This window comes from Helicoverpa armigera, chromosome 2, assembly GCF_030705265.1.
Source record: "Helicoverpa armigera isolate CAAS_96S chromosome 2, ASM3070526v1, whole genome shotgun sequence".
NCBI classification, from domain to species: domain Eukaryota; kingdom Metazoa; phylum Arthropoda; class Insecta; order Lepidoptera; family Noctuidae; genus Helicoverpa; species Helicoverpa armigera.
This window is the reverse complement of record NC_087121.1, coordinates 12,189,866-12,334,044: the sequence shown is the minus strand read 5'-3', so window position 1 is coordinate 12,334,044 and position 144,179 is coordinate 12,189,866. Positions and strand designations below refer to the sequence as shown.

The window sequence follows — 144,179 nt, the reverse complement described above, 5'->3', positions numbered from 1 at the left end:
CACAGTCAACTGAGTGAGGTAGGAATGTGCGCTGTACTGATCACTGTAGCTCTGACTGCTAGTCACTGTGGCACTCACACGCACGTGACGCAGCACTGACAGGAAGCCTGATAAAGCGAGGCAGCGGTGTTGGGAGTCCCTGGGTAAAAAAGCAGCATAATGCGAATTACGCATGGTTAAAAAGGATTCCATACCGTTAAGCAATCTCCGTGATAATTATAGACTTCTTAATAAAGCGGCAGCAGATACTTATTACCAGTGAAAATTACAACTGTCTAACTATTCATGATTTTAGGAATAAAGCTACTGACGGACAGACGGACGGACAGTGCAGTTTTAGCAATAGGGAACCATGGATGGACAGTGGAGTATTAGTAATAGGGTCCTGTATTAACCGTAGAAAAAAAACTCCCCATTCAATTCATGTATTTTTTGTCCTATAATATGACTGTTTTGCATTAAGACAAAACAGGTATTATATGTAGAAGAAAACACAGCAATGATGTGAAGAAGCAGTCCTATGATTCTGTGAAAATATCGAGAATATCAGTCATATCTGTATACAAATCGAGAATATCCTCCCAATTTCTGTCACCACAGGGCTATCTGTCATACTTTACCGCCAAATTTTCAACCGGCGCCATTGCAGTCTTCATCATCAGCAAGAACCTTGGCTCATTGCTGTGTTTTCTTCTACATATAATACCTGTTTTGTCTTAATGCAAAACAGTCATATTATATGTCTTCGAAAACACAGCAATGATGTGAAGACCTGTTTGATATCTGCTGGTGATCAGAAATTATAAAACACAAGAATGCAATGTGAGAGTAATATAATTTACTAGGTATTTCCTTATAACAAACCTTCTTATCACTCTCTTTGAACCATCTTTAACTTTCAATATTTGCTGGGAAAATGTTAAGAACAAAATCCAACCACACTATTAGTTTAAAATATTTATATTTTTCTTACCAAGAAACTCAAATTAAACAATTCAATATGAAAACAAAAAACATAACTTCCTTCTTAGGATTGATAAATAAAATGCAGTTTAACTGCCACAAATTAACAAATAATTTTCAAACATAAACACTTTAGCTGTTCAGCCTTAATAATTGAGATCAAAATCACATTATCATAAATAATCAAATATAATCACTATTAATCACATTGTTTTAAAATTATTATAAAGTAGACCAGGGACATCCTCACTGACAGGCTTATTTATATTTCTACAATAATATTTAGAAAAGGTTTCCACACACTTCCAGTTTCCTCTTTCTAATATCTCCTGTATAGGTCTATTGTCTAGCCATCCCTGGAGGCCACTGCTGACCTTATGCTGCCTGGAGAGTAGCCATCTATCTGTGCCAATTTGAAGGCTGACCTCACCCATCCTGAGATCATGGTCTTAGAGGCAGGCTTTGTATCACCGGTGATTGATATAAAAAGGGAATTAACATTTGTAGCTTGATTGCGTCTAGTCTCTGAAATCTTGACTAACTTCTTAACGTTAGTGACTGGGCAAAGCTTAGAATCTTGGTGCTTCATGAGAAGCCAGCCTGATTGTCTATGAGAACTTGTGTCTGTTTTTGAGCCAAATTTTGGCCAGAATGTAACTGTGTCCTCAGTTTCAGCATATCCTTGATCACCAAGCTCCAAAGTGTAAGATCATGCAACCTTCGGCCAGATGCAAGTAAAAGAATCAATGCATTGTGTCTGCTTTGATAAAAAAGAGTGTCTGGAAATTCTGAAGACTTTAACCACTCATACAATATTTTAACATCCCATACTGGTAGCTTTGCTGGGCGTGGTTTAGCTAGACTCACTGCCTTTAAAACCTGCTGAACGAAACAATTTTTGGCCAAGTTCTCAACCCTAGGTGCACAGTAAGTTGAGACAGCAGACTTGTGCAACATTACCGTGCTGTATGCAAACCTTTCTCTAAGTATAAATTAGCTAAAAATCTGGCTAGGTCCTTGCCCTCTGGGCACTTATTATCCACTCCATGGGATTCACACCAAAGTATCCATCTTTTTAAAGGTGCACTATATGTATTAATAGTGGAGGGGCGCCAGCTACTTCTCAACAATCTTTGTTCGTCTCTGCTCCAGTCCTTTACTTGATCTCCCCACCCCAATTTTCCAAGCCTGAAGTACTAGCTTGTCCACTGACGGTGGAGGTAGTCCCGTCGTCCTGTCCAGCAGCACCTCCCTCAGGTTCTCTATGGGAAGTGGGGTACTTGCGCGTGTCTTCAGGTCGGGAAACCAAAAGCACTGGGTCCACTGTGGCGCTATCACAATGTATGTCCCTCTGGCCTTGTTCAGATGTGCCAGAACCCTGGGCATCATGCTTGGAGGTGGAAATACCCAAGCTGTCTGAAAGTCCCAAGTTTGGCTGAAGGCGTCGCAGAACTCTGCGGAGCCATCCCTTGAGTCTAGACTGACATACCTTGAAACTACTGCCGTGTCTCTTGTAGCGAAGAGATCTATTTCTGGAACCCCCATTGTCTGAACACTGCCTCCGTGGCAGGTGGCAGCAGGTGCCACTCGGGTACTGACTTTCCCTTGACAGGCAATCTGCAATGCCGTTTAGGTTTCCTGGCAGGTGGTACGCTGTCAGCGTTATGTTCAGCCGACAAGTCAACTCTAACAACTGGGTTGTTAGGCCTAACAGCTTCAAGGACCGAGTCCCGCCCTGATTCCTTATGTACGCCACTAGAGTCCGATTGTCGGTCTGAACCAAAATGTGGGCATTCTGTAACAATGACCCTGTGACCTTATTACCGCATAAACGGCATACATCTCTTTTAGGTTCGAGTGCCAGGCTTTTTGGTTCGTGGCCCATTTGCCTGAGATACTTGCTGTTTAGACTTGCTCCCCAGCCCGCATCCGCTGCGTCTGTGGTCAAGAAATGCGTTACCTCTTTCTTGAGTAACGGGTTTGGACAGCCCTCTACTGCTTCCAACCACCACCGGAAGTCCTCTCGCACTCCGGAACTCAAGTTTCTCTTCTGGTTTCTCCGGGAGAACTTTCTCAGGAAGAGTTGGGCCTTTCGACAGTGAAGACGGCCCTGGGGAATCGCATAGTTGGCGAAGTTTAGTTTTCCCAACACGCTCTGCAACTCTCTTAACGAGCAGTTGTCCCGCTTTAATAGCTTTGTCAGGGAGGCTTTTATTCCTTCTACTTTTCTGATGGGCAAGGCGATTGTTAGGTACTGAGTATCCCAGACCAGGCCCAAGTATTCCAACCTGTGTGTTGGTTCCGTCACCGACTTCTGGTAATTCACGTGCCATCCCAAAGACTCCAAGACGGCCAACGTTTCCGCAACTTGTGCCATTAACTTGGATCTGTCCTGACAAGCTAGGAGGAAGTCGTCCAAATAGACCAAAAGACGAATGCCTCGATTCCTGAGGATCTCTGCCACCCAGTTTGAGACTGCCGCAAATACACGGGGCGCCGATGATAGGCCAAATGGCAGAGCAGTTAACTGGAGAATTTCTCCATTGTAAACAACCCTCAAAAACCGTCTGTGAGTCTCCGCGACACACAAATGGAAATAGGCTTGATGAAGATCTATCTTCACTAACCAGTCGTTTGCTTGAAGAAAGGTAACTATGTCTAATTGTGAAATTAGGTAAAAATGCTTTGTGGCTATGTACCTGTTCAAAGCCTTGAGGTCGAAGATGGGTCTCAATCCCCCATCCGCCTTCTTTATTAAAAACATTTTGGAGAAGAAACCGGGATCCACCACTGCTGGCTTCTCCAGGATGCCCTGCATCTTTAAATCCTGAATCACTCTTGTCATTTCCAGGGAAACTTTGGTGGCTATACACTTTAAAAAGTTCTGACCGGGGTATGTCAGGGGAGGTTTGCTTCTGAATGGCAAGCGGTAATTGGCTATAGTGTTTAAAATGAACTGGTTTGCTCCCAACTGAGCCCATCTCTCCGTGGAGAATTTTAGGCAACCTCCTCTGAACACCCGGTGAGAGTCATTCTTCCTTAGATCTGGTGGACTTATCGTTATTGGCTGTGTTAGTGGAACGTCGACGAAAGGGCCGGTTTTTATTAGAAGTATGCTTAAATTTCTTATCAAACTTTCTAGACTTATTTTTAAAATTATTTTTTCTATTTTGAAAGGGCTCACCCCGCTCTGTAACTTTCCTTTCCTTGAGGTAGGTTGGAGTATTCAGCCAGACCTGAGACCCTCCGAGGGACTGTATAATAGGCTGTAGTGCCTCTCTGCTAAATAAATGTTCAGCACTAGGTGGAACATTCCTCAATGTGTTCCTAAGGTTCGTATTTGAAATTTCTTTCAAAATCCTGTCCCGCCTAACCTCAATAGATTCAGATCGTTTTCCACAAATAATTTGCATTGTGGTCTCTGAATTTTTGTAACTCGAAGACCCAGGTCCAAAAACCTCTGACATTTTGTCCACCAATGACTTAGGGTTCAAATTAGTTGGATCCGCGCTAGCCCAATCTACAATATTCTGTAAACCCGATTTCAACAATTGTCTTTGCTCTAAGACTTTGTTAGATATACCAGCTAAAAACATTTCAGTAGCAGCTAAATAATCCTTATTCTTATTAAAGTGACACAACTCATCATTGACCATAAGGCCTGTAAATCCTGGGGTTGCAAGGCAACCTTGCAAAGCTTGCTTGTATCTAATGCCCTTCCAAGCCTGCGAGTCAAATTGTTGCAGCTTATTTAACTCATTAAACCTATCCTTATCACTAGGTGGAATATTTTTCTTACTGTCTATCTCGGTGCTTAAGGCACCCAAATTTAGAGAGAGCGACTCGGGCTGTGCAGGCAAAGTAATAAATTGTTCCGCACAACTGTCCTTAGCAGCAGAAGGCTGCGAGCTCGTTATTGTACTATTTGGCGCTGCCCTACCATTATAGCAGTAACCTGACTGATATAAACTTAAGTAATTAGACAAATACGCCATTTGCGACATCAAAGTATCAACACGAGGATCGGTACGGACATGTTTAGACTTGTACTTACGGTTCCTCGCCGACGCACGAGAACGCTTATTAGGCAAGGGCGAAGCCGTTCCCCCCTCAAACTCCGAGGATGAGGAGGAACTACTTTCCAACGCCCTCGAGCTTGTCGACGACGATTGCCCTCCATCCGGAGCGGCCGCGTCTCGCTCGCGGTTCTCGCACGTATTACTCACCGAGTCCATTTTATTATATAAACTGCCGTGTTTTCTAAAGTAAAAGCACTGAAAAACTCACTTTTACACTCACTTTTTAAACTTTTTGCAGTTGACAAAAAATTTTTCATGCGTTTTGAACGAATCACAAGAATGCAATGGCGCCGGTTGAAAATTTGGCGGTAAAGTATGACAGATAGCCCTGTGGTGACAGAAATTGGGAGGATATTCTCGATTTGTATACAGATATGACTGATATTCTCGATATTTTCACAGAATCATAGGACTGCTTCTTCACATCATTGCTGTGTTTTCGAAGACATATAATTTGTAATTAACATTCACTTTTGAAACTTAGTACAGCCATTATAAATATAGTACAGCACAACAAACCTAGAATAAAGTCCTTTCCGGCACACCATAACCAGAGTATCCCTGGTCCTCGTACTGAAGTTGAGGAGTGGATGTACGGCATCCAGGACTGATGCTGCAGCCTTGTAGTCTGTTGGGGACGGCTGGCAGTTCTCTAGTATCGTGCCCAATTGAGTACAGCGTTCCACTGACACTGGGGTCAACTTGCAGAGGACGTAGAGGCAGTCTGGAAGAAAAAAATGAATGTAGCAGAAAGGCTAATGTCCCCATTTTGGGGGAGACCTTTGTCAAGGGTAAGGCCTTTGTTCAGTTGTAGACGTCATTAGGCTGAGACGATGACTAGTCGATTAATGGGGGAGATAAGTTATTTGATGTGGAGAAGGATTCCTGTTGAGGTTTCAACATTCACTTGATAGATACCTAGATAGAAACACTGAACTTAAATTGCATCGACGATATTTATAGAGTTGCTAGCTCTTCCCCGCAGTTCCATATGCGTGCTGAGGGAATTACTTGAAGCACTTGGATAAAAAGTATCCTATGACCTTTTTCAGACTCTTGTTTATCTGACTGGCTGTGCCTTGCTGAGCCGCACAGTATCAGCATACCTGCATACTGGCGCTGCGTAGTATCGCTGCACAGCTTGTCGGCCAGCTGGCTCAGTATGTGGCCCGCTGTCTCCGGCTGTGCCTTGCTGAGCCGCACCAGGATCAGCTTGCCGTGTGACCAGCACGTTTGGGCGACTGGTTTCAGACGGGAGACGGAGAGAAGGAGGAACGCCAGGTTGATGAGACCAACTACGGTTAGCTGTCTGTGGTTGGCACTGTAACAACAATAATCATCCTCATCATCATCATCACAGCCATAGGACGTCCACTGCTGAACATAGGTCTCCCCCTTAGATCTCCACAGATACCTGTTGGAGGCGACCTGCATCCAGCGTCTTCCGGCGACCTTTATGAGATCGTCTGTCCACCTTGTTGGTGGACGTCCTACGAGAAATTTAAAAATAAGTATATATGTTACGACTATTGCCTGGCTACACCGGCCATATGCGGTTAAATTCAGTTGTATCCTCCTATCTTCTTGAAATCTGTCATCTCATAGCAGTTCCATGACAGTCCATGTAAAACACTGGTACTCCGCTGCATCCAAACCCAACATAAAATAGTGAAAAGGCTAGGCAGTTGATGATGATATCTCTCTCGAGAGAAATCTCTGGAAGAGATTTCTTATGAAATAAGCTGTGCTTTTGTACTACATATTTATCTACTTTTCTTCCTGTCTGTATTCTATATGTAACTGTGTACATAAACTTTTAAATAAATGGTGTACCTCTCAGTAGTGATAAGCTTGAGCACGCTGACGACGTCGACGTCGGGCGGCGTGACGGCGCGGACCCACGCGCTCTCCTTCGCTCTGAGGTCATCCATAGCACGGTGTTCTAGCGTTGTTCTTATTACCTGGGGTATTTTTATGTGTTAAAAGTGTCAAGTAAGAGAACGCATAAATTAAAAGATAACGAATTAATGAATGATATATAAGTATGAAAATCAAATTACAAAAGCAAACAGCAAATTATGCAGCATAGTTCCCGCAACACTTTCGGCACATTGCGTGAGTCGCGGCAAAGAAATCAATTTAGGTATCGATAGATTGTGAAGACGCGAGAAGAGTATGAACACATACGCGTATTTGTGTGTTGAATTGAGTGGCGGACCGCCATTATGTTTCGTGAGAACTGCACTCTTTGATACATACTTGATACATGTACTCACTTTTTGATACAAATCAAAAAAATTATAAGAAATATTTAATTCTTAAAAATAAAAGTGATAAATAACTTACATCCAAACAAACAGATCTAAAATCAGCTCCTTTATCAGACATAGCTAAAGCCAGATCTATGATGAAGGGAGCCCTCAGCAGCTGTGTCTTCGGCCACAGCTTGATGTGCTTGCGGACCAGCTCTGGGTCTGCAGCACCTTGCGATATGTGGTAGATGCAGGTTGATAGACAGCGGCTCAGTTCTGCTGAACTGTGTGGCACTGGGGAACAAGGTATGTGGTTAACTCAGGAGGTCTATGATGAAAGGAACAGCCTGATGAGCTTGCGGACCAGCTCGGGGTCGGCAGCACCTTGCGATATGTGGTAGATGCAGGTGGATAGACAGCGGCTAAATTCTGCTGAACTGTGTGGCACTGGGGGGACAAGTTGTATGATGAGAACAATTTTTTTCGAGGAATCTGATATGGCTGAGAATTCACATACATTCACAATTCAGGTACATAAGGTGATACATAGAGGTCTTGCATAAAGGAGTATTTAGATGTACACAGGAGGAAGGAAGGAGTACATAGGAATTATACATATAAGAGGGCACATAGGGATACATAGTAGTGGCCCAGGTGTGACAGCACCAGCTCCAAGTAGTACGTCTGTCTGTCACATACATACTGACACCACTCACCGATGTCATCAATATCGATGGTGGTGGACTCGGAGTCCTGCGGCGGCGGCTCCAGCTTGCTGTACAGCCGCACGCTGAAGTAGTGGCTCAGGTGTGATAGCACCAGCTCCAGGTGGTACGTCTTGCATAGCCTGGAAACCATATTTATCATTTGGCAAAACTGTCTTGCAATGTACCCACAGCGAGAGGAGTCATTTGATGATTTATTCCCAAAAAGGGGATAAAATAGTGGTATATATAGGAGGATTATAAGTAAACTTACTTGAGTAACTGATGCACTAAAGGAGGTAGTGTGTCTGGTGGTATGTCTATGATATAAGAACATATCTTGTTGACGACCTGCTTGTGGTCATTGCGCGATAGCTGCATATCCCTGGAAAAAGGACAATTATACATTGTACCACAATTTCATTCATATTTCAGGGTAAACTCTACATCGCCATCTAACACCAATCCCACCAAAAACATTAAATGTAAAAAAATGCCAAGTCTCTCGATGCAGTCTTTCCATCGTAAAAAGTTTTGAGATCTCATAGAAGCCAAGTCCTATTCAAAATATTTTGTAGTTATAAATCAACATTTAGTAATTGTATCAATAGTTTTCTTTATATTATAATTATAGTGACTTGGCAATGAACACAAGAAGAAACAAATAAAACGGCATATTTGGATTTAATTTTCTTTTGGTTTATCCGTGTCGTCCCAACCGAATTTCGGCAACGGCAGTCAGTCTTAGTGTACTCTCGATTCATTTACTTTCTTAAGCAATGGCGCGTAAGGTATTCTTAATTATAGTATTGGGGCATGTAGTCGGTAGTGACCATCATGATTCACACATAACAAATAATCTGATCACTGGTCTCGTCAGTAACATTTGCACATAATTCCAGGCAGCAAGCAGCTTTTAATTTGTGCTCATTGCCAAGTCACTATAATTATAATATAAAGAAAACTATTGATACAATTACTAAATGTTGATTTATAACTACAAAATATTTTGAATAGGACTTGGCTTCTATGAGATCTCAAAACTTTTTACGATGGAAAGACTGCATCGAGAGACTTGGCATTTTTTTACATTTAATGTTTTTGGTGGGATCTCATTTTTTTTTTGTAAGTGTATTTCTTTCTTTTTTTTCACGTTCCATTACACTATATTTACAATTACTACTATAACAATATATTAATAGGGCTTAAACTTATATATGTATATATGCATATATATATATGTATAATAAATAACTAACAAACTAAATAGAACTAAACTAACTAACAAATAACTAACTAAATAAATATATATCTACTAATTTACACACTATAACTAGCTAAACTAAACTAAATAACACGTAAAGTTCTCCGAATATCAATTATTATCACTACAATATTTTTTAGTTTCGAAATGGTTTTTCATAGACAGATGGCGCTATCAAATGAAATTCATCGAATTATTTTGAAGTACTACTTAGACTGCGCTTTGTAACGAAACCATAGCGCGATTCAGACAGGTACAACGCCATCTATCGAGCGCGCATACCATATTTATCGCAATACAATGGAGTTTTAACTTTATTAATTTAATGAATTATGAACTTTATGTATTAATTTGTATTAATGATAGTCTATGTATTACATTTATATTATTCTTTTCTATTCTATGTATGTATTCATCCAATTGAATAGGTACTTAAACAACGAACAAAGTTAACAATGCAGTCAAAATCCATACATAATGTTCTTGCCAAACCGCAAATATAAAATTGTTTTCGATGGCATATTATTTTTAATGTTTTTATAATTTTTCCTTTATATGTTTCTAATGACCTATCTTGGTGCAAAATTTGAAGTTTCTAAGTCTGCTAGAAGTACCTTAGATTTTTGATGATCTGTCAGTGAATCAGTGAGTCAGTGAGTCAGTGAGTGACAAAATGATGTAACTTTGATCGACCGTAACTCCTAAACTATTAATTCAATTGGCATGTAATTTCGAACTTAAGCTTGTTCTAATGCCTACTATTATTCACCGAAAACCCAAACTCCTAGCTTTGTCCACGTCGAAGATATAGGAGGGGCGAAACAGCCGCGAATCGCTTCGAGAAAAGATGGTACGGCCGTGCCCGTTTTGCTCGAGACTTGGCTGGGGCACTGCCGTGCCCCCAGATAGAATAGATACATGCGATTTTAGTGTTCTAAATACCAATACCAGAAACAAATAAAATAAAGAAGTAAAACTTCATCACTACTGGCTGGCATAATATGACTTTTGAAATTAGAAGACTCTTACTAACTTGAACATAGCAGCCAGTTGTACAAGCTGACGCTCCGTCCAGCGACACTGGCATAGAGTGTGAATGCACTGCTCTTTGTACTCTGTGGTAGTTAGCTCTGACCCGCAGTGCTTTATCATGTCGTAAGAGCATATGGCGTTGATGCTTTCTGGTAGGACATCCCGCCAACTGGAAACAGAATGTATTATGATGAATTCCATTGCAGTGACAATATTTTATTTATGCTGTACTGGTATTTACTGTCTATGCACACAGAGAATCTATACAATGCAAATTACGAATCAAGATTATTGATTGATCCTATTTGGGTGAAAATTGGATTGGGGAGGTTGCCTAGTAGAACCAGGGGCTGACTGATATAGGATACTTTTTATCACCATCCAGGAACACTCAGTAGTTCTCTTTGCACATTGGTGCAACCACAGACATAGGTAGCCATGATCTAAAGTTGCAGTAATATTCAAAAGAATAAGTAACCAAACTCACATCATATTAACATCACTATCATTGACTATAGACTGAACACAGTCACTGGACCATCTCACTAGATCATCTATGGGCAGCCTCGGTAGCTCCAAGCAAAGTCGGCTAGTAACATCTCCGCAGTGAGTAAGAGATGTGGACTCCTTTCTCATAGTCTGGAGTACTATGTCCACAACCTGGAAATAATTTGAAGATCTTTCTATCAAAGATATCTTAATAAAAAACCTAAAACTTGTTTAGATAATTAAAACTAGGCAATTTTTCATGTTTCTAATTGGAATCAATGAGACAAATTTTGAAAAGTGTACTAAGTGATTATTTGAATTTTGTTAATTTATATGGGTAGGTTATAACTATTCACTATCATACTACAACCAACCCAAAGAGTATAATAATATATAGCGTACTTATTATTTATAACCATTTGAGTAACAAGTCGAGACTTGTTATCTCATCAACAACAACAAACTTTACCTTAACTTTGTTTTTACAAGCAGTATCTGGAAATCCATTGAATATACAATTGAGGAGATCCCCGCCATCACTACTTACAATACGCCGAGGCAGAAACTTTAATATCTGCAATATAAATCAATCAGAAATATGAATATGTACTGGAAACTTTTAGTAAACAAACAAAACCTGTGTGTGTTTTAATTTAACCGTTTACCTGTTCGATTTTAAGTTGGCAGTATTCACGTAGCTCTTCGCGTTTGGCATTTACATGTCCAAGCTCTTTAATTTTCGCAAATACTTTGCTCGGATCCATGATAAATCTTTACTTTTGTGAACGCCCGCCAAAACAAATCAAAATTACAAAACACGATTGACAATCTATGACACTTCCAAGTCTTCCTACTAAGTTAACTATAGATTTGAACTTACTACCATATGGTTTTATGCTCATTTTAATGGCAACACCTGAAACATTCCAGCCCAATCTTTCCAGAGGGTTATACATCTTAAGCATTTTGTTATGGATTCACACTATATTTAAGAAGTTTGTTTAATTGAATTAGGTAAATCAAAATAATTCTTAATCAGCAATAGGATCAAATCTTCTTTTTATGTGTAAATAATTTGAAGAATAAACGTATGTACTTTTCTTTTAATTGCAACTCACGACTGCAATATTTCATATGGCAATGTCGCTTAACGTCTTTTTGATGACGTCATCAGTTTATGTTTAGCGATTGAGAAGTTACGAAATTCACGAATTTCATTTATCGCGCACGTTTGTGTACAATTTATCGTACGCGCATTTTTTATGTGTACATTGTTACACAGCAAGCCTACAAAGTATCATACCGACGTTTAAAATCGAGCATCCACACGTAGTGTAACAGAAAGTCACCGAGACGTTTGTTACGTTACTTTTGGCGGCATCGCATGAAGCCACAGAAATAGATTTCCTTGTGCAATATCGGTGTATTAAAAATTCGGTGAAGTAATTTGAATATACGGTGGAATTTGGTGAGATCATCAACCTTGGTTCGTCGGGAGCGAGGTGTGAAGATGGTGTAAAGATAGTGATAACAGCAATTCAGAATCAGTGACTAAAACATGGAGAACCCGACAGTTAGCGGATTGAGGTCAAGGTCTCGCTCGAAGACACCCTTCCTGCGGTCGAGCTGCGACCGCGAGAACTGCGTGGAGGGTGAGGAACACACCCATCAGAAATCTGGACGCAAAACCCCTGTGAAGAGAAGCACCCCAGTCAAGTTAGTATGCTTCCTCTTCCGTCTAATTTACAGCCTATGCATGCTTCTTAAAATCCTCTCTCATCCAAGATTCATGCCTGAAAAAAGCATACTAAATTCTATTTTCACACATTTCATTTCATTTTTATCATATACATAAGTGAAGTATTTCAAGTAAAAGATTATGATAGATAAATATTTATCACACCTGTCAACGATTATGATACTAAATTGATTGCCAAACTAGTTCTTAAATGTATTTATTTATTTAGATTAGAAGAGCATAGTTCAATGTTGTGTTTAAAGAATTTGGAATAATTTAGCATGCATCTAACATGTGCTTAACTTTTTTTGTATAATTACTATCAAGTGTACTAACAATTAAGATTCTTATCTAAATAATTCATGTACATAAAATTAAAGACATGAAAATGTAACTCATATTGCTGGCTTATCAGTTCTGCGTAAGTAAGGTTATTAAAATTTTTCATACAAAACTTCTATAATCATGGTGTTGGTTTATCTGCATGCTTTAAGAAAGACCATCCTTTTGGAGGACAAGCATAAAAATCAATTGAGGATACTAATGAATACATTCTATGCATACTCAAGTTCCAATTTCAAATTTATATTACACCATAAACAAACTCATAAACCTCATCATTCCATAATCCAAAACAGCAATGAGGTCAATCAATCTATGGTTTCCCACCGTGAACATACTACCTACTTGTATCTCAGATTTATTTGACTATTAGATTCCAAGGTTATGAGGGCCAGAGTACCACTAAAGGACAAGTTTTGTTTACCATGATGTCACAAACATAGTGAGGTCATGAAACCATAGTGTCAAATGACCTTGATGCAACAACATTGATTCTTGGAAGTTCTCGATCATGGTTTTATTTTAGTAAAGCATGTAAACCATATTTGCTTTTATTATTAAAGCTTGCTGTGAGTTGAAGCGCTTGAGTCATAATTCTATAGTAAACACTTGATTTAATATAATTAGAAATTCAAGGCTCACTCAAGGCTTTTTAACAAACTAATCTTCTTTCTGCCCGGTTCCCAAATTAATTTGGGGTCTGAACATAAGCCCTATCAGCCATCATATTAATATTTATTCCCTAAGCTACAAACCAATACATATAGTTATTAATCTTATTTTAATTCTAATTAATAAAGTAGGTCTTCTCTATCAAAATGATTAACATTATCTTATTAGGTACATATCTTAATTTAAACAGACACTAATTTAAAATATAATGGGTCCTCTTATTTCAATTACAAAGCGCACATTATATGATAAAATTAAATGTAAATGCAGCCATTTATTAACTAAGTAATGAGCGAACTTTCCTCTGATAAGGTGCAAGGAATTACTTTAACCTTGGCAAGAGGAAGTGACTCATTTGATAACAGAGACCTTGTCCTGCAACAAATAAGCATAGGTATTACATTATTTACATTTTATACAAAATGTTTCTTGATAATTTTGTGTCTTGTCCCAAAAACAGGACATTTCATTTAAAAAACATTTTATTTTTTAATTTGCCTAGCCTTTTCCCAAGTATATTGGGGTCAGCTTTCAGTCTAACCAGATATGGCTGAGTAGCAGTGTTTTACAAGGAGCAACTGCCTGTCTGACCTCCTCAATCCAATATCCCTAGACAAAACATAAATATCTCATACTTAGTTCCTTTTTTGAGACTGAAATTGAAGATTTGTACAAAGAATTATTTATCCAATCATTTAGCACCATAAACAGCATTGTTTTCAGTCATATTAGCACCAAAACTTATTATTGTTTAATAATGACATTAGTTACTGTCTAACATGATAGGCAAAGTGCCAAAGATTTGTTGTACAATAGCATTTGCTAGCCAAAACACCAAATCAAGGTTGATTAAACATTTGTTTATATCAAAACCTCTTGGTTTTATCTTGAAACATCTGCTTGTTCTAATGATGAGAAACAAGAGCTGATTTACTCATGAAATTATTGAAATATTTTCTATTTCAAGAATTTCATTATTGTATCAAAAAGTGCATCCCTTGACAATGAGCACACTATTTATTCTAAATCTTTCTTTGATTGTTTTCCATTAATTCTTCACTGATTCCTCATTTTCCCCACCAGACAACTAAACCAGCCTACAATCAAAGTGACTTCAGAAACAATAACAGAAGAGGAAGAACATACTTCAGAACCAGTGCATCAAACGAGGCGCGTCACCAGGAACGCAGCCCACCTCATCAGGACATCAGACTACTCCTCAGAAGAAAGCCTTGACCGACTCAAGGGGCGTTCTAAAGAAGTAGAGCAGGTAAATGTCTTAGAACGTAAAGCATACATATAAGATAATGAATGAATGACCCATTCATAGTGATGCGTGGAGAAGGTAAACAATTGCTTTCAATGTCGATTCTAATGAGGTTGCATTCATCGATGTTGTAGTGCATCTGGCCTGAATAGGAGTCGTGTAAAGTGACGCGAAAAGGGACCGCGCTATTCGTCATCGATCACTTTGTGTCATAATCGCCCCTGCACTACTATGTCACCAGTTACCTCTTTTAGAATATGAAGCGTAAACATTAAACATGTTTAGAAAAACTTATTAGATCATTTCCTAATAATATTGTCAGGTGCAGATGTAATAGTCAAAAATGGCTATGACATAAATGTACAAATGAAAAATATTCGACAAGAATAAAACCTACTTCGTACCTAAGAATGCGAAGGATTTTCTTACAGTACCAACGAATTTTACGATATGTTATGGCTATACGGCAGCTGAAAACTTAAAGGTGGTCCACGCAGGTGCGACTTCTCAACCGGAATTATTGTTTATCGACAATGGCCGGTCGGTAAGTCACAGTTGAAAAGAAGAAGCTATTGGGCTACGCGGTATAAGTAAACATGTTGATACATTCAAGTTTTATATTGACTTTGTAAGAAAGCATACAGCTATCGGTCCTCTGTTTACACAGTTGAAAGAATCTAAACTGGTTCTTCTGTCACAATTATAAAATCTGATTTGTTGCGTTAGATAAGCCGGTTCTAGATCGTATCTCAATGTGTTAATATTAACATCTTGTTCACATAATACTGCTCTTTACATATTGAGCGTATTTTAATTTATACAAAGCCGCGCCGTCTGCATTTTATTGCAATCAGTCTATTAGCATATCTCCATTTGTGGCATCTGTTTCCGTATGCAGACCGTCATTAGCGCGAATCTACTTAAATGTTGTTTTAAAGTCAACAGTGTTAAAAGATTGAGTGTGATCAACAATGTGTTACAAGGCTACGGTTATGGCGGTCGTAAGATCGAGGCCTAGCGTGTGTACGTATTTGTAGTTCCGAAATTACTTTAGGCCGTGACCGTAAAAATGACGTCTGAAAATCTATTAATTCCAGGATTCTCCGATTGATTTAGATATGTTTTAGCTTTAAGACACGAATTCTGGTTATGCTTATGGAAAAACAGTGGAATCGGTTAACCAGTTGAAATACCTCATTAAAATTATGCTTTAACATCTTCGTCCGAAGAAAATTCGTAGAATACTGATTAATAATAAGTCAAACTTCAAAAATATTCAACGTACAACCAGATGTCCGTTAAAATTTGAATAGTAGTTGGTTTGCGTCACGCCCTAACACCAGTAATTGTTGTTTCAAGGACTCGCGTACGTATTTATGGGAACTTTAGCGGCATTTGGCTGTAGTCTTTCGCCATGTCGAGCGAAAACGTTCGCAAATGCTGAGAAATTTCTGTTTTTACTTCCCGTTTTAATGTCCCGATGAAATAAAATGAACAGTACCTACAATTCTGTTAGCGTATGTTGACCTTACAATAAAATTCAATAAACGCTTTTAACCTTCATATACATATCCCGTTTAAACCCACCGCTATCTGCTATTTGAGCTTTTTAAGATAATCCCACTTGTGTGTGCTTAGATCATTCACCTCATATCACGTTCAGCTGCGCTTTACTCGTCTATCTTAATTGAAAGGCAATTGTAATGCACCTAACATAAATATCAATCAAGTAATTGAACTTAACAGACGCCCACATGCAAGTTTAATGAACGACTTCTTTCTCTTAAGTTGATGCTCTTTAAGTTTAATGTTCTCATAGTTCCGCTAGTCGCTTAGAATGTAATCCATTCTATTGTCACAGTTTACGGCAAGAAACTTGAATCCACACATTAACATGCAGTCACGGAAGTCTAGAACAATGTGATAATGATAACACTAGTCTAACCTAACTATTAATTACAAACAATTTGTCTTGTTTCAAATAGCGCGGGCTTTTAACGCCATGACTTCAACCGCTGCGCTTGACATTTCATATTTTGCAGCATTCGATCTTGAAATCTGTAATGAATATGACCGTTAGATAAACACCTACATTTCGCGACGAGGTATTTTATTGTTGACTGAGCTTAGTAACGCTATGCGCCCACTGGCCGCCGGTCCTGCCACAGTCAAGCACTAGAAACAGGAAAACATAGCGATTATCCTTCCAAATATAGCTGGAATCAAACTTCCCCCGCGTGGTTTATTTTTGAATTGCCCATACTTCACGTATGGGGATTATTATTTCAAGCCATCTGGCGCCTTACAGTCGCTACGAGAAGATAGCACAGTGCATTTGTTTCTTAGCAAACATAGTAATTACTCATTCAGAACGGTGATTCTTAGATTCCTGACCTAGTTTTGGATGTGGTGCTTAATTTAGAAATATTCAAGGATCGTGGTAGAGGGAGGTGCGGTGCTATGAAGTTGCTATGGTGATTCGGTGAGTGAAATTACGCAATTGAGTGTATCAATCGATATGTATTTAGTTCAGTGAGGTCTGTGTGCGTTGAAGATGTTTTCTCGGACGTTCAAGGTCGGTTACTGATTAGCCTTACATAAGTGCATGCATACATTATCTGACAGCGTCGCTCGTTCGTAGTAAACTATTTGGCGCGTTGGTCTTTTCTGTATGTTATACCTACGTAAGTAGGTACTAGTTATAAAATTATACAGCGCATGTGCATTGTCTGGTCTTGCCCCGTCAGAATCAATACACCACCTTATCACTTGTGGTTCACCTTTCCTGTCCAGAATATTTATTACATTTAATTATCAATTTCGAACTTGAAAGTTGCAACAGAAGGCATTGAGTGCTCCAACAATAGTATTAAATGAAGGCAGTTTTCCTGTTTGTATTACAACAACAATTGAAGGATTGTTGTAATGAACGTATAGCAATTACTTAGAGCTAAAGGAAGGCAAACTCCATAAAGTCCTCTTTATTCTACGAAGTTCTATATTATATCCTCAATCTAAAAAGTCCGCCGAGGGACAGTGTGTCTGCGTTAGCCTATAACTATAACTGTTCATAATTTAATTCAATTTACTCCTCCGCTAATCGTATTCGTCTACTTCCGCACTCACAAATATGGTCACCAAACCGTTTGGAAGTCTATATGGGGCTTCAGGAAGAGCGGGACGAATCCGCTTTGATGCAGCGGATATTGATCATTACTTAGAATTGATCAAAAGTATATTTCTAGATTGTTTTATTATTATTGGCATCAGTGTTAACATCCGATTTCCTTAACGCTGCCTATTTTCCTTTTACAATCTAGGTCGCTGCTCAACATAGTTAGATTATTATGTCATGTATTGTGTTTGGGTACGCTTATTTAGGAGCTTCGCGCTTCAATGTCAAAGACTCAGTGAATCATAGTTCGGCTTGCACTAACAACAATGCCACGCTTCGGTAGCCTCCGACGCTAGTCTTCAGAACTTGCGAAGTTTTTGCGTACATTGCTGTTACGAATGATGTCACTACGATGACTGTTGGAGAATTTTTTGTCTTTACGTTTAACGAGTATGCTTAGTTCTTTGGGCGATGATTTTAATTTAGACTTCTGATGTCGTTGAACCCGAGAAAAAATGTTACAGGGTCTTATCACCTATTTTTATTATTTGATGGATGAGGATGTCTTTAAAGTTCTTGTAAAGGTATGTCCGTTTCAAGTGCAGTTAGAAATTAAATTATAACTTATCACAGCATCAGAGTTTATGTAGACTGACATTAAAAGTGCAGCGGATGCGATTATGCACTTGCCATTTCCAGCGGTTTACTTGATTACAAGATTTTCTTCGTGAATTAAATATTTTTAATGCATAGCGATTAGCGGGTCCTTTTCTGGTCTTCGGCTTTTGAGAAAACTTTTGGGACCTTTTTAAGGAATGGCGTATCACCGAGTTAGGCTAAAGTTGTCTGATTAATTCTGAATCAATTTCTAGTTTGATAAAATAGGATATTTAATGAATCAGGTCCATGCCGTTTCTTGATTTATTCGAAAACTCGGTATATTATGTTATCAAAATCTAATATCCTCAGCATGCTCAATATTCTTACATCAAGACACAGTTCAAAACTATACTAAATAGATCATCATTTACAGTATTTTCAAGTTAAAGTTGCTTAAAATAAGTTCACTACCCTAGAGTAAAGATACTACCTTCCCGATCCAGTGCAATCTGGATCCTTGCACCATAATTTACAGCCATCTTCTCTTAGGCCCGCGATGTTCACTCAGATACATTCCCAGTTTTAATTGATACGATAACCAGACGTGCAGGACGACAACGCTTAAAAGGAAATGTCACGAGCCATTTAAGTTAACGCCTCGCACCGGATAGTGACGCTAACAAGATGGACGTTAATTACGATATTTTGGGTTTTGAATGAAGAATAATGTTGGTTTTGATGGATGAAGTTTTCTGTTGAAGTTTAAAAACTCAAAACGATTCTAACTATCGCCATCAACAGCTTTACAGAAGCTTAGAGACTCTGCTTTGTGTCGATATGACATTGATAACCAAAGAACGAATTTACCGCGTATCACTCGTTCGCCGGTTACTTACCTCAACCTTACTCCTCAATTTTTCTAGTGCACATAAAGTTCCACTTAGTAACACGAACTTTTATCTACAGAACGAGATCAACAGCCAATATGAGCGCGTGTCGACGAGCTCGCGGGGCTACAAGACGCTATCTGACGTCACGCTGAGCCCCATATACACGTCACACGGCGTTACTCATGACCGGTAAGTTGCTAAGATATTTTATATATATGAAGTCTTATAATATCGTGTCGTCAGACAGAAGTAACATACTCTGGGCGGTGAGTTCGGGTGGCTCATTGTCCCTCCGTATATAACAGACCCGTGTCGGCGGCGCACGTTGTGCCACACGCTCCTAAAAGAGATGTCAGCAAATCCCAACGGGGCCCAGCAGGGCCAAGGCCTGCTGGGGCAGAGGGATTGTTCGAAAGAGTTACCGCGGCTTTGGTACACATAAAAGGCCTACGAAGGACAATGATGGGTTTTAGTCAGTAAGAGTCTGACAATCCCAAAAAAAGAAGTCGCATACTCGAAGGTTTAAGGAAAGTGAGTCGACAAGTTGGTGTCGTCAAGTGACAAATGTTAGCAAATCTCATGAAATAAGTGGTTTTTATGCATCATAAAAGATTGTAGTACAGTCCTACTGATATGATTTCTGATAAGGCTCTGAGTTGTACATTCCTTCAATCTTGCGTAATCTGGTTCAAAAACGTACGTCCCCTAACCTTCAAAACATCACGTCCTTTATTTCACTGAACTGTGAGTTGTAGTAAAAGATCTATCAGTGTGACCTTATTTTCATTTAAAATTCCTTTCAATGTCGCGAACCTCGTCCATCTTCATAAGTTTCAAGTATAAGTTGACATGAAAACGGCAAGGTTGCATATATTCACACTTACAATGCATTTTGCATTTATGCAAATACTTACCGCTCATTGAAGATAAGTCAGCTGTTGAAAATATGAATGTAAATTGGACAAAATTACATCATTTTCCAATTTGACTCTTATCGTGAAAGATATGATAGAAAACAATGAAGTGAACAAGTTATAAGTCATGAACTTTGCTTTCAGATATAATCGCTGTTATCAGAATTATATCCTTCGATAAAAAAATACGTGAAACTTAAGGATTTCTGGTTGACAGGTCATCTTGGAGAGAACTGACCACCTCAAGCAGCAAATTAATCAATTGTCAAGTTACCTATTTTGGAAAACGGATAATTAATATCTTGTGAAAAAAAGCCGTACAATAACTAAAATCTACACTTCATTGACATTGTAGGGCTTAGATTCAATTCTCTCACACACCTGGATAGCAGAGCCCTTATCAGATTCCATGACAAACAAAGTTGTGCAAACATTCAACCACTTATGACGTCGTGTGATATACATATGTTGCTATTGCTACAGTATACTCTTATCATATTGTCATAAAACGCTTGGGAAAGGGCTGATGTTTAAAAGATTTTAAGGTATGATAAAAGTGTATGAGGGGGATTTTACAGGTATGCAAAACTCATATGTTACCAGTATGGTATTGGACTCAGCAAAATTATGACAATAATTTGCTCAGAAACTACAATATTAACCGAATCGGTGGAGACGATATTAAGACATGCTTAACCAACATTCCAAAAAAGGAAAGCTTGTCAATTCGTATGATTGTTTTTTTTTCCTTGCTATCCTGGAGGGTTTCGCCAAAATAATCAAATTGAGTTATTTAAAGTGCACGTACACACGTAATGCTTAGAAGTAATGATCCGCGTAAAATATATGCAACGCACGAGTTGTTCTCATCAAGTAATCGCAAAGCGTACGTGACTATACGCGTTATTACGTAGTTAACACGCAACAAAGGCGGGAAATGTTGACGCGTGAACATTAGCTGTGCTGACGAAGAACCGTGGATTACATGAAGAGCAAAAGTTAGCAAGGAACAGCCAGCAAAAAGGGCAAGGAACCTTCTTCTAGTCTACAGTCTACTAGTTTGCGTTTTCTGAAAACTCGCCTTTCTCTAGCCTCGCTCAAAACAGAAATATAATCAACTGTCGCCTGCCGCATTTTCAAAAAATACAATCTTTAAACCATCCACCAAAGAAACCACCAACCAAGAGTCCTTTTTTAAAGGCCAGCAATGCCCTTGCCATATTTCTGGAGATGATTGTGTTCACGGGCAGCCAGAAGATTTTACTATCAAGCAATCCATCTGCTAGTTTGCCACTTATCATCTCAAAACAAGAGTGTCTACTAAGTTAAGTTAAAAATAAAAATTGCACCACAAATACAATGAATTTGGGTGCTCCGTTTACACCATCTTGCCCGACTTCAAATTCATCAAAGAAGTCCCCATCAATGACTTTCTCAAACAATAATATTGTCCCAAACTATTGGTACAGTTGGCAAATGGCCAAAATTTTTATGTGCCACGCTAAAAATTTACGTCTACTGACGTAACAAGTAATAGACGGGCTATGACGTACTTGTAACTATGTTGTGTGCGATAATATCTTAGGTGATAAGTAAAAAGATTTATGTCTCTAAAATATGTATTTTGAACACATGAGATATTTTACCTAGATGTAAACAGATTCAACGGTGTATCTATATTAAATAGAAGAAAAAAATATAATTACTACGAAAGCACAGAGTAGAAAGTTTACGTTAACGTAGTTAGTCAAAAATATTAAAAAATCCGTTGAAGCAATAATCCAATTCTGAACGCTATGTAAATTGCTGAAGCTAATATAAATTCTTCTACTCATATAACGTCTTGTTTTCATGATCTTATTTGTTATTTGATGTAGTATTATTAGAACGCTGTCTATCTTTTTGGCGCAAAAAAAAACTGAATTACAGCGTGTACTAGTCAGCGATATCAAAGCCGAATTAGACTCGGATTAGGAAGTACCCAGGCAACCCAGGAAGCCAAACATTCTAGATTACACCTAGGCGAAAACTATTCTACTGTCGTACTAAATATGACCTATACAATGCCGTTTAAGTATTTGTGCTCGACGTAGTATAAATTTTAAGGAATCTAACCTCCTCTGTTCAGATTTTAGAAGGTCTTTCCGTTTGTCCGGTATCATTTATTTGCTGTCTGCTTAATTACTCGCGATTTATCAATTTGACAATGAAACGCTAAGAACTGCAGTGTTCGTCTAGAAGTCATAATTAAAAGATACACTCTCGGTTTTCAATATGAATTATGTACGACAAAAACATTAGTTATTCGATTTTGAGGGGATTCAGTAAGCAGAAGCTACTAGCTAAAGGCGTGTACGCCATGTGCAACTCAGGAATCTTATCACTAAAGGTATTTTCCTAACCCTAATCCAAGAACTATCTTTGAGCGACCTTGTTAACTGTGGCTTTCTATAAACCTACTTATCTGTTGACTTGCAATTCTAGGTTGAATTTTGACATTAGTTCCAGTCACATTATCTCAAATTTCTACTCGCAAAACAACCGATAGTTAGCTTACAGAAACCCGTACCCATCCACACCCATGCCAAGTCAGAAGTTCCCCTCAATAACAACCCCCTTTTATTTCCAGATCATCACGCATAGGCAGTCCAAGCTCCTACAGCGCATGTTCAACGGACAGTTCCTTCGCAGAGCAGGCGCTGGCTGACGCCAGCTTACTCCTGGAGGTGAACCCTGACAACGAACACCTGCCTTCGAGGCTTTATAAGATGGCCAGGGAGTACTGGAAGTAAGATCCTCTTTTGTTTATTTTTTACTAGAGACCCGCTCCGGCTTCGCTAGACGCATGAAAACCGGTTCAAGTGGCAATCTGACTACCTTTTATCGGAATATGATATATTCGAATGTGTTTTGTATCGCTGGCTTTCATTGTAAAACGGCTGTACAGATTAGAATAAAGTGTAGAGATAGAAAGCTATGCTTTTACTTTACTTTGATGCAAGAAATTATATTGAATCATATAGAACTGAGCAATATTATGAGAAAAAGTTAGTTTGTTACATTTGAATTTCTTGGTTATAATTTTCATCGTTCTCAAATCGTTAAAACTGCTTCACATGTGGTTATATCGACAAATCACAAATATTTAGAACACAAACACCTAATACCTGTGAAGCAATAAACATGGTTTTATTGCCCTCTTCATTGCTAAATACAATCCAGAGAATAGAAAGTTTTACTAGCAGACATTTGATCGCAACAATAAAATTTATTTTCACATATCAATTTATTAATAACTAGGTATAACATCTTGCTAGATACTGATGCAATTTAATACTATTTAACTAAAGTCTTAAAATAATAACTACCTACAAAAGAATCTTAAATAGAATTCTAATCAAAATCAATAATTAGTTTTCATCAGATTTGCAATCAATAGTCTGACATATTAGACCGTGACTATTTAATAGCATAGAGCTAATCAATGCTTAGTTGTGTATAGTCTACAAAAAATCTTATTAATTCTTGCACACCAATTACTGATTAAAGGTGAAGGAAGACATTTCGAGGAAACCTGGACAATAGGTAAAGTCTGAAATCACCAACCCGCTGCTTGAGCAAGCGTGGTGATTAGCGCTCATTCCTTATCTGTGTGAGAGGATGCCTGTGCCCAGCAGTGGGATGATAAAGAGGCTTATGATGATGAAAAAAAAACAACTAATTCTTCAGTTCAAATTACCATAGTTCCTAAATGTATACGCTTGTATTTTTTCACGCTTCAAGTGATAATGCATTTCTGTCGCTGTTAGTGATGAGATATATATAAGATAAAATCTACAAAGCAGTACTATGTCTTTCACGTGTAAGACTGCCTCACACTAAAAGGGCCGATTAGATTATGTAGGTCAATGGCCTCAAAACTGAGGTAACAACACCACAACTTATAAAAAAATATATAACATCGAATACATTTTATCCTTGACTGTACATAAAAAAATATAATTATGTGTGTCACGATTGTTCAGTGCAAAAAGCTTCGCGTTGCTCTGAAAAGCTATTTGAGTGCTCAGCTAAACTTAGATTGAGTGTAAACATCCTAATGTTATACTGTTCTTAGTGCACACACATTTCTTGGAATTACTATAAGCAATCTAGCTATAATAAAATTGAGAAACCAATATTTTTTTTTCCCTATATATTTTTTTATTTTGTACTATTCCAATGCTTGTTATGAACCAAAACGATAAACTCTTGCGCTACGTAATTCTGAGTGTTAATACTTACTGCGAGTATTTTAGTTTAAATCTTTAAGGGATCTACACACCAAAGCCGCTGACCCGGCGGCACAGCCCGGCGGCACGACTGCCGCGGCATGTGGTGTTCTAGTAATTGTCAAATACTCTATGAAAGCCGGCGGCATGATTGTACAAAATACGGCCGGCGGGTTGGGCCGCCGGGCTGTGCCGCCGGCATCAGCGGCTTTGGTGTGTAGACACCTTTAGAAACGATGTAAAGTAAATTGCTGTTGAAGTTCATATAGTAATTACTCACGCTGCAAATTACTACTACGATCAAAAGTATCCAAAACTACCAAGGCGTAACATTTACTAATTTAATGTTATCAACGTAATGCTACTCAATGCCAGATACAATCTGGAACGCAAACATGACGTCATTCGTTTTTATGCGGGTCCTGAGGGTACAATAATAATAATTTTAAAATTCGAACCGTCAACTGTCATTGTCAACTGACACTTGTTTTAACGCCAGCTGGCTGGAATGGAAATGTAAAAAGTTTTTATTTGAAAAGTTTTAATTATTTATTGACTAATTTATTTGTAGACTATTGTTTTTAATATTTGATAAAATGGCTAAAATTGTGACTCATACGGAAGTGGAGACGGTGGAAAATGTGTTGACGTTTAATAACAGGTAGGTCATTGTACTTGTAGAAAAGACCGCTCTTTAGTACCAAAGTATAAACAATTACCATAATATGTATGTATAAATAGCAGGAATTTGATTTTAATTACTATGTAAAACATACCTTCACAAGTTTAATGTTTTGGCAGACATTTCAGTACTAAAATTATGCTACGATCATTTGCTTACTGCTTCATCATTTGCAATTCATATTCTACAGAAATAACCTTACATTAAAATGGCAGATCGATTAAAACAACATTAAAAGCATGACCACACGATCCTTACTCAAATGACGTGTCCTGCAAGTAGCTAGGAAGGTGACAATAAAATTAGATATTATGTTCTATATTTGCACTGCGTCGGTCCGTGCAAATGCCAGCCGATGCCAAACTCATGCAGAACTCTATAACAGAGAAACGTGCATTGGATTGCGTGCAAATCCACTGTTTATCACTGAAAACTACACTTTTCTTCACAAGTGATTTATTATTATTAATTTATAAACTACTTGAGATTGTGTATAAGTGTTTTATCTGCAGTCATGTATGAAGGGCTTAGGTGCACAGAAATAATAAGGTATTTACTCTGAAAACATACTTTGTGTTCCATATACCTAAAGTTTTATTATGTACTAGCTTCTGCCAGCGACTTCGTCCGCGTTAGAGTCGGACTTCGTGCAAAGAGAGAAAGAAATAATAAACACCAGCCCCTCCAATTATCTAAATCTATGCGTACCTACTACTACTTTAAGAAATAAAATGTTAACTATTAATAATTTGTAATTTGAACGAATATTTAAACACTACCAAAATAACTAATAGGTCACCTATTTTATAAAATAACAACAAAAGAAAGTTAAAAATAAATTATTTAAAACCTAAAAGTCGCGCAATAAGGTTGAACACTCTGAACGCCTATTCGCATCAATCGCACCAAGAGCCAAATATTGTATGAAACTCGCGCAGCCACCGCGCCGCGAGCCGCGTCGAGCGCGGCGACAGATGCACAAAAATGATCCTTATAGCGTGATTCAGTATTCACGCGCGATGGCTTTTCCGTTTTTCGTGAATAACTTTGGTGTTTCTTCACCGATTTATATGAATCTTTTTTAATGAATAGGTAATACTATTAACTATTTTTAATTCGTGTGAGTGAGAGTGTTATAAACGTAATAGTAGACAAATATAATCAGAAAACTCCGAACTGCTAAGCTACCGAGAGAGTTTTACGTGTTATTGTGAGTCAACCATAAAAGATAGATATACAATGTGTCCCGGGGATAAGTGACCGCCCGAAATTTTTTGAATATTTGTACAAAATTAAGGATAATTTCCTTTATATTTGGGACTTACCGCCTTTGGTTTTTTTTTAATTTTTTTTAGAAAATACTGAGACGTGCTGCAGTTTTTTTAAGATATTTCCTAAGTTTTTACATCTTTTTAAATTCTTTTTTCTTTATTGACTAGCCGACATCATAGTTTATCAATTAAAATTATCAAACATAACAAAAATGTAATAAAACATTTATTAGAAAAAAAAGAAAAGAAAAATACAAAGAAAATAACGCCTTTTTTTCAGTTTTTTCAAAATAAGTCCAATAAATTCCCGATTAATATCACTTTCTTTTAATTTATTAATAAACTACATGATATTTCCTACAATAGCTCAGAGCAATGTTTGCTGCTATTTCAAACAAATGCAAAAATACAGTCAGTTGAAATTTGAAAAAAAAGAGCAAAGCCTGTTATTAACAGGCCTGACAATAAAATTTTTTTAATGATTTTTTTCAAAAATATAAAAGAAATTATCTTTAATTTTGTACAAATATTCAAAAAATTTCGGGCGGTCACTTATCCCCGGGACACATTGTATACTGTTACTTTTACATAATTTTATGAAGAACATTTCCGTCATACATGGTTTCTGTGTAGCTGTAACCATTAGGGTTGCACACGCGACGGAATCTTAAAAAATGGAGTAACTTCTCCCGTTTTCCCAACATTTACCTTCACTGCTCTGCTCCTATTGATCGTAGCGTGATGCAAAGTATCCTATAACCTGCCCAGGAGTATGAAGAATCATTGTACCAAGTTTCATTGAAATCCGTCAAGTAGTTTTTGTTTCCATAACGAACATACAGACTGACAGACAGACAGACAGACAGACAGACAGACAAAAATTTTTCTGATTGCATTTTTGGCATCAGTATCGATCACTAATCACCCCCTAATAGTTATTTTGGAAATATATTCAATGTACAGAATTGACCTCTCTACAGATTTATTATAAGTATAGATTTAACGGTTGTTGGCCAGTTTTCGCCTACTTATGGTGCTATTTACAACTTTTATTACGCGAGTTTTGTAGTGTGTTACATTATAGCAAATATTATATGGAGTGTTGTTATAATGGTGAATATTCCTACCGGTTTTAAGACTGGTCTACTTATATACTTCCTATGTATGTCTCCATTCATATGTTTTTTTGTTTGAATGAATATTGATAAGAAATAAAAAATATGTCAGTCAGATTTTTTATCATCTGACCACATTATTATTATCTAGACTTAAGATAGCTTAACTTCTTGGTAGTCAAAGGAACATTATTGTAAGTTAATAACGATTTGTTGTGAAATTACATACCTACTATGGCTACGGCGCTTATTATCCTATTAAAATATCATAGCTATAGCTGACAAAACTTGAGCATTGATGAACATATTCAATTAAATGATAAACATTGACACACTTTCTATTAAAGTTAAATTTTTAATTATTATGTTGAATGACCTATATCTCTCTCTTGTCCGAAATCAATTTTATTTTATTTAATAATTGTCATTTTCTTTCCAGCAAATACCCAAAAACGGACTACACGTACTCGCATCTATCTAAGGACCGCGTAGAACTGGCCCCCGGGCAGGTAGCCATGCCCAACATGTCGCGACGCTCGCTGTCGCAGTTCCGCGTGCAGGGGCCCAACACCAGCCTCGACGAGCTCGACCGCCTGTCCGCCACCACCTCCTGGACGACCAGCTCCGTGCGGCGCCGGTATACCGTGAGTACCTACACAATAGTATCTTGGGCTCTAGACAGACGGACCGCATTTCAAACCGCAAATTACAGTTGGGAAGCAGTTGACACGACTGTAATAGAACTGCAGGCTGCAAACAATTGTGGAACTGGCTCCCGGGTAGGCCTAACATGTCGATGCCAGTACACCAAGAGATGAATAAACTAAAATACGCTGTAACTCTGAAAAGGTACAAGAAATTAATAAAATTAAGATGGACTACTAAACTACATAGGCAAACTGTTAAGCAAAGTTATATTGTAGTCCAGACTATTTTTTGGGCCAATTCCTCTTGTATGTAGTATATTTTGTTACGACGACTAACTTACAGATATTTAAATTACCTTGGTATCTATCTCGAGTGTTGCAGAAATTAATGGATCTGAAACTGTCAACAGAGTGTCTCAATACAGAGCAATATTAATGAGAGACTAGTCAGCGGCGGAGAATTCAATAACCAAAGTCCAGTAGCTTGTAAATAGTATGCAGGAATGTGCAGCTTGTTATAAATATAACATGAATCATAAAACAATATTTTTGCCAAAGGAGGAAATATCATAGTGGTCCATAAATTATAAGACTTCTATTATATGAATATTAAATTTCAAATATGGTTTTGTAAATTATAGTAGATGTCAACTTCTTCGATCTAGCTACTACAAATAAATAATGTCAGAACTGCTGTTTTATTTGCAAGTATGAAAAGTGAGTATACAAAGGCTTATGTTCATTTTACGATAATGGATCGCCATTATACTGTATAGTTCGTTTTCGTAGTAATCCAGCTACATACATAAACAAATTACCCTGAATGGGCAAGCGTGCAATGAAAAACTTTTGAGACCTTCAACAGCATTTTTAGGCTAAGTTTAATCACAATATCAAGCAATATATGCAATGTACCCTAAACATTAAAGCTTTACTTTCTCTTCCCCCCAGTCAATAGACAGTTCAGACGACGAGACTTCCTACCCGCACCATAACGGCAGCGCCCACACAGCGGAGCAGCGCTGGTGGATCACCCGGCTGCTCATCAGCATCGTCACCACCATCACCACGAGTACGAAGAACACCTATCGCAGCATTGTCGGACCTTCGCACCGATATCCTTATACTGACCGGAGACCAGCACAAGGTAATAGTTTTACTATAGTAAATTGACTTCAAACGACGAGACCCGGCTGTCATTGAACATCCTTGGCAGTCGTTATGGGTAGCCAGTAAGTCTGATACCAGTCTAACCAAGGGGTATTGGGTTGCCCGGGTAACTGGGTTGAGGAGGTCAGATACGCAGTCGCTCCTTGTAAAACACTGGTACTCAGCTGCAACCGGTTAGTCTGGAAGCCTACCCCATCAAGGTAATAGTTTGTTTATAGTAACTTCTCGTCAGTGGCTGAGGTGTTGCCTGAAAACCTGGTAAATAATGCAAAAGTGGAAACGTATCTGCCGATCAGGATATAAAATTGATACAGTGGCTGGCATGCAATAAACAGATCTCATGCGACAAGTAACTAGAGGTCGGTTGAGGCTAATCTATAATATTTATAATAGAATATTCATATAGCAGAGCAAAGAGGTGCCATGTTCACACAGTACAGTGTGAACGTGTCCAAAACGATATTGCCATGCTATGTATTACAGCACAGTCTGAAGCAACGTTAAGTAATCAGCCTTACTATATGCTAAGCTATGTTCTATATCATTAACCCTAAAATACGAATAATAAGATAATACTCTGTATTCCACAGCAAGCTTACTAACTCGAAGCGCGGCAGCCTTGGCAACACCTTTCTACTGGATCTACACCATGATCAAGTCCGTTGTCACCACCACCACTACCACCATCACGGAAACTGTTAGTATTATTAATACTTATTTAGTCCCATCTAGAGTCGGCAAACATTATGTGACAGGAGCCTATGTTGGAAAACATACTCAAAAATATCTCTTAAATATTTGACATTATATGATCGTTTTCCATAATTCTTATAGGTAGACTATGAACTATATTATGGTAAATCATTTTTTTGATGTGGTTTCTCATTAGGTACATAAATATATGGTTTCAATTTAAAAATCGGGAAAAACTATATATCTAATAACCTGCTGGCTCACCTTAAAAGTAAGCCCTATCCAAGTTCATCCAAATAAGAGCTACAGACAGACAGACACACATAGCGAAATAGGTAACATCGATTAATCTAAAACTCAACTCTCCACAGTTATCACCGAATCACGTGGAGGTCAATAAGAAGTATATCGCACAGAACTACAAGAATAAGACCGTTGCGAAGAAACGCTGGTGGCCCTGGTTCTTGCTGTTGTTGCTGCCTGCTGTCGCATATGGATGTAAGTACTTTACACTATATTCATTACGTTCATAAACGTTATATTATATTCATTATCTTCATAACAGTGACAGATTGCTGTATGTCCGCTTTCATCAATATACACAACTTGTAACTTTAAATGCGCAAGACCTGAAAATAATTTATCAATAATGAACAGAATTGATTAATCCACTTTCTAATATAGGCTACATTTTTCAGTCAAACTTCATCAAATATTAATTTAAAATAAGATATATATTGCCATATCTATTTTTTATATAACTAGCCAAAAACCTTCACGACACAACATTAGTCACAGACGCAAGGTGTGATCCGAATTGCCAGTAGTAATTTTAAATTTTAAAAAATATGGATAGACTAAATTATAGAAGTTAAAAATAGTTAAGGTGTCTGAGGTTTTGCGCATTTAAATAGTTATTGTTTATTCTTCCAAAACATGTACTTATACATAGGTTAACATGACAATTCCTTACAGCACACTACACATACGAAAACTGGGAACGTATCGCTATGCCAAATTTTACCGATTTCCACGTAGACCTTAGCGAGTTCACCGCTATGAAAATACCGAAGCTATCCCTACCCAACATTTCGTTACCGAGCTTCGACATTTTACCGAACATCAAGATGTCAGACATTAATATAACCCTACCTGATATACGCGAAAATTTACCAGAAGTCAGAAAGACGTATATAGAGTACAGAGATATAGTTCAGAACAGGGTGTCTGACGCATCTGACTATGTTCTGGTGGTTGCTGCGAGTTGTGTTGAAGAGTTGAAGAAGGCTTGGCGCGATTTATTTGGATGACGAGCGATAGTGGCGCCGAGATACTTGTGGAATGTGGCAGAGATTATACTTTATACTGTAGTGTTGCTCGCAGCGAGCTTTGCGTTGAGTGTGATATGTTCACGCGTTATTGGTATCATTTTCAACGGAAATTAGCCTGATATTTTTTTAACTAGTATAGAAAATATCAATTTTAAGTAATATCAGTTTTGTAGCTCCAGTAACTTCAACGTGTATATTTCTTGTTATTTCCTACAGTTTTTTTACATATCACAGTACAACCCGTTATATTAAATCCACGTCAGGTTTAAAACCAAGTGTACAAAACTATTCGTTCAATTATTATTATTTTTTATAATTATTACGTAAATGCAATTTTTTACCACGGAATTGAGTATCCATGTATGACGATGGTAGTTTTGATAAAGTACATTGACATAAAATAGAGGTGCATATTGATAAAGAATATTTAGAATTTATTTGACATATTAAATACAACGAAGATGGCTATTTGATTTCAATACGATAATCATATTTATTTTTATTAAATGTTTGTGGTCCTATTTTCAATTAATTTAGAGTTAACGCAGTATGTTTTGTGCTTCCATTCCTCTCCTCTTTCTCTTAAATATTCACATCACATCAATTAATCATTCAATTATTTTGACATCATCATCAAAATTATTTTGACAACTAGCCCAGTCTACAGTCTATGTATGAATAGATTTTACGTGACGAGTCTTAGTAATTCCTTGAACAAAATGATAATAAAGTATGCAAGTCCATACTCTTATTATCATCAGCCATGTTATATCCATATTTATTTGTATCTGTCACTCGAAAATAACAAGATCCGTAAGTTAATAATTTTGATTATAACATGATACCTTCGCATCACGCTCATACCATGACAGCCGGTTCCCACATAGCTTTTCGGTTACCGGTGCCACTTTCAAAAGTATGTGTGTACTAATTTCTCACTCTATCCGTTCGCGTAACACCATATAGTAAAATTAAATACATCCAGTAGTGAACTATGTACTTAATTTCGTATATAAGTACTTCCCCGTTGTATTAGGGTGCTCAATTTTTTGTATCCTTATTTTGAAATGGTTTTAACTTTAACGTGCGATTATTATGTTAGACCTGAAATAAATGTATACGTCTTACAATGTCAGCCTTAAGGTACGTTTCGAATACTAGCTGCCGACCGCACATGCCGCGACTGCCTTAAATTGGCCGCATCTGCACTAGTGGTTTGTTTGTCTTTACATGACATCGTTTTGCATCGGTGCGGCCGCAGCTAGTTTTCAAAACGCACCTTTAAAAGTTTACAAATGGTCTAACTTTAAGATTTATAAATAGATTGTAAGTTGTGTGCTTTTAAATTTAAGTCTTAAAGGATGTGCAAACATATTTATAATGAGTATAATTTTGTAACTTTTATAGACCTACATTATTATTTATTACTTTGATAATAATGTTGATCTCTTTTCTAATTATTTATTTTGTTAATCAGTACCTGAGTGGTAATTTATTTTTATTTTCTGTTCATCACACAAATTTTATGTTTTAAAATTATATGTGTGCACATGCTTTTAAAATTATATAATTTATTTATTGCAATGTTTGTAATTTAATGATTGAGAAAGTTTAATTATTCTATTTTGATTGTATATTAGCTATTTCTATTCTTTTATTAATGATATAATATATAATGTTTAATATGATACTTATTTTCATTCCGCATTATAAATTATCTATTTTAGTAATTATAAAAATATATTTTTCTATTTATTAGTTTTCCTTCTGCTGAATCATATTATGTTCTATTGAAAAACTGTTTTGTTGGTTAATTTTCATTGTGAAACAAAATAGTGGTATTGTGAATTACAAATACCAACAATCTTCTTTGGTTTTTCAATTGAAATTTTGTGATATCAGGATACTGTAAGCTTATAAATAGCTAGGCAAATTGCTTTTTTAATTAACCCGTTGTATGTCAGAGCGCAGATGTATGGGAGACACAATAGATTTTCTTTGTTTTATGATTAGTGACATACAAGATGTCAAAGTATTTGATAAATTCTATTTTCAAAATGCCAACGTTAGTCCTGCTAATTATGAGTTTATGGTTATCCTAAAGCAGTTTATTAGTCATATAAGAAATACTGTGTACACACAGTTTACAAACATCGATGTACCTAAATTATCATGACGTGGCCATAAATTGGAGTTTTATTTAGTTATTAAGTTAATTTCAATTATTTTACTGTTTCGGTACAAATTACTTTAACCTTATTCCAAATTGGTATTAAAAAGACTAACCCCTAGTCATAATTTCTGATTATTTATATTAAAATTGCGTGAAAAAGTTAAGTATACTAAAAATTAAGACTATTTTTTGAAAATTGTTGAAAAAAATGTAGCCCAAAAGAGGCGTATCAAAGTTGTGTGCTAAATATCTCGGTTTGGTTGTCAATTTTATAATTTAAATATGTAGTCACGCTTTCTATTAGGCCAGTAAATTAGTTTTCATTTTACAAATTTTGCAAAGTTATATCTTATGTTTATCGCTATATGTGCTATCATCCTGTTATTCATAGACAATACCATTCTTGCTTAAACAGTGTTATAATTTAAGAATATAATTTAAAACAGGGATTTGATGCAATACTTGATTGATACCTGTGATTTATGACCCCACCATAGACAATACTCCGTATTGCAAAAAGCACAACTATTTATTTGTCACAAACAACCTGCTTGCTTTATATTTGATGTGATTTTTAATTATTTTTATTTAGTACGTAAGCAAATTCGTATTCAATTGCATTTTTTTAATAATTCTACAAAAATTGTGTTCTACTAATTGATTCATTTTGATTTAATTATATCGTTTATAAGCAATAAGACTTGTTATTTATTCCCATATAATTCTTCCCTGTTTTACCATAAATATTATAAAGTCGGGGAAGGATAGAGGCCAAATCACCTATAAGAAAGTGGACGTACTCGGACGCTACACTTTTTGGGTGAGTTGAATAACCTGTAATATTAATTAATTGTAATACTCTGTCCTTCCCTGTCTCTTCTTTTATCTATGTATTTTTTTAAAGAATTATGTGGGAAGGACAGAGGGGAGTTCGACCAAACTAACAGTCATCTTCCTTTCAGATTACAACTACGCGGAAAAGACGGTGCCTCCTGAAGAACTCATAGTAGACACATACAAACCTCCACAAATCCTTCAAGATCCCGACTTGTCGAAACGCATGGCGGCTTTAGAAGGCTGGGCAGTTAACGTCGACTCGCGCTTAAAATACTTCGACCAAAAACTATCAAGATTTGACAACCTAGAAGCGCAAATCGAACAATACTCCCTGAAATACTTACAACAGAATTTAATCCAAGTTTTTAACGAAAATGACAACGCTGGCGTTTTGGCTGCGAAACTGAAGGAATATTTCGATAAGGAGTACGTGAGTAAGGATCAGATGCAAGCTATGAGTCAGGAGATTCATGAGCGATTGATAAGCAGTTGGAAACCTGATATGGACGAAGATAAGATTCGTCAGATGGTCCAAGAGTACCTCGCGGTGTTTGAGCGAAGGCAGATGGAGATTATAAGAGAAAGAGTGAGGGAGTATGTAAGAGATGTGGAGATTCATCACTCTCATACTGGTATTGATATAGAAGCTGTGAAAAGAATAGTAGCAGGCATGTTGGATGTGTATGACGCTGATAAAACTGGACTTGTTGATTACGCATTGGAGTCTGCAGGTAAGAATGATTAACTAATACATTTATAAATATAACAATGATGGAATTGATAATAACTATTTGAAGGACTTGTATGGCTGGTAGTCAGAAGCCAGAAATTCTAACAAGCCAGTCTAACCATGGAGTATTCAGTTGCTCGGCTACGTGGGCTATAGAGGGCTTATAGGCAGTTCCTCCATGTTTATACGTGGAGGGCACTAATCGCTCAGCTACATCCGGTTACACTGGACATTGTTGGGAAATAAGCTAAGCAGATGATAATGAGAAGTACCTTTATTATGTTCACGAAATCAGCCTCAAATCTTACCTTCCATTTCCGCAGGTGGTCAAGTGATATCAACAAAATGCACAGAACTGTACCAGATCAAGACGAAGCAGTACAGCATCCTGGGCCTGCCGGTGTGGTGGGTGTACACGTCGCCGCGGTTCGCGCTGACGCCGGGCGCCATGCCCGCCGAGTGCTGGGCCTTCCAGGGCTTCCCGGGGTATCTGGGTGAGTTGTACAGGCCAATTTATAGCGTAGTAAGATGACGCAGTCTAAAGCAAAGGTGGTGAAGTGCATAAACGTTTATCACGAAGCGGGGCTGTTTTAAACGACAGCTGTGAGTTAAGGCCTATAACACGATGGCATAGAGATTGATTTAGGGAGGATTCTTATTATTCACCCACAACGGAATTCTCATCCTGCAGTCCACCTAAATAGAGCTCATTTTAAAACATACAGAAGTTTACATTTCTAAAGAACAGTTCAGTCTGTCTAACTTGAAATTACGCACTTCAAGTTTTCATATTTGTTCAATTATGCTCCCTCCATAATGCTGGTTTAAATATTCTTAAAAGTTCCTTTAGTCTTTTGGTATTTGCAGCTGTTGTAGATGAGCATGTTCAACATGTTTTAGACAATGAAAGAGCATTAATTAATTACTCAACTCTCATTTTAATCTATATTAAAATATTGTGTATTGTTTCAGTGGTCCGCACGTACGCAATAATAGAAGTGACGGGATTCTCGTTGGAGCACATGTCGCGACTACTCGCTGTTGAGGGAAAGATCGAGTCCGCGCCCAAGAACTTCTCCGTATATGTACGTTCATATTTATTTTTAAAAAGCATGGCTTGCAGTTTTCTTATCAATTTTTTGGTGTTATTTGGTAATAATGTTACGGGATGGTGAATTTCAAGAATAGCATTGGGAACTCATTACTCTATTGTACATTTTGAAGTCAACAATTATTCTATTTCACGCAGTTTTAAGTGTTTCTCATTAACATTCTATATTTAAGAGGGTAAAAAAGTTCTGTTTATCGCAAAATAAATGAGACTAAATTCTATGTATGGAATAATTTGACTCATTATCCTTGTCTTGTTCATATGGTTTTGTAAAATAATATGTAGTTGCTATTCATCTTGTTACTTGTTGTTGATATTTATTTCCTCATTATCATCACATACAGAGCATGCGTTTATTAAGAGTTTAGTAATCATTTGCATATTTTAACACATTTCTCCTGTTTTATGCTCAATTTAATTTCATATTTATAACACATTAATGCTTTTTATACTTTGTGTTTAATGTGTGAAATTAATATTATTATGGTGTGCTGGGCTTCTCATTAATATAAGTTTCACATTCATGTTCACATTTAAACCTTCATACTCTGCCTGTGTCTTGAGCTTGTTTTGTGTGTCTAATTTTACTGCATTTTAAGCACCAAGGTAAGTGTGAATATACATCATTCATTCACATTAATTCAATCTCATTTTCATCTAAGAGAAACCTGTATAGTTCAATTTTACCTGCTAACACTAAAACACATCACCGTTCGTGACGTAATTTTCAGGGTCTCCACGGCGAAATGGACCCAGAACCCCATCTGTTCGGGGACTACCAATACAACAATAACGGCACTGCCATACAGTACTTCCCCGTGCAATACCCCAAAACTACAGACATCGGGGGAGTCAAGTACCCAGTCGCCTACGACATTATAGAGCTGAGGGTCGAGAGCAACCACGGCAACCCAACTTACACGTGCGTCTACAGATTCAGGGTACACGGCAACCCACTGTCTGACATCCGCAGGGCCACGGAAGACAGTATAAAGGACAGCGAAACGTAGCACACAATAAAACATTTTCTAAAGGAATTGAGATGTCACGGAATTGAACAGTGTGACTTGTGAAACCAGTGGTAACGTCCAAACAAATTGTGTTCAATAATGAGGATAGTAATCATTCCTAGGCATATTCAGTGTAGTGTAAAGTGGCCTTATATTTAAAATTCTTAATATTGATAGTACAAAAACTGTTGGTGACTTTTAAAGATGTTCTAAGTTTCTGAGCGCTTAGCTTGACCAGCGAAGTAATGTCAATGAAATCTCTGATACCGCACAAGCCCGTTATACGCTTAGTTGTTCTGAATACTTTTTAACTGTATTTATATGTAGATTTTTAATGTATTTTAAGGTTTTTTTTTTTTGTAAAATTAAGGTTTTATTTTAATAACTAGTTTATAGTTGAAACTGTTGGTTTAGAAACGCAGTGTGATGTTTCAAATATTTAACTATTGAAACTAATCGTGTTTTAACATTAGATTAACTCTTACAAAAGGCAGAGCATAACCTGAATACTGTTGCTTACTGTTATTCATGATTTGTTACTACATAGAGAATATTAAGAGAGATATTTTAATGTCCATTGTTATAAAAAGGGGAACACAATAACTTGGTAGCTACTAGTATTAAATACCTATTTAATCAACTATTAATTCACACCTCGTTTCTAAATCAAAGTAATTTTATCGAGTAATAGGTTTAGTGAAGGAGCTAGTCCCGTTAGATTTTAATAAATTTTATGCCAATATAAATTTTAAGTGTTTACGGTTTGTCTCAAAATCTAATATAACCAGTAAGAATATAACACCCAGCATCATGTTTGAGAATCTTATTAGAAGTTAGGTTTAGTATGTAAATACTTAAGTAGCACAGCTTGTTAATGATTTGTATGGCCCTATTATTAAGTGTTGTGTAATGCGCAATTCGAGCGCCCGCGGCCACAGGTGTGACCGCGGCAGAAGGCATTGTTAGTTTTTAAACGGTAAAAAAATGCCGTTATTTTTAAACTTGTGTAGTCTTATTATCTACTTCATGGCCTCCTAAAGTTTCTAGTACATAGTCCAATCAGACTCTTTAAATGAACTTCTATTGAGCTATATGTTATTATTCTTTATTTATATATTTAACTTTAAATAAGTAATAATAGGGCAACAAATTCACCTCTGTATCTCTCTCCTGCTAGTTCGTAATCATTTCGAATGAATGCTTCGAAAAGTAAGACTTAAGTACCCCACAGACGCCACTGTTTTTAATGTTGAATTAGGTTTATGTAGTTTAAAGTTACCACTAACAATAATCTTTGTCGTAAAACGTTACGGTCTTGACATATTCGGCAAGCAATGATGTACCTAAAATATTTTTAATGAACAATCATGTCAATTAAATCGGAGTTATATTTTTCTACACATCAATACCTTCTTGCAAGCTTTTATTTTTTATTTGAAGAAAACGCTTATGTTAAGTCTCCTTAATATTAACTAATTGAGTACAACGCTGATTCGAAATAAATAAAGATATCTGTACAAAGTTTAATGTAATTAATGACAATAAACTTGGCGACTGCACCTTTGCACCTAACGCTAGACCGATGGTATTTTATGAATTTTGACACAGTTTTATCTCGTTATTTTTTAATGTTTTTAACTAACCGATACTTACTGCTAATTATGTGGAATATTTGTGATGTTCGAAATAAAAGTCGTATGATAATACTGAAGTTTTATGCACCTCCCCTTCCTCTGAAATTTTACATCGATATTTGCCCGTCTAAAATGTCTACATTTTGGGCAATATGTTGCTGCAATGTTGACAAAAATTGCCTGGCCATTATAAAAATATTTTAAGGTCACTGACGTCCGAGTAATCTATGGCTGAGCCAGTTGTTGCAGTGTAGGATAGCTGAACCGAAAATGCCTGTTGACCCTACTCAGGTGTTATTAAATACATAGCAAGGCCTATTTTTACATACCGTATGAACTCTCGCAAGAGTTCTTGAAATATTTTTACTAAGATTCACATAAAACGGCGCGTCAGAGCTTTTTAGTTTCTTATAACCGTCCGACCGAGTGCCATGACTAACATTGCCTACTATCGTATATGGAGCCGTTTTATCGACAATTGTATTTAAAAGTATGACTCAAACTGTTCTTGATCTTGCTTGACCTATACTCGGCTATCTTACTGCCGTCTATCAATGCTATGAATACAACTTATCGGTTCTAGTTAAGAATTACAAATCAATTCCAACGAAAACAAAGCAATTCAACCGTTGCGTGATAGCTAGCGTCATTAATGTGCGAATTCTTATTGTACCTACTGTTAGTATTAATTAATTAATTAATTTCTTTTAATCAATGCACCTAGTAAGAGCTGATGGATTATCTAAGAGTTAGCTTTAGTTACCTACTTAAACACAGAAGTGTAAAATGGCTCTGTTGCTAATCATAAATTGGCCTCCGTTGGGGACGTGTGGATATTAAATACCTGCGCTACGCCTAAAATCTACACCGCAGTGCAAAATCTATTCCGGATTCATAGGTGCATGATACACTAACGTCATTTAGGTACACACCCCCTGCAACGGTATCTAATTACGTACCTACTAATTCGTTCAAATTGCGTCGTATACCATGACTGTTACACCGCGAAAATCTGCCATCACATACAAAAACTAGTCGCACAGTGATGAATGAGAAAGCAGCCTTTTGATCGTCTCACTTCTGGTCACAGGCAGAGAAGGAACTTGTCTGCTAACTTATCACCATCAAATCCTTTTTCCCAAATCGACCTAACGTGCAGTTTTCAATAAGCCTGCAATAAAAATAAGTCTTGAAGGCTCTTCAATTCTACGTTTACTAGGTACTACACGACTACATAACCCAGACGAAACTAAACTCCTAATCATTACTCACTACGAAAACGGACTTATCTTTCAAGTTCTGTGCAATAATGGTGTCGTACCTATCAAATGGTAGTGGAAGCCTATGGTCGAGAAGAGATCTTAGCATTCCACTGCCTTTTATGGTTGTGTGTATGTATGTCGTATCTATTTCTGTGAGGTAGCATCCCTACAGCGTGTAAGATAAATAAACATGGCTGCAGTATTGCGGCCAGCTATTTCTGATCAAGTTCGTTCTATTTTCGTACATGGGTCAATGTCGGTCGTTGCGCTTTGATATCATGATACATTTTGTATCGTATTTACAATGGAAATGTATGTGTAAGGTGAATGAAAGAAAAGACAGGAAAATTTTTCAGATTTTTTTTTGTATTTTCATCATTTTTTATAATTTATAAATGACCTAGTAAGAAAGTAGTCTTATCCGTTTCAGCACATACAATCATCATTCATGAGATTACAAAAGATCCTTTGGCGAGTGCAGTACCGAGGCCGGCGGTCGTAGCGCGCCCGCGGCGCCGCGCTCCGTCCTGCCGTCACTATTACGATTTAATTACAATAATATCTTACGTACAATTAAATTAACGGAGATTACAAGCCTGAATTGAGCAGCCGGCCGCGGGACCGGCCGGGCCGCGGGCTGCTGTCGGCAGCGTGTCGCGGCTCGCTTAGAAGCACTTCCTGTGCACAATAGAGGGGCCAGACTCGTCGTACTCCTGTTTCGAGATCCACATCTGCTGGAAGGTCGAGAGGGAGGCGAGGATCGATCCACCGATCCATACGGAGTACTTCCTCTCTGGGGGCGCGATGATCTTGATCTTCATTGTGGACGGGGCCAGGGCTGTGATCTCCTTCTGCATACGGTCGGCGATACCAGGGTACATGGTGGTACCTCCGGACAGAACTGTGTTGGCGTACAAGTCCTTACGGATGTCGACATCGCACTTCATGATCGAGTTGTAGGTGGTCTCGTGGATGCCACAAGCTTCCATACCCAAGAATGAGGGCTGGAAGAGAGCCTCAGGGCAACGGAATCGTTCGTTACCGATGGTGATGACCTGTCCGTCGGGAAGTTCGTAGGACTTCTCCAGGGAGCTGCTGGAGGCGGCGGTGGCCATCTCCTGCTCGAAGTCGAGGGCGACGTAGCAGAGCTTCTCCTTGATGTCGCGCACGATCTCACGCTCGGCCGTGGTGGTGAACGAGTAGCCGCGCTCGGTGAGGATCTTCATCAGGTAGTCTGTGAGGTCGCGGCCGGCCAAGTCCAGACGCAGGATGGCGTGCGGCAGCGCGTAACCCTCGTAGATGGGCACGGTGTGCGAGACACCGTCGCCGGAGTCCAGCACGATACCGGTGGTACGACCGGACGCGTACAGGGACAGCACAGCCTGGATGGCGACGTACATGGCGGGCGTGTTGAACGTCTCGAACATGATCTGTGTCATCTTCTCTCTGCGAAACAAAGGGCACGGTCAGACTGGGGCTGCGGTCGCGGCTACAGGACTGCGTACACAGTGCACAGAGGGAACGAGGACCTACCTGTTGGCCTTGGGGTTGAGGGGGGCCTCCGTCAGCAGCACGGGGTGCTCCTCGGGCGCCACACGCAGCTCGTTGTAGAAGGTGTGGTGCCAGATCTTCTCCATATCGTCCCAGTTGGTGACGATGCCGTGCTCGATGGGGTACTTGAGCGTGAGGATACCTCTCTTGCTCTGGGCCTCGTCACCTACGTACGAGTCCTTCTGTCCCATGCCGACCATGACGCCCTGGTGGCGCGGCCTGCCCACGATGGATGGGAACACGGCACGGGGCGCATCGTCGCCCGCGAACCCGGCCTTGCACATACCGGATCCATTGTCTACTACCAGCGCAGCAACTTCCTCGTCGCACATTTTGAATTAGTCTGAAATTAACAGAATTAAAAATAAGTTTTACTTAGTACTGACTGAGGAATTAGAACTAAGTACCTAAGTAACAACTAAGTAAGGCAGGCTGAGGATTCGATCCAATCGCAACCATTTATGTAGTCTGTGGGTAGAAGACCCACACGCAACCATCACGGGACAATGCTAAGTGGGCGTCGATGTCGCAAATTGAAACCAAATAAGGCTAGGTATAAAAGGCTGGCGGTAGGCATGGTGGAAAAAACGTGGCACATGACGCGGCATCACCACATTTCACAAAGTCGGGGCTCCGCTCTTACCGACCGAGAAAGTCGTTCACAAGATGAGTTACTTTCTAATTGGATTGATGGTCGCTCAAGTTCAGATATTGCTAAGTGTAAGTTGGAGCCCCGAGTCCCGACCACGCCCTACCGCAACCGGCTATCCCAGACTCCCGGCCGGCGTCACGCGGCCCAACCCTAGCGACGTGTCACTGACCCGCACACACTAATGGGATTGCACTTTTTCTCACGCCACTAAATTATCACTAAACATCACAAAATGAAGGCACATCTGTATCAACTTACTTTTAATTAAATAGTCCTAATAAATAAATAAATTAAGTTGCTATTGCACAGCCTCGGTAAATGCTGCACAACACCACTGCTCGAGCTCACTTCGTGGAATGTCGGCGAGCGCGGCAGGCAGAGTATATAAATGAGGCTGGTTATCGGGGCGCCCCTACCCCGCCGCGGCGACTTCTCCACCAATCGCACAGTACGGCACAATACGTGAGTTTTCGTGGCCATATATGGTATTCCGCGGCAGGAGCCTGCGCGCGCCGCCCTCGCCCCTCGCCCCCGCCTCTGATAGCGCGCCGCTTGATAACGACGAGATCCCACCCGGCGCTCACATTGAACATTTAGCGATCAGACGGACGCTTCAGACAGTAATGCACTGTTTCACTTACTTAATAAATAGATGATAACGAAAGTTCAATGCTTATTGGCACACTTCCAAAAAGACAGCTGTGCTCTCCGCGCGCCGCGGGTGCAGATAGCAAGTGGCGCTTATCTGCAAGTGTGCATCACAGCATCGTGGTGCACACTCGTCAACCTCACAGTTGACACTTACAATTCATTTGACAAATAGTATTATTCTATCTAAGCATTTACTACATTAATTTTGCACAGTAAGGAGATAACCTCCAACGTTTCCATCAAATAGCCTTAAATTATATAAAACTTGCCTTTTTGGAAACATGACATAAATACACAGCGTACTTAGTTTATAAAACCAGTCAGTAAATATATTAAAAAGCGTTTACTTACCAGTAATAATAGTTTTTCGAAGAGACAATAACCGCAGCGATCGCGAACCGTGAGAAATGAATGCCGGCCGGTTTCTTTCTGTTGCCTGCTCGCTCGGGGAGGTCGGTCGATCTGCTTCACTAGAATACGCCGTACGCCGGCGCCCCGCGATTCAATCGACTCGCCCAACGGACCTCTGTAGGTGCCAAATATAACAAAATTTTCCTACTAATTACGCCGCGAAAACTATCAAAACGACCTACAAAATGCACCCGCTGACAAACCTAACTGACAGATGTCATGCAATTGTTACTATTCGAAAAAGGAATGTAATTATTTTTTACTCAGAAATGGACTCGCCCAAGTTCCCCGCTTGCCGCAACCGATGGCCTTACCATATATGGGAATGGGTAAAATTCTGAGCTCTGATTGGTGCCCGGTGGCAACGGTCGTTGTGTACATGTCGCACACCAACACAAACAAAAAAGTTGCGCTTGTGTTTGTGTCTAGTAGCGAAGTGATTCCATTCAATACCTATCGTCTGCAGTGCAAAGCGGCATTAACTTAGCCAAGTTATGAAGGTTGTATGATGCGATACAGCACGAGACTATTTTACGATTACTTAAACTAGCCGTTTAATATGAAATAACTTGTCGCGTGCCTAGCTGTAATTGATTTTTTCCACTTACATGTTTATACGTAGATAAAATAGGTATCTTAAACTTTAAACCAGCAGAACATTTATCTAGGTGCTATCATGTCTATTAATTTTTGCCTATGTAGTTGATGCTGCTTGCTAGATAGGTAAGTACTGCTATCAGCTATGTCAAAGGTATCTACCGACCGCAGTTGAATACATTTATCTGACTAAATCATAATAATTGGGTAGATATATAAGTAAACTAAATGAAGTCGGACTCGCGCACGAAGGGTTCCGTATCATTATCTTGAAAAAATCACGTTTGTTTTATGGAAGCCCCCTAAAGTATCCCAGCTAGCTATTTATATTCAGCTGTCATGATTCTTGAGATGCAGCCTGGACAGACGGACGGACGGCGGAGTACGGAACCCTAAAAAATATAAATCTCCAAGATATTCATAGCAGGGCAATATTATACCGGTCATTGAAATTAGACTTAAAAACCTATCTATCTACATTTAAAAAATCATGCCAATAATCTTAAGCGTCCACTTTCCTTTATTGCAACAAGGGCCAAATAAAATATTTAAAGGCATGAAAACTAGGAGACATTAAAAGAGAAACCAGTGGTTTCTCTTGATCCCACTTGCCAAGCACTGAGCCAAGGACTACTGCCAAGATATATGATACAGTCTAGACTCTTACACATTGAAATAATGTTTCCCATTCAAGTTGAGCAATGAACTCTCTTATCTAATCCAGTAGAGCATAAATAATAACAATAAATTGGCATTACGTTTTTGTCACGACCCTCAAACACGACGCTAAAATTAAACGAAATTATTTTTAATTAAGTCTATTTGGAATATAATTCATATTACTAGCTGTGATGTTAGAACCAATAACAGAGTTTTATTGGACAGGCAGCCAACAGCAACTTTTATTTTATCAATATAAAAAATGTAAATGCGTCCACAGGACACTTGGAGACACAAATATCACGCCAATGAGTCATCAACTGGAGTCATTCTACTGTCTGCACATTATCTGTGCAGTGACGCACCAGCGAAGGGTTGTCGGTTAACTATTTATTATGTCCCTGCTTACTTAGCTCAACACAAAGGGCAATTTAAACGCATTTCCGATGGATATTACTTAGGCGAATCCATTGAAGAGTCGTTGTAATCTTTCTACGTGACACTGATTCAGTAGTTGCATTTTTTTGCTCATTCAATTGCTACCTACCTATGCGTTTGTCGCGTTTGAGATCTCAATCTATCCACGGTTAACTTATTAGCCTTGTCTAGAAAGAAACTCAGTTGCACTGTTAGTGCAATACTGAACCGAGCAAAAAACGTGAGAGCAGCGCAGCCAACACTTTCTGTTAATTTTAAAATTGTAATGATTCGATGAAAGTTTATAGAAATGTTGCAGTGATAGTTACGTTGCTAAGCACGGTGTCTTACTTAACCTTTGGCATTAAACAGTTGTTTAGAGTAGATTAACCCGCGTAAAATCTGTTCCGGGCAATGCTGGCCGGGCAAATGCTATGAGTCACGCACATGCGTACTACGACGATGAGTCAATACAGTTGACTCGGCGGAGTCCACTAATTTAGTTCCTCGTAAGTTATGACCCGCGGATGACTAATAACTAAGTAACACGTTTTTACATACACCAGTACATGGTGGTGACATCGTTACAGCAGAAGTTTACAAACAATAGCTAGCTAATGTTTCCAAAACAAGCTGCTTTGTGGTACTACATATAGAAAGACAGGCATGGTCATAGAATATCCAGAAATTCTAGCAACACAGTGTACTGTAGGTACATATTGTTCTGCCTTGCCACACCTTACTCATCATGAAAATGCAGTAGCAGGCAGGACATAAAACGAACAGCTTCAAGTATGAGGTGTCTGATGCGGAACTCAAAAATTGGTTCACCATTACAAAAAATAATAATAATTCACCAATAATTTAATTTACCTTCAAGGTTTTTTTAAAAACTTTTGGAAAAGGCAAAACTACAGAGAGAGCCACTTCCTTGTTTCTCTTTGTTAAATTTAATTTCTTAAATAGGTATTTAGTTTTCAAACTAACAAGTTAATTTTTCAATGATTTGAACGATGAGCAACATCAATAAGATAAGAATTAATCTAGAGCGTACGGTATGCCAAAAATATTTACTTTCTAATGGACTCTCTTCATTAGCAATATGTTTTTGTTAATGATATTTGTTTCCCATTTATTAACGACTTGTTTTATCTTGTTTGTGGTTCCGCTAAGCCTGATTCAGTATGATTTGAATGAATTTCGTCAAGATATGCCGTTCAAGCAACAGTTAAATCCGCCGATATTTTTTCTTCAGTAGCAATTTCATCCACTTCTACGACTTCATAGGTATCATAAAAATTCAGTTCAGTGACCTCTGCTGAATGATCACAATAATTTTCAAATTAATATAAAAATGCTCGCATGCTCTGATTGCTTTTTGCGGGTTATCGTACTATTCATACTTTCAAAATCTCATTTATTCAGTCCATTTCTTAAAAATTTTAAATTTGCACTAAGATAGGCACTAAGAATATAAATGAATAATGATTGGTATATGCTGTGGTTCGCTACTTCAATTTGTTCAGTAAATAACATAGACATACCGTATCGAAGTTAGTAATTTTTTATAAGTAGGTATTACATAACTATGTGGGTTGTTATTTGATACGTTTAGGACCCCTATGATACAATAGAAGAAATATTTGAGCGTACAGGTATATTTTATCATCCATCAAGGTTTTTTCTTGAAATGACGTAGTTACGTGGCGTTGATTATAGAAATATTTCCATAGATTGAAAACATTTGATCAAACAACATGTTTTGTATGAAATTATGGATGTATGACACATCTCTTAAATAAGTGGTCTTTATTTATCTTTTTAACTACATGACAGTGAATCACAGCGGATATATCAAATGAGTGTACTTGAAATTAACAAGTTTTTAATCATTTATTCCCTTCATTTGTTAGTCAACATTGAATCAGCGGTAAACGATGTGTTTTCAAAGTTATTGAAAGTCAGTATATTATATAATGATGCTTTTGTTTGCTGTAATCGGTACCTAGTAGTTCAAATTTATTTCAGTAATTAAATCAAAGCAACTAGGGTCCCATTTTTACCTTGGGTGCGGAACCCTAAAAAATAACCACCTTATATTAGAAACAAAGTTTTTATTCACAACAGAAACCATAAAATATATAAAAACATCTAAAGATATAATAGAGAAGTCGCCACTTCCACATCGAAGCCTGTGAGAAATGAGTCAACGAAGGAAACTCTTGCGCATCGCATAGAATACAAACACGTTGGCCATTGTATTGTAAAATGTTTCGGTATCGGAATACGTAATTTGTAGTATTCTTGGTTCGATATGAATCATGAATGTGTGTAATATTGTAGAACCTAAAGGACACTTGTTATTCATTTTGCCTATAAGTAAGTTATATTAGTAGGCAGACACGTAGGTATTTTACGTGGATTTTTTATTATAACTTGTTTGTTTTTTATTTGGAATCGTTTATTTAAAATAGGAGGTACGAGGAATCCAGACGTTAATTCCTTACCTCTGAAATGATATCATTTTACCACGATTACGAATTAGAAAATACATAAACAACTGATTTTTTATGACATGACACATGACACATTTTATAAAATAATTTTAGAAATTCATTATTTTATAATTGTATCACTTGTCCTACGCAGGTTCAGTTTTTGCTTGCCAAGTTTTCTGCTATTGACCTTATAAGTAGGTTATCCTAAAGTCATGTCCTCTTGGGTCGTGAGTTCAAGCCTAGTTCAAGAGAAGTTTTCAGCGTTCATTTTTCATTGGACCTTCTTTCTTCACAGGGGTCAACCGAATTATGTAACTGAAGATATTCGATTGCTGTAATAGGTATAGGTAAAATGGTTTTATTTTAAATGACTATTATAGCCGAAGGTGGACTTAATCTCTAGTTTGCTTCCTCTGGATATAGTACGTGCAGAAATTCTTCAGTAAACTTCATTTGGTTACCTCTTCTTATAAACGGGCTGCTTTGACTTTCGTTTGTCGCTTGCAGCCTTGGCTAAAGCACAGTTTAAATATCGTGGCTAAAGTAATAAACTCTTCTTCTTCTAAGATGTTATTTACCTATTGTAACCACCTACTTGATATATCTGAGTCCTCAAGAAATAGATGAATCAAAATATTATTATCCGTTATACGTAATTCCAAATTTCCGAACACCAGAAATCATTATGATATCGTCGATCTAAGTTTCTTTTTACGTCAAGAAATAATAAGAGAGATGATTTCTAATTAATGATCTTGCAATAATATCTCGAGAAAATATACCGGAATTTTAGTTTCTGCTCACAAATGATCGCGGTGAAATGCTGATCACGATCAAGAAAGTGCCAAGTGCCATACGAAACGTGATGTAGGTATTCCGAATCTCAATTTTGGCTGTTACATATATCGATTATGGAGTATCTTGGCAACTTGTTTACTTGTTATAAAACAGTATTATGTAATTTGAATGTATGTAGGTTTACTGATTGAGCTGAATTCCAATTGAGGGTGTGCAAAAGTGCACGCTTGTCAACTTTCTGTTAAGTCGGCAAAAATGGGGACGACAATAATGCTCTAGCAAAATTGATTTCCGCGTTTCGTATTTGCTTACTTAGGAATTCTTTTTTTAACAGACATGTAATGATTTGAGTAAGTACCTATGAAATGCAATGATCACAATGTGATGAAGACTTAAGAAAATGTGGATAAATTTTCTGTGGATAAGATGACAGTGAATGTCAGTATGACGGCTGCCAGAGAGGAATGGAAGTGGATAACATAATTGCGCCGACTCCAAATAACACTGGGAACAGGCCAGGCACAATAAGATGGAACGTATGTGTACCTATCAAAACTGTTACCACATGTTGTCAGAATAGTGTGAACCAAACATAAATCCGGCACAAAACCTATCATGGTTTACCATTTACATATAGTTTCATACAACAATGTTATGAAATGCCTAAGTATTTCTTCTAAAATTCTCTTTTATTATGAATGAGGTACTTATTTTACTCGTGCGTGGAGTGAGAGAGGCATTTTGTGTAGGCAATTTCCAACTCCTATTAGTTGCAATTCAGCTGTAAGTAGGCCAGAACTTAATTGTCCATGATCACATTTCACGTATGATCGCGTCACTGGACTGCGATCTGATGCAAACTGGCCTACTTCCAGATTTAGAAGTCCAGCCATATACGAACAATAAGACCTTAATAGCCAAAGTAGGTCTTATTACAATTGCACAAGATATAATGTTGGCTGGTAAGATTAATTAATATGGGCCTCTGATATAAGACCGTCTGTGATGAAGGGCAAACGGGTAGGTTGTCCTTTTGTGTGCATTTTTTATCCACCTGTCATTGAAAGGTAACAGAGATGGATTTTGGCTATGCGGGGTGAAACAGCGCCTTTCAATTTGTGTGTGTTCTTTTTCATTTTGAATTCAGTTATTTTTTTGTTTTTGGGTGGCATAAATAATTTTAAAAAAAAGGTAACATTATCACTGACATAGATGTCGTTGTCTACGAATCTTAATTTCCTCAAAAAATTTTGGAGGCAAAATTATTGCAACATACATAGAGAGGTATCTCATATACATACCTAGGACCTGCCAGAAAAAATCTAAAAGCCCGAAAAAGAAAAGTAGCGAAATTCCAGACGAATTCAATTTCAGCAAAGACACTGATTGATACCAAGACTTTCGTCTGGACAACGACAAGGTTTACGATCCTTATTCGAGAAAAAATAAGGTTCAAAAGACTTGCGTTCGTAAGTTGGTTTGAAACCGCATACCAGTCTAGCCGGGGCGGGTGTGAACGGGGTAAGGGCGGGTTGCGAGGGGGGTGAAGGCAGCCCCGGATCTTCAATTTATTTTAGGCGGGGCAAAAACTGAAAAATGCCGCCCCGCCTACCTACCTACTTATGTTTATTTTCACCAACGATTGTAACTTTTTTGGTAGGTAAATATTAGACTATAAAAAAGTGTTCAAATCATTGTAGGCTCAAACTGTTGGCCAGGTTTAAGTAATGAGAGTCGAGACAGATTAATGTACACAAAAAGTTATTTTTGCTACATTTGACTTAGAAGGTAAGGCAGCGTAGATTTGACTTATGAAGTTAACAAGGGCACGTTTGCATAATATTGCGCGAGCGAAGCGAGCGCGAAAGGACATTGGGCAGATTGGTATACCCCACCAATAGCGATGTCATACATATCATTGGATAGGCCTTTTTATGTAGAACAACATTTACTATGACAGCTTTGCTGAAATGTTTGTCCGTTCTGAGATATAGATCAAAAACTGTGCAAAAATTAAACTAAAATTAACTTAATAATCTATTGATATCTCAAGTTTTTAGAGGAAAAACTAAGTTCCACTAAGTGTAAGTCTCTTGAGTCTTACCTGTTGTGTCCGTTAGGGTCCATAATTGTTACTATTATTTAGCATTTCAATATTATACTGTAGGTACCAACTGGATATTGCTGCTAAATATAGTAACAAATGCAGACTCACAGCAGCTACTTAGTACATCGAAGACATACATAGATTTTCCTTTAAACACTAATTATCACTATTTAATTTTAAGTTTGTATTTTATCTATTTCTCAGAACGGACAAATAATAGAACAAATCTGTCATAGTAAATGTTGTTCCAGTTAAAAAGACCTATCCATCGATATGTATGACTTTGTTATTGGTGGGGTTTATCATTATGTCCAGTTCCAGTTGGTACAGTATAAGGTTGAAATGCTAAATAATAGTAACAATTATGGACCCTAACGGCCACACCAGGTAGGGCTCAAGAGACTTACACTTAGTGGAACTTAGTTTTTCCTCTAAAAACTTGAGATATCAATAGATTATTAAGTTAACTTTAGTTTAATTTTTGCACAGTTTTTGATCTATATCTCAGAACGGACAAACATTTCAGCAAAGCTGTCATAGTAAATATTGTTCTACATAAAAAGACCTATCTAATGATATGTATGACATCGCTATTGGTGGGGTATACCAGGTCCCATACATTTGTGCCCATTGTCCTTTTTTGTGCCTACGACACAAAAGTACCTGATTAAGTACATTGTTAAGCAACAAGTAGCCGCGAGCGAAGCGAGCGCGAATTTTTTTAGTTATTTGTTTGAAGACTCACAAATTAAACTGGGAATTATGTACAAATAAAAAAAAACCGTGATTAGAGCGAGTGTCATTAGTGTTCGTTGATTCGGTGCGTCAATAAAAATAGTAAACCATCAGAAAAAGAGCGCGTACATTGTCATTTAGTCGCGAGCGTAGCGAGCGAGAATTTTTTTCACTTAGTTGGAGGATGTTAAAAGTGAAAAATAATCAAAATGATCAATTAAACAAAGCGAAGGCGACTTTTTTAGAAACTTTGCTTGTCAGTATCATGACACTATGTGGAACTTCCTTATCAAACGGGTGTAATTTCATCGACATTTTCTGGTGGTGGGGCGCCCCGCGGGGCCCCTGAGACCGAGGCGCCCGGGTTATTCGCACACCCTGCACCATAGGTTAAGACGGCCCTGTAGGTAACTATTATGGTAATCTGTGATGTAGGATTTAAAATCACGCAGCCGCCTGATTTTGCCGCCCCCTGAATTTGCCGCCCGGGGCATGGGCCCCGGCTTGCCCCCCCCTAGATCCGGGGCTGGGTGAAGGATCGATCGTCCGCCCGCTCTCGCCCTTGACCCTCGCCGCATCAGGGAGGGCGCTATGCATGTGTGCGTGAGGGTGTCGGCAGATTTCATGCGGTGAATATTTGACGCGATGTACGAGAACCGACATATGTATACGAGATGGGATGTCTGCGTGGTCGGAATAGGTTTTGCATGTTTCTGGAATATTCGCTGGATGTACGATGGGATGTGGAAAATGTGACTAGATTATAATCAGACATGATATTGAGTGTAGAAGTGAAGCTAATGTTGATACGCAATAGTTATCTAATTTAGCAGCTTCTTAATCTAGCTACTAAATTCGAATCTAACACTTTACGGTTAACCGAAAATTAAAAACTTATACTTACTGGCGATGTTACGGTTTGCACATAATTCACAGATTAACCAAACATACCACAAAAAAATCTTTAATAACATCCTGCGGGTAGGCATCCCGCTGTCAGACCCTCGTTACCCTAAACGTAATGGGTTCGAAATTACTCGCCCAAAAGCATTATTACTTAGGGATAATGGAACAATCTAGGCTCATACAATAAATTAAAAATAGAACGCATCTGTTATTCCGAGCTTGAATCTATGGTCAAAATATTTCCAGCCAGTTACATGGTATCTACCTATCCTATATGTTTGAAAGCTGCAATGCTGCATACAAACTCATTGGTATACCATCGTGCATGTCCATTGGCCCCCCTCACTCACTCAAATACACATCTGCGTGCAATTGCTCCCTCATCCCTCACTCCCCATGGACCAGACAGAGTGGTTTGCTAAACATTTACCGTCTTACCACAAAAACTTTTAAACGTCAGTTTATGCCTTGTCTAAAAAAATGTCAAATTATGACGTTGACATATGGTTCATTTTGCAACCAAAATCTTATTAGACAAGTGTAAAACAGGGTTTAAAGTTTTTGTAGTAAGGCCCTTACCGTCTTACCACAAAAACTTTTAAACGTCAGTTTATGCCTTGTTTAAAAAAATGTCAAATTATGACGTTGACATATGGTTCATTTTGCAGCCAAAATTTTATTAGACAAGTGTAAAACAGGGTTTAAAGTTTTTGTAGTAAGGCCCTTAACATTGTATTTGTACCTATGTTTTAACAACCGTTAGTTACTTCCAGATTTGGTTACTACCTACCAGTAGATAGTAAATTGAAAAAGAAGAAAATGTTTGCTGAAACAGGTGAAACTCCGCCCAAGCTTGGTATAAAAACTAGACGAATCAAACATAAAAATAACCTCCCGATAAATGAACACCATCATTAAACTAACACGCGCCGAAATGTTTCCCTTATCGATCAATACTAACGACTAACGACTACGGCAACATTCATTCTATAAATATCCGCTACAACCATCATTCGAGTCCAATACACTTTGTTGGCAAGAGCACCAAACGCATTCAGCCAAGGGCCACATGACGCGCCGGCTTCAAACTCCTGCACCGGCTACCCGTGACGTCATCACGCATGAGACGAAACGAACGTGGTGGGTGTGTCCGTCTAATTATAAACCGTGTATTTTAGGATTTCGACTATACACTGCTCTAGGTCAGCTATTAAAAACTTCACGCTATCCCACGTAGGGACGCGAGGTGAATGGAACGCGAACGCATCTATTAGTAAACAGAACATCGACCAAAACAAATTCCATGTGAATATCGAGTGATTTTCACATTTCGAAAAAAATCAGCATAGTTTCTATTAATTTGGTTAAATTAAACAGTACCCAACTAGATTAGAAAACCGTTCCGAAAATATAATTAAAAAGCGGAATTGGTATGGAGATTAATTCATGTATGTATTTATCCCACCCAAAACAATAATGTGAAAGACTGCCAAGTTCGATAATATGGGAATGCTTCGCCTATAAAAGAAGTGAGATCTGAATAAGTACCAAGTTCCATAGCTACATATACCTCAGTTCAAAATAGTTACTTTTTAATGATGCTACTTGGCAAGTTTTCACACACCATAAACCTACTAAACGCAATGAATCAAGTATTTAATTTTCTATTAAAACTTGCCAAGTAACATCATTAAAAAGTATCTATTTTGAACTGAGGTATATGTAACTATGGAACTTGGTACTTATTCAGATCTCACTTCTTTTATAGGCGAAGCATTCCCATATTATCGAACTTGGCAGTCTTTCACATTATTGTTTTGGGTGGGATTTCATTTATTTTTGTAAGGTTGATTATTTTATTTTTTTCTTATGATTAAGTTAGTTAAGGAAATGTCTCATTTATACTATCTTTCAGATTTATGCTTCTTACAAAGAAATGAACAAGATTAACTAAATGGACTAGATTTACCAACTGACTGATATGACATGTTATCATATATTATGATCGTGGATCAAAGTTACACATTCGTTATTTTCAAAACTGACGCACACTTGGTCTTTTTCAGATCAGATTTTTACTTTACTTTGACTTAATACAAACCTTTGTAACGAATTTCAGATCGGTACGACCATTCGAAGATATATTATATAAATATAGATAAATTTATTTCGTTTTAGTTCCTTAGGGGTATAAATTTACACCGGGTATAAAACACCTTCATTATTTTGAAACCGACTCACACTTGGCCATTTTCAGATTTTTCCCTTTACCTTGACATAAAGACCTACCTCCATGCCAAATTTCAAGTCAATACGACCATTGGAAGTGGTCTAGGTTTTTGATGAGTGAGTCAGTCAGTCAGTCAGTCAATCAGTGAGTGTATAGTAAAAATAGCGATTTTCTGACGTCAATATCTCAAGACCTACAATAGGTATATTAATGAAATTTTGTATTTTAGATAAGTGAGGGGGTCTCAACAGATACTAGAAATTTGGTATGCGTAAATAAAATAGATTTTGAGTTATAGGGGGGTCGAATTTGGCCCGAAATGGTTCGTGTAATATAACCCACGGCCGGTGTGTCGCTTTTTTTGCTCGAACTTGGCGGACACACTGCCGTGTGTCTAGATATTTCACCCGGTTGGAGAAATCGCTAGGGGAAACTATAGAGAGCTTTATGACATCAATATTACGATAATAATTTAATCGTAATTATTAGAAATTGAAGTATGTAAGTAGGCAGGTGTAATCAATCGCTACCTTCATGGACGCTTCAAGGGAATTATGATCATAATGGTCATGAAAGAAAGATAAATGATATCTAAATGAGCATTTCGATAAAGAAAACACTCGATAATAATTATGATATTGAACTGGGTTTGTAGAACTTGCATATCAAATTGATAATGAAGAAAGAATGCCTTGACATTAATGGAATAAGGTCTTCTATAGGTACCTTTAAATCCAAAGAGCTTGCAAACATAGAAGATACTTTATTAGGACAAATTCTTCCGCGATATAAATGGTAATATTATTTACTAATGGGAATTCCATTTGGAGCTAAAAATACTTGTAACTACGTAACTCGAGGGCTTAATATCCTGTTCGTTGCCTGAAAAGCTAATAAGGTGCGGTTTTCCCTATTCTAATAGAGTTATGGCGGCCTCGCCCACGTTCCTACAATATTCCATTAGTGATATTAAATGCATCACGAATATTGCTTTGTTCGCTAGAAGTGCTAATTATACCAATTAGGTAGATGGTAGGTAGCTCGTGCTTCTACGTAGTAACAGCCTAGCTACTGATACTATTTATATTTTATCAATTGGAAATACTGATCTGGTTCTTATCGCCATAAAACCTTAAGCATTATTATTTTCTACGAAGGAATTTCTAGCGATAAACATTTATCAATTCGCTTTATTACAGCTTGTAAAATCGATACGATGTATGATTAGTAGTAATGGAGAACATTATATAATAAAACAGCCATGATAAAGTTGCGGACGTTGAGTTCCGTTACCGCATAAATATGAGCTAAAATATGTAAAATGGAACGGTCAATGACTAGCACTTGCAGTTAGAAACTCCAGTTAAAAGCTGTCTGCGACTATTTGTGAGAAGTGCACACTCGTGTCATTATGACTCTCAGAAACGATGCCTCGTCTTTCACTTACGAATCTAAATACGAAGGTAATGAGATGAGGATAGAAAGCAAGAAAAATGCAGATTTATACCGGTATATAAATTATCTTTTATTAAAAATGTTCAGGTTAGTAACGATTTATAAATAAATAAAAATCTTTGTCAAAAATACGGAATCGACAATGTTCCGCATTCATTATTACGTAATATGCATATTACGATACCTTACAGCCTATTTTTAAATACTGAACTTAAATAAAAGATCACAAGCGTAATTTGAGCCGCCCATTCAGGGGCCTGGTGTAGGGCATCATAAATTAGGAATAGTCTTACTTGGCGCTTAGAAGCACTTCCTGTGGACGATAGAGGGGCCAGACTCATCGTACTCCTGTTTGGAGATCCACATCTGTTGGAAGGTGGAGAGGGAAGCCAGGATGGATCCTCCGATCCATACGGAGTACTTCCTCTCTGGGGGCGCGATGATCTTGATCTTCATTGTGGACGGGGCCAGGGCTGTGATCTCCTTCTGCATACGGTCAGCGATACCAGGGTACATGGTGGTACCTCCGGACAGAACTGTGTTGGCGTACAAGTCCTTACGGATGTCAACATCGCACTTCATGATGGAGTTGTAGGTGGTCTCGTGGATGCCGTTGGCTTCCATACCCAGGAATGAGGGCTGGAAGAGAGCCTCGGGGCAACGGAAACGTTCGTTACCGATGGTGATGACCTGTCCGTCGGGAAGTTCGTAGGACTTCTCCAGGGAGCTGCTGGAGGCGGCGGTGGCCATCTCCTGCTCGAAGTCGAGGGCGACGTAGCAGAGCTTCTCCTTGATGTCGCGCACGATCTCACGCTCGGCCGTGGTGGTGAACGAGTAGCCGCGCTCGGTGAGGATCTTCATCAGGTAGTCTGTGAGGTCGCGGCCGGCCAAGTCCAGACGCAGGATGGCGTGCGGCAGCGCGTAACCCTCGTAGATGGGCACGGTGTGCGAGACACCGTCGCCGGAGTCCAGCACGATACCGGTGGTACGACCGGACGCGTACAGGGACAGCACAGCCTGGATGGCGACGTACATGGCGGGCGTGTTGAACGTCTCGAACATGATCTGTGTCATCTTCTCTCTGCGAAACAAAGGGCACGGTCAGACTGGGGCTGCGGTCGCGGCTACAGGACTGTGTACACAGTGCACAGAGGGAACGAGGACCTACCTGTTGGCCTTGGGGTTGAGGGGGGCCTCCGTCAGCAGCACGGGGTGCTCCTCGGGCGCCACACGCAGCTCGTTGTAGAAGGTGTGGTGCCAGATCTTCTCCATATCGTCCCAGTTGGTGACGATGCCGTGCTCGATGGGGTACTTGAGCGTGAGGATACCTCTCTTGCTCTGGGCCTCGTCACCTACGTACGAGTCCTTCTGTCCCATGCCGACCATGACGCCCTGGTGGCGCGGCCTGCCCACGATGGATGGGAACACGGCACGGGGCGCATCGTCGCCCGCGAACCCGGCCTTGCACATACCGGATCCATTGTCTACTACCAGCGCAGCAACTTCCTCGTCGCACATTTTGAATTAGTCTGAAAATAAAGTTAAATCATGATTTCACCGAATTGTATAAACACTTTTTATGAGGAAAAGGTGTAAGTTGATTAGATACGTAGTGACGCAATGTCGTATTTATTTTAACAGTTAGGTAGTCGTAGATAAAATATCTAGATACGAATTAGGTAATTCTAAAGAGTCACGCCTTGAGCCAACTCAGCGATAAAAGTACGTCTGATAAACGTTATCTAGTTACTATCTCCAAACGTTAAGTAGGTATATCAAGACTTTTATTAAATGAAGGAACGCCTAAGTTATAATTTCTCAGCAAAACAACAATTCTTTTAAGAAAACAAACAAATGCAATGCGATTTAATCCTCCACAGTATAATGCGATTAAAAAACCACTTTAAATAAAATACAATTATAAAAGTGATGCACCAAAACCACTTTATCTGCAATGGGAATCGAACCCAGAGGACTCGAATTAGTAGAAGAGATCAATGCCACAAAATCGTCGAGGCAGTTCACTAAATCCAAGAGGCACTTCACTTATATAACGTAAAAATGTTGTTATGTAACGACTAGTATCCACAGGTGGTACTTTAAAATCGAGCACTGACTCTAAACGCTATTTAATTTTATTTACATTAAAGTTTAAAATAATTTATTATTAAAATCCACGATTTAATAAAAATAAATCTAAACAAACTTACTGTTAAATAATAAGTTAATGACTAGGTACGACTCGTGCTGCTTCGGTCAAGCACACCTCACTAAATGAGAACCGGCTCTTGAGGATAAACTATATAAAACGCGCCTTATCAGAGTTCACATACTATCGGCTACAATTTATTTTCCGCCAATCACAGGCTGCCTGATGCTGCCTCAATTTTTGTCACCATATATGGTAACGCTCTGTGTTCTATCCACAATCTGTTGATAACGATACGGTTGATAACGATTACACCGGCACTGCTCGTTATCTGCAGCAGTGTGACTGTACACGGCAACACTCACGTACCGCGAACACTCGCTCAGGGTCACCAATACGCTTCTTTAAATCACTGAAATTTCTCTTCAGTCTCCCCGTACTTTCTCTATGATTCAGCTGTTTTGCGCTAATTGCCACTAACGCCTAACATTAACCTACAAATATTTAATTAGTTTAATAGTCTACCGTTGAAAATGTTCTCATTATAATTATGAAAAGAGCAGAAAGCATTACTAACAGACGTTAAAGATGAGAGATATCTTATTCTAGTAGGTAGGATGTTACAGTGGCTGCACGGACTTGGTGCAAAGATCTTTTTGTGCGTCCGAAGGTGACTGGACTACAGCGAGCCGTCGCCGTTGACGACCACCTAAACTCGTGTAGGAATTACGATTAACAACCAGTGGCGAGACAAAACAAACTGTTTGTTGATCAGTGGTTGTGTAGGCGGCATCATGGAAGCTAAACCAGACCCACGAGGCTGTGACGCATTGCATCAACACGTGGACACATAGAACGTGATATAATTACGTTAATCGTAAACTGATCGAGTTAAAACATTCGCCGTCATATTTGAATGCGTGAGTATTCGCCCAGCCATCCCAGCCAGTGCAGGGGTAGACATAAATCAATAGAGCTGCGAGACACCCTTAGTTAAATGTTTCCTAATATACGTATAGCATAATATTGCAGCCGTCTGCGTGTATTGATTTTGGTCCCGCCCCCGCCCCCGCGTCCAGTGCACCGTCGCATGGGGTGCGCTATGGGATTGCATGAATCATCTAACTGCACCCTCCGTCTCTATAAATTGTATTCATTTGCCGTCTGCTTTGGGCGTGTCTACCTTGCCAGCTTTATTTTAGAGCCAAGTATAGAAATCGGAATTCAGACTTCGATTAAAATCATTATAAAGACATCGTTTAGATGGTATGCCGCCGGTAATCTACATACGGTATTTAACAATACCTACGTGCCTACCTAAGCATGAGTTGATAGTAATCAAGGCTAAAGCATATCTATAAATTTTGTTAGATAAATGAATAAAAACAAAACGTTAAACATTGTACCTACGTGGCCATAACTGAAAGATGCCGATCGCCTTTTTAGCATTACTCAAATTGGCAATCCGGAACGTTTTTGGAATCACCTTGGTATAATGTCTCAGTCTTATTTATTACTTTACTGATCAAGGTTTCGAGACGTATGCTTTTTCCAATAAAGGGCACTACATATTAGGATATTTGCTGTTTTACTAGATACCGATTTTAATTGACAAAAGTAGCATAAGGGAACCTACGAGTGCGTTTTAAGTGGTCAACAGTAGCTAGTGTTTTCCCTTTATTGTTTGTGAAGTCTCTTATTGTTCTGGTGACTTCATTAAGGAAAATACAGACAATAAGGCCTATATGGTAATATTCTACCAATGCCAGCTTTAAATCGAAGAATAAAATTTAAAAATCAAGTAGCGTGTGTGCATTTGAATGTACCTACCTTGGCGCCCTCCGATGATTCATCGATCTCTCGCAAGCGTTTGACAAGCATGATTCATACAAGATGTAATCGAATCAGGTGACGATTCGTCTCGATATTATTTGATCACTTATTTATTTCTGACGTCTTATTTATAACGTAATCACTAAATAACCTTCTTTTTTGTCTGTATCTTAAGAGGAGCGGTTACCTATTCGATATTTTTATGACATCCTGATGGGATGGTCCTAATTTTACGCTTTGCTGAGCTTTTGCTAGGACTTATAATCTATATCATACTTCCGTTTTATTCGCTACTTTCAAGGTTAATCTTGCTAAATTATAGGATTAGACTTTTCATGTATAAAATGTGATGTCTTAACTGAAATAGTAGTACCGAATAATCTTTTAGCACAAAACCAATAATACAAAACAAGAGATTTAAATAAGGTATTATTATATTATCTTATTGAATTCAATTACGTTGAAAACAACGTTATTTCTGTATAAACAGGAAACAAAATAAATCAATTTATAGTGAATATTAATATTTTCCTTTGAACAGTGTCCTATATTTATGTATTTTAAATCGGATATATCTACATATGAGTACAAATTAACAGGAAAATATATTAGTAACTTCAAATATATACGCAAGTATGGACTGAATCATAATAAATTCTCGCTGGTCGCTGACATCGTGTGCTGATTGGTTAAATTAATATTCTTTCTCAGAATCATACAGTAAAGTTAAGAGGTATAGGTAGCTAAAATTTAAATACTATTCATTAAAAGAGGTCAACAGAAATGACTTTCCTGCAATAAACATAACATAGGTACGTAACACAAAAATAAACTGTGATTGCCATGAAGAAGACAATCCCAAAAGGCTGTGATATGAGCAAATAAAGGTTGCTATCTTTCCTTTGTGCTGGTTGATTTTATTAATAGCTTTTATCCTGTAAATACCATTAGTAATGACTCTATTTGTTAAGTATCCTACAGTACAATGTTTATTTATTTGACTTAACGTGAAGTGCGTGCCGTCAAGAATCGATATTGGTCGAAACAATCACATGTATTTGAATATCATTCTAGGTACATCTCCCACATAGAAACTTACGTACACATTTTGAATCAATATCAATTTCTCCACAATAACACAAGACATAAAGTACATACATAGGTACTCATTCTTTAAATTTCACTTTTCATCCAAGCTTTGCATTCGAACTGCCATCGGCTGTCGGTGATGCATGCTGATACTTTTACTAGAAAATTGATATGCATCAAATTCTGAATAAGTATAGGAACTGTGGATAAGTCATCCACGTAGTGCATATCATACATCGTTCAAAACAATGTTATTCTTATTTTCCTTCTTCATATCAACAAGCTCCGAGTATTACTGCGTTAATAATCTTCGTGGTTGCTATCAGCTGACTGGCGCATGACGTCAGTCGCTATCGACGAGATTATTCCGAATTCTTGGACGTAAACTTTTCAATATAACTTTTATTAGCGCCTTACGTCATCAGGTAAATATTTTAGTTAGGATATTTGGAAGATTGGTGTCACTTGCCTGTTTTAACTTGCCTTGTGATGTCATTCTCATTGAAAACAAGATGTATTTAAGAATCTTGCAAGAATCTTCCTCCCTTTTTTCTCAATTTATTTGGGGTCGGCAAGTCCGCTCTATGTTTTTCCATTTTTTACCGTCAGAATAACTTAAGAATCAAAATGTTACAAATCAAAAGATGGACCCCTTTTCTTAGATGGAGAGCAGTGCAGATAGCTCTCTATTCTATGAAACAGCTCAGATCTTAGGAAGTCCCATCAGTTAGGCATTTTTGTTCTTTCAGTTGGTAAATTGAGATTTTCATGCACATAGGTTTTTAGTGTTTAAATATTTTTCATTATTCTGCAGCAAAGACATTATATTTACGGGTACCTGCCTATGTAACGCTATCGTTTATTGTTTTATTAGAACTATATTAGTCAACATAGTTAGGTATAATTATGCTGACCTTTGTCACAGATTATAAATGTTACTTATATTTACTTTACCGCCTAATGCGTCAATTAATCGTAACTTCTTATCATTACAGTGGAATAGCAACGCATCATGACTGGTGAGGTCTTAATTTTTTCCATTATAGGACAAGGACGTTCCAAAACTGTGATTTATATTGATTGCAAATATTTTTAGCAATTCATGCATTAGCCTAGAAAACTGAATTTTGGATTTAATGTATGTAATTATGATTTATGAATTGACCATCACCAGCTAACGCAATGCATGTGCAAGGAAAATTTTTTCATAGGTAGGTATCATATTATATCGTTTATTGCATTCCATAATGTAGGTACATCAGGGGGAAAATATAAAATGATAGTCACAATTATGGACCCTGATGGGCACAGCAAAATAGTTAGAAGAGAGGAAGGCGTTCAATGTAAGATAGTAGTAGTATATTATTTACTTAGTTAATTGTTTTTTTTTATAGTGTAAGTATAAAGTATTTATTTTATGTATAAGTTAAAGGTATTTTAAGTCATGGTATATGCCCAATATTACCTACCTACTTAAAATATAATAGCCTATATAAAAGGCCAATTAAAACTGGGCGATTCCTCTTGTAAAAGGAAAATATATATTTATTAGGAATGTTATAGAGGACGAGTCTGCATAATTATCCTCTTTAATGGTAAAAACAAATGGTGCTATATATGTGGCCTTTGTTAGAGTCTGTTCATGGTAATCAATACTATTTTTGTTTGATTTACTACTATAAACACAAAAATTGGGATAACCAAGAATTTCATTTGAAACCTAACCTACAAAATAATATTTTACTTTCGAAACGGTCCTGTGCATACTTTTTTTTGTCTGCATACCCAATTGATAAATACTGGGTATGTATAGTAATTTAATTTTGGATTATAAGCTATTAACGATGTTCATATTTTTTCGAGCCACCCACGTAATCCTACTTATAATAATATAGAACACCCAGCTGCAAAAAAAAACATAAATCTTCGTCACCCAGCATCCGCTGATCACAATGGCCCCTCACATCCTCAGATAAACGGCTATACATATATACCTACTTACAGCATATGGATTACATAGTAACATTAATCACTGACACAGTAATTTCAGACTATTTATACCCGATTCGTTTCAGCAGTTTGTTTTGTAAGCGATCACGCGATATGCACCGTGTAATGATTATTGGCGATCGACGCTTGCGCAAGGTCGAGGCGAGCGAGACGCGCAAGTTCAATGCTCATGTGCTCACTTGAGCACCTTGGATAATGTTAATCTTAAATCTTAACATAAATAGAACATTCTGCTTATTTATATGCAATATCTTCACGTACTGCAGTTCTTCGTAATTTCTTAGCCAAGAGAGTTATGCGTTAGCATTCATCTATGAGACAGGCAATCGTCACGTATGTGATGAAAACACAGGAAATTGTATAGCTTGTTAAAAGTATATACAGGAGGAAGCAGATAGGGGGGTTCCCTGTGTAACCAGATATCGCCAGTTCTTGCTGTAAAACTGCAATCAACCGGGTACAAATCAGAAATCAACTGCGGTATCTCCTTTAATCCCCGCTCAATGTGCAATTGGCCCAGTATGAAAACATCCATATTGAAATATAATTGTCACAAATTCAAACGACTAAATAACAAATACCACAACTTGATAATCGTTAACACGAATTCAATGACCTCTAGCGATTCATCAAAACAAATTACTTCGTCTACAGGAAATAACAATTCAGGCACCACCACAATCAAGCACTAATGTATTCGTATCTTCGCTCATAGCTGGAAAACGCGTCAAGAATATTTATTATGAGGCAAATTACTTCCACAGAATTACAAGGATATAATAATAATGCTGAGTTTCTAAGATAATTTCCGTCCTTTCGCGATTGCCTTCGTTACTTGAAGTGTATAAGGTTACTGGGAAGCCTTAAAAGGCCTAGCGAGTGCGCAGGCGCAAGCATCGACCGCGCGCCATTTTTGGACGACACGAGCATTAAACCTTGGCGTTTGAGGCCATATCCAGATGGCAGATTCCATAATAGAGCTTCTGTGGCCTATGTGAGCGTTCTAACTCATTATGGGAAGTAATGGTGCGTTGCCTACTTAGGAGCGGGTTGCGATTACATTTTAGAACGAATTGACAGAATTTTGGTTAGTTGGACTAATATTATCCTAGTTCTCGTTGTAGGGTTAAACGTGCATCTACATTTCACCAGTTATAGGCCTATTGCTGTCAATCGCTCTCTTGCCTCTTGTGATGAGAGGTTTTTAAAAAGAACACTGTTCCGACCTCGTTTTAAACCCGGGTCGAAGATTTGGTTGCAATTATCCGATGCTTAAGGAGGTCAAAGCACTAGTAGCCTCGGTAGCCCTTATGAATAAGAATAAACAAATGTTCATTACCATAGCAGACAGACACCATATAAGGTATTGTTATGAGGATAATTTCAGTAAGTAGGTTTCTACGCTAACTTATTTACAAATGTTCTTCAGTTTATAATAATAAGCAAACCACAGATCGAATGAAACATATCTAAGCATTAGGCTTTAAATAAACCAATTAATTAAGTGTAAAAGGCTAGTACTAGTCTGCTTCGAATCTTTTTCAAAACTTAGTTATCTCGCAATGTCTAGCTATCATCCTAAACATCTGCTATGATTTCATGCTTATAAAATAAATAACATTCATTATAATGAGAAATCGTTCCGCGGTCAATAAGCTAAGCACCGTTTGCTACTTAATAAGTTCGAACTTAATGTCTATGACAAACAGTTATAAACTCACACTTTTACGCGTGTCAATCCAAGATGGAAGCTTGTATAGCAAAAAATTAAAAATATACACCGTGTGTGGTTCTTTCGCGAAGGAATGGGAAGCAGGTGTGTGGATTAACACTATAATAACAAAAACATCGGGGAAGGAAGGAAACGATAGTGATCGGTGTCAAGGTGAACTAGTAAACACGGCTGTTGAAAATTGCATACACGTATTTATTTTTGTCCTTCTATGTTGTTTTCGCTTGATGGCACATATGAAATGTATTAGTCATCAAATTGAACTTTGTGGTACACCGCTGTTGAAAAAATCGCGGTCACATGAGTATTTAGTCATTTGAGTTTTCCATTGATATTATTTTATAGGTATTTTTAATTACTTGTCTATAAAAACACCCTCGCTTTAAGGAATAGGTAAACAAAAATGATAGGGTGAACAACACAGATATTAGAAGGAAGGTGAACAACCTCTATTTAGCGTGATATTAATATCAGGAATAACAACACCAACATTAAACCAACAGGGATTATGAAAAGATGAGTTCAAAGTTCAGCAACCTTAGAGGGTTGAAAGACTCGCGGAAACAGAGATGAATTTATTAGGCTATAGAACCTCATTTTTTGTGTCGAAAAAATGTTTTCATTTTTATTGATTGTGCAGATTGAATTTAAGCTTCAGTTTCGTCATTTTATTCGAATGGGTAAACCTACCTAATAAAAGAAATCAAGAATTTTATAAGAGCCTATACATTACTTTGTCTATTACACTTAATGCAATGAAAAGTATTGTTTTCTCGGATAAGTGGAAGTTGGACTATATCAGTACTTAGTTACTTAAATATTATTATGGTAAGCATTTCTTAAATTATGAACGTATTTTAGTCTCTTTTCAATTATTTAAGTTGCAAGCAAACTCTCAATTAGTTAATTAAAGTCAATTTAATATAGCATTAAAACAGTAAAATGTTTTTTAATGCAATATTATTTGCTTCGTAGATATAGGAAGAGGTGCGTGCTTATAAATTCATTTCTGGGAGCATTGACCTGCCTATCTTCAAGATTAATAGACATTTGCTTAGCCTCAAAATTTTCTAGTTGGTGCCATGAATATTCAGATTTCAGAGTCGGAAGATTCAAACTTTTTCTTGCTCATTTTATGTATGTGCATGCTAATAGGTTTAATAACTTTATTATGATAAAATATATTTTGAGTTCAAAAAAGTTAAAAAGTTGACGGCTCAATTAAAAACTCTCTAAAATTTTATATTTTTGGGTGTTAAAATATTATGTAGGGCGAAATCAAAGTATAGATACGCCCTTACACCAAACGTCATAAAAAATCATACTGGATTCTTAGAAAGCTGAAGTACCTATGTAACAGTTTTTTTTTAACATATTGAACTGCTGACCAATCTGAATCTGACCATAATATTATTCATGCGTTGGTCCACATTTTTGTGCAGTGTATCACTTTGGTCATGAGTAACTAAAAATTACCAAATTAACAGTACTCAATTTTTAGCAGGATAACGTTATCGCCTGCGGCCTGTACCTAAATTGTACTTTTTAATATAATTTTGAATGTGGTAAAATAATGACACACTCCTTGTGTATAAATGCTTCAGTAATAATATAATGAAGAGGAAAATGCATCGAACTCGGCTATTTTAGTATTAAACAATTGTTTAAATTCAGGATAATTGAAGTCAATTGTTAGACCATTTACCTCAAGCAACGACCAGTCGTTGTTGTAATATTAGCATCGGTGGAGTTTCATTGTGGTTTGAAGGGATGATGACAATGCTGAGATGGCTTTTAAGTCGACATACCATACAGAACAATTGGTGTATAAGTATGTGTATCCCGAAACGATAATCATATAACATATGTATATTTCAGAACGAACATATTTAATTCAATTTGTGACTATAATTTTAGTAGGTATTAAATTATTCGGTCCAATTTTTCCTTTAAGCCTTATTGGAATTGTTAAAATATTAGTAGGTAGATATGTCTCTACGTGCAGCTCAGAAGTACTGAGGCCTCTCCTAAAAATATTAAATGTTTATTGAACAAGTCCAATAAACAGTTTTTAATATAATTTTACAGTAACTAAGAGAAAAATCATTCATATTGCGTTAGATCTGACTGAAATTATAACGGATTGAAAAAGATTTATAAGCTAGCATAGAAGAAATTAAAGAAGGCAAATACCGATTTAAAATTATTGACTGGCCAATAGTGGTCAGTGAACATAAACGTAAATAACAATTATAATGATATTTAGGGGGCGAAAGCACAAGAGCCCAAAATGAATAAATTTTACCCTTCTGCGTTTACAGAGGGCTCTCGAAATGTAGGGGACCATTGATGGCCAAATGTTATATTTACTTAGTTCTAAAACAAGAAGCTTAAATGACGATTCGTACATTAAAAAAATCTGTCGTCAAAAAAACATGGCAAGAGTACCAAAACACAAGTATTAGCAAAAAATACACCACTATTAAAGAGACTTAAGGCTAAACGTTTTCGCCTACGTGTTCGACCAATCAGTTACTAAGTACTAACGTAAACAAACGCAAGATTACATGCTTCACCTTGTAACATGTAGATTGTCCAAATAAGACGAAAGACGTGGGGTTCAACCTCATGCTCAGGATTGCAAACTTCACTTGTCAACTTTGGGGTGAAAAGGAACTGCTGAGAGACCTTTTATTAGAAATATATAAAAATAATAATTGAGGGACATGAGTGTGGACTCAATTATGTACCATTTTATAGATCTATTAACGATCTTAGTAGAAGACTTAGAATTTAAATAATAGTATTTACGAAATATGAAGGAAAAAACACACCAGACAAAAAATACTGTATGGTCACACGTCAAAGGCCACGTCAAAGAACCCTTTCATACCTGGTAGGTACCATTGCAATAAATAATATCATGACTGCAGCAAAGTCCAAAGGGTAGGGTCATGATTTTGTGAGGAAAACCCGCTTTATGATGTCATAGTCTAATAATTTGACCTCATATAGGTTTTGTTCTTTTAGGTATGAGATCTCAATCCTCACCTTTGGCTTAGTGGGGATTTTGGAACGCAGTCGAAAAAAATAGCACTAACTGAAACGGTTAAAAGTAACACCTCCATATTATATCTATCTAGGTTTGATGTTTGACCGATAGCAGAAAGATAAGACTCAACATTTATCTAGAATTCTAGATGATCGTCTCATCACTTAGTAACTTAGAAAATGGGAATCGTTAACAATTCGACATCGAAGGATTAAAACATTTTTAGGACTCTGAATCGGACTCTGAATCTGACTTGAACTTTAACGAAACCAAAATACTCCCGCCAAGTTTAACAGCCGAATGTTTCGGCTAACTGCGCTCAAAAAAAATATTAGCAAAAAACCGGCCCAGACAACAGTGAACAACACACTAAAATTAGATAAGACAGAGAGGAGAGGACTTCCGAAACGTGTCATGCAGTGTCTTTGGCCTCCAGACTCGCTCATGTCCGTTACGATTTAAATTCAAAGCGCCAACGGAATGGATTTGGTTAACGGATGCCGGTTGATGCGTGGTTGGCTTACTATTGTTTCATTATTAACGATTCGATTGAATTGCATTGTGACACTCGCACAGTTCTCGCGGTATTGTCACTCTTTTGGACATGACCTTTTATTGGCGACGACCAAGTGCAGTTCTATACTTATCTACCGCCGAACAACAGCCCTTTGAAGAGCAAAGTACAGTACGCTACAGTCCCCTTTCAGTGATCATCTTCATAAAATGACATTGACCCAAGTTATTTCTTAAAAATGCTTAGTAGTGAGTAGTTCAAATCATTTCTAGTCATTATATAATCGTTACAACTACGTCATCGATTTTGTTTTTGTATTATAGTGGTTCCATTGTTATCGGTATTTAGCTGGAACAGTTTTATGTTCTAGGCGTATCTAGATACAACTGATACGAGCACCAGCGTAATATAACGATAAGTACCCTAATCTACAATTAAAGGAAATGGATGTGTAACCATGAATTCGATTACCTGAATTCCTGTCATTATGATTTTAACGGATAATCATTTAGATATCATGAGGTATTGCGATAAAAATAATGAGATCTTAATATTTTACTTTTAATTACATTCTTGGTCCGATAAAATGATTCACAGTTAGTTGCATATCATAAATAGTTTACCGTTTTAGTTGGAATTTAATTTTGCAAAAATGATATGCTACTTTCCTTTATTCAAATAGTGAAAGATGAAATCAAGAATGATTTGCTAGTTCGGAACGAGAAGATTTATGGTCAGTTTCACCAGCTTCTGACAAATATCGTCAATAGTAACTTATCTAGAAGACTTTTTATTGATTGTCCGATTTATCTGGTAGTTATTCCCCTTATGATGTGTAGTAGCTGTAAAAACTGTTTTTTACGTTTGTTGATTGAAATGGTAATTTAGATTATTTAAGAAAAGGTTCGAAAATCAGCAGTTGCGTTGTCAGATGTATGTAATCACTTATTTTATTATTCCGTCCGAGTAGCTATGACCTTGATTGGTGTGAGCCGTTTGAAATTCGTACGTTATGAACCTATTATCAAACCACACGTCAATGGCATTACATCACCCCAATAACGTCGTGCATGCAGACCAAAAGCAAAACATCACATTTATTTATAGCGATAAACACGATTTTTTATACGTTACGTTTAAAATAATATCCATAGTAGGTACAATAATTCGAAGAAGTTTACCGTAGACAGTCATCACTATCCTGTAGTGGTTTTTCCTAAAAGTCTTATCCATATTATGACTTTCCTTTTTTTCTAGGTAAGGGATACATTTATCAGTTGCACTTAATAAAATTAGGTACCTCTTGAAAAGTACTTTATCAAAATAAAAGTAATCGGAAATGTTGATTAATAAAAAAATACGGAAGGAAATCACAACTGCACTAATTTCAAAGACTATACAGGTACTTAGATACAGATGACTTAACTTCTTTAAACGAATATCTAAGCCTAACAATGAAAACTACAGAAGCAGAACTTGTCGCTTCTTCTCCTAACGATAGATCATTGCCAATTTTTTATACCGACAATCTATGACTTGATCGCACGCAATCAAAGTCGCAACTCGGTAGTTAAGCTATATTTACGTGTTCGTGTATATACCAATTAACCCAGTAATGTGTTGAATGAAAATTTGAAATATTTGACTTTGGAACGCGCTTTCCTCCATTCTTTATTTGATCGGTTTCCGAACGCAGACGCACAGCGGAAAAATGCATCCTAGTGAATTTATTAGTCTGTGTTAGTCTGGGTCTTCGTTGAAAATTATTTCATGTAGGTACACTTCCAATTTCTTTCCTGTCTATTTATAGCAACAAAAAATATATTAAGAAGACCTTTTTCCTCCTCCCAATACATTTCTTATATGCGGTCTGAATAAGTTTATGAAACATTACCTTCTTTGGCTCAAACAACTTCAAACTAAGCACTTTTCGTGAGAAAGGAGAAAAGTATTATAAGAAGGTAAGATTAGGTTCTATTAGATGTGCTATGCATAGGAAGAATATTAATATATTATAACTTACTAATAGTTTTTTAAGCAATATACTTAAACAAAAAATATTCCATACCAGCTACTGAATGCTAATTACCTCAACGAATGACGTCTCATCGAAAGTATCATAACGATTGCAAGTAGGCCTGAGAATGTGAAGATCATGAGATACCTTATTATAACATTATACATAGTAATGATAATTGTTAGAACACACGCTTCAACAATGCGTGTGACAAAAAATTACATTTATTTCCGTCAATTTACACAATCCTTTGCAACAATGTGGGAAGTTCAATGTGATTATCAAAGTTTGCGAACAATCTCATATCTCATTAATGAATAGTCGTCTCTGCGTGAAAGTGACGAGATTGTGTATGAATAGAGAAAGTACGATAGTACCGTGATGTGAACAGCGGATCTCTAAGAAAGTAACATCTCCATAAGGCTGTACTGCGGAAGATATGATAATTTTATTATTGGGTACTTGTGAAAATCTTAAGAGTTAGACTGCCTGGTCAGTCTAGTGATTGTACGCCTCTCATCATTATGCTGTTCTGGGTACGACTACAAGATTTTGATTTTCAGTACATACGAACATTGTGAAGAGACAAGTCACAGTCTGGGATAGTCTGTGCTCCTGATCAGTTTTTTTTTCATGGGGTGGGAAATTATCCAATGACTCATTCCGGGCTTCGGCAGAAAACCTTTTCTTTCCTTTCTGAGACCATTGTCTAAGGGCTGCGGCAAGTGCTAATAACTCTTTCGAACAATCTTGCAGCCCCTCCCGATTTGCCTGCTTCTTTAGTTTAGTAGATGAATGGCCAGAATGAACGACAACAATCATAACATTGGCAAGTTTTCCTCTATACCGTAGTTTCTAAAGAAGTGAATGCCATATTATTTAATGCTTAGCATAGAATCGAATACGTAATGGGAATATAATTTTCCCAGATCCCAAGATAAGTATTTCTAACATTTCTACAGTTACCTAGTTTGCACCTGCAGATGTTGCATAATTTATAGCGAGCAAAGACGCACCAGATTCATCACAATATGAAAGCTATAAGGACCAACTAAGTCTGCTTATATGTGAAGTTTCTCTGCGATGTGATGCGTTAGGGTGATAATCTTGAGAACCACTCAATTTCAGGGTTTTTCTTTTTCAGGGTACATTTAGATTCAAGCGACGAGTACATGCAACATTTTGAAAGAGAAGGAACAACATGGGAGACAACACATTCAGGACCATTATGGTGCCATGTGCGAAATAACGTTGGCTGAATCTATACGCAATAAGTACTTACAATATTGTCGATCACCTAATGATATCATTTGGGTAGAGTAGGCCATTTGTCATGTATTGTGAGCCGAGGCGACGTTTGATACGCATTAGGCTAAAATATAGGTTACGCTCCACATTTCCCACGCCCGTTTTTCCTAAACAACAATAGGCATTTTTTAGGTGTGGTGTAGACAGCACATACGCTACCATATAAGGCGAATTCCACACGACATGCAGCAGAGCGGATAAAGCGCGGCGTTCACGCGCCGATGCGCCCCACGAGCACGCGACTTGCCGATTTCTGAGCGACATCACACCAAAATGTGATATTATACCGCACAGACTAACTGTACAGCGTTAATTTGATAATTCTACCGGCTGCTCTCTCTCGTTTAAATTTAAGACAAGTTTACATCCGTGTGCGTTGCATTCGCTTGCACACCTGTGAGCACTTTCTGAAACACTTAATTTATAACGCATTCCAAAAGGTGAACGCACCTATCTGGTGACAATATTTTGGTAAAACCTCTTGCCTGATTTAAATGGCCACATGCTTGCTTACATCCGTTATCCTGTAGTAATGTTTCCAGCTTACATGATATAACCGATTTCCCAAAAAGGAGGAGGCTCTCAATTGAAATGTTTCTTTTTTATCAAATGATAAATTCGAACCCATGAGTCTTGGCCCAAGACCAACAGCAACCCAGCCAATACCATACCTCAAACATCATGATATTTGGACGTCTTTGGTCAGCGTCAGTCAACATTTAATAATTTAACTTACTGACTTGTTTGTGTTATTTTCTTTCACTCGATTACCTGTGTCACGCATTCATTTATGTGTGCATTCAAACTAATTTAATAAGATCTGGTATGTACGTAATTGCATCGATCCGCTTTATACAATGATAGGATCGGCGTAGTCTGTCTGTCCTTCTAAGGGCTTATGTTAAGCCTCGATGTTAGTAACTACCTAATTAATCTAGCTAAGCGAGGATCATAAATTAAGACACCGAAAGTGAATACTTCACAAAATTAAGTACTTAAAGTCACTTTTTTAGCAGGTATGCTTTTCAGAACTATGGAATGGATCACACAACCATCGTTACGCCATGCCATGTATCACCTCCTATTCTTTATACGCCTTAATTCATAACTAACTAACGCTCTCGAGTTATTCAAAGTCTTCCATTTATATAACGAGTCTAATTAAACCGTAGCAATAACATAGACATCTGGTACACAACAACAGCCTCGCGTTGTTCTCTTTAGCCATAAAAAGGCGGGAACACGACACTTCTTTGCGCGCCATGTTTGGACAGAAATCAACTCTTGCAGTTTTACCCTTAAACTGATATAACATTGTAAGCCTCAGACGCTGTAGGTACCTATTTACACAACTTACATTATCATTATGTATGTCCAAAAACTGCAGATTTTTGTTTTTTTTTCCTTTTTTACTGTCCCCGTTAGTGCAGATTTGTTCGTATCGCAAAACGTACTAATTTACTCTGCATTATGAAAACCCGCCTACCGAAATGAAATTCCACTGGGGGAATTTGGCAGACCTAAAACCAGCAGACAGAAAGATTATCTTTTAGCACTTTGATTAGGTATACTTAATAGTAATTAGGTATACCCACGTTTTGTACCTATCTATACTTAGTAACAAGCTTGATAGATTCGTTTTACTGCAGAGGGATGCAGCGTTTCCCTCCCAGTCTAGATTTTACCACGTGCTGGCCACACCCACAGCGCTGCAACTGACTGTCCATAGGTACGTAGGTACCTATGTATAATCTCTCAATTTCGTCCCCTATTGCAGACACCCCCGTTCGATAGGGTGAAATGCAGGGGTGATTTAGGCAGTTATCAAAATGTTGTTAATATTCTCGCTAAAACAAACACTAGCGACAAATAAAATCAATGCCGCACATCAGAACTGGGACCAGTGTTCATGAAGAAAAAGTCTAAGTACCTACCTAAGGACCTATGTCAAATTATCTCATTATGAATTTATTTGTTACTCCGAGTTAATTAATAAACAATAGTTACTGGATCACGATTTCAATCTCTGAGTAGATCCAGTAGCTTGTAGTGTTCTGTGTTGAAGAGGCGTATTATAATGATTGTATTAAAATACTTATTTTACTTCTTTTCAAAAATATTTTACATATATTTTATAAGTTGAGGAGTTTGTTTGTTTGCTTTAAAGCGCTAATCTCTAGAACTACTAATTCAATTTGCAAAAATCTTCGTTGTCAGATCAGACAGCCCACACATATCGATGAAGGCTAGGCTATCGGGTGCCCGAGATTACGAGTACGTTACAGCACTTCCTCAAAGGATGCCCTTTATAATAGCAGGTACTTACCTATAGGTACTTGACTGTCTTGAAGAGGACCTATGAAGAGTATTGTCCGTAAGAACAAGAACTTGTGAGACGCCTTAGCTCCCGTAACGCCATCTATTAAAAACTCGGAGTTGTGAACAGCGCCGTTACGCCATCTTGTACGAAAAATTTACAATGTGCGTTTTGTTGCCGCATTTTCAATCTATAAATCAGTTATTCCGAATTCCTATTATAACGAAATAAAACATATAAGTTGAAATAAAAATTGTTTGTTTGTATCCATTTATAAATATTAAACATCATATATTATAAACTTAACATAGTATTATTCAAACTGAACAGAGGATAGAGTATTGCTCCTTCTACGAACTAAACGTAGCATTCTTGTGACATGAATGAAAAAAAAATAAACAGCTGCATGCCATGCCTCCCGTCCTTGTGTTCGGATTTTGAATTGTGTCATTAATTGTATGCTATCTCTTTCACTCCTGTTGAATTTTCAATCGGCTATTTCGGACAGCATGCTTTGTATATTGACTGTTTAATCTGCAACGCAACCTCAGTTCAAGTAAATCATATTTTTATTCCTTGTTGATTGTCCCTTGTGAAAATAAAATTGACCGTTTTCTATCGAACATATACTCGTTTACAAAGTTCACAAAACAAATACAGGCATTTGTGAACAAATGACTTTTGGACGAATCGCCAATTTGAATTGGAATACTTGCATTGGAAGTAATGGGAATAACATATTTCGTACCATGACAGAGAATAGGTATGTATTGTTTACTTTTTCTATGTGCCTATTTATTCAATGGTATTCGTAATAAATTAATAATACATTGTGCTTTTTCAGAAAAAGGTCCCGGGAGGACGATTCTTGTGAATTTATGCCATTATCTAAGAGAATTAATAATTTGCACATCAATAACAACCTTAACACGACTGGTTCGCAATCGCAAGATTCTAGTCACAGTCAAATTAATGGAATAAATACAGAAAACGGAATCTCATCGCCAAGTTCTTCGTCAGGATCAGAACGAAGACCTAGCTATGACCCTGGAATGAATTCCTCGCAGAGTAGTTATTATTATGACAATAAGTTGTTATTTGAACTTCATTTAGAGAGAATGCAGCGTTGTGGACAACAATTTCCATTTTAATATTAATTTTAGTGCTACATGGTTAAGTTGTGTGTTTATTCATAATTTGTTACGCCTAATATTAATTAGTATATTTAAATTGTACCTTTTTTAATTAAAATTGTTGAAGCATGGTAACAATTTTAATTTTGAATATGGCATTTCATCTAACCAGATGTCATAAATGATGATGAATTTTTGACCAATCACGTTTAAGAATTAATGCGCCACCTGGTGTTACATTTTGAAACTATTAAAACAGTATGGCGGATTTCATTTGTCGTAAATGGTAAAAGAGAAGGGGCGTCGTTGTTTATTTGTTTGTAATTAATTATGGAATTTATTCTGAGCATTGTTGAAGTGAAAAATTGAGTTATTGGACAAAAAATATTTTTTTATGTGGAAGGTAAGTCGTTATACACAACGTTTTGTTTACAACGTGTGAATATCCATGACCTTATTTTGGAAGCGGTACTCCGTAATACCGTTAGACGGGGCGCGTGGCCACCTGAGCGCCCGAGAGAGAGTGCCGCGAGGGCCGCGTTCAACCCCTCCTCTCGCGATTTTCCTGGCGGTGGAGGAAGGAGCCGGGAGCGGGAGTGATTTGGTGACGGCACATGGAGGGGATCCCGCATCATGGTGGGGATGCGACGCGTGATGGACGCACAGCCGGTCAAAAGGACTGGTAGGGGTGAACAACCTTCGATTTCTGTCTGGTATCGCCCACGGATTGCGGGATTCCCTCTTGATGCTATGAATTGAAATATTCTTTATTTATTTGTAATTGCGTAACTGAAAACTTATCGGCCATATTTGTTGCGACTCCTTTGTCTGAGAATACGAGAGAAAAATTTTAACCCTCCGATATGACTGCCAAAACGCCCATGATAAGTCTATATAGTTTTATCTATCGTTTCTATTGTATGAATGAAGATACGTAGCTGAAATCGTCCCACGTTTTATGGGGTCAATGACACAATAAACTTGTATGACCTTATTAAACTTTCTATTGCCAAAATAACCGTTATCGGTACTAACTTTCAAGTTTCAAGGTATAACAATTAACAAAGTGAATGGTTTTATACATAAGTTGGAAAAAATATGACTTGCCTAATTGCGAATTTAAACTTTAAACTTAATGATAGGGTCCATGCAAGTGGTAGGATAGGTTCAGTCTGCAACAAGATGATTACCCAACAGCTCGCTTCCCACAGCTATTGAACCACAACCACACCTCACAGTCTTGTGAAAGTACAGCAAAGAGAAAGTGAGCATCACGCTAGAGCTACATGTGCATACATACACACACCAATTGTCTGTCAGTATGTATAACAAACTCGTCGGTTGACTATCGAGCCTGCATAAAAAACTTTCTTTAACCCACTTTCTTATTAGTAGTAGTTGGCGATCATCTTTCGCCTCTCACCGTGGTTGAATTAATTTTAGTGTAGTGCCGTGTTTGGTGGTCGGTAGAGGTATGTGCCCTACCATCGAGGTCCCAGTGTAGTCCCGTGCGCTCTGGCGGCGGTGGTGGGACTTTGGGACGTGGGGATACGCGTTGCCATAGTGACTCAAGTGTGACAGTGAATTTTATTTTTATTTTTTTCCCGCTTCGGCGGCGAAGCGCGGAGGGTAACAACAATGTGCGACATGCAGAAGATGCCCACTAGAGAGGATGCCTCTTGGTATGGGGATGATTTTATTTGGTTTTAACTGTGTGGTGGGCAATTATTCACATATTGTTACTGTAAATACGTTAGAAATTTAAAACTTTGATAACAACTGCAAATATTTATAAACATTTTACACAACCCTTATTATGATCAAGCAAGCAAATAAGTTGCAATTCAAAAACCGTTTTATGTTATACAAAGTTCCTACTTTCACTGTAGGAGCTGTGACATTAATTAACGAATAAGGAGTCAAACAACTTTCTTAAATGCTGCCCTCACTCTCTATTTCAAGTATTTTGCAGTATGATTAAACTAAATCTGATTCTATACAAGGAAACTAATTAATATTACCCACAATTAAGCTCATTAAATAATTAGACCTGCAACTCAATAAAATTAAAACACTTCTCAATAACAATTGACTCGGGAATCCTTCTTGCCAAGTCCGCTACCAATGCTGTTATGTTGATTTTCTGTACTGAAATATTTCATTGATATATATTTAGAAAACTGCAGTATTCAAACAAGAAAACTAGGTACCTACTTACTAATGCTTTAAACTTTCAAACATTGTCTACTGATTGCAAAAAATATGTACATATCTCCAAAACAAGGTCATCGGTATTCCCATGTTCTGCTTTACCATTCATTGTTACAACAGAGAAAGTATTAACTGTGTACTAACTTACAATGCAAATGTAAAACCCAAAAACCCTGTATTTATGTAATAAAAGAAACACTGATTTAAGAAATAGTTATTATTTATTTATTCATTCCTTCATTCTTCTCATTTCTATTATACATATTATAATGTGTATTACTCATAAACAAAGGTTATCATATGTTGAACTTCTCTGTTCACCATCCAAATACATAGTGAGCCAAGGCATATAATCCTATTCTTTCTAACATAGACAAGATATGTAACTACATAACAGACAGTAGACCGAGTAGAGATAAAAAGGCTGCATTACCAAGGAGTTCAATCTAAAGAAGTTGTCATTACATTCCAGTGAGGAGGAGTCCGACATGAATTTTGCCACATTCTCAGCGGTGGGGGCTGCTGGTACACATTTTGTGACCACCGGTGGCCAGCTGCCAGTGGCCAAATTACAGCAGAACGTCGCCAACAATGGAACTGGTATGCAACAGGTAATGAAACCTCTTTGGAATTCTATTCTTTGAGAAACGCCTTCCAGAGAAGCCTAATGATTAGTTTGTAAAAGGTCTTAGTAGGAATATAATAATAATTGCAAAAAAAGATTGTTTGTGTACATATGGTTGCAAGTACTGTTGCTGACTAATCAGTCAAGGTTCGATTCCCTTGCAAGGCAATCTGTGTTTAGAAAAGTCAACTACCTAATGAATTAATAAATAAGATATACTTCATTACAATAATAAAGTTAGATAATATAAAATACGAATTATTATTTATATCGTCTGATAGGGATATTACGATATTTATTATGGAATGTAAATTCCTCACAAGGCAGGAAATAAAATGTTCTTCTAGTAAACAATTTCATTTTGAAAAATGGAAATTAGTGAAGATCATTTCAGTTGATGATAAAATATATTTTCTAATTTATGAATACTATTCGAGTACCAACTTTCGCGGGTAAAAGTTTGGAATTAATTTAAAGTTTCTAATGACGTTATTAAAATAATTATTGTATCTGTTGATTTCAATATTCCATCATACATTATTGAGACACGTAGGTAAAAATATTAAAATATATCTTAGAAGTAAAGACATGCGTATAAATTTTATTACGCAACTAGTGAAAGCCGAACCGAGCAAAACAGAAGTTATTTAGAAACTACACATTCGTTCATTTGTTGCATAAACTTGAACAAAGGATGTTCTAACATAGTCTTACAGTTAAACTGTTGTTACAATGTTAGCAATATTTTTAGAAGATAAATATAAATAAGTACACCAGTAACGGATTTATTTTAGAACAGAAATGACGTTTGAATGATGTCACGCAAGTTCTCGAAGCTAATTTATTCTTGTTTAAACGGAGCAAGAGTGCGTGCTGATCGAGAATTTCTTAGAAAATTGTATAGCATTGAGTTCATGACTATAAACGGTATGGCGAGTATTGTTCTACTATGTTGTTGCTCTAGTAAGATAGGTCAATAGTTAGTCAGTTGGTTTAACGGCGAGCTAATGAATGTTACACAGTACTTAAGCTTGTAAATATGTTGGCAGATATAATTGTATGATTGACGGTGAGAATAATTTTATTATGATAGATAGGATATCTCGAGAGTACCGCAAACAAAGCAGGCAGTAAAAGTATTTAATTGACAAGCGAACATATTGCCAGATTCATCTATGACATAACTTCAATGAACATAAAATGTCCTATTTTCTTTTTGATAGTAAATTATCAAGGAGGATGTTAGACCTTACTGACTCGAACCAGGCATTAAACTCTCACAAAGTTACATAATATCGACTTGGCATACCTATAATAAAACTTGTAAACGAAATTATTACTTTTGTGGAGAGAAATAAATAAAATATTGACGCATTATGTATGTCCGTAGGTGTGCGTGGCGATGGGCGAGGGCGGCGTGCAGTACATGCGCGCGCTGGAGGGCGGCGCGCTGCAGGCCGCGCCGCAGCTCATCTCCGTGCCCATCGCGCTGCCCGGCGCCAAGCCTGGTATGTATGCACGGCATCGGCTCTTTTACCTGAAGGATCCATCCACACAGACCGGCTGCGGAGAGCATCGGCGCGCATGAGAGCATGCAATCGGAGCCAAACGTCTGCAAGACCGAGAAAAAGTACGCGATCGGAGCGTAGGCGATAGAGATATAAATGTCTGAAAGAAACAAGAACATGAATAACTTCAAAAAGGTCCTGTTTTCTGAAAATTAGAAAATCTACCTAAGATACGAACTGGCCAAAGTTTGACCCTGCGGTTATAGTCTTTTTTTGATGCGTCTTGACCATAAGCCATCACGCTAATCTTATTTCTTCATTACGTTTAGCAAAATATATTGAAAAAATCATATTTATCAAATGCAATGATGCCTATGTATGAATATCCATTATTTTACTGTTTGTAGGTGACCCACAGCCAACAGTGCAGATTCAAGTGCTCAACCCCAATATACTGCAAGCGCAGCAGCAACCCAAGTACCAGATGCAAATACCCATACAGGGATTCCAACAAGGTATGTACTTTATCATGATCTGCCTAGCCTTCTCCCACTATGTTGGGGTTGGCTTCCATTCTAACCAGATGCAGCTGAGAAACTGTGTTTTACAAAGTGCGTCTGCCTATCTGACCTCCTCGACCCAGTAACTTGGGCAACTCAATACCCCCTTTTTTTTTTTAACGACGTAAAAAATCATCAAATGACCCCTCCCGCTGTGGGTTAGCAGCGGTGAGGGAGTGTCAGACTCTTACTGACTAAAAGCCGTCGTGTTCCGTCGTAGGCCTTCTTATGTGCTAGGGCCGCGGTACCTCTTTCGAACAACCCGCAGCCCCGGCAGGCCTTGGCCCTATTGGGCCCCGCTGTGGTTGCTGACATCTCTTTGAGGAGCGCGTGGAACAACGCGCGCCGCCGACACGGGTCTGTTGTCTACAAACAGACATGAGCGATGAGCCACCCGGACCCGGCGGGTGCCCTTCCCACGCAGGGCACTCCTGGACTGTGTGGTCCACCGTGTCCTCGGGGAACTCAATACCCCTGAGCTATATTAACTATATATTGCCAAGTTTCATCAAAATTCTTCCAGTTTTCTGCTTGAAAGGTGAACAAAGATAGGTAGGTACTGATAGAGACTCAAGCATAGATTTGGAGTTACGAAACTTATCGTCATTATGCTACGACATGGCTCATTATACCATATTATGGTGGATTAACGTCATCACACTGTTTGCCATTTAAAATTAACTCACACATCTTACATCATACTCTTTTAAAAGTATCATTATGACCTTTTGAAAATCAGCTGTTACTTAATGTATATTTTTTTTCTCGAAGGTGGTGCGGTGTTGACAGTCGCTTACTCTCCGGAGACGAATGAAACTGGGAGCATACAGCTTGTCGGACAGGGCACTTTGGGAGACGGTAAGGAGATATCTTACTTGTATTTTTTTACGTCAGTATTAAGTAAGTTAAAAGGTATCTGAAATAAGTTGGCAAGTCTGACGTTAGCTGTTTGGTTTGCAATTGTTAATTTTGAAACAATATTGTCGTGTTGGTTTGCCATCACATTGGGCATATGCTCGTGCCCTATAAAATGTCCTGTGCAGCTGGCTGATTTCCTTATATAGGACCAGCAGCCGCGGCTGACAATCGGCCTGGAGGCCTTCATCATCATCTACTGTGTACCTGATCTCAAGTTCAGACTCGTCAAGCTATTTCCGACGGATATTTTATTTTGGAAGTTATAGGCAGAAGTAGCAATGAAGTAGCTTATCCCGTGTATTTTCCAGGTATTATAAGTCCCCTTATCCTAAATTGATGCATGCATGCATTGTTGATAAATCGTTCTACAAGACAGACATCTGTGTATTACCAATTTATCAAAAGAATTCACATAGAAAGTTTCAAAGTAAAAAGGTGCTTTGTTCCTAAAGAATATACCACTAAAAGCAATTTTTCCATACATTCAGGTACATTCAGGCTGAGATCAGGTGATTTGCCATTCTTTAACCGTTGTAAAGGCGTTTTCAGAGATATTTAAGTCACTATGCTCGTATTTGACTGGGCAATTAACTAAAGCTAAAAAACAATCTTGATAGGACTTTTTTAATACATAATTAAAGAAATAAACTACTGCTTGAATAATGTTTCATTTATATTTAGCCACAGTTAATTTTTAAACTGAGTTTTTAAAGAAAAGGTCATATCAAGATTGTTTATATTTAGTTATGTGCCTAGCCTAGTCAATATATAGGTATCAATATATAACACAGAATCAATGTTCACAATGCAGGAATGTTATGTTTTATATACCTCTGAAAATGCTGTAATGTCCACTAACAAACACTAGTGCACATGATTGTAATACACTATTGCACTTGTGAACATTTACACGATGTCATCTTAGTTTATCAAACTTGGTATTTACAGAAATATTTGTTAGCGTATTATTAATATGTGTGTATGTCTCATTTTGTGTTAGTTGTCATGATAATAATTACTCATTACTTGCATAAAATGTCATCTTGTTCATCAATGTAGATTCATCACGATCGATATCATTTTTATAAGGATGCTTTTAGACCAAATGAAGCGAAAATAAAAGCTAGAGCTATTTTTCAGTGGCAATCTTTCACAGTATTTTAATAAAATCTTTTATTAAATCAAATTATTTTTATACAAACCGACGAAAAGGGCGAATTTGATAGATGAGAAAGAAAAATCATTCTCTCGTTTGATATAAACACACTTCGAAAATACACAATTAGGTGATTTCAATCAATGTTTTAATCCAGTGGTTCTTAACCTTTTAGTCATGAGGGACCACTTTAACTAAAGCTTGTCTTGCTGGGGACCACCACCTCATCGGTTTACCTAAATTAGCACTCTGCTAAACGCATATCGGCAGTTGTGTAGGTAAGCAAATGCAAATAAAGAAAAACTTGCTTATGCAGTTTCCAAATGCGCGAGCGAAGCGAGCGCGAAATTATTATCGGACTTAAACCAAATATCGAACGACCCACCCGATATACGTCCATGCGAAAGCCCCGCTCGCAATTATAAGTCAATAAAAATAAAGTTAGATAACGTATAGCAACGTCGCGAAGCTAAGCTTCGCGGACCACTTGGAATGCCTCCAGGGACCACCAGTGGTCCGCGGACCACCGGTTAAGAACCACTGTTTTAATCTATGGTGTTTTCCTGTTAGGTCTGCAAGTATTAGCGGCCTTACCACCAGAGATGCAGCTGGTGCAACCCGCGCAGGCACAAGACAACAAGGACCATATACAACAGAATATGCATCAGGTATGCACAACTGTTAACTTTTGATCTATATGGATTGAATTTATCTGAATCAATAAACTATTGGTTGATTGATTGATATGTCCTTCCGAAATCTCGTCTCTGGAATTTAAAAACTTAAACTCTTTTTTGATAAAACTTGAAATATCTTAAAAATGGATATAAGCGACAATCGTTGTCCATATCCTTGGGGAAGGCTTGCCCCCTAACTTTGCACCAAAATTTTATACAAATCAAAAATCATATAACTTTTACAATTAAATATTTAATCAAACCAATATTTATTTCAGGTGTACATAACGCCGAACAACCAGATAATAATCAACGCGCCTGAAAGCAAGCCGTTGAACAACAACACGACATCAGACAACAACAACTCAGGACCCATGGATATTATCATCAAGGAAGAGTGTGATGAGACTACTAATGACGATGTAAGTACATCATCACCTGCCTAGCCTTTTCCTAAATATGTTGGGGTCAGCTTCCAGTCGAACAGGATGCTGAGTACCAGTGTTTTATAAGGAGCGACTGCCTATCTGACCTCCTCAATCCAGTTACCCGGGCTACTGGTTGTCAGACTTTCTGGCTCCTGACTAACCGCAACGACTGTTGAAGATGTTCTAAAAACGGCCGGGACCTACTAAATTGACATGCCTTGCGAATCCATGGGCCGACCGCGCCAAGCTTTATGATTGATCAACCCGTGTGGCTGTTATTTAGCCACAAACTCCCTTTGCTTAGTGACTTTATGACAAACTAGCCGTTTTCCCGCGGTTTCACCTGCGTCCCGTGGGAGCTACTGCCCGCACCGGGATAAAATATAACTTATGTTACTCGCAGATAATATAGCTATCTAATGGTGAAAGAATATTTAAAATCGGTCCAGTAGTTTTTGAGTTTATCCAGTACTTACCAAACAAACAAATAAACAAAGTTTTCCTCTTTATAAAATTAGTATAGATATGCGAAGCATCTAATGACTTCAATAAAGCAGTTGACGTGAAATGAATGATAAACTTGTGTTGTTGTTAGGAGAGCTCGCAGGGCACGGAGGGCGGCGACACGTGGCAGATGTGTCCGCAGCAGGACCTCGTCAAGTACCTCAACACCTTGCCGCCACAGGTACCACTACTATTTGTTATATCTTGAACTTTATTTAGTGTATACCAAAACAAATAAAGCCAGAATGACACCAAAACAATATTAAAAGATATTATTATTTTGGTTTCACTTTATTAATAAAAATGCCGTAAATATGCTCAACATGCTTGTTTGAGATTATTTTCTTAAACTTTTTATCAGTATAAAATTATTGGGGTCTAAGGATGCAGTATAAAAAGTATACATAACTTAGAAAAGCGGAAATCGAACTTACTACTAACATTATGTTGCTAAAAGCCCTAATAACTTGCAGCAAGCACAAGCGCTGCCGGTATCTCTGCAGCAGTTCCTGCGACTGAACCCCGCGGAAGCCAAGAAGTCTGACCCCGTGGTGGAGATAGAAGTCGACATGGACTCGCAGGTCAAGTCCGAAGAACCGGTCGCCGAGGCTGTACTTAGCGAAGGTACTTATTTAAGTTAAGGGTCTTTGGCAGATGGTCGGTGACCGATTTTTTGTAGGAGACAAATAGAACTGATAGCAGTAGTGTAACGCACGCCCCCTCCAAAAAGTCGCTCAGAAAATCTAAACAGACAATGTCTTTTTTTTTGAGCGACTTTTTCCTATAAATATTACGCTTTTAAAGTGATGGTCAAAGTTACAAGACCCTTCTAGCTAGTCCAAACACAGCTATGATAAGACATTACTTCATGAAGTTCCAGTACATAATATCTTCCAGCTTCATCATCAGATCAGTGCGTCAGTACCATATTATATTATTATCATCGTAACTACATACAACTACCAGCTTTCAAAATGCTACGATCATTGGAAGATAGTTAAATTATTAGTAACCTTAGTTTCCCTTACATAGTAACAGTATACAGATTTACCTAATAATAGCTTGTTAAAAATATAAAATCTTGTCCACAGACGGAACCATAAGAATAGTAGGCAAGAAGAAGAAGAAATACAAGAAGAAGCCGCCGAAGCCAGCGCGGCCGAAGCCAGGACAGGTGGTCATCGCCACCGCGCTGGACGGCTCGCCCATCTTCTGCTGCCCCGAGTGTCAGATGGCCTACCCGGAGAAGGAGCAGCTCGAAATACATCTGATCGCCCACAAGATTGAGAGACGGTTTATATGTGGAATTTGTGGAGCTGGGTGAGTGGTTTTTTGGGTATTTATTTTTCTTGGTATGTGGGAAATCACATATACTTACAAGAAATAGTATTTTACTTTTATTCAGTTAGTTAAATCAGGTTCAGTAATTTTTAAAGATGTAGCCCTGTTTTAAAAGCCAGATTCCATTGTTAATCTATAAGGCATACAGATGTTTCTTCTTGGCTACTAGAAAACAGTAACAAATTACAATCTTTGTACTCGAATACATGCTAGCAGTTGACTCTCGTCGACACGTGTGCACATTTTCGAGTCAATCAGAAACTTGGCGATGAGTCGCAGCGGAATGACAGCGGCCGGCAGCGACGCGGCGAGCACTTTCAGTGTGAAATAATTTCAAACTTACTACATACTTAAAAGACCAAGCGATATTGCTTGAGGCGGTCGCGGCCGCCCGCGGAGCTGCGAGAGAGTTGGTAGATTGGTTTCGCCCGCGGCCGCTGTCGACCGCTGCCATTTCGGTGTGATTCGGCCCCTTTACTTCCTTTATTATAGCGTTATTGGCGGTTTTTTGGAAATTTCCTTTTCAACACGCTTTAATATAATATTCTCCTGTTGTCAGTCTGAAGCGCAAGGAGCACTTGGAGCGGCACAAGCTGGGCCACAACCCCGAGCGGCCCTACGTGTGCGGGGTGTGTCGCAAGGGCTTCAAGCGCCGCGAGCACCTCAACCTGCACACCGTCATACACTCCGGCGTCAAGACAGAGATGTGCACCGAGTGCGGGAAAGGTAACAAATATAAAATATTACCTATGAAGTGTCCACCTATCATTATCACCATCCTCCGAGCCTTTTTCCCAACTATGTTGGGGTCGGCTACCAGTCTAACCGGATGCAGCTGAGTACCAGTGCTTTACAAGGAGCGACTGCCTATCTGACCTCCTCAACCCAGTTACCCAGATAACCCAATACTCCTTGGTTGGATTGTTTGTCAGACTTAATGGCTTCTGACTACCGCTCAATCCGCCAGGACCTACAGTTTAAGTTTGTCCACATATCACTATTGATAGGTGATATAAAAATTATTATTTAATCTAATCAACATCCTCCAATCCGTCAGGTTTCTACCGCAAGGACCACCTGCGCAAGCACACCCGCTCTCACGAGAGCAAGCGCGCGCGGGACGAGGCCGCCGCCGACACGCCCGCGCAGCCCACTGCTGCCAACACCACTAATAATATCATGCCCGAGATTACTATACATGTAAGTGCCACCATTATATTTTTAAGTAGCCCTAACTGTCCCATGTTGGATAAAGGCAGTTTCTCTCCACACGTCTCGATCCTTCGATTGAACCACCATAAGACCCGCAAATTGAATTTATTTGGAAACAAATTCAATTCAATATTTAAAAAAAATCCCTGGGTAGATTTTACTTGCAAATAAATTCAATTTACCACTTGTAAATCAGGAGATCAAAATATGCACTACTAATTGATTAACTTTCCTAACAGATACCAACAAGTTCGAATTCCCAAATGCCGGTTCAAATCAACATCCCGCAGCACGTGGTATCGTCCTTAGCCGCCAGCCAGCAACAGCAACAACAACAACAGCAACAGCAACAACAACAACACGCAGAGAACACCCTGGACGCGTTGTTGGCGCAGCACTCGTGACGTCACATCACGCAGGCGCCGCTGCAGCAACTGCTCACCCAACCCATAGCGTATCATTATGTCCTCTAACTGGTTCACACTGGATTTTGACGCCCTCTAACACAAAAGACAATGATATCTGTGTAATACTTGAACACTTACCTAGACAGTGTAGTAGTGCGGTTAATATGATACTTTCTAAAATACTATGATCTGGTCCAGACCTTGTGAGATGATAAAATGATATTGGTCTAGGTACTGATCATTTCTATAATTCTATAAGAAACTCTTTAAACCCGCACCTCATTAATTCCGGATTTCTATAACCTATCCATTGTTTGAGAGATTAAGATTTGACATAACTTATCTAATGGAGCTAATGTCAAAATTCTCTATAAGCAATACAACAACGGATAGCTGATAGGTTATAGAAAGCCATTGTAAATCACAAGGCACACACACAGTGACGTGACCGGGTGCTCATTCAGTGACACATAACTTTTACCAGTCGGGTCATTGCTGGTCATTGCAATGTCATGACAATAATATAAGACGATGGCTATATACGTTGAAATCTGTTTGGATATGCTTGCTTTTTTATTCATAAAAAATGAATTAAAATGACGTGGTTTTGCGTGACTTGAAAACTGATTGGAGCCGGACTCTTAGGCCCAGGTTAACTGATAACATAAACTTCAGATTACTTAAACAACGGTTTACTATGTACTTTCACGTTCAATTTACAAATTAAACTATTGTTAGTAATATATACCTCTAAAATAACGTTTATGTTGTTAGTGATACTGGGCCTTAAGCTCGCATAATCCAAACAGATTAATCTGCAGTCAAAACATATCTCTCTAGCCAGAATTCAAAACTAGCTTTGACCTATTTACTACAAAATTGAAGAATAAATGAATGTTTACAATGTACTGAAATTGATCCAGGGCGAATATGACTGTTGCTTGTTTGAACCATCGTTAGAACAAGTCAGTTACTTAACTATAACAGGGTACGACACTAACTTGACATGTAGGCCCAGAATTGTTTGTAAAAAGTAAATGTAAAATGAAATAACGCTTTATTTGATACGAATATGTTCTTATTAACACAAGTGTGACCTTATTTTAAGTCGTTTTAGACTTGAAATAAATTTTCTATGTGATTTTGATCACGGAATGATTCTAGTTGCGAATTCTTCGTATCAAATACTCGCTTATTTCTTACTCTACGAAGTTGTGGCCTTGTATGAGTCTGTAAAAATTAACACGGTATATTGAGCTCTATGAAGAGACTAGATTATAATCATGTGAAGGCATGTTGTTTGTAAGAGATATTAGTGTAAACACGAAATCAGTCCATCAAGTTTGAAAGTGAAAATGTGATTAAGCTTGAAGCATAATGTTTGTATAATGTACATATCACGTAGTGTTATTGTATAAATCTGTGTTTTGATACTAAAATACCATGACATGACATCTCTTGTTTCGAGCGTTGCACAAACTTTACTTTGACGCTTGTAGAAATGCGACGCTTTTTGATACTTGAAAATTAATTGAGATTCTGGTGTTGGTTCATCGAATGTAGCTTCCATAGTGCTCATCATATTTACATATCCTGAAAGGTTATTTCACACATATTTTGATTAAGATTTCATAGAATAATAAATATTATATTCCCGGTCTCAATGTCATATTAAACTTTTATGAATTTCTGATAATTTGATGTGCTCAATACACGGACTCTCATTTGATTTCAAACAATTCGAATCATAAATAGATATCATCTCCACTGTGATATTTATACCATTATTCGCTTTCTGTGCATTCTCACTAACTTTCATGTGCTTATTTTGTATACAAACTTTTTCTATTTCCATCGAATTGTGATATTTATTTATTGTCCGTTGATAGGCGCGCGCTAGGATAACACTCGCTTAAAAATAATGTAATAGTCATTATCTTGCTGAACACTACGATCCGTCCCTTTTGGAAATTATTTATTATTTTGGTTTGTGAATAATTTTAGGAGATTTATAGTATAGTGACGATGTTTACCTGCCGGCCTATCGCTTACTGATCCTAGCGCGGCGATCGGACGGACTTGAGCTGATGAAGTGCATCGCAAGTGTGTGGAGATTATTTGATTTTAGATCGCATCGTTATGTGTTCTTACTGCGATGTTATAATGTTGACAAACTTACACAGCCTGTGTTCATTTTCATCAAATCGTTTTGTAGAACTTTTTTTCGAATTATTTAGATTCTAGAAAATAGCGTACCTACTCATATTGTTTTCATACCCCATTTAATTTATACGAAATTGTATCACACATTTGCGCGAGTCATAATATAAAATGTTAAATTTAGGCTTTTCCACCACACGATATTAATATTTGTCAGCTTTAATGTAGGTGTAAATTATTTTCCAATTATATTTTTGTACTTAGTGTTAAGTTTTGTAATGCATCACTACTCTGTGGCATGTTTTGTATGTCTTAGCTTAGAACGCTGCTATTGCGAGATCAAGGTGCTCTATGAACATTAATTAAGTTCTGCAAGTTGTCTCTGGCCATCCAGATGCCTTTGTTTCATATATTTCATGGTGTTAAAGTTATTAATTACGGAGAGTCCCTATTTCTGGTAGCTAGAGATAGTGAGTAATTGAATTCATATAGTCCAACTCTAATTATTTCCTTGTTTCCTCATTCTGTAATAAAATAAATTGTATTTTTGTACATTTGTTGATATAAGTCTATTTAATATACGTTGCGTAGTCTAGTTCGTTCGTCGTTCTAAATCTCAAATTCTTATTTAATATTTTTGTTTAACTTTTTAGGCATATCGTGCGTACTTCGGTCGAAAACTTTACTTCATATCTGTTATCATGTAAGATAACGTTAGCAGTTAACCAATTTAGATGCGTATTTTTTTATTTGGTTTTATTGAAATTAGTTGCAAGTATTATAAGATTAAGACAAAGCGAATAGACCGTTAACTTCTGTCCGAAGTTATAAGTGTAAACTTTTGTATGAAACTTTATTTATTAAGAAGACACCGTAAGAGTAAATAAGATTAAAGAATAAAATCACTGATTTTGAAATGTTTGGGTTTTTATTTATAATTTGTTGTTCAGCTTCCCAATAATAAATAAATAACATTGAATCCAGATGCACACATCAATAATGGGATAACCAACATAAATTCACGCCGGTTCAAGCGTTCTAAAGGAGCAGCGTGTAGGTACAGTACAAATATTATAATGAAGGGGAAAAACGCGTTGCAATACGTTATTATTATTTATTCCAGCCATATATGTACGGTTGAATAGTTGTTGAGGTTCACAAATATCACAAGTAAATAATTTAGCAAAGTATTACGAGCACGGAGATCACGAATGGGTCGCCGTAGTTAGGCTGCGGCTCCACTGAGGCGGAGACGAGCGGAGCGGAGAGGAGACGTGTGGGGATCGACTTATCACATTACATGAAATCCACATCTCATTTTCGCTCTGCTTCAATGCCTATGCAAATAGTCAAGCGCTCTGCTCGTCCCCGCCTCAGTGGAATCTCGTACGTCTTTTCACAGCTCTGCTCCTCTCAGCTTCGCTCGTCTCCGCCTCAGTGGAGCCGCAGCCTTACAGGGCAGGGGTAAACGGCCCCCATCCTACTGCGTGAAGTAAAAACCCCGCAAAAAAACACCCCCAGCAACAATATTGTGTGACGGGCACCAATTATGTTGTTAGCTAAACTACATGTTATATGATTCCTAGTCCTAGCGGTATTTAGGTAAGCAGTGGTAGTGGAATTCGCAAAACTATGAAGAGAGTACTTATTCGAAAAATAAATTAGTAGCCATTTGAAATGTATTCATCAACGCATTTCTATAATGTTTATAAACAAAGACGAAGTACATCAACATTTTGTGTGTATTATAGGGCTATTATTTAGCGAGTTAGAAATTCATTCTTCCTAATTCTGTGCTTAAATCGCTTTGATATTTAAATAGGGTCTTATTTGTGATTTTCTGCCATGCTAATATCCGACCCTGAACTTTTACGATGCTGGTACGGAATGGGCGAAGTGTATGAGTATAATTCCTGGAAGGAGTACACGTGCGTGCGAGGCTCGGCCCTCGCCCCCTGCCGCGCTACTCCGCGCAGCCGCGCCTGCCGCCGCCGCGCCGCGCAGCCTGCCCGCGCACCCCGAACATACACCACTTACTTATTTCATCAACGACGAACAATTAAAACGCAATGAAAACCTACTTTCTGGCCACAAGACAGGTAACCATTCCATTATCTTTCAACTCTTTTGTGTGTTCTGGTGTCGCGCCGTCACAGTGCGCGCTACAAGATCGATGGTGTGAGACGGCGGGCCGGTAAAAATAAAGCGTTAGAAATGACTGGGGTGAGGCAGAATGGCGGGGGTTGAGTGAGCGCCCTACTAGGGGCCGCACCCTTTGATTCACTTTGTTGTGGTTCGCACCGTGTACTCCACCTGCCACCTGCTCGACAGGACGAGTGCAGTTTTTTTATACCTCGCGTGCGACCTTGCAGCCCCCGCTGACGTAACACTATTCATATAACTGCGATGTCCGCCGCGTTTTCAGATACAATAAACTACGATGAACTTTGCCCCGTTCACTGGGCATATTCCGACGGCGGCAGCGATCCCTACTATCCACCAGTTCGCCGCAAAGTTTGGATATGAAGGTGGCGGGAGCAGCTCGGGCGGAGTGGTGCAGGAGACGCGCTACCAGGCGTCGGGCAGTGGCGGCGGCGTCCAGTTCGCGGTCACGCCGGGGACCGGCACCATGGCCGTGGACGGTGTCAAGTTCCGCCAGGCGGAGAGCGTGGTCGTAGTCAGCAGTGCTCAGCCTGGCACGGTGGCGCTCGCTGGTCTAGCGCCCATACACACAGGTGAGGGTAAGCTTTCAGTTATACAATTTTGGATAAAAATAATATTTTTGTCTAGTTTTCTGCTTATGACAAAATAAAAACACTTGTTGCCCTTTCAAAACAGTGAACACGGGCGTCAAGTACCAGACCATATCGGCGTCGTCATCAGTGAACCTGGGCAACATCGCATACGGGGGGCAAGCGAGCTACGTGCAAGCGGAGACAGTTCACCAGCACCTGAAGGCGGAGCAGCGCCCTGAGAAGCGCGAGTACAGGGAGGAACTGCATCACGACATCATGGCTACTATGATGCAGCAGCATCAAGGCATCAATGGTACGTGCGAATATGATCTTCTGTCAAATTTTCAGAAGGGGTCTTTTATTATGTGTCTGTTAGGCTAGGTTAACTTCGCCAGTTGTAAAGCAGTTTTAAGTATTTTTTTCAATCAATTAGAAAACCTGTTTCTTACATCATCTAATTCTTGGATATAACATTTTTGACTTCCTACGATATGGAAGTTAAAAATGTATCTACCTACAAAATTTGTTTTTTTTATCGATAGAAATAACATTTACGAAAGATTTTAAAACGCAAAACCTAATTCGAAGTTAGACCACGAAGCAGGCCCGCCGCTAGCTGTTTGTTCGCCCGCGTGCAAAACTGATTATGCCGCCCTACGACTAACATACGTTTTGTCAAAAATATATAAGGGGAGGGATCCAGGGGTCCGACCCCCGCCAATTCATATCCATCTTACTTGTCCAACAGAAAAAATATGTACATGCACCGCTGATCTGATTGCAGAAAACCCACCTACTTTTGGATAAATAAATATTGCAATACATAAGTAACATACATTACACATAACTTTTTATTTACTTGAAATGTTCAGAGTAACCTAAGCAGTCCTGGGTTAGCCCTTAAGCATACTAAGCAATTGCTTAGGGCATCAATGAAGTGCAATAATTGCCCAAGTGGCCTCTATGTATTGAAAGATTATGATTAACTTAAACTAACGCACTACAATATCTATAACAATGTTTAAAGTCAGTAAAATATGTTATTTGGTGGGTTTCCCGTTAAAAAGACAACTTACAAGACACTTTTCATATGTAAGGAAGCGCGAAAATTTTTTAGTCTAAGGACACAAATCGAATAAAAACCACTGTAAATTAACAAAGCAAAGTCAAAAAGTAAGATATGCACAGAAGTGAAGTGCAAAAGCCGCGAGCGAAGCGATAGCATTTGCCCCACGCTACGCCACTGGTTGATCTTAAATCGTTTTTAAGAATCTTTAATTTTGAAAATGTCCTTTCAACAGATGTACCTTACTGAAACCGGCAGTGTAAGTAATATTCTTAGCGCTATTGCTGTGTTCGGAAATAATGAAATCAAATCATTAGTAAAAAAATATTTAATTTTTAAATATTACGTGATAACTCGCTAGATTTGCCGCCCCCTAGGACGTGCCGCCCGCGTGCTGTGCACGCGCTGCACGCCCGCTTACGGCGGGCCTGCCACGAAGCCCCCACGGCTACACGACTGCTATCTAACTGAAACCTTCCATCTTCCATCCAACAGTAGCGCAAGCGACGCCACTACAGCAGGGCACTCAACAGCTCCTGGTTGTGTTACACGAGCCCAAGGAAGCGGCAGCCATAGCGAGAGCTATCAAGCAGGAAGGTCGCAACGATCGCGCCGGAGCTACTGCCCCCGCTGAATTTATCAGTAAGTTTCTGTTATTAAAAATATTCTAGTTACTTTTGGAGGGTTTTATGATAAAAGTATCTACATTAATCTCTCGTAAATCTTTTCGTATTTTTACCCTAGATAACAAATCTACTAGAAGCGATGTTGAACAGTTTAGAGCTACCCCCCTTTATTATTGCCACAGGCTTACCACATAAAATGAGTTTTGATTATTTCCAGCTAACTGTTGCTCCTTTTTCTAAGATTTCTTTATTACCTACTGGAGTAACTTATGCCTCTGTGTACTTACTACTAAAATTACCGTTGAAAAATCCTTGTAATGGGGCCGCACTAACAAGGCAACGCAACAGGATTCCTTGCAGCCTTATAAGTACGGCTCCGTCTTACCTAAGTGGATTCAGTTTCGTGTACTGTTTGTAACGTTTCTACTTGAAGCAAGCACGTCTTTACTTAAGTCATTGCCGGTTTTGTGTGACCAGTATCAAGTTTTTATATCATCGTTGTTGACTAAAACCCACTTTATCTTTTTCTTAAGATTCTAGTTGAGCGGTTCCCTTATTTGATTTTGCCACTCGGTCAGCTTTCTAACCCATTTTTTCCAGTCATCATCATACCATTCACATGATTCACATCACCCTTATCATTTACGTACATAGTATCGTGTGCGTCAGGCATCGGGGATGTGACAGACAGCTCGACGTGGCAGACCCTTGGGGGTGGCGTGGCTGACTACCTGTCGGCACTGCCGCTGCCCCTGCATCATCTCCTCAAGTATTCCACTCCTGCGAATGTGGTGGAGAGCAAGAGAGAGGAACAGCCTACTATTGTGACGACGGTTAATGCTAACGCGTTGAATGCTATGCCTACTATTGCTACGGTGAGTTTGGACTTCTTCGTTTGCTGATCTTCTAACTGGTAAAGGTTAAATTCCTCTGCGGACTTTTTATCAGGCGTTAAGAATAATTACTATATTTTTGACATCAGTGGAGTCAAGTGGAGTGTACCAAATGAGATGACCATCAGTAGCAATTTCAATGTAAAACCATTCTTCTAGATTCTTTCTCGTGAGCTAATTATCATTGTCTTTCGTCCAGATGCCAGCGAACGCAGTGAACAGCGTGGTGGTGCAGACTGCGACGATAGTCAACCAGAACACCAACACCATCGTCATGTCCAAGAAGAAGAAGAAAAAGAAATCCATGAAAGAGAAGAAACCGCGACCGAAGCCGGGGGAGATACGACTCACTACGGCTTTAGGTAAGCATTTTCCGTAGGTTTCTCAAAGGTAGTCTTCCATATCTAATGTATAAGAAAATGCGTCACAATAAAAGAAATTTCCACGCTTTTATTTCAGATGGCAGCACGTTGTACTGTTGTCCAGAATGTCACATGGCGTACCCCGAGCGAGAGTTGTTAGAACAGCATCTAGTCGGACACACCATGGAGCGAAGGTTAGTCATCCATACTTTTGAGGGTCCATACTATGTACCAGCACTTTATGATTCTATTTATTTGATGTACAAATTCACCACGTTCGCGTATCTGCCTATATTTTTAAACTGTTCTAAAATGAATATCAGTAAATCACTAAAACCATATTTCCAGGTTTATCTGTGACATCTGCAACGCTGCTCTAAAGCGTAAGGACCATTTGACTCGCCACAAACAGTCGCACAACCCGGATCGGCCGCACGTGTGCTCGGTATGTCTCAAGGCGTTCAAGAGGAAGGAACAACTGACGCTGCACTTCGTCATACACTCGGGGGAGAAGAGGCATGTGTGTAATGAGTGTGGGAAAGGTGAGATAGTTTACCTAATCTTGAGTCGATATTAATCAAATTTTAGTTTAAATTTTGTAGGCCAAACACCTATTTCATTATTTTTGTGCGCAACAAAATGTTGTTTTCTTCATTCAAGATATAAAGCCGACTTTAAGACATACTACAATCTCGAATTCCATCGGAACTGTGCCTCACTTAGAACTTATGTATTTCTAACCATTCAACTCAGGTTTCTACCGCAAAGACCATCTTCGCAAGCACACCCGCTCCCACATAGCTCGTCGCGTCAAAGCGGAGATGTCTCAACAAGGCTCGTCGTCATCATCCCCGCCGCTCTCACACGCCGTGCCCGCGCCCGCGCCCGACCCCTCCTGACCGCACTCCGACGACAAGAACTCGAACGACCTCCTCACTCTCATCGCAGCTGCTAAGGACGCTTTTTAAGTAGGTGGGTAATGATGGCTCTAAATGTTGGTGTCTATATTCGTGCCAACAAACTAACTTCCAATAAAAGAAGTGGATTTTTTGTATTAACACAAACTTCACAAAACACTGAAAAGGACAAAATAAAAATTGTGTCAGGCTCTAGAAGTTAGTGGCCAAATAAACGCAGTCAACTGATGACACCGACTTCTAGGGCCTTAACAAAAGTTTTATTTTTCCCTTTCAGTGTTTCGTGAAGTCGGTTTTTTTTTTGGGAAAAGTTTTAATTTATCGGAACCAAAGTGTTGGTGAACTTCCAATGTTGGCTCGAGTGTTGGGCCCAAGGTATGGAGCGAAAGTAGTAGGAGGCGAGTTGATTGTAAATAGGTGATGTGGAACATGCTTGTAAATATAAGTAAGGATGTATTGGTATAATGCGATCAAAATTATAATTGAAAAGATATTTGAGTCAGGGAATTGAATTTTCGTTGTAGTTTCGTTCGGCTTTTGGCAAAAGTTAGAAAAAATGAATGGAATGAAGATTTGGTAAATTGAAACTGGGAACTGGGAAGACATCAACTCTCCTCTCTAGTACAATTGTATTAGGAAGACCTTAAAGTATAGATAGGACGTATGTTATTAATAAACACCAGTAAGAAACTGCACAGTGAGATAAACTTATCCCGAAGCAATACCTTTTAGAATTGCATTTATGAATACTTTTGTGTACGGGTAGTGTACGTCACATGCTTAATCGATCTACTTTTAAATAGCAGTATTTTTATTGGAATCTGTAAATATTTTTTTCTAAAAGAAAAGAATCTCAGATGTTATTTTCTGATGTGATATGGAAGGTTACCAATCTAGTCAAACGTTAGGTACTAGTCCATAGACGGTCCAGTTTTTTTTGTGTAAACTGAAATATTAAAGTTTTGGAATTTTTTTTAAAGAAAATTGACTGTCTTGGCTAGATTACACAAATGTTTTAGCTTAAATAATTTTATTAATTCTATGGTTATTATGTAGTGTTTTTATGATTATTAGATATACATTTTGTTATTAGGAGCTCAAAAGACCTATAATTTGTTTTGTTATTTGCGAAATAAATGTTGTGTTAAATATTAACTTTGGGGGTAATGCAAGTAAAAATAAAGTTATGTAAGCTCACAATTGTACGATGGAGCCAAAGGTATATTTTGCTGTGATGTAAATTTTTATACTTATGTACATTAATTGTGTTATGTTATTTATATAAATTTTAAATGTTGTCACCTGAAAGGGTTGTTTTCGTTGTTCGTTTGATGTCCGTCGGTGTTCAGTTCAGTGATTTGATGTAACGGTAATTAAATGTTTATGCAATATAGCTGTTATGTACCATAGAATGTTTGTTCATAACTTGTATATTAGTACTATACTATAGTACGGGTAGTTCACATAGGTACGTACAAAACATATTTTTATAGTAAAATGGACGTTCAGTCTTAGATGTTCGAGTAACTTGTATTTGAAAAAGTTAAAAAAGTACAAAATCGTTTTTAACGTTTATGTTGAGATTGGATTCTATTTTTTTAAGTAAAAAAAATATATGTTTGTGTTCCTAGATCGCTGTAATATTGTAAATGCGACAAAGTCATAGATGGAAACACAAAATGAAGAAATAACAAAAATATTAAATATCTTTACATATTAAACGTAACTTTTTTAGATTATATTGTTTTTATATTATTATATTCGTTGCATTTGCTTGTGTCTAGTGTAGGAAGTGCGAAACAGTAGCATTTACATATATTTTATTATTTTCGGTGACTGTTTCGATTCACACCTACCCTAGACACCGAGTATACGAGTAAATAGGAATCCTTATATACTTTGACAAGTAATATAAAATAGTACATAATTATATCCAGCTTCCCTTTACCGACTTTGTGCTTTCGTATTTTAACTTAAATATATAACATTTTAATTTATAATGCAGTTTTATTTATTAACTTTGAACTTCAGGCCATTATAGATAATATTTTATCTACATTTAATTTACGTATGTGGATAGAATAATAGCAGAAAGAAATAGGTATTTCGGTTGGGTCATTTTGTAGAATAAAAATAGAAAAACATTAAAAATAGTTTGACTTTTTCAAAATGTCTGTTTGGTATGAATTAAATAACAAAACTATATTAGATTCGAGTGCAAAATACTTTATTTTTGTACTTTATGTCACATTTAATAAACTTAAGATTAGAATCACAACGTTATTTTCTGTGAAAAGACAAAATAGAGGAACTTTACATAAAGATAAACTTACGAACTAGATTCCATTGCATTGCCAGTTACAATGTTTAAAAACAATACAGGATTTCAATTTTATGGAAATTATTTGGACCCAGACTTTTAAATAAATGTATGAAAATCTTATTAGGAGGTCTTTGGCACTGAGTAAAAATATGATATTGCCACTGGTAATGTTACTATTATGTTGACGTAAATGTTTTGTCGTACCTACCTTAGAAAAACAAATAGAAAAGTAAAGAAGGGAGGGAGTAAAATACTCTTATTTTAGCACATTTGATAAAATCGAACTAAATAAGCTTGACTTCTTGCTTTTTGACTTACTCTAGTCTCCCACAAATATAGGATCCGACAGAAACTTCGGATGCACGTAGGTATAGTCAATTCTAATTCTTATAACTGGCAAGGCAAATGATATTTGGTTATCATGGCACGATATGTGACACTCTTACACACTAACAATTTTATTCCCACTTCTTGTACACATAAGAAACTTTATATAAATCGAACAAAGTTTTACCAAAGAACATTCAATGTTAATTCTAAGATAAATTGTAAGATAATAATAAAGATATGCAAATAAGACTGAGATCAGGATAAATCTAAGTTTTGGACCCAGTGCTTTTATAAAGAAAGTAGGTGACATTCATATTTTAAAATTCATCATGATAAGTTAATTACAAGTAGGTTGTCCCACCACATACCACAAATACTTTGAAACGTCTGTTGAACACTGGTCTAAAAAAAATTACAAATTATGGCTTTGAAATAAGGTCCGTTTTGCAGCCAAGTTTTGTTAGGCAAGTGTTCAACAGATGTTTAAGATTTTGTAGTAAGGCTTTTAGTATCTTATTAACTTGCTCAAAATTGTTTAATTTACATTTTGTCACCCACTTTCCATTTTTCTTCATAATTATATAAAACCTATGTACAATTATGATTTACTCCATATAAAATAATCTTCCACATTTTATCTCTTAAATAAATTCAAACATTTCATTTGAAAACCCCTCCTTTTTTGGCAAGTCGGTTAACAAACACGCAGGTTTTAATACATAATATTATTTTATACGTTAATTATTAAATCATGATTATTTTATATGAAGCATGCAGACACAATTAGAAATAATAAAAGATAGAGATTCTCAATAATACTAAAATGGGGAAAATAGTTTTGAATAAAATCCTTTTCAACTACCTTTATGCTCGGGCTTGAGCAGATAGTTCATAAGTATGTATTTACAAATATCTCCATTAAATTCTCGTGCCTATTCTTCGTCATAACATTTAAGGTAACTTTATGAAGCCGGCAATATGGCATATAAGTGAAAATAAAAATGAAAACAATTTATTATCATGACTCAACTTTAAGAATGATGATTATCATGATGAAACAACATTTAAAATTAAAGCAAAATATTGTGTGATAAGACTGACTTAGTACATATTTATTTGAGGAGTACAAGCTACATGGTGTCTTTAAGGATAGCTTTGAACCTCATCTCAAATATATTTCATACATACAACAGTGTTAATTTTTGCCATCAATAAATAAAATCACTATATTATGAATTTACAGTCGCTCCATGTGGCACACTGGTATTCGAGATAGTTGGGAAACGGCTAGATAGATGATTGAACTTACATTAAGAAGCTTGCGGTGAAGCCTGAGGGTCTATGGTGACAGCTCTCTGTTCGCCGTTGTCCATAGACATCACCATCTGGTATGGTACTTTGATTTGTAGGGGGACGCGTAGTTTTGTGTTTGAAGGCGCCTGGAATATAAATTTTAATTGTTTTAAAGAAAAATTGTGTTTATTTTAAAAACACACGGCCTTACAATGCAAAAAATCGAAAGTAAAAAAGACTGTCATATCAATTGGGCTGCAACATTTTTATGTAATTATCATAGCTATGTATTTTTAGTATTTAAGATTTGTCAGATCTGCAACCGCGAAACATACTCATTCGGCATTCTTATATAAAGTGATGTCATACTTTAAAACCAGATACTCTTTTAATTAATTTCAAAAATAGTTATTTAGTATACCCAGACAATTTATGTATCAGTCCATCAAATCAATCTATATGATTAGATACTAATGAACAAAAAATGGGTCTGAAAGCTTATTTGTACTCATAATGTTCACTTTCTCTTTGTATATTATTTATATACTAACATGTATAGTGATCTCAGGCAAGACTTGTTTCTTCTTAGGTAGCTTGTTGATGGGGAACAGATCCGGGATCTCTTTCTTAGTCTTCACTTTGTTGTGTACTAGCATGTGCTTCTGCAGATGGTCTTTACGGTAGAAACCTTAAAAAGGGAAAGAATACGTTTTTAATTTTGTGATCTTATGAAAAAAACACATTAAAAATTAAATAAATATTATACAACTCAAAATAGTGTGGTTTTCTATAGTCTGATCGTTGTTCCCGCGAATACCAATTTTGTTACATCTTCGAGATTTCGACAGCGAGCGTACCTCAGTAGGTTATTGTCATTATGTTTTTTTACATTTATAAATGTTCAATACATATAAAACGTAGATGTCTACACGATGACGTAAACAACCACACAATACGCGCCGTATCAAAGAGTACCACCTTCCAAATCAAGCCTTACTTATAATAAAAAAAATTAAATGACTTAATCTCACCTTTCCCGCAATCGGTACAGAAGAAAGACTTAACACCGGTATGTATGTGCAGATGTATCTTGTAGTGGTTTTTCCTCTTGAAGGCACATCACATTTAGTTTCACAACTAATTACATTACTTAAAGCATCACTCACCTTTCCCGCAATCGGTACAGAAGAAAGACTTAACACCGGTATGTATGTGCAGATGTATCTTGTAGTGGTTTTTCCTCTTGAAGGCACATCACATTTAGTTTCACAACTAATTACATTACTTAAAGCATCACTCACCTTTCCCGCAATCGGTACAGAAGAAAGACTTAACACCGGTATGTATGTGCAGATGTATCTTGTAGTGGTCTTTCCTCTTGAATGGCTTGGAGCAGTACTTGCAGACGAACACGCGCTGCGGCGTCGGTAACTCCTTCTCTTCTACTTGTACGTATTGTACGCAGTCTAGTGAGGCTAGGTCGCCTACGTCCATCTGAAAGAGATAAACATTTATCCTCTTATTATAAAAAATACGGAGTAAAGTTAATCCGAATTTGAGGGGATGAAAATGTGCCTATGGTTATTTATTTCTTACTTTCTTTATCCTTATTTATAAACTAGCTTTTGCCCGCGGCTTCGCTCGCGTTAAGTATTATTATTAATTAGGTATGGTTTTTGCGGCTTTACTTTTGTTTAGCGTGTGTAAAAAATTAGGGCCTACAAAACTTCTTTGTACACAATATTCTTTACTAATCTGTCATTAGGCGCTAAAACTATTAAGTTATTGGGTGAACTTACTCGTGAGCAAGCAACATAAAACTGTCCATGAGAGAAGCAATGTTCTCTCAAGTCAATACCCGCAAATTTGAGAGTTTGCCCACTGGACAAATCTTGGCTGAATCGTAAACGTCTTACCGGATAGTCGTTAGATCCAGATTCCGTATATATGAGACCGTTTCTATAAACTTCAAACTTAAATGGGAATATTAATCCTGCTGCTATTAGTTGACACAATCCGCCATAAGTAGCATTTTTCATCATATCAGCAAAATATTCGTCAGGTGTTACATAGTTATCACCATTCCTGTCGTGGGTCATAATTGAAAACTTGCTCCAGTCATTAACCACATATTTGACAATTTCTGTACGCACCTCCATTGCTCTGTCTTGTGTTCCGTACATTAAATAAGAGAGAGCACGAAACAAACATGCACCGTCACCAACAATAGGGATGACAGGACATTCTTCAACTTCTCCATTAACGTTTAGATTTTCTTTAGCCATTTAAAAAAAAGTCTAACCAACAAAACCTAAACTTAAACCAAACGAAAACAAAACAAATGCCAAATACAACGCAGTCTATGACCAAAACGACTAACCAAAACAAAATGCCAAGAAAAGAACCGTCAAATATAATCCGCTAGAAATATTTATGTTTAATATGTCAGTGAGGAAGGCGATCCGCAGCAACCAAACAAACAGATTACCTACAGTTCAGTTCGAAGGTAATTAACTGGCGGAGAATCTTAACACCGCGATTCAGAAATGAGACGAAAATGCACAGCGCCATCTAATAGCGGTAGGCAGAACTTCTCAACATTTAGAACTAAACATTATTTTGTTCGTTCCATTATTTTATCACCCGTGGGGGTTGAATGGGGGTTGAATTAATCAAAATCGTATTTAAGCGAACGTCATCATAAAATTCTGATTCGTCATCAGGACTTTATTATTATGTATACAAACTTTCATCCCCTATTTTATCCCCTTAGGGATGGAATTTATCAAAATCCTTTCTTAAGGGTTGCCGACGCCATAGTAGCTTTATGCATGCAAAGTCTCAGTCCGATCGGTTTAAAATTGACAAAGTTTCATACAAACTTTCATCCCCTATTTTATCCCCTTGGGGGTAGAATTGATCAAAATCCTTTCTTAGCGGATGCCTACGTCATAACATCTACCTGCATGCCAAATTTCAGCCCGATCCGTCCAGTGGTTTCAGCTGTGCGTTGATAGATCACTATGTCAGTCAGTCAGTCACCTTTGAGTTTTATATATTTAGAAGATAGATAAGAGGGTTGGTTCTTTCGGTGATATTTGTGGTTCTTTGAGACAAATATTTAAAGCAAATGTTATATTAAAAAATTTAAACTGTGGGGATAATCAGTGGCGGATCTACCATAGTGGGCGCTGTGAGCATGACCACAACTTTAGTTTATACTCTCGCTATGTACTCGACCTATATACTCCCTTAGGTATTCCCTTGTGTACTACTCCTATAAACTCGTCTATATATAATCCCTCCTTTATACTCCCCTAAGAAATTCTCTAGTACTTTCTTATATACTCCCAGGGAGCATATAGAGATACTCCCTAAAGGGTTTACATAAAGTTTGGGTATGTTACTAATTCAAATGACCCAGCGCGATAAATTCAAACTAAAATAAACAGCTACACAACAAAACTTCAGATTGTTTTTATTATTATTGTTGATGTCAATTGATTACTATGACCATTCTTGATAATGTAATGTGTGTAAATAATTCTGCTATTACCTACATAATGACGAGGTTGTGCAATACATGTCATCTGTTAGCTTGTAAGATGAAATGAAATAAATAAATAAAAACTTACATATTCCTCTGGGTATTTATTTTCCTTCTTAGCCTCTTGCGGCGTGTCAACTGTGGGTGACTGCGGTGCAGTGTCGTCATACTGGTCACTGGAGCTCTGCTGTTCACTACACTGGTGACTCTCGAACTGCTCGTTTGAGAGGAAACCTGGAACGAATACATAGGGTTAATTGGTTTTTGTTTGGATATGGTGACGATTAACTTGAGTTTGATTGTTTGTTGGATATTACTTATTTTGTTTAGATCTAAAGGTACTTTTAGCAGATGTAAGATACAGTTCAAGCTTGCGTGTTGAACGAACATCCAATATGTAATTTCCCTGGCCTGTGATAATTCAAAGTACGCTTGTGACAAAATATGTGCATGAATATCTATTAAAAGTATCTAGCCACAAAACACTCAGTATGGTCTTTCTGTCACAATGATCGTAAAGACTTGTGGACCTTATATAGACCGCAGGATGCTCAATGGTACAGTTCTCCAAACAATGGTATCGTGATCATATCATTCTATCGCAAATCAACGGTGTGTTCTAGCTAACATGATTAGATATTTAATTATTTCGATTAATTCTACGCGCCTTATGAAACATTGGGACTCAACTGCCGCATCTGATTAGACTGGAAGCAGACTCCTATATGGCTGGCTAAAGGCAGATGATAGAAGTTTTGGGAAGCGAAAAATATGTCGTACATACCTTCACCACAAACGGAACACCACACACTAAACTGATGTTTAGTGTGCACGTTGAGATGCACTTTCAGATGCTGCTTGCGTTTGAACCGCCGGTGACAGATGTCGCACTCGTGCGGTCTACTCTCGATCGGACGCGCTGATGACCGGGCGACTAGTAAGCTGTTGTCTGATGACTGGGGAACAAAGAAAACATATGTGTAAGAATACAGGTACAATAAGGTGAAAGGTCACCGACAACGTAAATGGCAAATTTAACTTAATAGCTGTTTACTATGAATTGTCTGTAATTTTTTAAGGTAGATAGAAAAACTGACATTTATGTTGTCGGCCAAAATGGGGCTACAAAGTTGTAAGTTTTTACATTTACAGTTGTTGCTTTCTAGCATTTTTTTTAGGTTAACTTTGTAATTCAAAGAAATAAAATAAGCTTCGGATTAGCAGTGCCCTTCACTCAACATTTCATCTCAAACGATTTGCACACTGACACTCTAAAATAAAAGGTCATATGGTAATGTCGAGATCGTTTGCCCTTAAACATGTAAGAAGTACATTATGCGTAAGCTCCGTTAGGGTCAATTCCCACTGAAAGAGCAGCGGCCGGCAGCGGCCGGCAGCGGCCGTAATTGCAAGGGATTGAGCGCGAGCGCGGCGGGCCGCGCGGCGCCGCACCGCGCCGCGCTCTTACATTTTCCGTGCTCTTACGGCCGCTGCCGGCCGCTGCTCTTTCAGTGGGAATTGACCCTTATGGTTTTTCTATGTGTGCTAATCTCAAAAACTACTTAACCGATATGGTAAATTATTTACCCTTGCATTTTCATTACGCTAAAACGGCTTTTGATTTATTGAAAAATTCCTTTCTAAGTTAACTTTCTTTACGGGTTCAAACAGAGATACAATTTTTGTATGGCTAACTCTTCGAATTTCAAAAATAAAGTATATTCTGCTACTCACATAAGGGTCGTTGGACACTGATTCTCCCGTGAGGTACTCCTCATCGCCGCTATACATGTTGTAGGGCTGCAAATGCACGTTCATATGTACCAGCAACTGATCGTCCGTGTGGAAACCTGAAGAGTAAAGAAACGAAGTATTAAGTACGTGTCATACACAGAAGAGCTTGTCTAACCTGAAATAAAACGTTCTAATACCGCATTGACGAACGCAATAGACACAAAAGTGCCCTTGTTGGCTCTGCCTTGATATCTCCCTATAAGTTTTGTAGTGGACACCGAGTGCGGTAGTTTGCACCACAATTATTAAAACTTTCTTTACTCTTTGAATGAGTTCTTAATAATATTATCGGTACATAAGAATATAACTCCCACTAGACGTGGCTTAAAGCTATCAAGCTCAAAATTGTACCCTCACTTAGGAAAAGGCTATGCTGGGGAGTATCGACTTTTGTTGCGGCTGTCCCGGTAAACGCAATAGGCCACTGAACTATCGTGAAATATAATATAAAATCAATACGTCTATTAGTTATGATTAAGAAATGGCTTTGAAGAATGCTTCACGGAATTTGACCCATAATGCATTGCAGACTGAATGTGGCACGTATCGTGGCTCTGCTACTTTTGTGTGAAGAAGTTCTTTCAAAACGCGGAAGAAATCACGGTATTCAACTAGTTAATGATATAATTCTATGACAGTTGTCAACGGAAGAAAATTCAGAATCAAGTTATTTGCCAAAATCTTCGTAATAATTTGGAATATTTATCTGCTTAACAAAGTAAAAGTGGAACAAAAATTCACCATCACAAAATATACAAAACCAAAATTAATTTCCACCAAGAAACATTCCAGCTAACATTTTGTAGGGGTCGGCTTCGACCCTAAAAATAATCCCGTCTGCAGCCCCCGAGCGCCCCTCCCAAAAATAAATTAGATCTCTAAAACCGTCCATAATCTAGCGTCCCTTGAACCACCCTATTTCTGCCCCCTCGTATGGCCCATGGGGGATCGCCCCTAAAATAGGGGAGGGTCTAAAAAGGTCGACTGGTTGCTATGTGTGCATGTGTTGGTGCCACGTAATTGTAAACTGGGCACTCGATATTGATTTAAGTCGCTATACAGTTTATGTAGTCCGATACTAGGTCAAAAGTGGGTGTCTGTATTTTATGGCGGGAAATTGGAAACTATTGGAAATTTTAATTTCAGTTTTTACAAAAATATTAAAGAAACATTAGGAAAAGTTCTAGAGGCTAACTTGTATATATAATTCAATCTAACAACAATTCGGCGTCTGATGCAGTGTTTAATTATCCACGGTTCATTTGGTTTGATTGAAAATGTATTTCAGCCGATAATAAAGAACTCGGAATCTTTCAAAGCAGTTCTGAGTAAACCACGTTTTGCACATAAGTTGTACTTTATCATATAGGTAGTTTTGTATTTTTTTAATCTACATAGACTGACTCAATATAAGCACGATATGGAATTGTGCGTGGGATTTCCAGTAATAATTTGAGTGTGATGTGGCTCCTGCCGTGCCTCGCCCCGCGTGCGGACACCTGTTCGTCCACGGGAGCGCTGCGCGGCGCAGCTTCTTCCAAATACACCTACATAGTTAGAATATAACTCTTATATGGATTGCATTTGTCAGTTGCAGTTTCAGTATCTACGCGCCCTAACGCTGTGTTCTATCAACGTTTGCTCGTCACAGTGATCTAGTTTACAAATGTCTCTGCGAGTGGCAAGTTTTAGTGTGGAAAGGCCAAAGGTCACCTGGTGCCTGTTTTGTAATAAACCGGGAAATTTGGTAATAGAGCCGGACGCACAAACATATGACATCATAAAGCAAGTGGCAGAACAACGTCAGGATGCTGTCCGCAACAAATTCTCTATCCTGTACAATGAAAATTTGGTCAAACAGTGCTTCTCGTGGCACGAGGACTGTGCCGCGACTTACATCGCCGTCGAAGAAAGTAGCCAGGATCAAGTTATGACCAAACAAGAACTACATGAGGAAATCGACATCAAAATAGAAGATGTACAGTTCAGTTCCGTCATCAAAGCGGTCCGATCTTCGAGAATTCGTTCCATATCTGGAGAAGATATTGTCAAATGTTTAATTTGTGATAAACAACTAAATCCTGAAAACAAGACACCACACTCAATGCACTCTAGACTGTCGGCGGCCAGACTCATATATGAAGCCGCACATAAAAAGCAAGACAGGGTATATACAAAAATAAGTATGTACGACTCCCCTGAAGCTATGATTGACAAAGGTATGTACTTCCATAAAGAGTGTTATTTAAAGTATATCAGACTTTCTACTTGCTGCCAAAAGAAGCGTGTTAGTAAGATATCGCGGAAAGATATGTTCAAGGGTTTGAAGAGACTGTTGTTTGAGATAGATGGTAAACTGTCGACTTGCTGTTTGGAGGTATCATATCTGGCCAAACGCTTGGCGAAGCTGACTGAAGTGAAAGATGCGGTCGTGAACGTTGAGACGGTTAAAAGCCTACTTATTGCGAAGTATGGAGACAAGTTATTATTCTCGTACCCCAATGGCTTGGACTCATGTGTGGTATTTTTGAGCAGTGTGCCACTGAACGAAGTTATGAATCGCGTGCGTTAATCTGATTATGAATATGAAGTAGACGTAAATATGTAGGTTTACAATACATTTAACGTTTTGTCTTCCTGACCAAAGACACGTAGAATTTTGCTACGATGCATGCAAGTTCATTAATTAAATAAATATTTACATTTTGTCTTCCTATCCATAGATTCGTAAATATTTAGCTACAATTCATGTAAGTTCATTAAATTAATAAATACAGAAGAATAAGATGCAAAACATTCTTTTATTCATAGTTTTTCCTTATCATATGTTAGAATTAGTTAATAACTTTGTTTAAACTTTGAGATTTTTCACCCTCTTACTATTAAAGGTAAGTCTGTTGTTGTAACTTGATATTATCATCCTTTTGCTACATACATTTTGAACCCTTACGATTTGCCTTCTAAAACAGGGTCATACAAAGGTCTACACATACACGGGATTGCAAAGAGAGGCGCGCCATCCGTGCGTCACTGGGTCAACAACATCAGATTGTACTTTTTTCATATGGTAATACAACTCTCGATTATGAAAATTCTTAGAATTACCAAGAGGACATTTTTAGGCTTCCGTAGTCAATTAGGAACCCTTATATTTAAGCATGTCTGTCTGTCCGTCCGTCCGCGGTAAATCTCAGTGACCGTTAATACAAGAAAGCTGTTTTGTACCAATATCTACACCGACCACGCCGACAAAGTCCAAAAATAAAAAGTATAATAAAATGTTTTATTAGGGTGCTTCCCGTACACGTAAAGTGGGGAGTGTTATTTTTTTTATTCAAACTCTAACGTGGCATGATTTTTTGATTGTTAATATTTTTGGAAATAATTGCTAAAAAAGTTTGAAAATATGGAAAAAAGCTGAAAATACCTAGTTGGGTTGAGGAGGTCAGACATATGCTATGGAACCCTACATTGCGCCTGTCCCGACACGCCTTTGGCAGGTTTTTAATTTTGCAGCCTATTTGTATCACAGCCCAGATAACTTAGTAAAACTACTTTAAAACCTCATGGTTCTGTCCTATTTTTTTAATGAAAGCAACATTTATATCAATACTTCTTTTTGCAGTAAAAAGTAACTTAACAAAATAAGGTCGATCGTTCTAAAGTTTGCTTTATATGGACAGATGGGCCCGTTTGCGCATTCCCTTTTAACCATTTTAATTCAGAATCCTAAAAGCTAGTACGTGAGGCAACGTTGGCACATCTGCAGATTACCTGACCCAGTCTAGGTGCGGCCGACGTACCGAAAATTTAAGGGTCACTTTAGTAATCACCATATATTCCTGAATCCAGTCTATGTACTTTCCACATGACGTATATCTTACGTAGGTACAAAATATTGGAAAGGAATCACCATTTTAGGATTGAAGGTAAATTTTCAGAACCCTAAAATGTTTTAGATCCGTCTGCGTTCATGTTTATGTAGACTTACAAGTACGAACCTAAAGCTACATAAATTTTGGATATAGTTTCAAGGTTATAAGCCCCACCCTTGATCCTCCCTTCTACGCCCACATTCAGCTATTCTGTAATTAGTTCTACACATCCACGAAAAGTCAAGTTTATACCTACTGGCGAATTTCAAACATGGCCAAATCGGAATAATAATATAACTTGATATCACGCTCTCTTTTCCCGCAAAGAGACATTCGCCTACATTTCAACTCAGCTTTACTTTAATTGGTATATGATCTCAACCAATTTAATTGAACAAGTGAAGAACAATTAGAATTCGCAATTGTTCAACTATCAACAAAGAGGGGTTCGTGGAAACCAACCAACATACATTATCAAAATGTAGGTAGGTACAGGAATATTGCGGTTGGTATTGGTCAGCGAACTCACTGGCTGTGGCCATATTGCTGATAGGAGCCCTATACATTTGTTTGTAGCTTCGTGGGTTAATAGACTGGTGGGTGCATGACTTGTACAAGTACATATGTCCTTCCTTTGGATAATTTACGACGTTAACGAAACTGCAATGATGGCATGACCAAACAGGAATAACGTATAGGGCAATGCTTCTCCTTTGTATTAAGGGACCAAATTTTCCTGAAGGTGGTTTAGATTTAGTGTAGGTATTGAAAACATCACCCAACTGTCATGCCAAGTGGATAATCCTTTACAAAACACTACCAACCCCGTTGTCAGACGCAAGGAAGGGGAATGGTACCCCGTGTGACGTCAGCTGCCCATCACAAGTAACGGGCACGACCGGTTCGCTCCGACCCTACGTACGAGAGGGCAAGGCCAGCCCGTTCACTGCGCGAGGATAGAAAGCAAGCCTATGCTGCAATATGTTTCATAATGTCGCTTTCATATCAGTAAGTCGAAGGATCTCTAGCTGTACAAATCTTGCTCAAAAAGACTGCAACTGTCCTAAGTGAAGCCTGTCACACTCACGCAGTTGATCTTTGCATTGATGTGGGAGTATAGAATACTAACATTTTGTTTTAGAGGCCAAAGTTAAGCTTAATGCCAATATTATTTTAAAGGGAAACCGTCTAGACTACAGACTACATTTTAAAAGTTTGCAGTAGTTATTCGCCTGGAACAGACCTGAAGGCCTTTTTTCTTTATTGGTATTTCGTCAAATAATACCGCTACGCTATGAGAGTATAGTATATTATAAGTTTTATTTGACGAAAACACATGTGCAGACATAGGTATGCTATGTCTAAGTATACCTACATCTGAGGGCACGGCAGTGCCCCAGCCAATTATACATTTACATGGTCTCTCTCTGTACGAGGTGACATGGGGCAAAAACATAAATAACCCTATATTATGCGCCATATTTCTGAAAAACTTGTTCCATTTTTGTAAGAAAAAAAAATTACTGGGATCTGAAGGCGACCGGGTCAGGAAGAAACGGCTTTATGCTACAGATGGGGCAAGGATGACATGTCCAATAGAGCGAAATGGAGGAAAAGGGGCCGACCCTGCCACCGAACGATCTAATAAAACCAGACATTTTATTTGTTAAGCATATCAAGATTTAGAATAAGAACTTGAAGCTATGTCCAATTTTTCCAGACAGGTTTAGATATCTTAAAAAATATTAAAATTATCCAAATTGAATAACTACAGGATTTCTGCAAAACCTACTTTCTGTAATCTGGGACAGGAAAGTAAGAAATTGTTAAGGTTGCGCTAGTCAGTTTGCTTAACTTGCAAAATCACAACCAACAAATAGTTGCGTTTAAAAGACTTTAAAACCTAACCACCCGCATATTGAACGTAGTCTGGTGGTTTCGTGTAGGAGGGGTCTTCAATTCGTAGTGCTATTAATAAAATTGAAGAGCAAAGCTGCGAGACAAGGGTAGGTCGACTGGGGACGGAGGTCACGACGCGACCTTTATCCTCAAAATCCACGATTACTCACTACATTCTATTGTATCTCTATTTTATGTTACAAGTGAGAGGTAAGGCCGTTTTGTGTACGTAAAGGATTAACGAAATATGTCACACGAATTAGTTTACCTGTTCCCATGTGGCTGGCTTTATGTCGAAAACTGTTCAGGATCTGTGTCCTTAAAGTTGAGCTATCAAGTTATCTCTCATAAGTATTTACAGATACATACGTTACAAATAAATGAGAAATGGAGGGGATCTATAGTCTGCAGTTTATGATAGGTCTTTCCAAATAAGTCTAAAGAAAAACTTATGGGGAAATTCAGTTCAAATAATAACTCGTTATGAACCGCTCAACTTGCATTTGTGTCAAAATCTGTCGATTCGTGAACAACGAGGGGAGGTTGGATCCCCCACATATGCAGACGACTAAATAAAAGTAATATTCCCCCTTTGGTTTTTGCATTTGCTGCAGTGGGTTAAAAATACGTTATTAACTTTGACAGTTCATAATTTCGAAGATTTTAATGTTTCCTTGTTAAAGTAGTTTTTATACATTTTTGACTGTTGATGTTGGCTTAAAACAAAAGCTTAATTTTTCAATATCTGCGTAGCTAAGGAATCCTCGATCCAACACGATCTTGCTTCTTTGTAGTGTGTTGAACTGCTTTCAACACACTACAAAGACTAGGGTGATAAAGTTAAGCACACTTCATCAAATGTGAATTACAAAGGAGTATGCTTCAAATACCTTGACCTACGCATTCAACAAGCCGTTGCTTGAGTCTTCAACAAATTGTTTTTTTTTTTGTTGTAAAATGAAAAGTGAAAGTCGTCCTTACGTAAGGCGTCATTTTGCTTCAAATACGCATATGACACATAACACACAGGATGACTTTCTTTTCCCATAAGATTTTTGGCGATGGTTTCAAACATCGAAAAATGTCGTCATACAAACATAATAGAAGAGTAGGTATACGATACTGCCATATATTTACCCTGTATCCTGTATACATTTAAATAACCTAGTACCTAAGCCAAAGGGGTAAAACACCTGCCATTCTAATAACGTACAGGTCTCTCTGACTCCCTAACATTTTCAAACCACCTGTTACAGGCACTACAACTTTTAGATTAGAACAACGTAAATTCCAAACTCCTTCACATCTTCTTGCAATGTAAACCTTTTTAGAATTTCTGAGAAAGATTTTAGTATCATAAAAAAAGGTGCAAAGAGCAAGGGGGCTTTCAGCTCGCCTAATAATAAAAAGATATTGCAAAAAATGGGAGGGGCTGCTCCCCTGTGGTTCAAAATGGGAGACGCAAAAAAATATTCCATCATAATTCCTTGAGGGTGGGACGTGGGAATGGGTTTTATAAAAAGGTCATTTTAGTGTAGGTTTTATTTATGTACAGAACACTAGTGTTAAAATAGAACTTAATTTTTTTTTGTTACCATTAATGTAGTTTCTATTTCATTCACAAGATTTTATTTTTATAACAATGCAACATAAAGTCAGCCTTCCACATCGCTAGAACTTGCTCCGAAGAGGAAAAGATGAAATGTACCACATGTTATCACCCCCCACTATACGTTAAGCTACAATGAAATAAGAACCTTAATATGCTTTAAATAAAGTACTTTTTCCTGTGGAAACTATTCTTAGCATGGAGGGATTTTTTTTTTTCGTTTACGGCTACCATCTGAGTCAGACGTACCTGCGTTAAGTGTAAAAACTTTTTGGATTGAATGGTCCCCGCTGAGTCATCGAAGACATTTAGAAAAAAGCGTGTTACATAGTTTACGTGGAATTATAAATGGTGGGACTAGGGTCCACCCCTTATATGTGTACCTACTTATTACAGCCGTTAATAGAAAACATCCTTATTTATAGCTACGATTAATATGAATTCAAAAAAACCTCTAAAACTTTGGAATAAGGTCGTTGGCCATTGACTACGAGTAGTAATTAAGCTTTTCAATCTATCAAACAACACGAACGTAGCAAAATAAAGTATATCTCCCGAAGCTCATTACTTTAATGGAATATTCAGAAACTTGATACCTATTTTCGGTGTAACCTACGAACAACTTTAGGGGGTGCCCACCACGCCCCTAACCGCGACCTTGGCTTTGGCACTTGGGATAGGCGCTCAAATATTTTATGAATAATAAACTCCTTTACTTTGCCTCTTTGGAAAGGCAGAACCCTTCGATCCCTTTTTAAATAACGAACATTTTTATTTCTATCTAGCTGGAAATGCGACCCTCCCCTATTTTCTAAAATAAAAAACTGCACACGTGCGCGTTTATCGTAAGGAGGGTTGGCAGAGCGTCAGGGGAGGGCTGAACGAAACCTTGGGGCATTTACCTGAAGGTAAAAAAATAAATGCCCTAAAAATGTTATATTAGAAGATCAAAATGGGAGGTAGAAAACCCGTGCTACCAAGTTAGAAGGTAGTAACAAAACCTATTTTCTCTAAAGCCTACAATGGCGTACTATGCGCATAAGCCCTACATAAGCCTCCCCCATTCGGGGTATTTCGCCCTAATCACCATGTTCGTACAAGTTGCCGCAGTACGGAGTTATTAGGCGTTGTACATACTATGTTATCCTTATATCAGTAGGAGGCAGGTTACCCCCTTTTCAAAAGAAACGTTATTGCAGGATAGTAAGGTGATTATTAATATTTTATTATATGCATGACTTTTTTTGTTAAAGCCACGAAAGTTGGTGGGAAAATTGATAATTACCATTATGTAGTCAGATTATATTATTAATGGTTTATTGGGGCATACATATTTCTATTGTCTATGTCTATGAAATAATATAATAAAACTACGCTTTCTTTTTCGTTGCACTGTTTAAGCATTTGAATAGAAAGCTTATCTGACCAACTACTTTTAAAGCTATTTCCGAAAATGTAACAATAATAAGCAAATATCGCAAAGTTAGTGATAAACTTTTATTGTTCTTAACCAATTTCCGAAAAAGGGAGAGGTTTACAATTGGGTCACTTTTTACCCGATATAACCTGACATTTTTGTTGCGTTTAGTTGTACCTATTAAAATATTTTTATTTTATGCAAAATATATTTAAAAAACTCACCTTTCCCGCACTCGGAGCAGACTTTATCCTTCTTCATATGCGTCCAGCTGTGTATCTTGAGGTGGTCCTTCCTCTTGAAAGACTTCTGACACACGAGGCACATGTACGGCCTCTCGGCTGAATACGACTCTTTGAACTGTGGCGTTGTGCTGAACTTTTCTTCTGATTCCTAAAATGGTGTAGCGGTGTAAGTTTTTGACCTTTTAGAGATTGATAAAGAATCTATTTATACTGATATAATAAAACTGTAGAGTTTGTTTGATGGAAGTAATGTCAGGTACTACAAAGACCGTTAAAATTTTTTTTAATGCTAGATAATTTCGGACTTCTAATTTTACTTTTCATCTGGATACGTAGAGTATTTCCCACGGCGAGCAGGTAAAACCACTGGCGGGTGCTACTTGCGAATTATTATTTGAAGCTAATGTCTAGTTTTCTGTTATTAAATTAACATACATATAGCTTAACTTCTTTAATGTATCAATTCAGATGTTTTCGCAAAAGATAAATAAACTGACATTTGCATTCATATTGATAGTTAGTACTCTATAAACGCACGATGATAATATGATGATCATTAAGTTGATCTTTTTTTGTCAACACATAAGTTTTTGTGCGGTGGCGGGCAAGACCAGATGTTCTCAAACCGGCCTATACTAAGGAAAGCCCTAAGCGCTCACTAAGGGGAATTAATTAGTGTTTCAAACGCTAATGTGACGATTGAAGATCCTATTTTTATGACTACCACAGGCATTTCGTTTTTTTAACCGATTTCCCAAAAAAAGAGGAGGTTCTTAATTCGCCGGGGTTTTTTTTGTTTTTATTTGGGAATATTTAAAATTTTAAATTGGCCTGCACGTATAAAAAAAATATCCCTGAGACATTGCTCACATTGCATTATACAAAACCTAATTGACGCTATATCACCGAAATTATTATAATGAACACAAAAATATTTCAGTCTGCACCTTACTTTCACATACATAAAATAAATATTTAGGTACTATACATATACTGACCTCCTCCATAATCTGTATGCCATGTTCTTCAGTACTAGGCGTGGTGTACTCATCAATGATTTCTTGCTTGATATCATCACCCCCACCGTCCGCATACTCCTGTTCAGGAATATCCATATTGCGCTCCATGAACAACTTCGTGTGAGTTTGCAAGTGTTTCCGCAAGTGATCTTTGCGGTAGAATGCTAAAAATAATTGTTATTTGTCAGTTATCACTCAGTGTTGCTGGGTAATTTGTTCCACCACTTCTTCTTCCCAGCAAAAACACATAGGAAGTGGTGAAAGGCGGGCGTTTTGGGAGCTGTCTCTTGTAAATTTGACCTTCAAAAGGTGATGAATTTCAGAATACTTTGAATAAATGATTTTTTATCTTTATCTAATATTATAAATGCGAAAGTACCTATCTCGAAGTGTCGAACACATAACTATTCACTAGACAACTCGGGGAATTCCTCGAACGCAAAATAGGTACAACGCATGTTATTCATTCTTGTTATCATCAGAAAAGCCGAATTAATGTCAACATAAGATAGTAAAATATTTTTACGTATTTTTACTAAATGTTTTAGTAAGTTTTTTTGGCCCCGGGTCCCATCTAATTTGGACAACCCTAGTTTAGATAATTAAAAATCTAACTTTAAAAAGTAGGCTATTTGTTATCAGTTTGCGGGATGTATAGTTGCTTTGGGACGCGCGTGTAACCGCAGAGTGCGCAGAGCGTCTGTTGCGTATGTCTGTCTGTTCGCGGTTAACCCAAGAACTACTGCCATGCATTTTCATGCAGTTTTCACTGATAGGCAGTGATTTATGAGGAACATTTTAACCCGGGCGCAGCCGAGGCAGGCAGCTCGTATAGTAATTCAATACCCTTGATGAGAATATTAAAATATTGCTGCTTAGTAAGCAATATTTATTTATTTTATTTGTTTCTTTCACATATAAAATTACACATTTACATTAAACTAGAGTATGAGATTACAGTCTCCGAGTCTCCCATATTTGTGGCAATACGCATTGAATGCGACAAATTAACTAACTATTAATTGACCTTAGTCTTTCCTCGCGCCCAATAATTCATTAGGGACACCAGGGATAAAAATAGTTCTGTGGTCTTCCGCGGTTTTTACTTTTTACTCATATGTATACCGTGGGAATTGCATACCAATCTTAATCGTAATCGGTATAACCTTTTTGCCGTAAAACCGTAATACTTAGATAGTAAGACCGAGTAACTTTCGCATTTATAATATTAGGTACGAAGATTTAGTTCGTCGCCTAACGAGAAATAGACGGTTCATATTTTTTACTTGCTACTGAAGGGTAAAGAAGAGATCAAAATCGTTATTATTTCGCACCCTTTATGTGACCTTCACCCCTTTACTTGTTATTTGAACTAAGGTTCACATCACACGACAACTTTTTTGTATCCCTAATACATATTATGTAGTTTTTGCTTATAAAACTGTTATCTTTATTGAGACTCTCCAATATAAAATAGATCACAATTTATTTTAGAAGGATCTTTTACATTTTCGTATTAAAAATTTATCATTCCCATAATTCAAGCTAAGTTAATCTTTACTCAAAACATATTTTAATGAGATGTTGTAAAGTGTCACAGAAATATTATAAAAGCGTAAGTTTGCGAGTCTATGTGTGTAATTATGACACTTCTTCAGGCGAAAGCGGCAGAACAGATTTTGATGAAAATTTACAGTGATATTGCTTCAGTTAAATTATTTATTCATCAGAATAACTTACATAGGTAATCATTTTATTCTAGTGGAAGGCAGTAAGCATACATATAAGTTCTGTTAAAAAATATATGGATACTTCACAACCTTTCAATATAAATGATCAGTATGAAGTACTACTTTAGTGCCTTATCTCTAATAATCTAACAAGTACCGCTAAGTACTTACATTTATTACAAACAGGACAAGACTCGCTCTTATCTCCACTGTGTATGGTGCGATGGATGTTCAGATGCTCTTTCCTCTTGAAGGCCTTCCCACAGTCAGGACAGACATGAGGTCTCACTTCCTGGTGTTCTAATGTATGTCTGTCTAGGTGTTCTTTGCGTTTCAATCTGGTAAACAAAAATAGAAGTAAGTTTAGAGCATAAGAGAAATTAAATTCATTCATTTGCATATAAAATAATGAGGATAATTTGATGATAATTAATATATAGTTTATTTATTTTTTTAAATAATTAATAACATTTTGGAATTTACAGTTTTGTAATTAAAGATGGAAAAGTTAATAAGGTTTCAAAATTATACAAAATATTGATGCAATACATTCCTTTGAAATAACAGTAAAAGTACGCTTAGATTAAATAATATTTGGAAGTTTAGAAAATTAATTATTAATTAACATAAATAAAATTCATACCCAGTGCCACATATCCCACAGAGATATCTATAATCCTTGTTATGGATCATAAGGTGCTTCTCCAGCTCCTCTTTACTATAATACCAAGCTGAGCACTCCACACAAGAGAACTGCACAGCTCCATCCGGCTTCTTCACTATCATAGCCAACTTATTCTTAGCTAACATACTCCTTTTTATAGCCAACTCCAAGTTTGGCACTGGCTCTGCAAGAATACCATAGATATAACTAAAGAAATAAAAAAGAAAACAATTCCAAATTTGAAAAAAATAACATACCATTATTACTGTCCATCTTCTCCATACACTTCTACCTGAAATAACAAACTTAATAAGACCAAAATTGTTAACAATCCCTACGTTAGAAACTTTCCCACACGCGCGCAACCGTTAGAAAGGGCAAGGGCCAAAAAAACTGAACTTGAAATTGTGATCCCTTCCCCTACCAACGAGCATCGCCCAAGGCCCAAAAGCTCCCCTCTGCTTAGGGGTGACTACCCTTTGTCTACCCAAACTTCCCCTAAAGGAGGGGAGGGAACCCCACTCCGTGCTCGGCCCGATAGGAGGGGTGGATTTACCTTACCCGAACCCCGACATTGATTCAAAATCTTCTACCTGCCAACTAAACCCAGTTTAAATGCCGGAGTAATAATAGTACTATGCAACAAACAAACACCAAAGAATATCACTAGTAAACATCCCAAAATTTAATATCGTGCGCGCGAAAAAGTTCTCCAACTTACACAAAGCGACAGAGTTTTTGAATTAAAATAGATAAATATACATAATACTTACAGTTATTTCATTTATTACACTACACAAGTTTGAGATACAGAAAAAACTCACGAATAAACTAATTAACAACAAATTATAAGTGCGAAAATGAACACGAAAAAATAAAAAAATCCGTAACGCCGATGCACATCCGTCACAGAAAACGTTTTGAAAGTGACTGAAAGGTAGTGTTGCCTCAGTTATCTGTTCGAAACAATAAAATATGGTAGAAAACATACACAAAATATATCACTTCACTTCATTTCTATGCGTATTACTAAAACTATACATGGATGTAAGAGTTTTGTACATCTTACACATTTCCTTAATTGACTCTCATTATGGCTTCAAATTTTAACACTGGCGGGAAAAAAGAAATGATGCTACAAAGTTCATCACTAGCTCAACAGTTAAGATGAGTTTAGATATAGATTTCAGCCTAACAAAATCTCTCTTAGTGTTTTTTGTTTCTTATGTAGATCGTTGTTATCAATAGCAGAATTTGGAGCGAACTGAAATCTGCGAAAAATCCCTGACGTTTGAGTTATATTATTATGGCTGTCCAGAAGAATAGTGTTGTTAAAAAGTAGCAACATCGAGAAAAGGCCATCAATCAATCAAATTCAAAAGTCAATGTCAATCAAAAGTAAACTTCGTAGCACTTAGCCGCGCGCGAGTTTTTAAGGAATTTCACGTGTTACTCTGATTCGAATAATAAATAAAAATGTCTCACGACAAAAAACTTGTGGACCTGGCAGTTAAGCTGTTTTCAATAGATGCCGTGAAGTTTGGAGAGTTTACAACGAAGAGCGGCATCAAAACACCTGTTTATTTTGATTTGAGGGTTATAGTTAGTTACCCAGATGTAATGGTATGTTTCCTGTTGTTCCTACTAATTTACAAACTGTCGTATATAGACCCTAGACCCTTTCAATAGAAATATTTAAAATCAAAAAGTTTTGTTCAGTTATTTTTTGAGACACCATTATAAAAGTTGTGTTACATTACTACATTAAAAACTTTCTTTAATTTCCAGGAATCAATATCGAATCTCTTACTGGAACTAGCAATGAAAGATTTGAAGTATGATCACCTGTGTGGTGTGCCGTACACAGCCTTGCCCATTGCCACGATACTGAGCGTACTAACCAAAAAGTCTATGCTCATGAGACGGAAAGAAACAAAAGCTTATGGAACCAAGAAATCTATTGAAGGCCACTACAAGGCTGGCCAGACTTGTCTCATAGTTGAAGATGTTGTCACCTCAGGGTCCAGTGTACTGGAAACTGTAAGAGATTTACGTAAAGAAGGTCTGATAGTCACTGATGCGGTTATCATCCTAGACAGAGAACAAGGAGGCAGCAATAATCTTGCAGCTGATGATGTACAAATCAAATCATTGTTTTCCATGTCATCTCTGATTGATATCTTGGTTAAAAATAATAAGATTACAGAAGAAATGGTCAGAAAAGTTAAAAATTACTTGAAGGAGACCCAGGCTCCTGTTATTGGTAAGTATTATACATTAGCAAATACTTAAACCAGCTCTCAGTTCCATTTGACCAATAATTTGTTTAATTTTTCAGATAAACCATTGGACAGAATCCTGTTGACTTACGAGAAGCGTGCCGAACTTGCCAAAAATGGTGTAGCAAAACAACTATTCAACATTATGGCAACTAAGAAGACAAACTTATGCCTCTCAGTGGACATGACATCTACCACAAAGATCCTCGATCTTTTAGAAAAAGTTGGAGAGCATGTCTGCTTAGTAAAAACTCATGCAGACATCATTGAAGACTACAGCACTGACTTCATCACCAGACTCAAGCAACTGGCAGACAGATTTAACTTTTTAATTCTAGAAGATAGAAAGTATGCTGATATTGGGCATACTGTGTCTTTGCAGTATTCTAAAGGGTTGTACAAAGTAGGAGACTGGGCTGACTGTGTGACTGCCCATTCTTTGCCTGGTGAGGGAATACTCAAAGCCTTGAATTCACCAAATGGTGTCAATCGGGGTGTGTTTCTACTGGCTGAAATGAGCAGTGAGGTAAGTTTTCTTTTGTACTCATAGGATTAGGGCATATTTTTTGGATTTTTATAGTTCTATTAGTAATTTAACTTTTTTTGTTCCCAGGGTAACCTTATAACACCAGAGTACAGAGAAGCAACAGTTTCAATGGCATCTAAATATCCAGAATTGATAACTGGTTTTGTTTGTCAAAATAAAGACACCTTCAAGGACCCTGGACTCATACAGCTGACTCCAGGAGTTCAGCTGGAGGGCAGTAAGGATGACTTGGGTCAGGTGTACAACACTCCAGAGAAGGTGATTTTAGAAAAAGGTGGAGATGTCATTGTGGTAGGAAGAGGCATTGTGGCAGCAAAGAGTCCGGAAGCTCAAGCAGTCATTTACAAGGATACTCTGTGGAAATGCTACTTGAAGAGAGTTTCCGGTAAACTTGAGTAGGAAAATAGTACAATTTATTACCTACATAGGTATTACTCATATAGCAATATTTCATTATCCCATATTATGTTTTGAGTTGTTTATGCATGTCATTAGAAATAAGTATATTTTATTCCATGAATGTTGTATACAAGGACCAATTACTGTTGTGATAAAGCATAAATCATAGATAGACTTATAGCCAATTTTGAGTGCTGATGTTGTAAAACAGCCAAAATAGTGCCTTAACATTCCTAGGTGTTATACACCATAATAAATGTTGTTAAAAGTAATAAATAAGCAATATTGTATACTATGTATTGTTATACACAATCTTATATTAAAGATATTAAGAAAAAGTGGTAGTTTTTTATAAGATCCTTAAATAATCGCGGTTGTTCTGTGGATGGGTTGCGACCATCACGACTTGTCCTTTTGTGCTTCGGTATGGTAGTCAGAAGACTTAAACTCTTAGAAAGAGGCACCGTCTGGGTAAATGGGTTGAGGAGATCAGATAGACCGTCGCTCTGTGTAAGGGTGCGTCCACATCTGGCGAATGTGCCGCGAATGTGCAGCTCGCGAGCCGTTTGCGACCTGCCCGCGAGCTGCGCGCGTGCAGTCACTGCAACAGTTTGGTGCGCCTCTTTAGCGCAACTCATGCAAGGCTCGTATAGAGCGCGAGAGCGGCGCGCGATCTGCGCGCACTCAGTTCTGCCCTTACAGTTTAGGTTCATTTACAGTTTAGGATCCCAACTGGATATCTTTTATGTTTCAATTAAGCATAGACAATTCTACTCCGTTCACTCCATGACAACACGAGCTTAGCCTCCAGTAATCAGAAATGAACTGATCGGGTAAGTTATGAAGTATTTAATAACGAGCGCGTCGCGCGCCGCCTGCGCGCTGATCGCGTGCGGCGCTTAGGTCGCGCGCGAGCTGCGCGCGGGCGGCGCAGAAGCGGCGCACGAACAAAAATGCACGCGCGCAGCTCGCGGGCAGGTCGCAAACGGCTCGCGAGCTGCACATTCGCCAGATGTGGACGCACCCTAAAACACTGTTACCTACACAGCTACATCCAGCTGAACAAGATGCCGAGCCTAATTAAAAAGTGGACACGGCCAGGAAAAGATTACGTGAAGTCGGGTAACATTATTGATTTATGGACCACGTTATTTTTATTTATGTAATCTGGCAACTAATCGTTTAGATGTCAATGATATACTAATGTCAAAATTGATAATGACTTCAGTTTTGTACGCAACAAAACAAAACAAAACATCATTATTATTTTAGACATGGATTATATAGTTAAGGAATTAGGTATAAGTAATAAGAATATATTCCCCACTGCCTCACCTGGCCTTTACTCCGTCGTCGTCCACACGAGCTGGCTGAAGAAATGGATAAAGAACCTCGAAATAGATACCTCGCTAAACAATGTAGATTTTACCTTGCAACCTGGTGAAAGTGTACCTTATCCGTGGCGAAAAATATTTATGAGGGTATGTACATAATCAATAATATAATTTTAACCGTAATTTTGTTGTTTGACAAACCTTAAAATTATAAAATGTTTTTGTATTATAGGTGTTGAGTAAAAAAGTATCCAAGGTTCTTCCTCTGCCTCGATACAAACTCAACGAGAACACGAACGATACTCCCCTCACATTCTCTCAACTGCTGCAATATGTATCACAAAGTAACCAAAGAACATTATGGAAAGAATCTTATAAGAAGTACTGTCAGAATAATGAAGGCAGCAAGGAAAGTACCATAGTGAATCTATTAGAGCATGACCAGCTCATGTCCGAGGTCGTGCTGCGCTTGTACGGATGTAATATAATTAGAGTTAAGTGTGATGCAACTGGCAAGCATATAGAGTACAAAGAGATTATACCTAATAAGCATGTCCTAAAAATGTATGAAACGCATGGCAATCTAATAGCAGCTATGTTTACTATAGAAACAGACAATAACTTCTTCATAGTGTACAGAGGTCAATATGATAATACTCTTCTAGACTGTTTAAATTTCAGCCCTAATTTAATAGATATGAATTACAGCCGAGGTTTGTTTATTGTGTACCAGTTACTGAATTTATCAAAGGCTATGAGTGACAGAGGATTAAGTATAGGCATGCTTACTCTTGAAGATATTTATTTGTCTGAGAACTTGTGGATCCAAGTGGTGCCTATGATAACAAATAACATACATTGTTTGGATGCCTCTTTGATTATTGAGCATAATAGGAGTAAGCAGACCACTCCTGCTATCAGTCAAGGACCTCCAAGTAAAAAGGGGGAGGAGTGGTGTTGGAGGAAAGAGGCAGTCCAGTTAGAAAAGCTGTGTATGCTGTGGGTGAGAGGCCGGATATCAAACCTGGATTACCTTCTACACCTGAATATGTTGGCTGGGAGATCTGCCAATGATCCCCAAGCTCATTTCATGGTTCCATGGGTGACTGATTTCTCATCTAGATGTGGTAAGTCCATGTATCTTGTTGCATTTGTTTTCTCTTCCAGTCTGTCATCTTTATGTATCATTGTTCACACAATCCATTGAGTTGAGGTAAACATTTGTAGTAATGTGTTTGTTTGATAAAAATGAGTGTATTGTGATTCATATTCTGTTATCTATTGAACACATGGTCGTCAATTATCTCTAGGCATTGTAGGTAAATAAACTTTTAATGTGCAGTTTAAGGATGCAGTTTATGTTAGTGGGATTTTACTAGTATTTTAATAATTAACTTATGTGAGCTTAGTGTTCTCTTAGTATGTAAATGTTCAATTATCTTCTAGTTGAAAGCTGCTTTTTTACATGCTACATTTTTCTAGTAGATAACACTCAGTTACTAGGTTAATGGCTTTGTTATTTGTGCATTTTAATTGTGGATAAAAGAACAAAAGGCCACATGTAGGTATATATTTATATGACAAATATCCAGGAACATAAGTTTCACATATTCATGAGCCACAATCACAACCTAGGCATTGTTCAATTTTAAAAGCATTGTTACTAGAAAAAATATATTTTTGTAGGTTTTATATCATAATTCCCCATTTAAATACCCGTGTCCCACTTCCAGGCAGGAACTGGCGCGACCTCAGCAAGTCGAAGTACCGGCTGAACAAGGGCGACAGGCAGCTCGACATGACATATGACGTCAGCAGCTGCACCGATCAGATACCGCATCATGTTTCCGATGCCCTCTCCGATATTACGTGCTACGTCTATTTAGCGCGCAGGTTTGTGAAAATGAGCCTTAAGTGTAGGTGAATAGGGTTTGTTCTTGGAAAGCTTAAGATTATTTTAATTTGACAGTCTAGTTGTTCGCGATTGCCGATCGTCATTTGTTTTAGAATTTGTCAAGTTGTCAAAACTATTTTGATGCAATCGTTTTCTGGATTTGTTTGAAAATTTTGCAACCAATTGACTAGTGTGTCGTGTGATTCTTCTTTGAGCAAAAAAATAAAGGTCGTTTTTTGTTTTGTAGAACACCAAAAGAGGTCCTATGTAAATACGTGAGGAACAAATGGGTGCCGGCGGAATATCCCGCGTCGGTCCAACGCATGCAGGAGTGGACGCCGGACGAGTGCATACCCGAGTTTTATACTGACCCCACTGTTTTTAAGAGCATACACGAGGATTTGCCGGTAATTATACTACTTACCTCATCTCTCTTAGGTTTTAAATCAGCAGCTGTGAAAGTAGCATGGCTTTTCAAGTAGCCCTTTAAAATCATCCTGCCTTGTTCCCAATTTTATTTGAGGCTGGCCCCACTAGTGTACCTATTATGTTTTCTGCTTGCAATTGTCATACCATTATCTCCCTTCTTATTCCTGTCTTCCTCTCCTTCTTCAGCCCCCTAACATACTCTTTGTGGAGTCTTTCACTCTGTATGAGTTACAAGGACTAGAAAAATATAATAAAATACGTTATTATACATTAGCAAATATAACAGTCAGCCATTTATTTCTAGGATTTGGGTATTCCATCATGGGCCACTTGTGTGGAGGACTTTATAACAAAACACAGGGAAGCTTTGGAGAGCACGCACGTGTCGGAAAACCTTCACCATTGGATTGATATTACTTTTGGATACAAGTGAGTTTAAAGTTTATTTACATTTTATTGACTGGTCGTTATGCAGTCTCCACGGTGTGCGGTCGGCAGCTAGCATTCAAACCGTACCTTTACGGTCTTAAGGTATCAAATCTGTCGGGAACGTGATCTGTTGCGAGTTTAGCATTTTTTCCCATACATAAAGTTCACAGCGCCGCTAAAGAAATTTCACTTAAAAAAAGTATTTACTTTCTTATATATTTCATTCTTTACAGACTATCAGGCCCAGCCTCCATAAAAGCTAAGAACGTATGTCTCTCACTGGTGGACGGGCACACGCGGCTGCGTCGCGGCGGCGCCGTGCAGCTGCTGTGTGCCCCCACCCGCCGCCGCCCGCCCGCTGCCCCGCGCCGCCCCGCCTGCACTGGACTGCGGCTAAGGATGCTGTATGTATACATATGTCTCTCACTGGTGGACGGGCACACGCGGCTGCGTCGCGGCGGCGCCGTGCAGCTGCTGTGTGCCCCCCACCCGCCCCGCGCCGCCCGCGCGCTGCCCCCCGCGCCGCCCCGCCTGCACTGGACTGCGGCTAAGGATGCTAGTATGTATACATATGTCTCTCACTGGTGGACGGGCACACGCGGCTGCGTCGCGGCGGCGCCGTGCAGCTGCTGTGTGCCCCCACCCGCCCCGCGCCGCCCGCGCGCTGCCGCCGCCCCCGCCTGCACTGGACTGCGGCTAAGGATGCTAGTATGTATACATATGTCTCTCACTGGTGGACGGGCACGCGGCTGCGTCGCGGCGGCGCCGTGCAGCTGCTGTGTGCCCCACCCGCCCGCGCCGCCCGCGCGCTGCCCCCCGCGCCGCCCCGCCTGCACTGGACTGCGGCTAAGGATGCTAGTATGTATACATATGTCTCTCACTGGTGGACGGGCACACGCGGCTGCGTCGCGGCGGCGCCGTGCAGCTGCTGTGTGCCCCCCACCCGCCCCGCGCCGCCCGCGCGCTGCCCCCCGCGCCGCCCCGCCTGCACTGGACTGCGGCTAAGGATGCTAGTATGTATATGTCACCGTAAGATTACAAACATCGTTAGATTACAATCTATCTCGAGAGATTGTAAACTGTCGAATTATTGTGAACCGTAACATCTGATTGCAATTTAACGTATTATTTTTCGCTATATTATAATCTATCGATGAGAAATTGTCAAATTGTCAACTGTCCGAAAGCTCTCCCTGATTGGTCAGTCTTTTTGTAAGATCGACCAATAATCCGTTCTGTTCCCATGGAGTTCCCGTAGAGTTAGGAATGAAACAGAGGTGTCAGTTAAATAAAATAAATGCTCTTCAAAAATTCTTCAAGTATTTATTATTTAGTACGAGTATGTAATTAATATTCCTGACATATGGAGATAACAAATTGTAACGAAATATTTATTCTTCAAACACAAATTGAAATTGGAAACATATTGATTTCTGACACTTACGCGAATACTAGACATTGAAATAAAACTACTTTTACGGATTTTATCGCGGTTATATTATATTATTTAATCCCGACGTTTAAAACCGACCGCGATAACATCCGTAAAAGTAGTTTTACTTAGGTAAATGAAATTGGAAAATTATAAGAAACTTTTATAAAAAAAAAACAAAACAATTAGGTAGTTTGTCTTCAAACACAAATTCATTCCTAACTCTACGGGAACTCCATGGCAACAGAACGGCTGGTCGTGATTGGTCGATCTTACAAAAAGACTGACCAATCAGGGAGAGCTTTCGGACAGTTGACAATTTGACAATTTCTCATCGATAGATTATAATATAGCGAAAAATAATGCGTTAAATTGCAATCAGATGTTACAGTTCACAATAATGCGACAGTTTACAATCTCTCGAGACAGATTGTAATCTAACGATGTTTGTAATCTTACGGTGACATATACATATGTCTCTCACTGGTGGACGGGCACACGCGGCTGCGTCGCGGCGGCGCCGTGCAGCTGCTGTGTGCCCCCCACCCGCCCCGCGCCGCCCGCGCGCTGCCCCCCGCGCCGCCCCGCCTGCACTGGACTGCGGCTAAGGATGCTAGTATGTATACATATGTCTCTCACTGGTGGACGGGCACGGCGCTGCGTCGCGGCGGCGCCGTGCAGCTGCTGTGCCCCCACCCGCCCGCGCCGCCCGCGCGCTGCCCCGCGCCGCCCGCCTGCACTGGACTGCGGCTAAGGATGCTAGTATGTATACATATGTCTCTCACTGGTGGACGGGCACGGCTGCGTCGCGGCGGCGCCGTGCAGCTGCTGTGTGCCCCCACCCGCCCGCGCCGCCCGCGCGCTGCCCCCGCCGCCCCGCCTGCACTGGACTGCGGCTAAGGATGCTAGTATGTATATATGTCTCTGGTGGACGGGCACACGCGGCTGCGTCGCGGCGGCGCCGTGCAGCTGCTGTGTGCCCCCCACCCGCCCCGCGCCGCCCGCGCGCTGCCCCCCGCGCCGCCCCGCCTGCACTGGACTGCGGCTAAGGATGCTAGTATGTATACATATGTCTCTCACTGGTGGACGGGCACGCGGCGGCGCGGCGGCGCCGTGCAGCTGCTGCCCCCACGCCCCGCGCCGCCCGCGCGCCCCCCGCGCCGCCCGCCTGCACTGGACTGCGGCTAAGGATGCTAGTATGTATACATATCTCACTGGTGGACGGGCACGCGGCTGCGTCGCGGCGGCGCCGTGCAGCTGCTGTGCCCCACCCGCCCGCGCCGCCGCGCGCGCCCCCGCGCCGCCCGCCTGCACTGGACTGCGGCTAAGGATGCTAGTATGTATACTCTCACTGGTGGACGGGCACACGCGGCTGCGTCGCGGCGGCGCCGTGCTGCTGCTGTGTGCCCCACCCGCCCCGCGCCGCCCGCGCGCTGCCCCCGCCGCCCCGCCTGCACTGGACTGCGGCTAAGGATGCTAGTATGTATACATATGTCTCTCACTGGTGGACGGGCACGCGGCTGCGCGCGGCGGCGCCGTGCAGCTGCTGTGTGCCCCACCCGCCCGCGCCGCCCGCGCGCTGCCCCGCCGCCGCCTGCACTGGACTGCGGCTAAGGATGCTAGTATGTATACATATGTCTCACTGGTGGACGGGCACGCGGCTGCGTCGCGGCGGCGCCGTGCAGCTGCTGTGTGCCCCCACCCGCCCGCGCCGCCCGCGCTGCCCCTGCGCCGCCCGCCTGCACTGGACTGCGGCTAAGGATGCTAGTATGTATACATATGTCTCTCACTGGTGGACGGGCACACGCGGCTGCGTCGCGGCGGCGCCGTGCAGCTGCTGTGTGCCCCCACCCGCCCCGCGCCGCCCGCGCTGCCCCCCGCGCCGCCCCGCCTGCACTGGACTGCGGCTAAGGATGCTAGTATGTATTTGTATACATACATTTTGGAAATGTACTGTTTTACCCACCAGTGGAGAGAAGATAGGTACCACTAGAAGTTATCATTAATCTATGTGTGATGATGTCAAAATTATATCTTTGGTATAAAAATTAACAGGTACCTAGTCAGGTTATTAAACCTCCTTAAGAAGGTAAAACAAGTTTTGTGCGATTCCCAAAAACTATGCTTTTGAATTGAGTTCCTCACTACCAATCCTATCATAGGAATTATATTTTAAGTTCAAAATGTACATTCAGTCAGCTTTCATATACATGACTGAAACACACACAACTTGTTCACAGAAAAAGCCCTAAGAAACGATAGTTCAGACGACATTTCGGATGACGAAGAAGAGTCTACAAGCTTACCTCAGCACGTTTCCCGGTTAAACGTTCCTCCCCAACGCGTCAGATCCCGACATAAGAGCAGCAGTCGAGCTCGTTCCTTATCCAAGAGCCAAGGACTTGAAGACTCTCACACAGTCTCCGAAGGTCGAGCTTCCTCCCACTCCCGTCACTACAGGGTCCAAAGATCAGAACTGGGCAAAGGGGTCATATACCTCCCGAAAGAATTCAACCCAGTAGCCTCCATTCAAGCCATAGAATCCCTCGATAATTTCAGGACAAAATGCTTCTTCACCAAAGCTGATGATAAGGAGAAACATAGAGAAAATGTCACCACTTTAAACCTTTACCCGGTACAACAAGATATGAGGCAAGATAGTACCACATCTACTAAAGAAGGGTCCGATGATACGGCGTTTACTAATCACATGTTCTTAGCGTCCTATGATCAAAGTTATCTGAAGAAATTCACGCAAGATGCACACTTAGAAAGTGTACTCAAGGAAAGAAAGAATAGAACTTTCAATACTCGGTATACGACAGATGCGGCGATCTACAAGCAATTTGTTACAGAGAGTCGAAGGCAAGACATGTTGGTCATAGGATGTTTGATTGTAGAAATATTTCTTCATACTTACATGAGACCGCTTAGAACGCCCACCGATAATTTCTTGGAACGATACAATAACTGTCGGACTGTGCTAAAACATAACTTCAATGCGTTACCAAGGAGTGTTAGTTATGTGGCCTCATTACTTCTAAATGTACAACCTCCTTGCTTATCTTACAAGAATGAGTTAACGCCCAAAAAGGAGGAACCGTTAAAGAAGATTCTAGTTACCGATAAAGGGTTGCCAGCACCAACACCCGCGCAACTGCTACAACCGTTATTAATGCAACATTTAATACCATTTCCGCAAAGCTTTAATATATTATACAAGTTACTGAATACGTTGCATGAATATGATCTCACTAGCACTGAACTAAACATATTATACATGTACGAATGTGATGGGGTTCAATGTGAAAAGTATCAAAATGTCGATAAGACGAAATTATACTTTAATCAGAAAATTGCTGAAGGAAAGATTCAGGCTTGTGCCACACATCTAGACGTTCTACTAAACCAAGTGAATTGCTACAATCAGTTCGATGTGCTAGATATTTTCCTGTCTCATTACATAGAATTACTTCAGAATAAGGACACATCAGTATTAGCCGCGTGGTACTTATTTGACACTGTGAGCAAAGCCTTAGGTCCTGCCGAAACGAGGAAAAAGTTGCTCAAACATATTCTGAATTTGTACGAAGATGATGATTTTGCTGTCGATAAACCTGACCAGCATAAGTTGACAGATGTCGATAGTTTAACTCTAGCTGGAGGAGTGTCGAATAAACAGAAGTTTGTGAAACTCTATCACAATATATTCCTCCTTCAATTGATGGTGAGATTAGGTCTTCAGTGTTTCTTAGACAATTTTACCCAACATTTAGTTGAGGCAGTCGGTGGTTATAAAGATGTGACGGAAGAAGTCGGGTCTCCTGGTCATTTATGTCACAATAAAGCCTTGTCTAACAAGAAGCCTCGATATTCTGATGATAATGTTAAGAATGCTTTATCGTCCAACACTGATATATTTTCACCAGACACTTCCTACGGGTCGGAACATGTGACCACTCCTAGTGTCGAAAAAACTGAGGCCAACGAAGGTTTGAAGGAGAAAGACAGCGACAATAGAAGCGAAAATGAATTATTTCACTTCGAAACTGATAAGGATAGACTTCCTAGTAGAAGTAGCAGAAGCAAGTCTCCTGCAGAGTCCATAGACTCTTACAACTCTAATACTACACAAGAGAATAATATACATACTCCATCACCTTCAATAGACCATGTTTCACCAATATCGGCGAAATATTTCACGCCAAACAATACAGCGCAAAAAGAACCCAGCGCTTTAGTCAATAAAGATCAAAATCACGAAACCATAACACCAGCTAACAAGCCTACTTCTCCGGTCATAGAAATTCCTACCAAACCGATGTTCACGAGTTATTTACACTTCGCTGAAGAAGATGATTCTGAGGAGGTTGAACTACGAAGAAAGTCTCATGATCCTCAAGTAAATTTGGATTTAGGGAGACATATGGAGAATTCTAAAGCTTCTAGAAGTATGAATGATGATGATTTTCAAGGTTTTAAGGATCCAAATAGTTCTAAGATATCTGATATGAGTTCCGAGAGTTTGATCTGGTTGGCTCATAGATTAGGCCCGGTACTTACTTGCAGGTATATAACGAGGAATTTGCTGAAGATGTTGACGTTGTGTTATATTGGGAAGGATAACTTGGCGCCGTGGGATAGTGAGGAGAAAGATGAGTTTGATGAGATATCGATAGTGAATAGTAGAGTGGTGGGAGATAGGAATGCGATGAAGGTCATTAAGTGCCTCACTTCTATTGTCGGTAAGTGTTTTAAATATTTTGTTACTTTTATGACTAGCTGTTTTCTTCTGTTTCACTTGACATAGGGGAACTTCATCCCATACCCGGACAAAATATAGCATATTATGTCACTCGGGAGTAGTGTAGTTTGGAAAATAAAAAAAATACATACATTAGTTTGGAACCTCTTAACATTTTTTTTATTTTATTTATTCCTTCTTTCAGGCAACTAGGGCCCATAGAAATACAAATCATACATAACAATACTTTAAACTAATACAGCCTTACTCCAAAAACTTAAACAAACATCTGTTGAACACTTGTCTAAAAAAGTGTGGTTGCAAAACGGACCTTATTTCAAATTCATAATCTGACACTTCTTTAGACAAGTAGCGTTCAACAAACGTTTAAAAGTTGTTGTGGCACGACGGATAATCTTGATGCTATAGTAAATACTTGTGTTTACCAGCAATGTACGGCGAGCAGCTGATAATCTTCCAATACCTCCCGCACATGGGTGAGCTGATCGCGTCGTGTCGCCGTCGCCTGTCCGCGCCGCTAGAGGGCGGGGTGGTCGCGTGTTTGCAGCTAGTCAAGTATCTACTGCCGCATATGTCCGATGTTAAACTTATGGAGCAGTTGCAGGTAAGATCATTATTAAAATTTGTATTTGACTCTAAAAAACGTGAATAGGAAAAAACCTTGCTTAGGTCTTTCAAATTATTATTACTTTATTTTTTTGTATATGTATATAGGTACATACTATTACACCTACATACTATTTACAAATCTAAAACTATTCTTACATTTACTTGCCTAAAACTTAACAAATTGATTGACACCTCGTTGGCCAGAGTTTTATGCCTGTAGCACATCTCCGCCCGTTGTCCGCCCGTTGTCCACCAGGGCGGAGATGTAGACGGCGCCTAAGCAAATGAGCGAAATCATGTTAGAAAGAGACAACGTCATAGTCAGTTTTGTACGTTAGAGCAGGGAATTTCGCTATTGTTTCGCCGCCCAACAACTCACAACTCACAGCGAAACTATGGCGGTTTCGCCCTTTGGGTTTCGCAGCGGAGGTGTGCTACAGGCATTAACCAGAACCAGTCATCTGTCATCAACATTAAACTGAATGTCCATTTGGCACAACCTTTTCTATTTCTATTTAATTAATATAGGATATGCATTTTATGACGGTCTTGTGTCAATAAAATATTTTTTTGGCTAAGTTTGTATTAGCCATAATTTGACAATATATATTTTCCTGACAAAGTGATATTGACACCACCCATATATTCCAGGACACATTCCTCAAAACCATCCTCCAACCAGCTCTCCGCCTAGCCTCCACCACTCGTTGTTCGTACCCAAGTGGGGCGGCCGCAAGATGTTCCCTCACTAGGAAACTGTTGGATGCCCTACATGTGTTAGCTGTCAGGATCGGGCCTGAAATGACCAGGAGACATCTGTGTGTTCCGGCTTTGCAGAGGCGAGTACATATTATTGGAATATTAAGTTTTAAACATTCTATACTCCACACCAGACCCAAGTGGCCATTTACTCCTTATTTGGCTTTCGCTATCATTATAGTTAAATAAATATTTGATCATTTGTTCAAAAGAGGCTTAGCAGTAGTAGGTATGTAGATGAATAGGAAAATAAAATATTTTTGAATGTTGCAGATTCTTCTTGGCGTTTGATAAAGCAACTGGAAAAACGGAAAACTGGCCGAAACAGGAAGAAAGTACACCTGAAAAGGTATGTTTAATTTAGTGTATACCTAATTTTGACAATATACCTTTAAATTAACTTGGATTTTAATATAATTGATTTTTCTTTATAGTCCTCAGACCAAGAATCAACAGACTCGAAGCCCGAAGGATTCCTAGAGCTATGTCGTGACGGCACGACGGCAGAGTGGCGCGTACAAGACGGACGAGTGGTACGCGCGGACTTACCCGACCTCGCCTGTACCCCGCCCGATGTGTCTGAACATCCGCATGATACTACTAGGTTAACGGTAAGTATTCTAACTAAACTCAAAATTCAGTTATTCAAATTCGGCTTTGAACGTCCCTCTAATAAGAAGTGCCGCTCGTCTCCGCCTCAGTGGAGCCGCAGCCTAAACGCCCACCCTTCATCACTTCTTATATGGTTGGAAGAAGAAGAGGCACAACAAAGTACCCAGCATCATTCAACATTTTTATTTAAATGTATACTTTAGGAAAGTTGTCTTGAAGCCTAAAACTTTTCTAGAGATATGTCGTGACGGATCGATGGCAAAGTATATGTAGGTTGTATATACGTTGGTAGTAAGTTATATATTATTATGAATTTTTAGATTTCATTTAAAACAACCGATGGAGTTTTATCGATAACACTAGATCTATAAACGGATTCTTAAACACTACCGGTTTCTTATTTATGACCATCCTACTTTTATTTAACACCATTTTCAGGCTCAAGAGGAACTGCTAATGGTATTCGACGAGGAGCTAGCGCACCGAGCGTACACCACGTTCGCTAAGTTCATAGGATCGGAGACCATGGAGCGATGCCTCAAGAACATTGATACTGTACGCGCGTTGTGTAGGAAGTATGAACATAGCCATGCTGTTAGGTAAGTGGAGTGGTTTTATAACTTAACAATAATAATAACTATACTATTTTAAATGTAAATTAACTCGCTTACGCTAGTGGTTGGAGTTGTGTCCTGAGGAACTTCTCGAACCCGGATTAGGGTATAAAACGTTCCTTGATAACTGGGCTATTTAAAACTGGAAGATATTTTCAAATCGCACCGGCTATGAGATTGGTGCGTTTGAGCAAACATACAAACTATTAAGCTTTCCAACATCAGCATTGATTGTGGAAATTACTATCTCTTAATTTGAAAAAAATATACACCTCATCATTCTACAAATCGAAACTGAACACATTTCAAAACACTTTATATGTTCAAAAAATATTTAAACCCTGTATTTCCTTCAGCTTTTGAACCATTGCAACATTAACCTATTTTATACTTCTAAAAACGTTACACCAATAAATTACCTTTCACAGCTCCCCCTTCCAAATTCGTCCCGACAAACGCGTCCAACCGTCATTCAGTGATGAACCACTAAACCGAAAGACCGATTACTCTTCTGCCAAGCCCGAGGTCATAATGGACCATATCTCCAGTTCCAATAGCTTTGGGTCCAATGTGACCCTTGTGGGCAACAGGATAGATGTCGCTAGTGATGCCTGTGATGTTGGTAATGGACCTCAGGGTCATGGGTTTGATGTCGTGGCGTATAAGGCTGATAATGGAGTGAGGAGTAATAGGTGAGTTTTTGATTCATTTATATTATTTATGTACATACTTAATGAGATAATAAGAAAAGTGGGACAGTCAACTACAGAAGCACTATTTAATGTAATTTGCAGATATTTTTTGATGTAGGCGTGTTTATACACATTCTGTTTATATCGGTACACGACATGAAATTGGTGTAAATAATATAAAATATGATCTATTTACGTAACATGGTAAACCGTTCACCTATTTATGCAATGAAAATCCCTTAGCTGATTCCATATTTTGTCAAAAAAGTTCTTCAAAAACTCGTTGGTGTTATTGACTTACTTTTCCTCTCTAGATCAAGAAATGCCCGTTATTTTTCGCCTCATCCAAAAATTTCACTAGAAAATACTTCAGTCCATAGTAATTTCATTTAAAAAAAATACCTTATTTTCCTCCCAGGCACTTACGAGGCGACTGGCTAATCTACTGGGAGCATGAAATCGGCCGTTCTGACAAGGAAACCCGGTTCAACCTGAAACAGATCAAGTTGCAGACATTCGTGGGACACACGCATTCCGTCAAGAGTATACACTGCCTGGATAATGAGAACAGTTTTATGAGCGGGTCCAAGGATAAAACTGTGAGGCTGTGGTCTTTGAGGAATCAGGTGGGTTTTGTTATGTTTCTTTTTTGTATAAAATTGTAATATAAAATTATTTACTGTTATTTGAACGGGAAAGCCCAATCAAACTAACCTCCATACCATATTAGTGTAGCCGTGCCCTGTCTAAATATAGACCATCTTGTCAAACTTTCAATAAAACTTCTTCTATTATTTTTCTCAAATAATTAAAATAAAGAAAACTACTTAGGTCTGATATCACGGTTTTTTAACCAAACAAATAGAATCGTGTCCAGGAGTTTCCACCATTTCTTTTTCAACAAGAAACGTAGCAAGTGATGTAGGGCAGGCGTTTTTGGGCCTGCCTTCTGCGCAATATTTTGAATAATCTTTTTATCTTTGAATCATTTTCTTGTTTTTCAAATTCATTTCATCTATATAAAAACAAAAATCTTACCTTTTATCATTACTCTCAGGGTGATGGCAATGCGACTACACAATGCAACTGGACATACACGGGCCACAAGAAAGGCGTTCTATCGCTCACGTTCCTAGAGTCGTTACGTCTGGCGGTCTCCACTGATTCTGTCGTCCATATATGGGATCCTTTCATGGAGAGTGTGGTTTCTCAGGTATTTATATTGAAGAATTTCTTACGGAGTTAAAGTTTCTTCATCATAATTTTAAACAAGAAAACAAAAACTTTTGTCGGAGTGTTCTTGCTCGTTTTTAAGTTTCATTGCTTTGAGACTGGAGTACTCTCCAATATCCATTGCACGTCCAAATAATTTCGTCATGACAGCCGAAAAACGTCCACTGCTAGACTGCTGCCTCCCCTAAGCGGGGGCTCGGATTCGCCTATACTCTCACCGCGGGTTGGTGAGAGCAGTGTCGTACATTTTTGCAGATGCTATGAATTATTTACATTTGTTTAAATTTTTTAAGTAATATTAATGTCTATTGTTGTTTATGTCTTACAGTTGGACAACTTAAAGTCCCCAGTAAGCATAGTGCGTACCCTGGCGGGCCCGTCGGCCGCGGTGCTGGCGGCCACCACGGACGCCACGCTGCGGGTCATCGATGCTCGCTCGCCGCACACCTCGCATGAACTGAAGGTAACTATATCTTATATTGTGGTAAAATATCATAATAAGTAGTATGTAGGTCTTAAAAGCGTTAATGTCTGAAAATTCTACAAAATGTTTATTTATTTATTTACTTGAATCTCTGAAAAGTCTGTCTAGCTTCCCTTTATCACACACATGAGGCAGCGTCAAGCGGGGGTCTTCCTCACTTACTACAATCGACAGTGTTGGCTGTTTCAATTAGTTAAAGTTACACATAATAGCACATCAAGTTTTCTCTATGTTCTTTTTTATTTCTCAGTTACCAATGAGCGCGACGACGTTCATCCGCTGCATGTGCGTGTGTTCATCCGGCGGCTGGGCGGCGTGTGGCCTCGCTAGCGGACACGTGGCCGTCACCGACCTGCGGACCGGACTCACCATCGCTACCTGGCGAGCTCATGATGGAGAGGTACCCATACATACAGTCACTGTTTTCTGAAAACATTTTGCCGTAGGATAACATTTGTGATGAAAATCTGATTATTTTTGTTCTTTCCGTGTAAAATTATTGTCATGTCAAATTAAGCGAAACGAACTATTTTGCGCAATTTTAGCGCAGCATTGCGCAATATTGCGCAAAGTTATTCAACTGAGAATGAGACACATCTTGTTATAATTCAGTTTTTTTTTAATGTCAGGTGTTAAGACTGGCAACAGTAGACGATCACAGACTATTGAGCTCCGGGTTGGATCAGGTCACTGCGCTGTGGAGGCCTGATGATGGAGAACTCATAGCTCATCTCAAGTAAGAATTCCAGTAATAATTTCTGTTCCAAGAGATAAATGTTATTGTTTGTTCACCTGTACCACATATTATAACTATTTTTTACAAATTTTCCAAGACTGCTCGTCACCTTTGAGAATAAAGCTACAAAACAATTTTATACTTGCTAGTTCCGAATACATATTAAATGTCATAAAACCCTAAATGGTTCAAAATACTGTACGAATCCGTCTAAAATTAAATAAATATGTATTTTTTCCTTTTACAGAGGCAGCACAGAACCCGTCCATTGTCTCTCAGTGTACTACAAAGAGTTAATATCGGGTACCACAAACAACCGCATCGGAGTTCACACGTCATTATCTCAAGACGCCAGCTTTTCCAGCACTAAGCTACGGTCTGATACGTTCAGAGGAGTTCTGACGTGTATGGCTGTATTGCCACTTAATAGATTACTGTTACTGGCCAGTGATAATGGTACTATCAGTCTACTGTGCTGAGTTTCAGTATATTTTCAGTAGCTAAAGTTAATTCTGAGGTACCTATAAACACATGTCGTCATATTGCCACTTAAAAGGCTACTTCTGCTGGGCAGCGATAATGGCACTATCAACGTGTCAAGTTATAGAAAACACTTATAAAGCTTTTTAAAATTAAAAATGTAATAGTTCTGCGTTCAGTATTTCCTACTGCCACATAAGTTTCTACCGGTGAAAATGACACCAGCATGTTATAAGTGTGTTCTACCTTGTATTGGCTTTATGTTTCCTTGGCCAAGTTTTGCAAATTACGAGCGATGCTTTGCTTTCGAATGCTCTTCGTTGAAACGTTTAAATATATCTATTCTGTCACAAAGTATCGTGTAGTCGCTTGCTATTTGCTAGCTTTTGAAAAGCTTAAATGTATGAATATTTGTCGATATTTAATTGAGCTGTGCTCAATTTTAAAGACGGATAGGAACGTTGATTAAAATTAGTATTATTTGGATAGTCAAGCACCATTTCACGGCGCTTTTAGTGATCTCTTACACAACAAACTATCAAACAAAACCTTTACATTCATTTCAATTCTTAGAAAAATAGGTGATATTAACTGATCAACCAAAGTATACAAAGTTATTAAGTTAATGGAATATTAATACCAATCAAATCAGTATGTACTGATAACATTCCAAAAATGACGTCGTATGAAACTAAAGATCTTGAAATATGAAAGGCAAAATGAAAACTGATCATTCCATATTATTCATTCCTGGAGTATTTTCTAAAATTGATAGTTATTGGATCAAAAACTTCAAAATGTAGGCCTGTAATGACCACTACTCATCAATTTATTATATGCTAGACAAAATATGATACATGGAAAGAGGTTGTATTTCAACTGCTTATAATCAGACTAATAGAAGAATGGGTCAAAAAGGTCCTTTCTTTATGAGCATTTTTGTCTAATATCCATATAATAAATAGAGTATGAAATAATATAAACTTGCTCTTAGCTTGTACAGTCAACTTCAGGTGGTAACAGTTTTATAGGAAAATCGTACTTATTACTATTGAGTTAAGTTGCATGACAGTTACCACTGACGTGCAGCCTACTGTACGTATTTATATTTATAAAAGGCTTTTTGTATGAACCGACGTGTAATTGATGCGGGATCACATAAGTCCCTTTGTTTCTTGCCGAACGAATATAAACATTATGTACGTGAAAATAAAGTCGAAAATTAAGAAACATCGTCGCATTACATGTAAATTTTATGTATGTCATGATATTTTAAATGCGACCTTAAATCAACGTGTATAATGTTTAATTTTCTTCGGCAAATACTAGTTAGAAATAAGTGTACAGTATAAGTTACACTAAGTTCGTGTCGAGTAAGATAAATACTGTATATTACGATATAACCTTACCATATGTGTCAAAAGTACAAAATAGTCGTTACCAAAGAGTTATTCGATCATAATAATTATTTTGAGATTATTGTCATTTGTACCATCATTTAAACCAGTAATATTTAATAAGCTTCTATCGAAATAACTACCTTATTTTTCATGTAAAAAGATCGACTTACCTACATCGCCATAGCAGGCTAATTTTGGAAAAGTATAAGAGATAAAAACCAATATAATCATGTAAAAATGTATGAATTTGTGTAAATGTAATAATAATAATATTATACATCGATATTTAATTCTTTTATTATATTTTAGCTCAATTTATTACCATTATGAGTTTTAAATGTATTCTATGTGAGTAAATTAATGTGTAGTGTTGCTAGTATACATACTTAATAGCTAAATATAATTTGTAAATAAGAAAAATATTATAAACTATTGTAGGATTGATGGTCGTTTCTGCTTTATCCCTCGGCTAGGCAAAGAGCATTGGGAGACCCTTCGTTCAGTAATTTGCTTCTAAAAATGATAATTATCTTAAAGTATAGGTATATTAGTGCGCTTAATGAAGTCACAATTTCAGTTTAAAAGCTAGCACCAAACACTCCTAATGTCTAAATCTTACCTACAAAGATATTGAATGTCGAGGAAACTTAGCAAAAATATAACCCATCAGTCGGTCAAAAGTTCTTAATAATGTCACAAAAATACGCGTAAATTGCAACTTTCCTTTTTTAGTATAATTTTATTTTAAAGCACCTTTGTTAGTGATGTAAAGAACAAATGATATTTCAGTCTGTAGTATAATTACATATATACGTGTATGAAAAAAATCCAAAATATTAATTGTAAGGTCAACAGTAGACAAAAAGGCGTAGAAATGTAGTATAAGGAAGAAAAATAGATGATACAAGACATTGCATTGTGTAAAATAAGACAAAGAAAACTGATAAATTGTTCAGTAACAGACCAAAAGTTCGAGACAGCCCTTTGGTATCGTCGTCGGCTATAACCGTTATATTTATTTCGATGCTGGTGTAGAAACTCGCAACTTTTTTCAATGACTCATGTTCAGTTACCACCCCATATTTTATTCTCATCGGTAGTTACAGTGCCAAATGTCCATCATATATTCTTGACACATCCAGCTTTTAAAATAATTACCTAGTTAATTGAAATAGCCCAATAACTCTGAGATATTATACATTGAACATGCCTAGGTCATATGTTCGTCGACACCATCCAAATGTAGAACATAGTATTAGAGAAGGTAAAGCCAGCCTTGATTCAAAGTTTTACCAACCTGTTGTAACTATGTAATATGTAATGTATATTCTGTATCGTAGCAAAGGTATTTTTTTGTAATAAAAGTATTTTATAACCGTTTTGTTGTTTTTTTTCAGTGCTCAAGAAAATCCTGAATCAAAAGATATAACTTTACTCATAGTCAACATTTTTTGGCGGTTTAAGACTCACGATTAAGTTATTGTTATTGCATTTCATTATCTAACCATATAAAACCTCTTTGACTTTTTCTTTTCCTGTTCACTAAAGAATAAATCACTTAGAAAAAAAGATTAGAAGAACGTCAAAGTGAATGACAGAAAGTATTGAAGTCTTATAAAAACACGAAACTAATTTGCATACAATAAATTAAGTTACCGTCATCGCGAACGTAGTGTTCATACTGACGTACACATAGTGTTATTGTTCAGTGGAGGCAATCGGAACCCGCAGCCATGCCGCGGTACAGCAGAAGGAAGTCCAGCATCACCTCGCTGCGGAGCGTGCGGCGCCCCAGCATGATCGCGCACAGCACCATCGAGCTCTCCCAGATATCTCTGCTCAAAGAGGAAACTCATACTGGAGACCACTTCCTCACACCAGCGCAACTCGAGAACGTGTACCGAACGAACGTGAACACCGGCCTGACGGACGGCTTCGCTGCAGAACTGCTGGAACGCTACGGCCCCAACGAGCTGAAGGAGCTCCGCGGCACTAGTCTGTGGCAGATATTCCGCCACAATATGTTTGGATGGTTTCAATGCGTTCTTTGGGCTGCAGCGATAGTCAATTTCGTAGGATACTTTTGTTCGCAAGATATTGACTCAGGAGGTGATAAAGATGAGCATGGGGCTCACTCTGCAAAAGAGTATCTCTACTTAGGATCCGTGATTGCTGGGACTATTATTGGTACAGGTCTGTTTGGCTTTTATCAAGAAGCCAAAAACGCAGCTGTGATGAGCGGTTTCGAGAAACTTGTCCCACCCAATGCGGTTGTTATACGAGATGGGCTGCGGAAAACTGTACCCAATGCTGATCTGGTTCTTGGCGATATTGTAGAAATGAGTGGTGGAGACATAGTCCCAGCTGATGTGCGTATACTCACGTGCACTAATTTTAATACGGATATGTCTTCTTTGACCGGAGAATCTGAACCCATAAAGCACAGGCCCGAATGTACACATTCTAATCCTTTAGAGTCGAAAAACATGGCGTACTTTGGATGTCCGATTACTGAAGGTTTTGCTAAAGCTATAGTAATAGCGACTGGTGAAATGACTCAAATAGGAAAAATTGCCGGATTGGTGACTGGCTTAACAAAAGAAGAAACGCCCATCGCAAAAGAAATTACACATTTTATCAAGTTATTGTGCGGCGTTGCTTTTACGTTTGGGATTATGTTTTTCCTAATGGTTTATTTTATACAGAAAAGTTGGCTGTCAGCGCTTCAATATATGCTTGGTATTATTTTGGCTAATGTGCCCGAAGGCTTGATAGTTACGTTAACAGTGTGCATGACGTTGTCAGCAAAATCTTTAAAGCGCAAGAACTGTCTGGCTAAAACACTGCAAGCAGTAGAAACGTTGGGATCTACTTCGTGCATATGCTCCGATAAAACGGGAACTTTGACTCAGAATCAAATGAATGTTTCACATTTGTTTACCAATTTCAGAATAATAGATAGAGATGACCATTCGTACGTTGTTCAACCGTCGTATTCAGCTTTGTGTTTGGCTGCTTCCCTAAATTTGAAAGCACAGTTCACATATGACACCATGGACCTACCCATCGAAAAGAGAAAAATACTTGGTGACGCTTCTGAGTCCGCAATTCTACGGTACATGGAAATGAATCGCTCAGCCACTCAGATTCGGGAAGAAAACCCAAAAGAAGCGGAAATTCCATTTAGCTCAGCTTACAAGTATCAAGTTACTATTCATCGTATGTCTGCGACCAATTCCTACTACTTAATAATGAAAGGAGCACCGGAAATCGTTTTAGAGTACTGTTCAGGAGTTCATACTGATGAAGGATCTCAAAGCCTCACGCCACAATTGAAAAAAGAACTTAAAGCCAATTTCATCAAGATGGCAAATATGGGAGAGCGAGTTATTGGATATTGCGATTTGAAATTACCCGTCGAAAACTATCCTATTGGTTACAAATTTGATACACAAGGACGTAACTTTCCCGTAGAAGATCTTATTTTTCTTGGAGCCATATCAATGATTGATCCTCCGAGACGTGATATAGAAAAATATATTGGTTTATGTAGGTCCGCTGGCATCAAAGTAATAATGGTGACCGGAGATCACCCTGTTACTGCGTTAGCTATATCTCGTAGGTGTGGGACTATCTCTAATCCGACTGCGTACGATTACGCGTTCGAGCATCACATTGACCTTGGCGATGTACCGCCGCATATCAGGAGTCAATTCAAATCAGCCGTTATAACAGGAGACGAGCTACGAAAAATGAGTGTTAATGACTTGAAAGCAGTTCAAACCAAGTACACCGAAATTACATTTGCTAGAACCAGTCCTCAGCAAAAGTTGTTTATTGTTGAGACTTATCAATCTTTAGGTTACGTTGTGGCTGTGACTGGAGACGGTGTCAATGATTCCCCGGCTTTAAAGAAAGCAGACATAGGTATAGCCATGGGTATTACCGGTACCGAAGTGTCCAAGAAAGCTGCTGATATGATCTTATTAGACGATAACTTTGCTTCCATTGTGTTAGGAGTGCAAGAAGGTAGAAGGATTTTTGACAATTTGAAAAAGACTATAGCTTACACTCTCACATCAAACGCAGCTGAAATGCTTCCTTTTGTGTTGTATGCATGCCTAGGAATGCCTCTGCCCATAACTCTCATGTTGATTATAGTCATCAATGTTGGCACTGATTTGCTTCCAGCAATGAGTTTAGCGTACGAAGACTCGGAGGAAGATATCATGTCCATACCGCCTCGTAAGCTGTCAGATCACCTTGTGAATGGCGTTTTGTTGTTTATGGCTTATTTTCAAGTAGGCCTTATTCAATTCTTCGCTGGAATGTACGCTTATTTCATAGTGTTCGCTCAAGATGGATTCTTCCCTTCTAGCTTGTTATTTGTTCGCAACGAGTGGGAACAAGCTAAGACACATGTGGTGGATAATCTGGGACGTGAATGGAATTACTTGGACAGGAAAAAGCTTGAGAGAAAAGCACATACAGCGTATTTTGTAGCTGTTTGCTGGACTCAGATATCGGACGTGATCATTTGTAAAACGAGGAGGATTTCTATTTTGAAGAAAGGAATGAGGAACCATGTGCTGAACATCAGTATTATAATAGATCTGTTAGCTGCCACGGCGGTAGCGTACCTTCCACTGTGTCATGAACTCTTCAGTACTGAGACACTGTCCTGGCATGATTTTTTTTTGGCGTGTCCGTTCTCGATTCTAATGATCTGTATGGATGAAACGCGCCGTTTTATAATTAGAAACAATATTTCCAAGTGGTTGGAAACTGAGACTTATTATTAACTTGTAACTTTACGTTTTTTTCTCTTTAGAAGAATAAACTAACATTCAGTTGGAAGTCAATTAGTTTTCTGTCCCACTTTTCATAATCAACAGTCCACAATGTTTCATGTCTTGTTTTTGGCTTTCACCGAAAAAATTGTGCCCCACAGAGGTTGTCCTTGCAAAAGTTCTTAGATAGTACATACGTACATACTCGTACCAGACTGTTCTAATGGACATGTGAAATACACGTGCATTGGCTAAAGGGCGCGGCTAGATATGAATTTTAAACTGGCTTGCACATGTACGCTTGTTATACGTACCGGAATAACTGCGGACCGAATGTGACCTACATTACGCCAAATTACATTTCTGCGGCGGCAGGCTTAGAATATACTGAACTGCTACACCTCGGCTGCGGTGACACTGCGAGCGAGATACGACATTTATTTAGTGTGTTCATCAACTTCATCCTCATTGTTTTGTCCACCCTATGGTATCATATCGGTGATGATTGAATAAAGCTATCCTATCGAACCAATAGACTAAACTAATCTTTCTACCCTCTGTTACGTGCAGTTATTGTTTATCCTGTCCTGATCTCGTTCTTCACATTTCTGTTAGGTACACAATGTACCAAATATTGTAGGCAGGTACAGTCATAAACATACTATTTCGTTATGATACGTCTTTTACTTTCCCCACATCCTTCTCAACCACAAAGTACCTACATAATCACATTGCCAGGATTAACGTTTTGATTTTGAATATGCAATCCAACGTCAAGACCACCACACACCACAGTGTATGCGATAAAATTTTCCTATTGATGGAAACTGAAATCGCTTGCAGTGGAACCACAGCAAAAAATACAAAAGGCCCAGCTGCCCTTATTCTTTGTAACGTTACCAACCACACAACGACTTATTTATCTAGTCGGATATGGCATGACATTGTTGTAGCCAGTTATTTGGGTCTAGTCTGTGAGTGTCATTAGCTCTAGGTCCTGATCAATTTAGGTCGATAGTGCAATAAAATGCGACTTCTTGCTCCGCGGTTTATTCGAATAATTGCGCCATGAGAAAAGTTTTATGGGTGGGATACTTACGATTTACTTGTAGGATAGTTGGTCTACGCGAC

The 144,179-nt window shown here is 38.4% G+C and overlaps 11 protein-coding genes across 16 annotated transcripts in view; 7 read left to right on the top strand and 4 right to left on the bottom strand.

Annotated features, from left to right (window-relative positions):
- LOC110378338 (Fanconi anemia group I protein homolog) overlaps window positions 1-11,622 on the bottom strand; it is a 27,785-nt gene extending 16,163 nt beyond the window's left edge. The window contains exons 1-11 of the mRNA XM_064040435.1: window positions 11,449-11,622; window positions 11,253-11,357; window positions 10,782-10,954; window positions 10,296-10,463; window positions 8,273-8,383; window positions 8,011-8,141; window positions 7,389-7,588; window positions 6,876-7,003; window positions 6,149-6,363; window positions 5,562-5,766; window positions 1-139 (exon numbers count right to left, since the gene is read on the bottom strand). The exon at window positions 1-139 is cut by the window's left edge and continues 29 nt beyond it. Of these exons, the coding sequence (XP_063896505.1) occupies window positions 1-139; window positions 5,562-5,766; window positions 6,149-6,363; window positions 6,876-7,003; window positions 7,389-7,588; window positions 8,011-8,141; window positions 8,273-8,383; window positions 10,296-10,463; window positions 10,782-10,954; window positions 11,253-11,357; window positions 11,449-11,547 (1,674 nt within the window). The 5' untranslated portion in view covers window positions 11,548-11,622. The remainder of the gene's footprint in view (window positions 140-5,561; window positions 5,767-6,148; window positions 6,364-6,875; window positions 7,004-7,388; window positions 7,589-8,010; window positions 8,142-8,272; window positions 8,384-10,295; window positions 10,464-10,781; window positions 10,955-11,252; window positions 11,358-11,448) is intronic.
- A 300-nt stretch (window positions 11,623-11,922) lies between these two features.
- LOC135118420 (klaroid protein-like) lies at window positions 11,923-39,066 on the top strand. The gene is made up of 12 exons (XM_064040393.1): window positions 11,923-12,499; window positions 14,619-14,805; window positions 19,484-19,596; window positions 22,951-23,109; window positions 28,100-28,304; window positions 29,259-29,454; window positions 30,068-30,174; window positions 30,542-30,668; window positions 34,637-35,242; window positions 35,565-35,735; window positions 36,214-36,326; window positions 37,084-39,066. The coding sequence occupies exons 1-12, from the start codon at window positions 12,342-12,344 to the stop codon at window positions 37,360-37,362; spliced, it is 2,421 nt and encodes an 806-aa protein (XP_063896463.1). The 5' UTR covers window positions 11,923-12,341; the 3' UTR covers window positions 37,363-39,066.
- Window positions 39,067-40,604: 1,538 nt separating this feature from the next.
- On the bottom strand, window positions 40,605-42,861 carry LOC135116671 (actin-5C). The gene is made up of 3 exons (XM_064040317.1): window positions 42,720-42,861; window positions 41,792-42,152; window positions 40,605-41,704 (listed from the first exon to the last, which is right to left on the bottom strand). The coding sequence occupies exons 2-3, from the start codon at window positions 42,139-42,141 to the stop codon at window positions 40,924-40,926; spliced, it is 1,131 nt and encodes a 376-aa protein (XP_063896387.1). The 5' UTR covers window positions 42,142-42,152; window positions 42,720-42,861; the 3' UTR covers window positions 40,605-40,923.
- A 13,110-nt stretch (window positions 42,862-55,971) lies between these two features.
- On the bottom strand, window positions 55,972-58,296 carry LOC110378454 (actin, cytoplasmic A3a-like). Its single transcript, XM_021337727.3, has 3 exons — window positions 58,137-58,296; window positions 57,095-57,455; window positions 55,972-57,007 (listed from the first exon to the last, which is right to left on the bottom strand). Exons 2-3 carry the CDS (start codon window positions 57,442-57,444, stop codon window positions 56,227-56,229), a joined length of 1,131 nt encoding a protein of 376 aa, XP_021193402.2. The 5' UTR covers window positions 57,445-57,455; window positions 58,137-58,296; the 3' UTR covers window positions 55,972-56,226.
- A 16,159-nt stretch (window positions 58,297-74,455) lies between these two features.
- Window positions 74,456-75,218, top strand: LOC110378475 (uncharacterized). Its single transcript, XM_021337755.3, has 2 exons — window positions 74,456-74,710; window positions 74,792-75,218. The coding sequence occupies exons 1-2, from the start codon at window positions 74,622-74,624 to the stop codon at window positions 75,096-75,098; spliced, it is 396 nt and encodes a 131-aa protein (XP_021193430.1). The 5' UTR covers window positions 74,456-74,621; the 3' UTR covers window positions 75,099-75,218.
- Window positions 75,219-75,342: 124 nt separating this feature from the next.
- Window positions 75,343-89,704, top strand: LOC135116627 (zinc finger protein 467-like). Of its 5 annotated transcripts, none has more exons than XM_064040418.1 (14): window positions 75,343-75,483; window positions 77,764-77,902; window positions 79,307-79,424; window positions 79,832-79,939; window positions 80,756-80,842; window positions 81,391-81,411; window positions 82,629-82,726; window positions 83,014-83,157; window positions 83,759-83,848; window positions 84,141-84,291; window positions 84,759-84,987; window positions 85,568-85,734; window positions 86,066-86,208; window positions 86,460-89,704. In XM_064040418.1, exons 2-14 carry the CDS (start codon window positions 77,780-77,782, stop codon window positions 86,622-86,624), a joined length of 1,644 nt encoding a protein of 547 aa, XP_063896488.1. In that variant the 5' UTR covers window positions 75,343-75,483; window positions 77,764-77,779; the 3' UTR covers window positions 86,625-89,704. The 5 variants fall into 5 exon arrangements, with proteins under 5 accessions (XP_063896488.1, XP_063896468.1, XP_063896476.1 ...); XM_064040398.1 differs by lacking the exon at window positions 75,343-75,483 and adding an exon at window positions 75,490-75,762; XM_064040413.1 differs by lacking the exon at window positions 75,343-75,483 and adding an exon at window positions 75,769-76,762.
- A 1,023-nt stretch (window positions 89,705-90,727) lies between these two features.
- On the top strand, window positions 90,728-95,531 carry LOC135118395 (chorion transcription factor Cf2-like). Of its 2 annotated transcripts, none has more exons than XM_064040308.1 (9): window positions 90,728-90,886; window positions 91,213-91,528; window positions 91,626-91,835; window positions 93,084-93,230; window positions 93,869-94,089; window positions 94,307-94,469; window positions 94,567-94,663; window positions 94,818-95,011; window positions 95,223-95,531. In XM_064040308.1, the coding sequence occupies exons 2-9, from the start codon at window positions 91,228-91,230 to the stop codon at window positions 95,366-95,368; spliced, it is 1,479 nt and encodes a 492-aa protein (XP_063896378.1). In that variant the 5' UTR covers window positions 90,728-90,886; window positions 91,213-91,227; the 3' UTR covers window positions 95,369-95,531. The 2 variants fall into 2 exon arrangements, with proteins under 2 accessions (XP_063896378.1, XP_063896381.1); XM_064040311.1 differs by having other exon boundaries at window positions 91,213-91,522; window positions 95,223-95,530.
- A 2,060-nt stretch (window positions 95,532-97,591) lies between these two features.
- LOC110379229 (zinc finger protein 436) lies at window positions 97,592-118,071 on the bottom strand. Its single transcript, XM_064040307.1, has 12 exons — window positions 117,905-118,071; window positions 117,389-117,423; window positions 117,111-117,315; window positions 116,639-116,805; window positions 114,717-114,901; window positions 113,698-113,866; window positions 104,614-104,729; window positions 103,664-103,835; window positions 102,968-103,113; window positions 100,634-100,826; window positions 99,884-100,020; window positions 97,592-99,478 (listed from the first exon to the last, which is right to left on the bottom strand). The coding sequence occupies exons 2-12, from the start codon at window positions 117,411-117,413 to the stop codon at window positions 99,350-99,352; spliced, it is 1,644 nt and encodes a 547-aa protein (XP_063896377.1). The 5' UTR covers window positions 117,414-117,423; window positions 117,905-118,071; the 3' UTR covers window positions 97,592-99,349.
- Window positions 118,072-118,520: 449 nt separating this feature from the next.
- On the top strand, window positions 118,521-120,694 carry LOC110379235 (uridine 5'-monophosphate synthase). The gene is made up of 4 exons (XM_021338829.3): window positions 118,521-118,754; window positions 118,920-119,394; window positions 119,470-119,936; window positions 120,024-120,694. The coding sequence occupies exons 1-4, from the start codon at window positions 118,608-118,610 to the stop codon at window positions 120,354-120,356; spliced, it is 1,422 nt and encodes a 473-aa protein (XP_021194504.3). The 5' UTR covers window positions 118,521-118,607; the 3' UTR covers window positions 120,357-120,694.
- An 851-nt stretch (window positions 120,695-121,545) lies between these two features.
- LOC110379259 (WD repeat-containing protein 81) lies at window positions 121,546-139,636 on the top strand. Its single transcript, XM_064040294.1, has 20 exons — window positions 121,546-121,837; window positions 121,923-122,817; window positions 123,424-123,583; window positions 123,832-123,991; window positions 124,318-124,442; window positions 124,676-124,709; window positions 125,302-125,455; window positions 128,115-130,619; window positions 131,068-131,243; window positions 131,900-132,087; window positions 132,281-132,356; window positions 132,442-132,618; window positions 133,058-133,218; window positions 133,662-133,925; window positions 134,344-134,551; window positions 134,983-135,138; window positions 135,487-135,621; window positions 135,893-136,042; window positions 136,272-136,378; window positions 136,626-139,636. The coding sequence occupies exons 1-20, from the start codon at window positions 121,631-121,633 to the stop codon at window positions 136,855-136,857; spliced, it is 6,270 nt and encodes a 2,089-aa protein (XP_063896364.1). The 5' UTR covers window positions 121,546-121,630; the 3' UTR covers window positions 136,858-139,636.
- Window positions 139,637-139,857: 221 nt separating this feature from the next.
- Window positions 139,858-143,454, top strand: LOC135118391 (sodium/potassium-transporting ATPase subunit alpha-like). Its single transcript, XM_064040289.1, has one exon. It carries the CDS (start codon window positions 139,992-139,994, stop codon window positions 143,058-143,060), a length of 3,069 nt encoding a protein of 1,022 aa, XP_063896359.1. The 5' UTR covers window positions 139,858-139,991; the 3' UTR covers window positions 143,061-143,454.
- Window positions 143,455-144,179: the final 725 nt, after the last annotated feature.

Bases quoted from the DNA above. Each gene is read 5' to 3' on its own strand.
- LOC135116671 (XM_064040317.1), bottom strand. From the start codon at position 42,141: ATGTGCGACGAGGAAGTTGCTGCGCTGGTAGTAGACAATGGATCCGGT. The intron at 41,705-41,791 runs GTAGGTCCTCGT...TTTGTTTCGCAG, and splicing joins CTCAACCCCAAGGCCAACAG to AGAGAAGATGACACAGATCA.
- LOC135118420 (XM_064040393.1), top strand. From the start codon at position 12,342: ATGGAGAACCCGACAGTTAGCGGATTGAGGTCAAGGTCTCGCTCGAAG. The intron at 12,500-14,618 runs GTTAGTATGCTT...TTTCCCCACCAG, and splicing joins AAGAGAAGCACCCCAGTCAA to ACAACTAAACCAGCCTACAA. The intron at 30,669-34,636 runs GTAAGTACTTTA...TCTTCCTTTCAG, and splicing joins GCCTGCTGTCGCATATGGAT to ATTACAACTACGCGGAAAAG.
- LOC110379229 (XM_064040307.1), bottom strand. From the start codon at position 117,413: ATGGAGAAGATGGACAGTAATAATG. The intron at 117,316-117,388 runs GTATGTTATTTT...GTATTCTTGCAG, and splicing joins GAAGATGGACAGTAATAATG to AGCCAGTGCCAAACTTGGAG. The intron at 100,021-100,633 runs GTGAGTGATGCT...TCCCTTTTTAAG, and splicing joins CTGTACCGATTGCGGGAAAG to GTTTCTACCGTAAAGACCAT.
- LOC110379235 (XM_021338829.3), top strand. From the start codon at position 118,608: ATGTCTCACGACAAAAAACTTGTGGACCTGGCAGTTAAGCTGTTTTCA. The intron at 118,755-118,919 runs GTATGTTTCCTG...TTTAATTTCCAG, and splicing joins TTAGTTACCCAGATGTAATG to GAATCAATATCGAATCTCTT. The intron at 119,937-120,023 runs GTAAGTTTTCTT...TTTTGTTCCCAG, and splicing joins TGGCTGAAATGAGCAGTGAG to GGTAACCTTATAACACCAGA.
- LOC135118391 (XM_064040289.1), top strand. From the start codon at position 139,992: ATGCCGCGGTACAGCAGAAGGAAGTCCAGCATCACCTCGCTGCGGAGC.
- LOC110379259 (XM_064040294.1), top strand. From the start codon at position 121,631: ATGGATTATATAGTTAAGGAATTAGGTATAAGTAATAAGAATATATTC. The intron at 132,357-132,441 runs GTATGTTTAATT...TTTTCTTTATAG, and splicing joins AAGAAAGTACACCTGAAAAG to TCCTCAGACCAAGAATCAAC. The intron at 133,219-133,661 runs GTAAGTGGAGTG...TACCTTTCACAG, and splicing joins GAACATAGCCATGCTGTTAG to CTCCCCCTTCCAAATTCGTC.
- LOC110378475 (XM_021337755.3), top strand. From the start codon at position 74,622: ATGACTTTTGGACGAATCGCCAATTTGAATTGGAATACTTGCATTGGA. The intron at 74,711-74,791 runs GTATGTATTGTT...GTGCTTTTTCAG, and splicing joins CGTACCATGACAGAGAATAG to AAAAAGGTCCCGGGAGGACG.
- LOC135116627 (XM_064040398.1), top strand. From the start codon at position 75,695: ATGGAGGGGATCCCGCATCATGGTGGGGATGCGACGCGTGATGGACGC. The intron at 79,425-79,831 runs GTATGTATGCAC...TACTGTTTGTAG, and splicing joins GCTGCCCGGCGCCAAGCCTG to GTGACCCACAGCCAACAGTG. The intron at 84,988-85,567 runs GTGAGTGGTTTT...TCCTGTTGTCAG, and splicing joins TGTGGAATTTGTGGAGCTGG to TCTGAAGCGCAAGGAGCACT.
- LOC110378454 (XM_021337727.3), bottom strand. From the start codon at position 57,444: ATGTGCGACGAGGAAGTTGCTGCGCTGGTAGTAGACAATGGATCCGGT. The intron at 57,008-57,094 runs GTAGGTCCTCGT...TTTGTTTCGCAG, and splicing joins CTCAACCCCAAGGCCAACAG to AGAGAAGATGACACAGATCA.
- LOC135118395 (XM_064040308.1), top strand. From the start codon at position 91,228: ATGAACTTTGCCCCGTTCACTGGGCATATTCCGACGGCGGCAGCGATC. The intron at 91,529-91,625 runs GTAAGCTTTCAG...CTTTCAAAACAG, and splicing joins GCCCATACACACAGGTGAGG to TGAACACGGGCGTCAAGTAC. The intron at 94,090-94,306 runs GTGAGTTTGGAC...TCTTTCGTCCAG, and splicing joins CTATGCCTACTATTGCTACG to ATGCCAGCGAACGCAGTGAA.